General features: G+C 37.6%; 1 protein-coding gene across 6 annotated transcripts; it reads left to right on the top strand.

Annotated features, from left to right (window-relative positions):
• The first annotated feature begins 23,370 nt into the window (after positions 1–23,370).
• On the top strand, positions 23,371–110,194 carry LOC131051200 (uncharacterized). Of its 6 annotated transcripts, XM_057985604.2 has the most exons (7): positions 23,573–23,789; positions 23,962–24,033; positions 24,730–24,881; positions 27,503–27,613; positions 108,663–108,830; positions 108,943–109,161; positions 109,276–110,194. In XM_057985604.2, the coding sequence occupies exons 3-7, from the start codon at positions 24,768–24,770 to the stop codon at positions 109,651–109,653; spliced, it is 990 nt and encodes a 329-aa protein (XP_057841587.1). In that variant the 5' UTR covers positions 23,573–23,789; positions 23,962–24,033; positions 24,730–24,767; the 3' UTR covers positions 109,654–110,194. The 6 variants fall into 6 exon arrangements, with proteins under 6 accessions (XP_057841588.1, XP_057841587.1, XP_057841586.1 ...); XM_057985605.2 differs by lacking the exons at positions 23,573–23,789; positions 23,962–24,033 and adding an exon at positions 23,371–23,560; XM_057985603.2 differs by lacking the exon at positions 23,962–24,033.
• The last annotated feature ends 33,985 nt before the right edge of the window (positions 110,195–144,179 follow it).

The following is a 144,179-nucleotide window of genomic DNA, read 5'->3' as shown; positions in this document are numbered from 1 at the left end:
AATTTTATGTTTTGTTGAAGATAGAGGTGCTTTTGGGGGCACCTATCTTTCTTAGCTATATAATATACTATGTTGGACCATTTTGCATGACATGTTGATTTTTAGAGATGTCATTATGTTGGGGCACCTATCTTTCTTAGCTATATAATCTACTGTGTTGGACCATTTTGTTTGACGTGTTGTTGATTAATGATATCATATTTCCACAATCCATAATTTGATATGTCTATATTTTTGGTGGTTGTGATGGACTCACAGGGTCATGGGGCATCCTTTCTGGATGTCACAAATGGTGGGGTTGTTGAAGCTATGAAATATTATCATATTGAAACCCCTGAAGAGAGAGAGGATGGGCCTCAGGCTACAATTTCTAGTGATAACGTTCTAGCTATCAAATCTAATGGTTTTCTAACAATGTCATGCTTGTAGGGAGGAAAAGTGATGATATCTCTGAGATAGTGGAGACTCTTTTTGTAGGAATTCATTCTCAGGATAATGGTGGTCTTTCATTGGCTTGGCATGGTAAGGCAACACATGTGGAAGAGGGTTGAATTTATGTTAAGAGTAAGAAAGATAAGTTCTCTAAGCCCTCTTTTGGCATGACTCTTTGTTCCCACAAGAGTAGCTCTAAATGTAAATCTTAATGGTTCTTGGTTGGGCGTTGGCTTTAGGCTAGTTGTTGGCTATTGTTTTTGCAACTTTTGTTTTTGGTTGTGGGAGACTATTTTTAAAACCCACGTATTTGGCTATGGGAGTCAAAATAACCCATGGTTGTCTGGTGCTTTCATCTTCTTTTTGTTAGGACAAATTTCTGGTTGAGGGTTCCAGATCCATTCAAAATCTTATTGTAAAGGGTTCCTTCAAAACCTATTTTTTCCTTAATAATAAATGTTTTGAATCACACTTTGTGATCCATCATTAGAATAAAAGAGAATTGAGAGACGTGATTTTAAGAGATGTCATTATGTTGCTAGAATTATTCCATATTCCTATTGTAGATTATTGACTTTTGAAGAGCATAAGCCATGTAATTTGTAGTACCCCTACCGTAATCAATCTCTAACCTTGGTTTAATCTTGATTAGTTTATCGTATATTATGTTATAGTCAGATGTTGATTTTACGCATAGCTATTGATGTGGTTTTCTCACTAGTTGTATGCAAGTTATTTAGTGTACCTGTTTCATGGTATTAACATCGAGCTAACGCTTTCATTAAATTTTATATATGTATGCATGTATGACTCTTGGTTGCAGGAAATTTCAGGTACAACGCCGCATGAGTGCGAGGTTCGTCTTCACCTGGTTTTGCAGGTTTGAGAATACCCTTTTTAATCCTTAGAGTTGGATTAGGTGGTCGTAAGACCCTAGTTGACCTTAGTCGTGCTCAAGTGAGCATCGCCAGTCGTCATCGGTTATCCCTTTTTGTTTGGGTTTGCGAGTCGTCTGTTTGGTTGACCTTCTCGATTTGCGTGCTTGATGTGTATGGTTAAATTGATTAATTAGTCCTTAGTAATTATCTTGATTAAATATATGCGTTTGTGCACTGAAGATTAATGGATTAAATTAATCGGGTATTCGTTATGCGATTTTCGTTGTTAATGAATTGCCTATGTTAAATTGGAAGTAAATCCGATTAAATGTCTGTTTTCGAATATTTAATGCATTTTGTTTATGCTGTTGAAAAGGAAGTTTTATATTTTATCGCAATAGATTTAATTGCATTATGTTGGATTATTATATCGAAAGGTTAAATTTGATTAGATGAGAAATCGAATTTTGAATTGATAAAGCAAGTTAATTTGTTGATAGTTAGAAAGAATTAATTTTGGAGGATTATTTGAAAATAAAGATTTTTATTCCAAAAATAGGATTTTTGGGTCAACTCTTCCATATAACCCAAATTTGGGGAAAAATGGAGGGATGGACAAATTTGGAAAAATCTTTGGTTGGAGAGAATTTTTGGAAGGAAATTTGGAGGTTTTTGGGGAGGAGGCAATTTTGCTGGATCTGGGAGGTGGGCTCTCCTTCAGCTATGCCAGGATTGTGTGTTAAGGTAGGATCCAACTCTCTCAATTTTAGTTTTTTTTGTTTGAATTGGAAATGGGGGTTTTATCTTGGCTTTGGATTCTCCATTGAATGCCATGTTTTTGATTGATTTAGTAAAATAACCAGCTTGGCTGGGAGTGTTTTTGAGATGTGTTAATTCCTCCACTCTTTTTGGGCGTTTGAAACCCTTGGATGTTTGAATAGAATGATAAAACCCATCAAGAAAACGTGATTTCAATCTCAGTTTATTTAAACCAAATTCATGGTAAATCAAAATTTTTCTTATCATAATTGCGGTGGGCGTTTGGATTTTCATTGTTTTCGAACTGTGTTTTCAAAGGAAAAAGAAAATATGTATTTTTATGCCGAGCTGGGCGTCTGTGTTATTTTCGGACTGTGTGTGTGTGTGTTTTAAAAAAAATATAGAAAACAATATATATTTTGGGGTGGACTGTGCGTTTTGTGTTTAGCGGACTGTGGGTCGGGGTTTGGGAGAGCGGGGAGCGGAGCTCCACCCGCTCCCCTCCCCTTCCCCGCTCGTCCCCCCACCTTCTCCCCGTTCCTTTGCCGTGCTCGCAGAATGGTTGGGGCTGCGGCCCACGGCGGTGGCCGCAGGGGGCCACGGCACCTGCGGGCACCACCGTGGGCGCCGCCCGCGTGCCCTAGCCACGCTGTTTTTTTTAAATGCGTTTTTTGTTTGCTAAAAAAAGAAAATATGGTTTTTTTTTAACGTGGTTTTTATAATGTATTTTTTTTTGTATTCAAAAAAATAAAGATGCATATAATATTTTTAAATATCATTTTAATATTAAGCTTTAATTAGTGGCGTAGTTATGATTAAGGGGCATGAAAATGATAAATGTTAAATTGGAATTGTTTAATTTTATAATTGAGATTATAGATTAAGCATTATTCTACTTCATTCCGCGACTTATACCTCCTTTAAATTAAGTTTTAAGACTGTTAACTTCGCAACTGAACATCATTGATGTCATTCCGAGTGATCTTGGATTACTAAATTTAGATTTTACCTTCTAGCTGATTAGAGCATTTGGCTAATTGAGGTATTACTGTTTAAAAACAAGATAGAATAATGTGTTATGGGAAAATCGTTGAAATACGATGTAGTTACTATTTGATGATGTTAAATATTATCTTAGAACATATCATTTGAGTAATTGAGAAGTAATGAAATAATTATCGTTGAGTGTTTGAATTGAAACGATATGCATTGGAGATTAAATATCTTATTTATTTGATTAATAGTTGTCTGAGTTTAATTAATATGGAATTGGTTAAAGACTCATTATGGCTTATTTGCCTGTTCAATGCTGGAACCTTAGGAGTTAGAAAACCAAGAACAACTTAACCCTTGATGAGATAGATAACTGCAAGCTGATTAGATCTTGTAGAAAACTTGATCGACTTTAATGATTAAATCAATTTGAGGAAATATTGTCTTTTCTGATTATTGCCTTGCGAGTTTAATTTCTGTATTCGCCTTTAATTATGAAATGGCATGTTTTGCTTGTTTGATAGGACCCTGTCGTATGGATGATTTGGTGTTCCTGTTTCAGTCCTCGATTTCCGAGTTGACTGTTGTATTGTGGTAGTGTCGTTTTGATCATATCCTCCTTGTGTGTGAGTCGAATGATGATTGTGGTTGACCGTTGTTGGTCGGGTCTCTAGTTAGAGTACCGTCAGTAAGTGATCATCCTTGAGTCGTGTTTGAACTGATGGTTGTCTCTCCCTTCTTGAACTCCGTTCGTCTGACCATGTGTATTCCTTGGTTTTGAGTTCGTCTGAGTTTAGTCTAGTGTCGTATGGGAAAGTGGCTTTCGATTGGGGGCCACGCCCAAAGTGGCTGCTGGGTAACTCGTCGAAAGTGAGTCTAATAATTGATAACCTAAGTAGATTAGAATGTAATCTCTAATAAGATAATGTGCCTCACACATGAGACGAGTGCTATCATAGATTCGACATGCTGTGAGAAGGCCTGAAATGGCAAACTACCTTCCTTGTCTTCACGAAAGGATGTGTGGGTCCACACGAGGCTTGGATGGGCCGGAAGCTCGGATTAGGTTGCCAGGGTAACCAGTGTATGGGGTCGGGACCTATGAAGACTTGCCATGGTATCCATACCAGGTTGTGTGATGACACTTGTCTCTACGTTCGCTAGTGTGTTGTCGTTTTGTCCTGTTAGGAGTACCTTTGTGAGTCGTCCTTTTGTCTCTGCCCTTGTGAGTGTCGGTTTCATGTTAGACCTTGGGTGGTGATGGCTCAGTTTTGTGGATGCTCTTCTGGACTTATGTTTTTAGCTTTGATTATGTTCAGCTGGACCCTGTTCTCTTCAAGGATCGTTTATGTATTGATGGACCGATGTGGTCGTTTGTATATTGTTTATGTATCGCCTTGATGGCTGGATTGTAATGGTGTAACCTCTTGTATTCTTAACCTTATTATTTATCAGAGGGGGTCTTGCAGTTGAGCAGACCCAGAGATGTAGCCCTTTAGGGGTGAACTCCGAGATCATTATGGTGTTATGTGGTGTACTCTCTTATGTTTTCCTTTATTCAGCTTTATCATGTATGATTAACTTATGATAGAATGGTTAAGTGGATAATTGGAATTAACTTTAAATGCTTATATGCAGTTCTTTCTTGAATGTCATGTTGATCGAATGCGTAAGTGATTTAGATGAGCTTTATCGTAGATGCTAGTATGTAATCGTCTTTTTAAATGCAATGAATTGGAATATGAAAGAATGTAACTTAGAGTAATGAATTATACTCAGTTGATGTTAAGGAATTTAAATATGCTTGGAAAGATCTCTTGTGTTATGATGAAATCCTAGTGTATTAGAATGTTAGATGTATGGTTTGTAATTTTAAATGAAAAGCTTGAATGAAGATTATGAATGGATCTTAATGATGAATCCTTGTTGTGATTTATATTTCCATCTTTGAAAGAATTATCCTGATTAAGAATTATCTCATTGTTAGATTATTAGCTTATTGGATTAATTGTGTGAGTTAAATGAATTGTCAAATTTAAGTAATCTCGTTGGGAAACTCTTTAGGTGGTTGTTGAAGTCTTCCGCTTTGTAATCTGAATCTTTGATATCTTGTTGCATCTTATGTGTTGTAACCTTTAAAAAAAAAAAATTTTGCACTCTATTCATGTGTTATGGCTTAATCCCTTCGGGGTTTCCTGGCGGGGCATTACATAATTGTATTGTATTACATTATTACTAAATAATACAATTGTTCTAGATGCTTGGAGTGTAGATTTTTTCCTAAAAATATTTTCCCACATATATTGTGTGCTATGAGTTTATTATGTATTGAATATTCATTTATGTTTTTTTGAATGTGCATCTATATTTGTAAATTTGTTAAAGGGTTTAGAAATATTTTGCATCTCTCTCCTATGTAGACCAGTGTAGGAAAGTGTATTCTGCCACCTAGTTTCCTTTCAGTTGGTATCAGAGTGTGATCAACTTTGATCTCAGTTGTGAGTTTGTTGGGTTATTTTTGTATTGATCTAAGTTTCAGTGGGAGTTTTGTAGAGATGATTTTCTTGATATCCTATTGGAGAAAAGGATGGCAAGAACATCTCGTAGTATTGAAATAGAGAATAATTATTTTGGTGAAGAATTGGTTGTAGCCTTGGCAACACATGCATCAGAAGATGTGTGGTTAATAGACTTTGATGAATCTTTTCACATCATCTCACATAGAGATTGGTTCTCAAACTATGAAGAATATAATGGTGGAAAAGTGTATCTTGGTGATTATTCTCATCTAGAGGTAGTTGGTCATGGAAGAGTCGAAAATAAATTCCCTAATAGTAAAGGGGATTGATGGTGTGTTGCATATCTTGAGTTTGGCAGAAAACCTCCTATTCAATGAGTAAATTAAATGGTGCAGGTGTGCAAGTTATTTTGTTGAGTGAAGGATGTAATATGACAAGAGGAGCTATTGTTTTGGCTAAAGGTGTTTGGATAGGAACCCTGTAAAAGATGGATGCATGCACTATTTGATGCAATATTTCTTCAAACAAGTTGAAGGAGAAATATTTATATTCTTCATCCTCATCGTCAAATAAAGAAGTAAATAAGTATGTTGTATCTACTTCCAATGGTTATTTTTGGGTACCTAAGGGTGCTCATTCTTTGGAAATGAAGCTTCCAATAGAGAAGATGATGTTATGGCACTAGAGACTTGATGATATTGGTGAGAAGGATCTCATAATCTTGAAATATAAGAGCCTTGTAGAAATCCTTGAAGATTGTAATCTTGAGTTTAACTTCTACAAACAATGTATATTTGGTAAACAAAATAGTGTGCAATTTTATAAAATTTCTAATAAGTCTTCTAGGGTTTTAGAACTACATTCATGCAGATGTGTTTGGTCATGTAAATGTTCCTTCATCATCAAGACCTATATACTTTGTTTCTTTCATAGATGGTAATAATAGAAGAAAAAAAATTTATTTCCTCAAGAGTAAGGATGATGTCTTTAATCAACTTAAGAAATTTAAATCTTTGGTTAAAAATCACACTAATAGAAACATTAAATGTTCGAGGACTAACAACGATGGTGATTTGTATTCTACAAAGTTTTAAGTTTTGTAAAGAGCATGTGATTGAAATACATAAGACAACTTCATACATACCTTAATAGAATGGAGTTGCAAAGATGATGAACATGACATTGAGGGAGAGGGATAAGAGTATGCTAAGTGGTGCTGACATTAAACATAATCTTTGGGCTGAAGTGTAGTCACTACATATTATCTAATCAACATATCTCCTACATCAACTCTTGAACTAATAAGACACCCATGAAGTCACGGTTTGGTAAAAGGCCTTCAATGAGTCATCTTAGAGTATTTGGTTGCAAGGCATATGCTCATGTGCCAAATGAGAAGAGGTCTAAATTGAAGAACAAGGTGATAAAATGCATCTTTGTTGGCTATGGTATCAATGTGAAATGGTATAAGATTTGGGATCTAGTGGCCCAAAAGGTTCTTTATAGCATAAGTAATTTTTAGAGAGATGAAACCTTCTACTATTATACTGCAACTAGAGAAAGAGGAGAAAAGGGAGGTACCTCAAGTTCCACTTAATTTGATGAGAGAAGAACTATATACTCTTGTTAAAAGTGATGTTGAGGAGAGCTCGAGAATCTCTAAAAGTTTTAAAGAAGACAAATAACCTCAACCTCAGCCATTGAGGAGGTCTACTCATGAGAAGAACAACCGGAAAGGTTTGGTTACTCATTGTTGGATTCAAATTATATTTTTTCTTTGTGTTAGACAAGAAGAAATTAGGTCTTAGTGGTGGTGGTGGTGTTGAGAAGCATAAGGAATAGTTGGTTATGAAATGGTATTCTCAAAAGGAGAGAATTAACTTTAGTAAGATTTTCTCTCCTGTAGAAAAGTTGGCATCCATTCATTTCTTGTTATCACTTGCAACAACATATGACTTAGATATTGAATAGATGGATGTGAAGACAACATTCCTTCATGATGATTTGGAGGAAGAGATCTACATGTCATAGCCAGAGCCTTTCATGCTTGAAGGTTTAAACATCTGGTATATAAGTTGAATAAATCTCTATATGGTTTGAAACAATCTCTTAAGACGTGGTATCAAAAATTTGATACCTATGTGTTGAGTTTGGGATTTTATAGATATAAATATAACTGTTGTATGAATTTCAAAATTGCCAATGGTCATATTCTCATAATTGCATTGTATATAGATATATGATATTTATTGGGAATAGTAATATGATTTCATATTTGAAGTTTTACTTGTCAACATAGTTTGATATGAAACTTTTAGGCGCAATAAGGTATATCCTAGGTATGGATATCAAAAGAGATAGGGCTAGTAGGAAGATTTGGCTAAGCTAGAGCAAGCATGTGAACTTAATTTTGGAGAGAGACAATTTGTTAGCCTGCAGATCCTCAGTCGTTCCTATTTTGCAAGGAACAAGGTTATTAGTGAAGAATTGTCTAAATTTTTTATCAAGATAGAGAACATGGCTAGAGTATTGTATGCAAGTGCTATTGGCAGTTTGATGTATGAATTGGTTTGTACAAGGTCATACATTGCCCAAGTAGTGAGATTCTTGAACCAATTTTTGGTTAATTTTGATGGGTACATTGGGAAGCAGTGAAGAGTATACAAATATTTATGGGGCAATATCACAACATCTGAACTAGTAGGATAAACTCTTCACCAAAATGAAGTTGTACTTGAACTACTATCACAAGTAGCTAACTCTAATGATAATCACCACCACACTGTCATTGTCTTTGCATCACACAATTCTGCAAGTGATATGATCATCAAAGGACATTCAAACATATTCTGATTTACTCACTTACATCACAACACTACACCATCGCAACTCCAAAATAATCTTCTATATATTCCATCTTCTTCATTACAAACATCAATTAGGTCGTCCAGAACAAAGGATAAGAATATGACCTATTAAGTTAGCTACTAAACATCATTGTGGTGAATTTCATTCAATCCAGGAGATATAGAGAACCTAAAAAAAAATATTACTCTTTTCTAAATAGCTCTAAATAATATACACCGTGGTGCACACCATCTAAGGATGATAACTAGGTAACGTGTAGATAAACAATGTAGTACATAACTAGTCGGCCCAAAAACATGTCATTAAAGTAAATAAATTAATGTGGATACCCACACACCAAAGGTAGGACCCAAATACACCTTATCACATTCTCCAAAGTTAGAAAATATCATTACAATCATAGCATAAGCTAGATAACAAAACTCTGTCGGACAAACTACAACAATTACCTAAAATATCATATCAGACACAATGTAGCGCCAACTAGAAAATTCAACACCATGTGGAGCACATAAGGACATTCATAGAACATCCAACATGATTCCCAAATACTTATTTCTCACTATCACATTTATATATGCTAGCATAACATAAATAATCATCAAACAATTCATTGTCAAAATGTCAGAAACATAGTCCTAAATAGAACATCCATAAAACTTCTTGCAGAATACTTGAGCACCTAAAATTGAAATTGAGATAATGCACAAACATAAAAAGCATGTCCTCCAAGTTGCAACACCTAAAACATCAATAAAAATAAATGTGGAGCATTTTCTAGACCAATCAAATCCACTTTTGACAAACAACCAAACTATCAACAAACAACAATCACTAGCCATATAAACTACAACAAGAAGAACCTAAAAAGACAATTAGATCATAAACATTATGTCCAAATCTGCAAGACCAAATTCTAAAATACAAAGGAATGCATAACATTCTTCTAGCTAGACTTTAAATACTCTTGCTTGCATATCACATCTCTTCATACTGAAAAACATCCAGACTCAACATTAACTTGAAAATTAGTGAAAAGATCGAGGAACACACATCCTCACCACCACCATCATGCCACAAATCCACAACATATTATCATAAATAATTATACAAAATATAGACATCAAACATTAAGATGGTGGAAGTCCACACATAAAAGCAACTGGAACCACCAACCATCTATATTGTATGCCATCTTCTTTAATTATGAAAATCTCGGCCTCAACAAACCATAACAACACAGTCTCCACAACATAAATAACCATATCAATATCTATACTCATCAAGGACAACACATATTGTTAGACATCAGGTTGACATCAATGACAATACACATTTGCAACAAGAATCACCTTCTACCACTAATTTTTTTAATCCCCAAGGAATTGGCTAATGATAATTGATGAGTAATTATTTCACATTTGAATTCATTGTTTGCATGAGTTCCAAAAAGATAAACCACACGAACAAAGGATCCTTTATAATCCCAAAAAATTAGCCCAACTCCAACCACCCTTGAGATACCTTTAGAACTCCATCAAAGTTAAGCTTTAAAAATCCATTTGAGAGTCTTAACCAAACAACTAAGTTTATAACAAATTTTTTCACTTAATAAGGTCCTCATATGAATTATTTACACAAATGAATCTCTTTAACTACCAATTCATAGTGACAATTTGTGAAAACATGTGTTAAGTTGGCTCACAATGGCTTGTGAAAAGACATAGGAAAATTGGAATTTAAATTAAGGACTTAATTCTAAACTACTTCAAATTGAACTAGGTCAATAACATAATATACAAGCTTTTTAGGGTCCATGAATAACCTTCTACCACTAGTTTTTTTAATCCCCAAGGAATGGGCTAATGATAATCGATGAATCATTGTTTCACATTTGAATTCATTGTTTGCTTGAGTTTCAAAAATATTAAACCACACAAACAAAGGATCTAGCCCAACTCCAACCACCCTTGAGATACCTTTAGAGCTCCATCAAAATTAAGCTTTAAAAACCAAGCAACTAAGTTTCTAATAACATTTTGTCACTCAATAAGGTCTCCATATGAATTATTTACACAAATATATCACTTTAAGGACCAAGACATAATGACAATTTGTGAAAACATGTGTTAAGATAGCTCATGATGGCTAGTGAAAAGACATAGGAAAATTGGAATTTAAATTAAGGACTTAGTTCTACACTCCTTCAAATTAAACTAGGTCAATACTATTGTAACGTCGTAAATTGTACACCCTTATTAGTATGTCCAATTTCACACTCTCCTAACACCCATTTTAGTATTTCCCTATCATCTATGCATTATAGGACCTTTATTGTAATTAATTAATTTATAATTCAATACTGTGGGTTTATTCCACCATATTACATCATGACACTCTTATTTGGGCTCTTAATTATAGGTGTTCCCTTTATCATTTTATCCTGATTTATCCTTAATCCTACCCTCATTTCAACTCTCAAAGAAAATTTTATATATCTACATATTATTGTTTGAGCTACTAAGCTAGAATTTGCATTAGAACCTTAGTATCTCGCATCCCTAAAAATTTAGAAAAAAAGTGGATAGGATGAGGCGCTTTGATTCTCCATTGTCCCACACTTTTTTCCTTGAATTTCAAGAGGATAATAAGATGGTCCTACCCTATCCAAATCTATCTCCGTGCAAAAACATATCAAATCTAAGTCGGCCTAAAGGTGATTTCAATTATGAAATCCCTATATAAGACATCCTTCTCAACTCATTTTCATCTAAGTAATCTAAGAGCTCAAGAGGAATTTGTGAAGCATTCATTATCAAGCATTTTCAGAGATCTTCAACGCTGCATATTCATCCTTCAATCATCATGGAGGAAAATTACATCAATCTTATGCAAGCATGTGTGTGATTAGGGTTTTGTGTTTGTCATGCCATTTCATACAACATTTGTGATTACATTAAAAAAGCAAAGCATCATCATCAATAATTGCATATTTGAGGTATATTTATTCAGCATTTGCATTATTTCTGTTAGAGTTATCTTTTATTAGTTAATAATTATCTATTTAATTATTAGTCTATTATACTCTATGCTTAAGCTAAACTTAGGAATCTTATAATTCTTTAGGGTTTCGAGTATCCTTTTATAAGGATTCTCTCTTTGTGTTTTAATAACAATTGTAATTATTTGAATTGCATTCTTTTTGCACAATCAATGTGACTCCTCTTTTCTGGATCTCTGAATTATGGCCTCTATAGCTTTTTTGCTTCTCTCCTTCTATGACAAGTTTGCATGCAAGTGATCTTTGGGAGCTATAGAGTTGATTTTTCCTCAACTTCAATATGGTATCAGAGCTCTAGATCTGCATGCCCTTGTTCTCTTCATGAGAGATTTTGGGCCTTGTTCTTCAGAGTTGTGTATTCGGGGGTTTGTGTAGTTGTTTTTTTCCATTTCTAGGGGTAGCTAATTTTTTGGTACATTTTGGTGCCAAAAGGACCTCACGGTTGGATTCAGGAGGCCATTTCCACGAATTTTGATATAAAATTTGATATATTTTGGTGTTAGGTGTTTGGGAGGCCAAAACAAATTAGGCCCTAGGCCGTACGACCTCGAGCACGCAGATCGAGATTTTTTTTTTTTTGGGCAGTTTAACGGCTTACCCAGGTTGGATTTCCAAAAAAGATAAAATATTTTTTGCTAAAACCTCTACACAAAAGGTTTTTTTTTTTTAAAAAACAAACAATTTTTTTTGGGGGGGGGGTTGCGACATGTGCAGGTCTGTATGGTCTGCAACAGGTCGTGGAGCCCGCTCCTCCCAGTCAGCGATCTGTTCACCGCTACCAGGCCTCACTAAGCTCCATCACCACCCAGAAATCCTGCCAACCGCCAAGCTCCCGTCGCTGAGCCCCGCCGGCTGCCAGGCTCCTGCTGCCCAGCCGCCGCTCACCAGGCTCCACCCGCTTGTCGCCCAGGAGCCGCCGACCTGTTTCCAAACCCTCCTTTGTTTTCTGGCGATCGAGATTTCTTGGCAGGCACAAAAAATAAAATTCGGTGAGTTTTTCCAGGCAGTTTGTTTTCTTGGTTGTGATGTTCATACAACTGTCAAATTTATGCTCGCAAACTGATGACACCAGCACTGGGTAGGTAGCCTTCAGGCCTCTTCTGGGCCCATCTAGAGCACCTTCGATTTTTCTGGCCATATCTTGGGCATACAAAGGCACTTTTCAACAAATCTTATATCGTCGGAAAGCTCTTTCCGAGCTCTATCCAAATCTAGAGGTTTGAATTTTTTTATTTTTGTTTTTTTGATGGTGTTTTTTGTTGTCAAAGCCATAAGTTTATTTTCACACTCCAAGAGACATAACTTGAGCATTTGAACTCCGTTTTTTGAAAAATTTATATCGTTGGAAAGCTTGTTCTATGTTATTTCCATTCATATGAGTTTTCTTTCCAGATTATGCTCTAGGTATATTTTATTCAATTTTTTTCTTTTCAACACTCTGGTGAATATCTCCGGGATCTCTTTCTTTGAGTAGGATGTCTCATCTTTGGTTGTTCTTTTTGTTTCCAGTCTTTTGTCTCTTTTGATCATTGTAGCATTTTATTTATGTAAACACACTGAGATAAAGTGCCACCATGCATTGTATACTTGGGATCTTGCACATCTTGTGCCTTATTGTACATGCACTACTTATAAAGTGTCATGGGGGGGTTGATGTTTGCCTTTGTTTGTCATCTACCTTTGTCACGTGAGATTTCCTTCCATGACATTAGCCTCATGATGTGTGTCAAGTGAGTGTTCCTTCCACGACACTGTGTACTTTCTCTGCACCTTTGATGTTCCTGGTTCTTCATTATGTAGCTCTTATTGACCGTTCTTTTCAGTGTACCTATCCCTCTCCCTTTTCAGCATTATGGGGAGGTTTGTCCTATTGTTCTAATGCTTCCTTGGTTTGATTGATCAACTCTTCGGGCTTTGGTGTTTCATGCCATCTGTATCTTTGAGTTCAGTTGTTTGCCTTTGTTTGCCATTTGATTCGAGTAGTGTCATTTGAGGGCACTCATGCAGATTACAGTCTTCTTTACCTGGTCATGTTCTATTTTAGTGGAGGTTCTTCGGATCAACAGTTACTCTTTGACAGTGTTTGCAGCTATTTCATGCTTCAGTGGTGTTCTTTCATGCTCTTTTTTTTTGTATTCCCATCTTCTAGAACACTCTTGTTTAGAGGCTTCTTAGTCCTTCACTTGAGCTTTCATCTCTTCTTGGAGAGGAGTTTTGTTCCCACAGGGTTTTCTCTTTTTTTCTCCACTTTACAAAGATTTTATTGTACTTGGGTACCTCATCAGGCCTAGTTGTCAAGACCCATTGTTGCTTTCCTGGATTTTTTGCATGCTTTTTTAGTCCTTAGTTGTTTTTTAGCTACTCCCTAAGTTCATCTTAAGGGGGGGTGTTAGAGTAATCTTTTATTATCTAATAATTATTTATTTAATTATTAATCTATTATACTCCATGCTTAAGCTAAACTTAGGAATCTTATAATTCTTTAGGGTTTTCACCTTTAGGGTTTCGAGTATCCTCTTATAAGGATTCTCTCTTTGTATTTTCATAACAATTGTAATTATTTGAATTGCATTCTTGTTGCACAATCAATATGACTCCTTTTTTTTAGATCTCTGAATTCTGGCCTCCATAGCTTTTTTGCTTCTCTCCTTCTGTGACAGGTTTGCATGTAGGTGATCTTTGGGAGTTGTAGAGTTGATTTTCCCTCAACTCCAATAATTTCATTAAAGGTTGATTACTAAACCGTGGTTTAACTTAGGCAAACCCTTATTCCCAATAATTTCCCTTTCTTTTTCTGTGTAGGAAACAAGTATAGAACTGTGTTTAGGAGGATTGACAGAGTTCACAGAGAAAAATAGGTTCAACTTTTGGAGGTAGAAAATTAGGACCATGGTGAATTGATGCACCTTGGTCCCAATAAATTAGAGCAAACTTCTAGGAAACAAATCCATGACATCTTATTTTGCACAAATCTAGGTCGGTGACTCCGTACAACATCTGTAGCTCATTGTTTCTACCAATTTACATAAAAAATCCTTGTTTTACCCAAATTTCAACATTTTCACAATTCAACTTGGAAAGAGGGAATCAAACCCTAACCAATGAATCTAATCATAAATATTTACCCTTTCCTTAGTTATATTGAGGCTATATCTATTGGATTCACCCCCCTTTCAATGTATTGGCTAATTTGGTTAATTGGTGGTCTTATCCTACTTGGTGAAACCCTAGTTCCAAATTACACCTCTACATTTAGGTGAACCCGACTTCTTTCATGATAATTTCTTATTTGTGTTGTAAAATATGATTTATCTGCATTTTAGATTTCAAATTTGCACTCATAGATTTCCAATTAAAAACATAAATTAAGAGGTTAAATTCATAAAAACCCTAATTTAGTTTTCCTAAAATTGACTTGTGGGTTGCATAATTGTGTTTTCAGATATAGTTCATTCTTCCATTGCATCTTATAATTTGCATGTTTCAAAATAGTAAAAATACCAAAAAAAACTATAGTTCTTTCAAGTATTTCATGTGTGTTTAGATTAGTCCCTCTATGCTTTATTTCATTACATTTGCTTCTTTCATTGCAAGTTTCCTTTTATTAAATTAGAAAAATGTCAAATTTCTTTTTACAAGAGGATGCTCTTAAGTTGCAAGGATTTAAGATATATGAAAATCTCGTTTATGAGCCTTTCAATGATTCATATCCCAAAGTTTCTCTCCCTAAAGAGGACATAATGGTACAAGAAAATATTTTTAACACTTCTCTCAATCATCTCCCTCTTTGGGATGAACCATTGGAGAATGGTGTGGATTATTCTCTTAATATGTTCCTCCTCCATGAGGGTACTACGGTAAAAGAGGATGGTATTATGGTAAAAGAAGGTGATATGAGTGAGAATTCCTTTAATAACACCTCGCCTTCTATTCATTTCAATAACCTTTCCCCTATAGATGAAGCACCATTGAGACATGATTGTCCCTTTCCCAAGGTTTGTCATGAAAATACTTTAGAACAAGAGGATAATACCATTTCCCATCACATTTTCAATGCTCTCTCTCCTAAAGATGAAGAACCTAATCAAGATCCAATCAATTTTATTCATGTTGTTGAAGAACCTAAGTTTGTTGTCCACCTCCATCGAGATGTCTCTCAACCTCACCAGGCTAAACTGTCAACCTGATTATCATGTGTAGTTCCTTACATATATAATAATAAAATGTTTGATTTGGAAGTTGATAAGAATATACAAATTGAAGCACAATATACTTTTTTAGTTCCTACAATCCTCTCTCCAATTCAAAAAAACAAATCATCTCCTACTAAAAAAGTTCCTAGAGAAGAACTCTTGGAGGATGATTGGGGGTCATTAGATTTCACACCTTTTTGTATAAAATCTAAGATGATTGCATTTTATACTCAAAATTTTTATCCTAACACGTCTAGATATTAATCCAATTCCACCTAAGAGCAAACCTTCTCCTAATCCTACACATGGATACAACGGACAAGTTTTAGGATGTGTGCAACAAAGTCTTGAAAGTCATGAGAAATCACACTTTTATTTAATGAAAATCAATATTTCCAACCTCTTCCTTTGTCAACATTCCCTCCATTGTCTAGTGAATTTACATCTTCTCATTGCAACCTGGCATTACAACAAGATAATGTTTTGTCTGATCTTCTTCACACTAATTTAATTTCTCTTCTTTGGCCTAAAAGAAGAAGGAAGTGTAGACAATATCTTGGAAATTCCTTTTTTTGCAAATATCATCAAACTTATGGGCATTCTACTAATATGTTTCAAGCTTTGAAAACATAAATACAACATTATATTGATTTAGGTATCATAAAAGTAATAGGTGACAATGGATGTCATATTTTTCATAATCATTTCAAATAACATTCAAGTTCCTATTATGTTACTCCTCACCCTATGGCACTAGTATTTAACTTAGTTGGGGGCTCTTTGTCATAAGAGGTGATTCTTTTTCAATAACAAACATCTTGGGGCAACAACATAATTCATTCTTGCCTCTATGCTCCCTGCGCCCTCGGCCTCCACTCACCTCTGCCCAACTGCCGAGAAACCTCCGCCCGGCCAGCCGGCCACCCTGGCTCCGCCCGACCACCGGACCACCACTGGGCCGCCACCCACTAGCCACCAGACCCCCTTTTTTGGCTTTTTCAGGGGGGGGTTTGGTTTTTTGGCCCTATCTTGGGCATACAGAGTTGTTTTTTCAAAAACGAATAGGCGTCGGAAAGCTGGTTCCGAGGCCAACCTCATGGTGTTGGTAATTTTTTCCACTTTTTCTATTTGACTATGTTTTTTTCCAGTCAAAGTGAGGTCTAGTTTTTGCACTCCGGGAGCCATAGAATGAGCATCCGACCTCCATTTTTCAAATTTATTTTATTTTTGGAAAGCGTGTGTTGTGTACTTTCCAGCCATCTAAGTTTTATTTCCAGATTCTGCTCCATGCATGTTTTATTCAGTTTGTTGCTTTTTAGCACTCTGGTGGATATCGTGGTTGTTTCAAGTCCTAGGATATTTTCTCTAAGTAGGATGTCTCTATTTTGGTTCACGTTTCTATTTCCAGTCTTCTTATCATTGTAGCTTGTATTTATGCCAACGCACTGAGATAAAGTGCCATCATGCATTGTTTACTTGGAATCTTGCATATCTTGTGTCTTGTTGTACGTGCACTATTGATCAAGTGCCATGAGGGGGTTGATGTTTGCCTGTTGTTTGCCATCTTCCTTTGTCCAGTGAGTGTTCCTTCCATGACATTCGCTTCATGATGATGTGTCTCAGCACCTTTGATGTTCTTGGTTCTTCGTCATGCAGTTTTTTTGGGCTATCCTTTTCAGTGTTCCTGTCCCTCTCCCACTTCCGCATTATGGGGAGGTTTATCCTGTTGGTTCTACTACTTCCATGGTTCGATTGAACAGCTCTTCAGGCTTTGGTTTCTCATGCCATATGTATCTTCGATTTCAATTGTTTTTGCCTTGTTTGCCTCCTGATTCGAGTAGTGTCATTTGAGGGCACTCATGCAGATTACAGTCTTCTCTGCCTGGTCATGTTCTAGTTCAGTGGATGTTCTTCAGATTAGCAGTTATTCTTCGACAGAGTTTGCAGGTTCTTCATGCTTCAGTGATATTCTTTTCCATCTCTTTTTGGAGTAGAGTTTTGTTCCCACGTGGTTTTCTCTATTTCTCCAGTTCATAGAGATTTCATTGTATTTGGGTACCTGATCAGGCCTTGTTGCTGGGACCCATCTTTATTGCTTTCAGTAGTTGTTCTAGGTTTTAGCTTCTCCCTAAGTCTAGCTTAAGGGGGGGTGTTAGAGTATTCGGGTATTTACTTGATTAATTAAACATTATTTGTTTAATTATTTAAGCCCTTTATCTCTTTTACACTTAAGCTAACTTTAGGTGCATATAATTAATTATTATGTGCAAACCTAGGTTTTCCCTTTTAGGGTTTCTTGACCTATTAAAGGTTGAGTTATTTCTTTTCATTGTATGAAGAAGGATTATTATTGAGCTCTCATCTTTTGGAGCATATTTTTCCTGTGTATTCTTTCCTTCTGTGATTTGCTTCATTGCTTCTCCTTGTAACAGGTTTTTCAACTTGCAGAGATTATTTGGGCTCCTGTGGTGTTGTATTTTCTCAACTCCTATACTCTCTATCTAAGGTTTGACTATTCCCTTTAGGGATGACATTCTTTATAACTTGATGTCCTTTTTTGCACAAAATAGTTTGTCTCTTATGAATAATATCTCCTTAGGGGAGTGTGTGATCCTTTATCTTAATTCTACATCTTTCCTCTTTGAAGATTACCTCTTCTTTTGTGTTGCATATTATATAATGTGATGTCCTTTCTATCATGAAACGTTATGTCTCTTATGAATAAATCTCTCCTTATAAGTTGTGTAATTCTGCTCATTGTCCATACACTTGGGGGGGGGGCATTGATCTCTCCTACCCTTTCTAAATATCTACTTTTCCTTTTGTTGAGTGGTGTTTGCTTATGATTTGATTTTTTTCCTTGTGTGAAGTTGTTGTTTGCTCAAGGATTCTCTCTTATGGAAGAGGTGTGTGTCCTTGATTGCAACCTCTTTTACACTTGGAAATGTATGTTTATTATAAAAAAAATCCTTCATTTTGGGTCAAAAGTATACCATCCTTCATCAAGAATCCCTTTACCTAGCAATAGGAGAAAGGTAGGCATTCTTGTTCTTCTTCCTTTCTTTTGGTAGAAGATGTTATGTTTGTTCACAAACTCCTCTTGGAGGTAGATCTATTTTTAGAAAAAATATCTTCTCCTCCAAGGATTCCATTTACACTTGTTGAAAGACAACTCTTTTTCAACTATCTTATCCTTACTTGTAAGAGTATTGCCTCTTTAGCTTGGATTTATAAACATTGTTGCCTGAAAGGATATCTCCTTAGTGTTGAAGGTGGGTATATTTGTTTCTAGATTCCTTAAAACATCAACATAGGGCTACGTTGACATCATAAGGGGAGGGCATGCACATCGCTCTCTTCGTACTATATCAAGTACTATATTTTTGCATGTCTTAAACGAGGTGTTCATTCTCAAAACCAAAACAAACAAACTCTTACATGAGACTCTTCATGCCTGAAACCAGATGCAACATTTATATGTCTTATATGAAATGCACATTCTCAAAACCAGAGCAAACAAACTCTTACACAAGATGTACTCAAAACCAGGCATATATTTGTCTTACATGGGGTTATACACTCTCAAAACCAAAGCATTTAAACTCTTACACAATGTGTTCTCTATACCAGACACACATTTTCATTTTCATTTCACGTCTTACATAGGTTGTTGCATGCTCAAAATTAGAGAAAACAAACTTATATATGATGCTTAATGCTTGAAACCAGACAGTTGCATACACAGTAGGATGAGTGGAACTAGGAAAACATAGCTAGACTATTCCTACTATCCTCCCCAACATGGATAATCTAGTAAAACACAACTAGAATGTGTTATCCATGTCTTCTCTCACTCTTCTTCTCATGGATCACCTAGAAAAACATAACCAGAGTGTGATATCCATGCCTCTTTCTCTTTTCTTCTCATCACGAGCTCATAAATTTGCTATTTGTAGTTCATGATTCGATGCATTCTCTTTCTCTTTTTATGTGATTGCTTATGTCCTTGTGATGAAATTTTAAGAATGATATTAGTGGTTGAGACATTTTGATTATTGAGGTCTCTATGACTAGTTGACTTGAAGTCTTGTTTTTGGTTTTTAGCTTGTGATTGTGTGAGTTAAGATCCTAAGATTGAAGGCTTGGTTCCTCAAAATTAGTGATGTCTTATTTCCTTGTGATCACTCTCCTAAATTGCTCGTCTCTCTCATCTTTCTACTTTACCGAGAGTATGACCGTAAACTCATACTTTGCTAAAATGGGGGGTAAATGTAACATCATAAATTGTACAGCTTTATTAGTGTGTCCGATTTCACACTCTCTTAGCACCTATTTTAGTATTTCCCTTTCCTCTATGCATTATAGGACCTTTATTGTAATTAATTAATATTTAATTTAATATTATGGATCTTATTCTACTTTATTACATCATCACACTCTAATTTGAGCCCTTGACTCTAGGTGTGCCCTTTGTCATTTTATCCTGATTTATCCTTAATCCTACCCTAATTTCAACTCTCCAAGCATGTTTCATATATCTAAACATTATTGTTTGAGCCACCGAGCTAGAATTTGCATTAGAACCTCATTATCTCGCATCCCTAGAAATTCAACTTTTATTCTCCATGGTCCCACACTTTTTTCCTTGAATTTCAGGAGGATAACAAGATGGTCCTACCCTATTCAAATCTAGCTCCGTGCAAAAACATATCAAATCTAAGTCGGCCTAAAGGTGATTTCAATTATGAAATCCCTATATAAGGCATCCTTCTCAACCCATTTTCATCCAAGCAATTTAAGAGATCAAGAGGTATTTGTGTTCAACATTCATTATCAAGCATTTTCAAAGATCTTCAAGGCTGCATATTCATCCTTCAACCATTGTGGAGAAAAGTTACATCAATCTTATGGAAGCATGTGTGTGATTAGGGTTTTATGTTTTTCATGCCATTTCATACAACATTTGTGATTGCATTCAAAGAGAAAAGCATCATCATCAACAAAATGTGAATATAAATTCAATAAATAACTAATAAATGATGAATATGTAAAAACATATATGAACGTGTTGATAGTTATGATACTTAATATAAGTACATATCCAATAGCCAACAAGATGAGAGGGGGGGGGGTGAATCATACAAACTTAATCATCCATAAAAACATCAGATTCAACCTCGGTAACATATATTTCAGTAATATAACCAAAACTGTTAAACATGCAAACTCAAAAGCATATAAACATCATAAACCTCATAACACCAGATTTAACGTGGAAACCCAAATAGGGAAAAACCACTGTGGGATTTCGGACCCACTAAGAAATATACTCTTCTAGAGTATGCTCGGTTAAAAGCAAATCCTGTTAAAGATTACAAACACATTGCTAGATGTGACCCGGTTAAGGGATTTCCCTCAGATATGTTAGGATCTTCACCATGTTAGGATCTTCACCTTGTTAGAAGTGGCCTTGTTAAAAGATTTCAAACACTCAATTAGAATGTCACCTTGCTAGAGGGTTTTACAAATAAGACTGTTAAGTCCACTCGGTTAAGAGATTTTCTGTCACTTTCACAAAATAATAGTAATAAAATCTATCTACAACTTCACATCTAAAATGCTAAAGAAGATTCCTATTTGTTCAATACAATTTAGACATAGAACTAATCTTGTCTATCTGCTGGGCTTCTATACTATGTTATTCAAACAGGTCTTCAAGCTTCTATGCTCGGTAATCACTATGTAGCATCCCTGTGCATACACTTGCCCGCATACATTGTTTATCAACACTTTCCTATTTATAAACAATTAGGTAACCGCTTAATCTCCTTGATCACATTTTCCATGATCAATCATAGCCATCAGATCTTCGATCTTGTCTAGGTTCAATGCATCTTTCGATCTGAAAACGTTTTACCCCGCCTAGGAACTTGCATATATTTCTTGGAACTTGTGCCAGGGTATTGCAGTTCAATCTGAGCTGTAGATCTTCATGCCAACTTTCCATTATCTTAGATTCGTTAACAAACTTCATCCACGACTCACCAATCATTTAATCAGTTCTACCTCATCAACTTCCTTCATTAAATAACGCATGCAAACATTTAATGCATTATGTTATAGCTCGGTTACAACTCGGTAACAACTCGGTGAATACTAAAATTCACTCAGTAGACATTCTGCCTTCATTAATCGATAGCGATAACTTTAGGGTTTACTGACTAGGTTCCTTAGGGTTTATCAACTAGGTTCTTTGCTTGATAACATAGTATAGTATTAACCTTTACATTTTACGACATATGTATGATGTTAAAACAATCTAAAACATCATGATCTCATCATTGTCTGACTCGGTAATAGTTGCCCATTGAATACCTTATTCATCCCCTTATTCATCATATTCTTTCCTGTGTCTTTAACCGACATCTTTATACTCTTTAAACCATACTTCTCAAGATATGACAACATCATACTGAATTAGAAAATCAATTTCTTGACATCAATGACAAAATAATAATATCAAGACAGTAAACATCCTTAATCAGTTATATCCATAATCATCATCAACCTTCTCAATATCCTTATTGAAATGCCAACAATCTTTCATTGTATGTTATAATGCTATATTACCAACACATGTGACACATTTTTATGTTAAATTTAATTTATATTTTTTGACAAAGGATTTTATATTTTCCACAAATAACTTTTAGCTGTACCCAATACGAGAGCACAAGCCTTTAGGTTGAAACCTCTTTGGCTAAGAGCTAAAGAGCGAGGGGTATCTATTCTACCAAATTTGTCTCGTCAGAGGCATGATTCCGACCTCGTCCCTCATGGTGTTGGGGCCTTGCACTCAACAAGACTTGATCCCTTGTGAGCTCATTAAGAACCATTCAACTTCACCAGTAGACCAAATGTCTATTGATAATTTAATCTATAATTAATTTATTTTAAATTTCTTAATATGAACTAAACTAACACAAAAATGTGCTATATATCTTTCTTTTTGTTATCTCAGACTTAGTCTTACCAAGCAAGTCGAAACTAATCCTATGGACTACGTGAAACCTAGCGGTTGCCCCACACTGTACACACTTGGGTAAGTCAAGGTTTGAACTTGCATTGATTTGTCCATGTCTTTCAATAGCTCAACCAATTGATCTACACCCTGAAGGAAAATTTGCTATATATCTTTAATAAATAACAAAAATCAAAATATAAATAAAACACAATACAAAAATATACTACAACTTTTGATATAAGGAATGAAGTGGAGATCTTCTCCAAACTAACTTTAGTAAAATTGATGTTCTTCAATCCTTCAATCTTAACGAAAAAAATTATGAACATAGACTCATATTCCCACATCAAATAAGAAAACAAATTTGTAGAAAACATAAAAAAGTTTCATCAAAAATAAAATTTCAATAGTAGGTCCCTCTAAACATAATTTTATTTCCTCAACCTCTTAAAAGGGCTCCCACGTAAGGGAAGAATTTACTTTCTGGCCTTTCCACATGCCCTCCTCCCATTGGTCCCTCCCATTTTTTTCTTCTCTAGCAAATATATCTCACCTACTACAAAGAAAAACTCTCAAAACATAGATATCCCTAAAGTGTCTTTCACCGCTTCAAAGATCTATACTAATTCTCTGCCATTTGCCAGCTGCTCTACTGTCATTTGCTCGCTCACAGGGAATAACTTTTTCCAAATATAATTCACAATCAATCCAATTCTTTAAAAAAAACGATTGTCCGTATTATTAAATATCCGTTTAAAAAAATGCAAAATCATCTTCTTTTGTGGCAGAAATCCTGGTCTGAAAAGTTCGGAAACTAGTACTAGGCCTAATTAGTAATGAACTTTAAAGCTCAAATTTTCAGCTCATTGATTCCACTTGTCCTTTATTTGCTTTAAATTTAATGCACACACCCTTTCTGCTGAGTCATCAATTTTTCGTACCCGTAAATTTTTTCAGAAGATTGTTAATTTTTAACTTCAGTTTTACTTATTTTAACTGCTTTGGAATTCGAATACTTTTGCAAAGAGATTTTCAGTTTTCCCTTGCGATTTCGGATTGTTGGTAAGATCTACTTTAATGGTTAAATGTTTCGTAGTCTATAAGTTTTCGAAGTTTTTCAATTTTCAAGTTCAGTTTTTCTGATAATTCTTCATTATACTTATTTTAACCCCTCGGAATTCGAATATATTTTGTATAGAGATTTTTAGTTTTCCCTTTCGATTTGCTATTGCAGGAAAGATCTACTTTAATGGTTGAATTTTCCAGTAAAATTGCTGCTTAGTTTGGAGTTTAAACGCTACGAAAGGTTCTCTTTATTTTTTCAAATGTTTTTTTTTTTTATGAGCTAAATTATCCCGAGTGTTTTATTTGCAGCAAAATTTATTGAAAAAATGTGCGCAGTTTTTTATATTTTTTGGCCGTTGGGAGTTCTGTTATGCCTATATTTTAAACTAGCGATTTATGGCTGAAAAATTAAAAAAATCGAAATTTTTTCTTCTTTTTGGGATGTATTTTAATTCTCTTTTTGATATCAAAATTTCTGTTTAGAATGCATAATTTCGTTGGCAACATTTTTTATGGTTCTGTCAACCATTTTTTATTTATTTATTTAATCGGTGAACCAGTAAATAATCGCCAGCGTGACTCGAGTATGTTACTAACCATGTGTAATACAACTTTCCTTACCGTTGAACCACAGCGCTTATACCGCTTTGCAAGATTTGTATGAATTTAATGGTCGTTATCACGTGTGGTTAGATTTGCTGATATGTTTAGGGTTTATAGTTTTTTTTATGCCTTTTTAACTATCACTTTACTCTTCACAGTTTTGACCCAGAGTTAAATTTTGAATTGTTTTTTTTTTTTAATTTTTAATTTGAGAGGAGAAAGCTTCTGTTAAAAAGCTTTATGTTGTTTTTTTTCCATAAATCTCAGCATGCGAAAATCTAGTGAATTTTTATCATAAACCGTAAACATCTTGATGACTTCATTTATTCTGCAGTTGGTAATTTTGGTGAGAAAGAGTTGAAACAATTAAGGATGAGCGAGACTTCTTCGGAAGACGGAAGGGCTGCAAAGCCTACGCTTGACTTACAGTCCAGTGGATCTGCTGCAACTGAATCAACGATCTCCCCTGCTTCCAAGCCTGCAAGGGTAGCTATCTTAAGTCTTACTTTTTTCCCTGCTAAATTGTAATATCTTTTAAAAAAACTTAAATTTACGGTATTATGTATTTAGCATGAGAAGGGCATCGTGGGTGGTCAAACTTAGGACATGTGGTATATAAAATGGGGTTGCGTGATGTGGGTGTTTTTAATTTATTTACAGTTTTTTAAGACCACCATGCATGGTTTTGTAAAAAATAGGGGCATGATATATTTCTGGATGTAGGAGTACTAGCAATAGAAAGTTGGTGCGTAGAGAAGGGGCAGATGAGGAGCTGAATAATGAGAAATATTTAAAAGCACCATGCACCTGTTTTGAATATGCTCAGAACCCTTTCTGGTGCAGAAGGTTAAATGATGATGGCTTTAAATGGCTTTTTAAACCAGATTGGTCTATAAGGACTATTCAAGTGTATAACAACATTAATTCAACTCAATTCGTACCATGTTATGCCATTCTTGATGTTGTAGTGGCGTTTTTCTCCGTACTCCTTCTTCCTATCATTTGACTCTTCGCAGGTACATGATTATGAATCAAACGTAATGGTGATCAACATTGTTACAAGTTCCAGAGTTTAAATTATCGAATTGAAGTTTCTTACCATGTGGGTGGACACTTAATTTTAACTGATTCAGCTAAATTGACTCACATTGAGATATGTCAAGTGTTTTTGTAAAGCATCTTATTGGGTGTCTTACAGAAGTAATCTGGGTCATCATTATGGAAATCGCTCCAACTTATCATTAGATGATGACCCAACTGCCCTTACTGACGGTGGATTTACTAGTACAGACCAAGGTGTTGTAAGGCAAGCAATTATTATACACAAACCATTGAAATGCATGTATCTTACTTTTTAGATCTTGTTACCATGCTCTGTTATTTGGAATGGAAATTACTTTCTCCCTGTTCATGTAACTGGCACAATTTGAATCTGTCCTGGGTCATGGCACTGGCAACTTCTTGTTAACAAAAGGGTTTGTCAACATTCTTAAAATATTTGGTAGCATACAGGCATTATCCGGTTTAGTAGAAGGAATATTTGACTGAAATAAGTGTTTTATGTGGTGCTATGTTTGGCAAGAGCAACTCAAAGCCATTAATGGTCACAATCAACTTATTTTTGTTAAGTGTCTCGAGTCCATTAGCCTTTTGTTGTTTAACGGGTATGAAGTGATCTCTCCCATCCTTTGTTTTCTTCTGCGAGCTTTGGAGTCTATGATCTTCAACACATAAGTGAGACTGAATTCAATTATTTGTCAACCTTGGTTAGATAATGCAAATATTTCATCAGTAAGCAAAGTTTTTATATGGATATCATGTAATTTTGTAAGCCAATTATTCGTCAACCTTGTTAGATAATACAAATATCTCATCAGTAAGCAAAGTTTTGATATTGACATCATGTAATTGCCTGTTAAAACCAAGGCAATACTTTCTTCTCTGTTTGTTGGCAAACGGCCATATCGTGCTATTGAGCTGCAATAGCTGGTTGGATTTTTAATTGTTGGAGTCAATGTTTATTAATCGCTTACTTCTTCAGATCATAGGGTGTTCCTACTCCCAATATGAGTGTATCTCTGATGATTAAAAGTGCTGGTAATCCAGGAGTCCTATCCTTGCATGCAATTTTGGTGCCAGCTTGGAGTTTTTGTTATGAACCCGTAACTTGATCAAAAGTTAGGGCTTTCCAAATTTCGATGTGAGTCTTGATTGAAGAGGTTGTACGTCCCAAAACTGAGCTAGTAGAGTTTCTGATATCAAGAAAGTTGTAATCAAGTGGTCACCATTCAAATCTTAGGGTCTCCAGTTTCCTAAGTTGCTTCCTACTCTTTTATTGAAAAGGTTGCCAGTCTAACTACTGAGCCAGAGTTTCTCTGGTTAGGAGTTTTGGACATCAAAAAACAGGTAATCAACTGGGTACTGGTTAATCGAAGGGTCCTCCAAGTTTTAAAATGAGTCTTCTCTGTAGATTGAAAAGTTTGAAAGTCCTATTGTTGAATTAAAGATTCAGGTTCTCCCCAGTTACAAGTTTTGGATATCAAAAAAAAGGATAGCATCAGGTCACTAGACTTTGTTTTGGACATTTAGTTTCCAATACTGATAACAAATTTTGAATATTTTAGATGTTCAATGTTCAGAATTTTTTTGACGAAATGGATTCACAGTAGTTTGTATGTATTAACTGGCTTGCACTAACTCACTTCGACAACCTTGTCAAGTCTATGATAATTGAAAGACAACAACATTTAAGAACTTGGCTGGGAAATCATCATAATATTATTATGATATTATGGTGTGGATAAATTTGCCATCTTGGAAGGGTACAAGAGAATTTTGCTTCGGATACACGGAATAGGTTTGTCTTCTTTAACAATAAGACAACTTCTTGTAGAATGGTTTATTAAAAATCTATCTGCTTGTGTTTTTACTTGGTTGAGTATATATTGTATAGTATAGCAAGGTTCTTGCTGTTTTATTTGAGAAAAATAATTCTCCTATTCATTTATCTTAGAAAAACAAATATGGTATCAGTGGACATATAATCTTTTGTAAGAAGCAAGGTGATTTAGAAATTTTTGTACTTTTTTTGCCTGTCAACAATGCAGTCAAATCCTTTTGGAAATGCTCGACCCAGGGAGCAAGTGATTGCTGAAAGAGAGGGCAAGCCCGAAACTGAAGTTCTCAGGGAGCAAGCTAATAAGGACTGGAAATCTTCTGTAAGAATTCACTTTATTCTTGAAAGACATTTACATTTGCCATTGCCTTGATTAAATGCTCATGATTTCTGTGCCTAGGGATGACAATTCATTTTAAAAGTTTACTTTTCAGATCCATCTTTACATGCGTCATGAAATCAGTGCAAGCAGTTCATGGTGTTACTTGCATATTAATACTGTACAAGTTAAATGTTCATGGTCTTCATGCTTATGGATGTGAAAGATATATTTCTAATTTATCTTTGGACATGCAATGAAATCAGGGTAAATAGTTCATGGTCTTATTGCATATAGGTGTCTAACACAATAAGTATTGCACAAATTAAATGTTCATGATTTTTGTGCCAGGGGATGATATTGCATGGTTTTTAAGCTAAATATATATTTCTAATTAAGCCAAGAGGTATTCTACGGTGGCAGCAAGGGATGGAGTCTAATGGCATGAGTGTTTGAAGAAAAACTCTTACTTTTTACCTTAAATTTGATAGCCATTTGTATGTCGATATATTAATATTTAATGATAAAAATAATATTTTAATAATAAATACAAATATAAATATACGATATACAAATGAAAGCAAAATCTATTTTTTTGATAGATAAAAATGGCCTAGGGGGGCAATACACATGTATTAAATTGAGAAAAAGAGTTAAACAATGTCTGGCAGCTCCATAATGGAGGGCCCAAAATCATTTTATTTTTCATTTATTTCCAAATATAAAAATAAAAATAAAAATATTGGAAAAACATTTAGGGTTGTCATGAGTTAAATGATAATATACTATATAGTCATATTAAGTTTCTCTTTGTTTTTTCAAGGGGTAAATGCTTTTGATTTGGAGCTATGAACCAGTGAGGTCACAAATTGGGGACCTCATACCCAACATAAACACTCAACAATAACATCTCAATGGGATTTGAAACTTGGTGGCAAGAACCACAACACCACAATTTAACCATCACACCATGCCAATACCTGCCTTTGTTTATTTATTAAATTATTTATTTATTTTTTGATGCACCGGGGGTATTCCCATGTCCCAGCCCAGCACCTGACCCGCCTTAACTTGGTCTTACTTACTGCCAAGTTGGGGACAGGAAGGGGTGAGCTTGGGGGAGACTAATCCCTTGGGGATGCACGCAATTGCCTGCAAACCATATGCATTGGGTAATCCCGGGCCTTGGAATCAAACCTGGAACCAATGGGGAGCAAACCCATGGCCCAAGCCAACTCCACTACCCGTGTGGGCTGCTTTATTTTATTTTATTACAATTATAAGTTGAAGTTTAATTGAAATGTTCTGCTTTCTTATAATGACTTAACAAATACATTATAGCCTTTAAAATAAATTAGTTCCAAAGTAAAATAAAATAGCTGTGTGTCTTTTTTCATCTATTTAGTTATCTACAGTAGTAAAAATTAATAATCTTTGATTTAGAAGTACCTAAAAATATAAAATAAATGATTTGTTTTGTTTTCATTTAATTTTAAAAAAAATAGAAAATAAAATAACATAAAAAACCATTCAAATAATTTGTTTTCATAAGCTTTTGGCATCATTGACATATTTTATATGTGGAGTAAATAATTTATTAAAATTGTAGATAAAAGAAATTTTAAATACATCTATTTAAAAACACCAAACACCAATTGATATCTCACAGCATCTTTTGAATTGATGTATTTAAGATATCTATACTATTTTATCTTTAAATGTGCAATGAAATTGAGGTAAGTAGTTCATGGTATCATTTACATATGAAAGTAGCACAATTGTATCTGAATGTGTTTCCCTCACAATTGAGCTTTTGTTATTTTTCTTTCGAATTGAGCATTGATTAATTTGGTAATAAAGGTTCACTTGAAAAAGTTTTATTTTGAGGACAAAATCTGTTGTACCTAGTGGCTTTCAGTTTTTCCTGATTTTTTATTCCCTTTAATTAAAAAGTGTTTAATTACCTCCTTATTTTTGAGCATAGAAAATCTATAATAATTTTCTCCCAGCAGGGATGTTTGTAAGCAAGGTCTCATTCCTTCCTAAAGCTGCACAAACTGCATTTAGTATTATAATTTATGTCAATCTAGGCTAACCGTTTATATCTAACTATTGAAAATAGATATGAATTCTTCCACAGGATCTGAATGCCAACAAACTTCTTGTACTTTTTAGCTGAATAATCAGACCAGCAATCTGATTCGGATGGAAAAGAGGAAGATGAGTCTTCAAAAGACTCTGAAAAGGAAGAGGAGAGTGCAAGAACACTTGCCCAAGTCAATAGCTTTAGAAGAATGAATCCTTCCACATTAGGGTATTAGGTGGGCAGTAATTGGTAGCATTGATTGATACTGGTGCTACTTGTAATTTTATAGATGAGGGACTTGAAGCATGCAAAAGACTCCAGACACTGGATGTAGATGGTTTCGGGGTGATGGTTGTAGATGGGCTTATTATTACATGCACTAGGATGATTCCACAGAGTGTACAGTTGGAAAACTATGAAGTCAAGGATGACCTCTATGTGGTGAGCATTGGTGACACAGATGTAGTGTTGGGTACTGTTGTGACGTTTTCACACATCGGCCCATTGCAAATGGGGACCCCTTGTTTTTAAATTTTAATCTTTTAGGGTAGTGTTTGGCATCTTAGGGTTTCATCTCTGGTCTCTCGCCTTTGCAAATGAGTCAAGTTTTTCAAAGTTTGGAGGAGTCATCAAATCAACAAGGAGAAAGAGTGGTCAAAAGAGTGTTTTGATGCTACGGATGTGCTTAGACAAGTCGAAGGAGTAAAAACACAATTTTTCGGGATCAATTTTGACAACTTCTTATGTTTAGAAAATTCGCTTTTTTCCACTTTTTCTAGAAATAGAAAGTTTTTTTTTTGCATTTTGGGGCCAATTCGGGAGCCTGCTTTTTCTTTATGTTTCTTTTCTAAAATTAGAAAGTTAATTTTTTTGCTTTTTCTGGGACTGTAGGTAGTTTCTGAGTCAAAGAAAATGTTGGGCCAGTTCATTGTCAGGAATGCTAATGGAAGATCATAGGAAAAATGGCTAAGTATGAAGTTTAGGAATGAAAACTTCCTTGGAAAAATTCCTTGTTGCAAACGCCTAGGAATCAAGGAAATTCCTCAACCAAGCATGAAGTCCACTCTCCCTAATGAGGAAAATCCACAGGTTCACATGAAGTCCGCCCTAGCAACATGGAAATTCCTTGTCCAAGTAGCAAATCTGTCCAAGGTGAGGATAAAAAATTTGACCAAGTGTTGATGGATTGGGAAATAATTTCAAAAATTTTGTTAAGTGTTGACGGATTGGAGAAAAATTCAAAAATTTGGCTCAAGTGTTGATGGATTGGGAAAAAATTAAAAAATTTGGCTAAGTGTTGATTGATTGGAGAAAAAAAAATTCAAATCAAGATGAAGTTCGCCAATAAGAGAAACTTCTAGAAGAAAACACAAGAGTTCGCCTTCTTTATAAACATGAACATCGACATTCATTCAACTCACAAGTTGCTTCTCAAGGTTGAAAGTGGAAGCTCAAGAAAGAATCTCTTTTAAACTTCAAGATAGATTTTGAAAATTTCAATTTCTTTCACACTTCAAGATTTCCTTCTTTCAGTCTGAATTTCTAATATTCCAGACTTGCACGAAAATTTTCAGATTCTTCGAATTTCACTCGTTATCAATGTTGCTTTTTTATGCTTTCTATAGTTTTGGAGGCAAAGAATTCCACAATCAAACTTAATTTCACAATTTCCAAAATTTCACTAAGTCCAAATTCTAGAATTTCATAAGTTAAATCAGAATTACTCTTTGAAATTCCATCAAACTTTGCACTCTAGGTTGGAAATAAACATCAACCCCCTTTTTTCTTAACTTAGAAATTTTCATGTTTTTTAAGTGGTAGATGTCAACTCAAGAAGGGATTTCCAGAAATGTGCAGATGAAGTTCAATAGCAAAGGATTGCAACTGGAGTCCAAGATTGTGACAAAATGGAAGAGGGTTGGGGATACCAACCTTGGCCATGTGGACCTCGAAGACTTCTAGAAAAGAAAAAGGCAAAGAAATATTCCTTAATCCATAAAGATGGTACAAGATCTCATTTAGTACAGGTGGCCATCCCAAAAGTTGATAAATCAAAAGAGGACATCACTCCTAAAGATTACAAGCTAATGACTGTGGACTTAGGTCCTTCTACAAAGGAACAAGAAGTCAGGACATCAAGGAAAGAGAAAGAAAAGAAGAAACAATCAAAGTAGTCCGAGACAAGGACATGGATGTAGAGAACTTGAAGGCCAAAGTTCAAAACAACTTCTTCACTTCTACAAATCCAATCCAGAAGCAACATTTTAGCAAGGCATCCTCATTTCCATCCATTGAGGATAGTTTTTGAAAAGTGGAAATGGACTGAATAACCACTTTTGCCACATGTGAAGATGAGATGGACCTGATGGAATACAAGATTGACATTTTGCCAAGTGTCCCAATGGAAGAGCTCAATCCCATAGTGACCAGGTTCATTGAATTTGCTGCCAAAGAAAAGGACAAGGGATGCCCGCTTCTAGAAGAAATTTGGATTTAATAGTTGTTTATTTCTCATTGGTCCGTTTTGGATAATTGTTGTATCTTGCCCCAATTAGGGTTTAATGTTTTAATCTTGGTTGTTGCTTTGTAATGGGGTGTCTATATAAACCCTCCTCTCATTTGTAAAGGGAGAGATTTCGAAGAAATTGTTGTAGTGATACTTCTTAAATAATAGACATATTTCATTGTTCAATGTGTTGGTGAATCTTTGTCCACTTTTGCAAGTTAGCACGGTTTCTCGGTTCTCGTTAGAATAGATTTAATTTCCAAGTTGATAGATTGAATGAATGATTGATAAAATTGCTTAATGTGGAGTTGATGTGTTCACACTTTTTATAATTGGATGATTTTCAATTATTTTGCAAAGCTAGCTTGAACAAGTAAATGAAAACTTAACTTCTAGTGCTATATTCATTGTTCAATATGTTGGTGAATATAAGTGATATGAAAACCTTTTGAATTCCCTAGAAGATAGCACCGTTCTTGTGTAGTTGTTGAATTTGGCGAAACAAGAATTGGTTTAAATTCCACTTTTGCAATTTTTGTCTCCAAAGTTCATAGGATTAACTTAGGATTAGGATTATCTTCCTAAACCCTCACCCTTTTTTCCTTTTTTCAATTCTTAGTAGAAGTAGGATTGGAAAGAACTTATTGCAAAATCATTCTAAAAAAAAGGAAAGTTAGGAATCAGCAGAATCCTTAGATTGATTTACTCCTCGAACGATTATGTAAGACCCCTAGAGATCACCAACAAATCACAACGAACCAATTGAGATTGTCCGTACACATTTGGGAACCTTGGAGTCGTCTTTGTGATCACACAGTTCAACTGATTAGCACATAGAAGATTTTGATCAAGAGAGAATAGGATATCTTTGGGTATCTCATTTTGTGTTGAATGTGCATAAAAACACCACCAACAGGTACGCAGTGGCCAAGTTCCCTTGGAGAGATTATTCTCAAATTTTCAGACAATGAAGCTGAAGTTCAAATCTAAGGGTAAGAATGTGGTGTTGAGTGGAATCTCTAATGGAGGGCCATGTGTAGTTTCCCTTCAAATGCATGGAGAGACTTTTCAGACATGATCAAGTAGAGTGGGCAATAGATTGTATAATCATGCCCATGTAAGGAAGTTAAGTAGCAGAACAACTTCCTACACTAACCTTGAGAGGAGGGTAATGCAATTTTTTTCAGATCTTTACTCTAGTTTTAAGAAGTTAACATAAATAACATGCATACCACAACACAATGATTTACGTGGGGAAAACCCTTTTGGGAGAAAAACCCAACACTTTAAAAGCCATCCAATATATTATTTAGAAATCAACAACATAATATAATATGCTTGCAAAGCAAGCTTCTCATGGAAGTATCACGAATTATGGATCTAGAGGTAACTCAACATCTATGAGACTCTTACACAACCTCCATCTAACACATCTAATATATAAGAGCTAAGTCACAACATTCGGCGAATTTCATGGTTGAAATTTGAACTTTGCCGAATGTCAAATATTTATAAAAAATTTGTTGAAGTTTGATTATTTATTCGTACGGAAAAAACCCTCCTCTGCACGTCTCTATTTTCGCCATTTCCTTGTAGCACTCGACCTTTTGTGGCTAGCAGAATGTCGCTGGTGTGAATTTTTTGGTGAAGTGAGAGCATTTTGTGGAGAGGGGACTGTTTGCAACTTACATACCATTCTCGAACCCTTGCTGTGTCTGCCATGTACAATCCATTCCATTCTCGAACTCCCATTGCGGCTTCTTTCCTTTTGTCTTCGCCGTGTAGTATTTGGGTTTTTTAGGTTTTATTTTTTAAAAGATTTGATATAGTTTAGACTCCATATTTATTAATATATTCGATATAATTTATAAACTATAAATCAAATGCATTAAAATATTGATATAGACTTTTTTATATAATATAGTTATATGAATTTTAAAACACTATTATACTATTTTTTTTATAGTATAGTGTAATGTCCTCACTTCTCTAGTTGCTATTCAAATGCATAGATTTGCCTGTTAGCCATCTCCGCAGGCAAATTCATAGTGTAGGTGATAATTGGTTAGCCAAAGGGGAGCAATACTTAGTCAATTTTTGCTTTGGTGAGCTTTAATATTGAGACTTTATAATATAATGTTATAAAGTCACTTTTTCTAAAAATAGAAAAAGTTAATTTAATAAGAACTTTAGGAATATCACCTTGCACAATTCCTTAGGTGACAAAGTCATTTGAAAAAAGTGGTCAATTTAATCATGAGAAAGCAACCCTCAAGATGGGCATAGCTATATGAGGGGAAAAGATTCCATTGGAATCTTCAAAAGATGCCTAGAAGGGTTCGAATTGGGGCTAGAAGCATAAAAGAGCTTTTGGGGATTCATTTGAACATTATGTTATGGTGATTTTTGGAGAATTCTTCATCTTCAGCAGGGTCTGCAGCACTTGGGCAGAATTCTGGAGCAGGTTTGGGGATGAAAACCTCCATTCCAGGGTGTTAGGACGAAATCCCTTGCACCAATCAACAATTTGTTCAGCAAAGGAAGCTCTTATTAGGTTATTAGAACCAAATTCAAGAGCTAATTGGAGTAATACAACATCATTAGGGTCTGATTTTAAGATCTGAGTAGGAATAAGAGATATTTCAATGAAAATTGTGCCATTTTGGAGCCAATCGTACAATTTCCAGCTAGCCGTACATTTCAGCTTGCCTGGGGTTTCAATAAAAATAAATAGAGGGGTTTGCAGCTGGTTTTTTGTTCAAAAATTATTGTCAGCAGTTAATAAGAAGATATCAAAGGTTTGTTTGATGATATTACATCATTCTGGAGCTATGTCAGCAAAACAGTGAGGAAAATTGGTCATTCCTAGAGATCCTGCCTAGCAAGATTCTAGAAATTGCACTGAACCTGAGATTTTTTCATAGATTTGTTTTTGGTAATTATCTTGGAGGTGAATAAAGCTCATTGGAGTTATTAGTTGCAGTTGGAAGGGCTTCTATCATTCTTTCTACCTCTTCAGGCCAATAATTCTCTTTCAATCCTAGCACTGGATGCCTGGTAGGCCATTATTGGCTTTGTTTGTTGAAAAATAATTATTTATTTCCATTTGTTCATTGCTGATAAATAAAATCAGAAGTCTGCAACTTAATTTCAGTCAATTATTCTTTATGAATTGGCCCTTGCATTCATTTCTACATTGTCAAAGTTTCAAGCATAAACCTCAAAAATTTCAAAAAACCAAAAACCTTTGCATTGAAAACCAAACTATTTTTTGCTGGTCAAATACCTTGATTGAAACAAACAAATCAGATTGTGCCAATATCTCAGTTGGCATCTTTTAGTGGTATCAGAGCGATGATCTTGCCAGCCTGGGGGTCATCGGAGTGATTCTATGTATCGGGGTGTTGTGACCATTTCACACATCGCCCCATCGCAAATGGGGACCCCCTCTTTTTGCTTGTTTTTTCGCTCGTTTTCGCTTTCGTTTTTAGGGTTTTGCTAGTTAGTTAGTCGTCTGGATTTAGGGTCAAGCCTTAGGGTTTTAAATTTTGTCTTTTCAGGCCAGAGTCCAGTCGTTTTGAGAGCTTTTGAGCTTCCTTTTCTAGGATGCAAATTTTGAATGCAATGAGTTCGCCAAAATGGTCTAATTTTCAATTGGAATGTTAATGCAGAGCTTAAATTTGTCTAAGTGTTGACAGTCAAATGTGAATTTTTTTGTCCGGTTGAATATTTTGACCAAATTTTGACTTTTTTGATTTTGATCCTGGGCATTGGAATTGATTTGTTTTCGCCTCGTGAAGTGTTAAAATGTGAAAAATCATGTTATTTTGGCCTGTAGGAGCAAAATCGCTCCTGTCCCTCAGTGAAGGACGGGAGCTCATTTTCAAATATCTCATCATCCCTGCAGAGTCCAGACAAATTTCAAGTGGGAAGTGATGGAGAACGGCGATATCTTTCCATTGAATATAAATTGAAGATTTTCATGAGCACAGAAATGCCTCCAGGAGGAAAATCGCTCCTGTCCCTCAGTGAAGGACCGGAGCTACAAATCAAATTTCGCCTTGTCCTTGCAAGATTTTGATGACTTAGCAATTTGAAAGGGTCCAAAGGAAGGTGCTTTACCAAATGAATATAATTTGAAATGCCAAAGGTGAAGGAGAATGACCTAGAATGACCAAATCGCTCCTGTCCCTCTCCAAGGGACCAGGGCGAGGTACCTTGTAGCTCTCGTCCCTCTCCCAGGGACCAGAGCGATTTCCTTCATTAGACAGAATCCAGGCAAATGTCAAGGCAAGTTTACGTTCAAAAACAAGGGAAAACATGAGATGGACGCATTGAATACAAATTGAAGATTTTTTTGGACGTCCACAAAGGTCCTAAATGCCTAGTTCGCTCTTGTCCCTCAGGAAGGGACCAGAGTGATTTTTGATATAAATGATTTTCTTGCAAAATTACAGATGATGTCAAGACATGAACGAATGGAGTGGAGCATGACGAGTCCGTTGAATATAAATTTGGAACCTGACCAAGTGAAATAAAGGCCATAAAGGGAGGATCGCTCCTGTCCCTATCCAAGGGACCAGGGCGATACAATGGTAATGATACTTCCTATGCAAGTTCAAGGTCGTTCCTCCAAAGTTCAAAGTCGATCCAAGTCAAGACAAAGTGGCGAGGGACATTTCAAGGCGTCTTTAGAAAGCAAAAGTACTCAAAGGTCGTCACAATGATGAAATTCGCATCCTAGGACATAGATCGCCCCTGTCCCTCTCCAAGGGACCAGGGCGATGTTAGATGCATTGGTCATTTTGTGCAAGATTTACGTAAGAGCAAGATTTCATAAGGTAATACATGGTCCAAGGCATCGTTTGAAGATAAATGCGAGAGTTTTTCAACGTCCAAACATTGCCAATCAAGGTGAAAAGCTCCCATCGCTCCTGTCCTTTGGACAAGGACCAGGGCGATACTATCAATAGCACTCATTTTCCTTCAAGATCCAAGCTAGGCGAGGTTAGGTAAGGTGAAGGACGACGTTTGAAGGACATCACAACGAAGATCAAGGTTTAAAGTTGACAAGGTCAAGGAGAAAACATGGATCGCTCCTGTCCCTCTCCAAGGGACAAGGGCGATGATCCCTTTAATACGCCCAAAACTTCATGCGAGCAAATGGAATAAGCGCAAAAGACACGAACAAAGGATGTTATTCGCCAACAATAAAAGATCGAAGTTAAAAGATGCAAGATGGACGTGGAAACAAGAAGATCGCTCCTGTCCTTTGGACAAGGACCAGGGCGATGTACACTCAAAAGGCACTTAAGCACACATGCAAGATGATCAAATGCGAAGAACCTATCAAGATGACCGATTTTTAACGTGGAGATGAAGGAGTTGATCGTGAAAAAATGCAAAATCAGGACAAAAATGTTGAATCGCTCCTGTCCCTCTCCAAGGGACCAGAGCGATGAGGTACGTCCCTTTGTCTTCCAATTTTGGCGCCAAAAAAAAAACAAATTTAAATTTCCTTAAATGCTAAATCGTTTAAAAAATTGAAAATCCATTTTTATTTAGCATTTAATATGGCGTTATCTTTTATTAATTATTTTTGCCTTAATTAAAAAATCGAAATTTGCAAACGCAAGGCATTAATAATTAATTAATTAATTAATATAAAATCGAATTTAGAGCGCTCAATTAAGCAAGTCGGCCTTGTTATTTTATTGCAAATCATTTAAAATCATTTTTAAAAATGGTTTTATTTATCAAGTCGGCCTAGGGGATGAAAAGGTGCGAGCGCTATATATATGGGGAGTGAAATTTTCATTTTTCACATCATTTTTTTTTATCCTTCATACGATCTTGAGGAGAATCGAAGGTGATGCGAAGTATATCATCAAGTGTGGAGTGCGAATTGCGTTAAGGACCAAAGGTGGTGCGAATTTCATTCATCCAAAGGTGGCGCTTTATACATCAAGGGTGGTGCGAACTTGAAGACCTTCGTTTGGGCGAATTTACCAAGGGTTAAAGATTCTTGTCAAAGGCGAACTTGGAGATCCATTTAAGACCACGCCAAAGGCGATACTAGAAGATCACATTGAAATCCAAAGGTGGCGAAGTCGATTTTGAGGAGACCACATTGAAGACTGTTTTACTCCTCCAATTTTCCCTAGGCGATCTTTTCCTTTTTGCATTTTAGAGTTAGCTCTCTATCGAGGTATGGCGATTTTAATTATTATTGCTTTATTCATTCATCGTCGTATTTCAAATTTTGAAATTTTGAATTTTGAATTTCTCAGCTCAATTGTTGTTTTTTAGGAAATGATAACTCTAAAGACTTATCATGAGGTTTCCTAAAAACTTTATCTCTCTAATCAACGTTATTTATTGCAAAATCTAGTTCTTATAATGAAATGTTGTGTAGGTATGGCGACCCCAAAGGCGGGAGCATCCACCAGCCGCTCAGCTCTCATGAAAGAAGATCAGAAGACCGAAGAAGTGGAGACCAAGATCGTGTCGAAGTGGAGCAACATTGGAGATACAAACTTGGGGAACTTTAGCACGAAGAAGTTTCGAGAGGTCCCTTACATTGGCAAGCCATCACCTGTCGCCCGGAGAATAATAGAGAGTGGCATCATCAAGGCGGCCGGTTTTCCTCCAGCTGTTCAGTGCCACGAGTTGATGATCGAGTGTGCCCGTCACTACAATCCACAGTCCAGGACAATTGTGTCCAATGAGGGAAACACTTTGGCGTACCTTTCAGAGGAAGCCATAAGTGAGGCTTTCCATCTTCCAGAGCACAGGGACATGATATACAAAAGCATTGAAGGAGCCAGGTCAGTGTACGATGATGATCCAGATGCTTGCCTAAGCATAATCAACAAGAACTGGCTACTTAAGAGTCGTCCCCGTCTGAGCAAAGTACCGAACACACCGCATCGGATTGATTTCCAGGAGGAGTACAGAGATTTGATTACCATGCTCAACAGAGTTACAGGAGCACCTCATGCCTTCTATTTTGAGAAATGGATGTTTTACTTCATCCAGGTGATTGTTCAAGGAAAGGGTACGATACATTGGGCTAGGATAATTAGCCATTGCTTAGACGTACAGTTGAGAAGACTCAGGGCTACTAAGTCCTTCCACATGAGTTCATACGTCATTTATGCTTTGATCAGGAGTGTTGAGTACGCAGGACTACCTCACAGAGGAGTGATTGGAAGAGGACCCGGCGAGGTCAGAGCTTGTGAATCCTATACCTACTTGCATCATCCACCAGGGAAGAACTACAAGTTAGTCAATGATACTTTCACGATGAACATCACAAGGACGTTGCAAGGAGGGATTCACAACAGATTATCTCAGGATGCCCAGGAGTTCATCAAGAGGTATGGTGCTTGGTTCATTCAGTTTCCCAAGTTCACTTACATTAGAGTGCATGGATGTCCTTTACCTCCATACATGTTGCCGAGGTATCCAACAGACAGAATTGTGTTACTTGAGGTAACAAGGCAGTTGGCAGCATATGTGAAGGCATTCAGACACAGACACCAGAATGGAGTTCAGGTACCTATTATTCTGGGTAATTCAGTTGAGGTATGTCCTAATGTCTTAGCCATGGATGACGCAGAGAAGGAGTTAGCCTTGTATTCTTTTTCATCTTTTGCTTGGAGGAATAGTTTTGATCCACATGGACATTTAGAGGAGACGGTCGGTAGAAGATTTAAACATGAACACCAAATTGAAGATTTTATGATGAATCTCCTAGATGATCTCGAAGTGAAACGAAAGATACATTTTAGATTGCCTTTGGATTTCATCAGGAAATGCAGGATTTACAGAGTGGCCGACCAAGCTCAGGATAATGGCAGGCACATCCAGTCTTCATATGATAGAGAAAGCAAAACGATAAGTTTGAATTGGAATGAGCCCGAGGTCGTGGATTTAGATGATTTGATGGCACCAGTCTTGTCTTGTACTCGCAGATGGGTAGACGTTCAGCATCAGAAGTTGAGAGAACAAGGCATAGCTATGTCTTTTACTTTGGAAGAGAAACCAGCCGAAGGTGGAGCCAGTGTTAGTGAAGGCAATCCTAATCCTAGGAATTCAGGTGAAGGTAACCTTCGGTGTGCCAGTGAGGGCAATCTCCGTTCGAGAGGTTCGAAGAGAAAGGAAAGATCAGAAAAGAAAGAGTCTTCCAAGAAAAAGCAAGGTGCCAACAAAGATCAAACACCAAGTACTTCTTCCAGACCGGAAAATAGAACAGTCCGAGTGGAAGAGTCCATGGAGTCGATGGTACAGAATGACAGACAGGAGGAAGGACAGGCACAGCGTGTTTCGTCAGATGGATCTCTCCAAGACTATGATTTAGAAGAAGATAATGAAGTAACATCTCCTCCTAGACAAGAAGAAATAGTACATAAAGAAATTCAAGTTCAAGAAACAAGATCGAATATCCCAGATTGGTTGAAGGAAAGATTGACTAAGGTGATCGTAATTGAGGACGAGGACAGTGCAATTGATTTAGAGAGCCTTGTTGGGCGTTCACATGTGATAACAGAGAAGAAGAAGGCTACAAAGATGTCCAAGATGATTCAAGATGAGACTGGATTTAGAAAACTGCAGATAGCTACACCGGCAACAGATAAATATGAGGGTGAGATCCTAGCAGAGGATTATGATGTACAGACTATTGAGTTAGGACCATCCACAGCAGAGCAGACTTTAGATGATGCCACCGACACATTTGAGGCATTGAAGGACAAGTTTAGAGAAGAAGTGGAAAAGAATAGAAAGCTGGAGAGAGAGGTCGATGCATGGAGGACATATTTCAGTCACATCAATGAACCTTTGGGACGTCAGGATCCAGTTAGATCACCAGTGCAAGCATTGCCCCTTCAATCGATCAATGAAGCAGAAAGATTCAGGAACCTGGTCCAGCGTACATGTAGTTGGATGGATAGATCTCATACAGTGGCCATAGAGTTTGTTACAAGGATGGCGAAGATCACCCATCAGGCTATCCAAGTTCTTGAGATAATCCACAGATTGATGGCAACAGTAGCTGCATTCGCCCATACCAAGGACGTTGTCATCCCTGTCTTGAAAGTAATAAGACACACATCCAGAAGAATTTTAGCGCAGGAGAGGATCTTAGAAGGTGATTCTCACAGTTTGTTTCAGTGGTCAACCTTACTCCATATAAAGAGTGTTCTCTTCGAGGACATCAGTGTTAGATGTGGTCAAGTTGTGGAGGTGATCAATCCGATCCAGGACAGAGTATTTGAGGTACTTCGTACCATTCTTGGCAGAAGGATCAAGGTCGAGACAGATGTGGATATACAAGAATTTGAGGATAGAATCAAGATCATCTTTCGCAAGGACGCAGATGTTACAGATGAACAGTATGATCAGATGTATGCCACCATGCTCCTGATTGACAGAACGAAGGAACTTGAACCTACTTGGGACGCAGCTCTTCTAGATGCATTCGATCAGGTCATCCACTTAGAAGAGAGTATCAAGAATCTTCCCGAGATTCCAATCACAGAAATCGAAGGAATCGTGACAAAATTCATTGCATATGCTAAGAAAGAGAATTGGAAAGGGAATAAGATTCTAGATGAAAGGTTGTTACAGATGACATGACATCTTATTTCTCATTGGTTGATACCTCCTAGATTTTTGTGCCAAATTTAATATTTGGCTATGTATTTAATATTGTTCAGTAAAAAGGAGGTCATTTGTAACAAACCCTAATTAGGGTTTAGGTGTCATGATCTTGTCCGTTGATTTATTTTCAATCTGGACCTTTCATTGTAACTGGGGATGCTATTTATACCCCCATTTTTCATTTCATTTGGTAATAGTTAATAGTCGAAGAATCAATAGTTGATGTAATAGAGAAGAGAGATTAGAGTTGTAAGCAATTTTATTTTGTAGCAAGATTGAGTCTTGAAGAGAGAAATTCAAGCAATTGTTGTATATGATGACTTGGAAATCAATAAAATATTGAAGTTATGGTGTTTTGTTGCAAATTTCTTAAGTTATCTTCATGGTTGTTGGATGTACTTGAATCACGCTCAATCAAAGTAGTTTGTTAATTTGAAAGACTAAGTGTGGGATTTGATATTTGGTAGGATTCGCAATCCAAACCACTAGCTTCTTGCTGATTGTAGGAACGCCTTGCGTGGTCGACTGGAGAACATTTCGAGTCCTTAACCTTCAAGCATTTTCGTATCTAGGATATGTACCTTCGTAGTAGTGTCCTTGGTCTTTGATGCATTGAACATCATTATTACCTTAGAAGATCGCACTAATTTCAATTGAGTTGTTATCTTATGGCAAAATTGAAGTTGGTTGAGTCTTGCCAAATCTCATTCATGCTAAGTCGTTCATAGGGTTAGGCTAGATTAGACTTCCTTAAACCCTGTCCTTTTGCTATTTTTGAAAGTTCCTTTTTAGTTTAGTAGAATCTTCGAGCCTTTGGAATCCGTAAGACGCCTTGGAGGAAACAGCAAATCACATCATACCACTAAAAAGCTTGTCCACACGTGGAGACCCCACTAAAAGAACCTTGGAGTCTACCTAACTGATCCATTACGCGAATCTTCAGCAGTTAGAGACTATTTTCTCAAGAGAGGATAAGATGCCTATTGGTATTTTATTCTGTGTATGATTGTGTACAAAATACACGTCAACACGGGGCAGATTTGGTACTTACAGGTTCTACACACGCAGAAGAGCTTAGGTGGATTTGAACTTTGTAACTGAACAACCCGCAAAGAATAATATGGCTGATCAAGAGAATAACAGACGTGAGGGAAGACAGGAGCAATTTGATCCTGATGAAATTATGAGGAGCTTGGCTGATGCGCAACCGAGAATTGTTCAAGCTATTGTCAGGTTACAAAATACACTGGATAGAATGGATTTGGGACACCACAGGGATAGGCGTAGAAGGCACACCAAATCAGTATCAGTTGCAGGGAGTTGTGGCAGCAGTAGGACTCCATCTTCCCTGGGTAGTGCATCTATCTCACCACGGCGAGACAAAACTCAGACCAGGACAGCCAATAGACCCATGCTTCCTTGGTTCCCTCCTAGAGAGGAATCGACATTGGCTGACCCACAGGATGGAATAACATTTCAGGATTTAGTTATTGTAAAAGTATTGTAATTTCGAATTTAATGGACAAGTTATATGCAGGATGGTGTCTTTTTATTTTATATTATGACTATGACACTAATATTGTTGTCTGTCTTTTACTGCAGGCAAGGAGGATGAACATGTATCGATTTCAATGTCATCTCCTTTAATTTGAATGAAGTATAAATAGTAAGATGGCCACGATCAAGTGGCACCTTGATCGGACATGTCTTTTAGACATGTCCGACCAAGATGTCACTTGGTCGTGACTCTTACAACCATCAACCGATCCATAACTAATTGATGCTATAAACATACCCGATAATGAATCGGTATCATTGTTAATGGTAACATGGTAACAGTGCTTATAAACATACCCGATAATGAATCGGTATCATTGTTAATGGTAACAGTGCTTGTAAACATACCCGATAATGAATCGGTATCATTGTTAATTGTAACAGTGCTTATAAACATACTTGATAATGAATCGGTATCAAAGCATATGATAATGGATCAATATTAAGTAAACAATAACAATAGCTGTTAGCATTATATGCTATCGGGTTAATACCCCGATAGCATATTAATGCCGATATGAATCGACATTAATATGCTATCGGGTTAATAGCCCGATAGCATTTAGATTGACGCTTAACATAGTTAAGCAGGTCGTCAATCTAATCCATCATTATCCAATATCAATATCATAGTTATGATCAATGTTATAGTCTGATAAACATAAAGCATGAATGAGTAAACTAATAACAGAATAGAGGAGATTAATGAGTTAGGAGAGTTTTATCTTGCAGAAGCTACTAATGCATTAACACTCCCTCTTAGCTTTTGGAAGATAAAGTAACTTGCATCACATTTCTTTTCCAAAAATGTCAGTCTCCAAGAATATATATCATCTATACATATGATATGAAGTACCATTAGAACATAGGATACAAATATAAAACATTACTCTAAGTATGTGACATAGAGTATCACCCAACCATGTGATATAAAAGATTCATCATTTTATTATGACAAGATATCACCTAAACACATGATATCATTATTGCCTAAACACGCAATACTGAGGATAAACATATGAGGATGGTTAAATTCTCATCTTATCCAGGTTGTGATATGTGCACAAACATTTTATTCAAATGTTTTATCACAACACCATCATGGCACATCCATGACATACCAGAGATCCAACATGATAACTGGTTTGAGAATCATAAGATCGTCACCTTATGATGTCTGCATACAAGAGTTCATAATCTGAGAGATCGTCACCTCTTAGATATGAACACAGGGGGTAAAAACCCAGAATGTCTCAACATGACAAAAGAAGTTTACATTTTCAACATCTTATTTACAAAGCAGATTACCTTTCTATCATACCTAAACCCTTTCTGAAGTGATCAACCTTCACCCTGGAAAGTGGTTTGGTCAGAATATCTACAGTCTGATCTCCCGTACTAACATATTCTAATTTGATCACATTTTTGTCTACCATGTCTCGTACATAATGGTATGGGATCTCAATATGTTTGGATCTATCATGGAACATTGGTTTCACTGAAAGCTTTATGCAACTTTGATTGTCGCAATGGATGATAGTAGGTTTCATCGGATTACCAAACAATCCCACAAGCAACTTTCTAAGCCACACCGCTTCTCGGGCAGCCATGGAGGCTGCAATGTATTCGGCCTTGATGGAACTTTGCGCTACAGAAGACTGCTTTTTGCTGATCCAGGATATCATGGCTGATCCTAAATTGAAGCAGCACCTAGAGGTGCTTTTCCGGTCAGTCACACTTCCAACCCAATCTGAATCTGTGAATCCGTGTAGATTAAGATCAATTTTCTCATACTTGAGACCAAGATTTAAGGTGCTTTGTAAATATCTCATAATGTGTTTTACTGCTACCAGGTGTATCTCCTTTGGCTCACACATAAACTGACTCAAGGCATTTACTGCATAGCAGATATCTGGTCTTGTATTTACTAGATACATAAGAGACCCAATCATTTGCCTGTATAGAGTGGGGTCAGTAGAAGGTGATTCAGCTGCCGCTTCTTTAAGTTTATGAAGATTGGTTTCCATTGGAGCGGTCATAGGTCTGTAGTTTAGCATTCCAAATCTCTTCAGGATGTCTAATGTATACTTGCCTTGGTTTAGAACAATGTTATCAGAATTCTGCCATACTTCCAACCCTAGGAAATAATGAAGGAATCCCAAGTCCTTCATATCATATTCTTTGGATAGCTCTTTCTTGCATTGATCTATAAGGTGATCTTCTCCTGTGATTAATAAGTCATCAACATATAAAATCATTATTAGCATATCACCTTTATTCTATTTGTAGTAGAGATTAGGATCTGCATCATTTTTAGAGAAGCCTAGTTTTGATAGATATGTGTCAATTCTTTCATACCAGGCCCTGGGAGCTTGTTTGAGCCCATATAGAGCTTTCTTAAGTTTGCACACGTGAGATTTTGCATGATGGATCTCAAACCCTTCAGGTTGCTCTAGGTATACTTCTTCAGATATCTCTCCATTAAGAAAAACTGTCTTTACATCCATTTGATGTACCTTCCATCCCTTTGCTGCTGCAATGGCTAGTACAGTCCTTACTGAGGTATATCTGGCTACAGGAGCAAATGTTTCTTCATAGTCTATTCCTTCCTTTTGAGAAAATCCTCTGGCCACAAATCTTGCCTTATATTTTTCAATGCTGCCATTTGCTGCATGTTTGATCTTGAAAAGCCATTTAGAAGAAACAACAGATTTCTTAGTTGGCCTAGGAACGATTTCCCATACATTATTTTTCATTATGGTTTGATACTCTTCAGACATAGCATCCTTCCATACTTGATGTTTAAGGGCATCTGTTACATTGTCAGGTTCGTTTTTAGATAGATCATTCATAAGAGCAACATAGCTAGTAAATTTATTAGGTCTTTTGCTTTCTCTGAAGGTTCCAGAAGGAGCAGCAAACCTCTGAGCTTCTTCTACTGTTTTGGTGGCCCATAGTGGTCTTTTCTTTAGATTTCTAGGTAAGTGTTCACTTTCATTTTCATTTTCATCTAGATTCTCCCTCTGAAACTCAGGGGCAGGATTTTCATCTAAGTTAAAGGTAGGTGCATGGATTTCTGGTTCTATGAAGTTCTGAGCTCTTTTGAAAGCCAGGTCCTCTTCAAAGATTACATCCCTACTTAGTTCAATATTTCTTTGACCAGGTACATAGATTCTGTAGGCTTTGGAGGTTTCACTATATCCTACAAGCAATCCTCTTTTTCCAGCAGGCTCTAGTTTTAGTCTCTTTTCTTTAGGTACATGGATATAGACAGGACATCCAAATATCCTAAGGTGGCTAATATCAGGCTTAGTCTTAGTGAATACTTCCTCAGGAGTTTTGTCCTCAAGATGGGAGTGAGGGCATCTGTTCTGTATATATACAGCGGTGCTGGATGCTTCAGCCCAGAGATTTGTGTTAAGTTTTTGATCTAGGATCATGGCCTTGGCAGCTTCAACTATAGTCCTATTTTTCCTTTTTGCTACCCCATTTTGTTGGGGGTTATAAGGTATAGTGAGCTCCCTCTTAATCCCATTATCTCTACAAAATTCTTTAAATGAATCTGATGTGTATTCTCCCCCATTGTCGGTTCTTAGGGTTTTAACTTTGTTTCCTAAGTGGTTTTCAGTTAGTGATTTAAATTCTTTAAACCTAGAGAGGATCTCTTCTGATTCTTTACTTTTCAGAAAGTAGATCCAAGTCTTCCTAGAGTAGTCATCAACAAATATTACATAATACAAGAATCCCCCTAGAGAGGATACGGACATAGGTCCGCATACATCAGATTGAACTAATTCTAGAATTTTACTAGTTTTCCTAGTACTATTTTGGAATGCACCTTTGGTATTTTTACCTAGGGCACATCCTTTGCATGCTCCTGAATGATCTTGTTTTAACTTGGGTAGACCTGTGACAAGGTTTCCCATTGAAGATAAAGCCCTAAAATTCAGATGGCCTAATCTTCTATGCCAAACTTCATTTGCATTAGTGGCTTCATGGATTAGGGCTAGATTGGGTTCCATGCACAACTCATACAAATAGCCCCATCTCTGTCCAATGGTCTTTGCCTTCTTGATGGAGGAGTTCCTTGGCCAAGCCAATACTATGTTGTCCATGAATGTTACTCTGTATCCGTTATCTTCCAGTGCCGATATAGAGACTAGATTTCTTTTGATGCCGGGGACATATAGTACTCCTTCAAGCCGCAAGGTTATGCCTGTCTTCAATTTGATGGTGCAGGTTCCTACTACTCTGACTGGATGTGTGGAGTCATCTCCGATGGTTACGTCCTCATCACTCTCCTCTGTCATGGAATCCAGTACTTCTCTAAACCCAGTGATGTGCCTGGATGAACCACTGTCAATCACCCATGAGTTGATTTTGTTAGAAGCTTGACTTGTGAGTGCTGAGTAGAATACGTATTTCCCGGAGTCATCTTCCCCTTTAGTCTTTCCTGCTTTGACAAATGTGGCATGTTTCTTGGTTCTTTCCGGGCATTTTGCAACAAAGTGTCCGAACTGATCACACCTGTAACATTGAATGTGAGATAAGTCTTTCTTTGAAGTATTCTTGCCTTGATGACCTTTTCTCTTTCTAAACTGCCTTTTCTTGTTTTGATTGGTGGAATTGGTGTTTAGAACTTGTAGGTCTTCATCTATATTCTTGTGTTTTATTCCCATCTTGTTCAATCTTGATTCTTCTTGGAGACAATCATCCCTTAATCTTTCAAACTTGGGATATTTGGACCTTGCATTGATGCCTTGGACGAATGTGCTCCATCCACTAGGCAACCCATCTAAAGCAATGAGTGTTAACTCTTTGCTTTGGATCTCGTAGTCCAGAGTTGCAAGTTCATCTTTTGGAACTGATATCCGCATAAAGTAGGCGTTGATTGTCTCCCCTTTGTTCATGGTGATATGATTTATTTCTCGTTTTAATGCTAGAGTTCGACTTGCATTTGATATCTCAAATGTGCTTTCAAGAGCTTTGAACATTTTATAGGCTGTCTGATGTTTTCTTATGATGGGCATTATGTTGTTTCTCACCCCATCAACTATTATTTTTATTGCCTTTTCATTTCCCTCAATCCATGCTGTTTTGTCAGGTTCATTTTCGGGTTGATCATTTTTAGTTTGAACAAACGAATCCACTTTGTTCTCCTTTAGGATCATTTGAATTTTGAATTTCTAGGCTGAAAAATCATCGCCACCTCCGAGTCTGTCTTCGAATCTGATAGCACTGGCCATTTGAAGAAATGTGATGTAGTATAAACTTGTTCTTAAATTTGTTTCATGAAATTAAATAGCCTCAAGTTGGATCAACTTGGCTCTGATACCATGTAAAAGTATTGTAATTTCCAATTTAATGGACAAGTTATATGCAGGATGGTGTCTTTTTATTTTATATTATGACTATGACACTAATATTGTTATCTGTCTTTTATTGTAGGTAAGGAGGATGAACATGTACCGATTTCAATGTCATCTCCTTTAATTTGAATGAATTATAAATAGTAAGATGGCCACGATCAAGTGGCACCTTGATCGGACATGTCTTTTAGACATGTCCGACCAAGATGTCACTTGGTCGTGACTCTTACAACCATCAACCGATCCATAACTAATTGATGCTATAAACATACCTGATAATGAATCGGTATCATTGTTAATGGTAACAGTGCTTGTAAACATACCCGATAATGAATCGGTATCATTGTTAATCGTAACAGTGCTTATAAACATACTTGATAATGAATCGGTATCAAAGCATATGATAATGGATCAATATTAAGTAAACAATAACAATAGCTGTTAGCATTATATGCTATCGGGTTAATACCTCGATAGCATATTAATGCCGATATGAATCAACATTAATATGCTATCGGGTTAATAGCCCGATAGCATTTAGATTGACGCTTAACATAGTTAAGTAGGTCGTCAATCTAATCCATCATTATCCAATATCAATATCATAATTATGATCAATGTTATAGTCTGATAAACATAAAGCATGAATGTGTAAACTAATAACAGAATAGAGGAGATTAATGAGTTAGGAGAGTCTTATCTTGCAGAAGCTACTAATGCATTAACAGTTATGGCTGCCAGTGAGGAATGGGTGCGTCTTCCAGCTTACGTTAGAGATGCTTTTCCGCTGCACCAGTACTGTATTCAGTGAAGGGATTCCATGAGAGGTCATAATGATAGATGGTCGAGATAGCAGTGGAACAATGACTTGAAGGAAGCCTTAGACAAAATCACCATATCTTCTTTTGATGGCAGTGGAAAAATTAGTGCACGTGCCTGGGTCCATAAGTTGGACATTTACCTATCCTTGAAACCCATGCCTAAAGATGAGGCCATCCAGTTTGTTGTCCTACACTTAGAGGGTGTTGCATACGATTGGTGGCACCATGGATTAGTCACTCAGAACCATGCTCTTATTCACTCATACACAAAGTTCACAGAGAGATTGATTGCTAGGTTCGACAGGTAGGATGTGGAATTATATTACAGGGACTTAGCTCTACTGAAACAGATGGGACACATTGAAACTTAAATTAATGAGTTTCAGCGCATTGCAGGCATGGTACCTAAGATGCCTAATAGGCGAGTAGTGATGCTCTTTATTGAGGGCTTACATGAGAGACTTAGAGGTTTGGTTAAGGCTCTAAAGCCTAAGACTTTGTAGGAAGCAATAAAGATTACATTGGACATTGACATCTCTCCTCCACCACCTACAAATCAGCAAAACAAATTTTTTCCTAAGACATCTAAACCCTTCCAAAGTACATATCCATACCAGAAGGGTAACACGTCTTCTCCTAAGATTGATCAGGAGTCTCAGAATGAGTTGAGAAGAAAGAAATTGCGCTTCTCTTGCAAGGAGCCTTGGGAACCTTGTAATGTCCCTACTAGTTAGAGATCAAGTTCCTGCAAAACAGATTTGTTAGAATACCACAGACATATAAATATATAACTGATCTGAATTGCAATCTAACTTTAAAATACTTAATTAACATAATCATAATTTTTATCTAATAAAAAGGATACGAATGCCATACGAAAGTATGTCCGTAGGCGGCCGTGAAGCTTGCCTTCTTGGAACCCATCTTGGTTCCAAGCCATCCAGGAAATCGAAGGTTAATTTGATTCCTGTCTTGGATGTAATGTCTTACATCCAAGCCATCCGAGGAAGACCCTTGTCAATTCCTCGCCTTGGATGATGCATCCCATCATCCAAGTCCTCAGAGGGGACCAGCCAGATCCGTCTCTTCTTAGTTGAATTTAGTCAACCAAGCCATACATATGCATATAGATGTTCAGTATATATACTGCCCTAGGGATTATCATAATCCCTCCTTTAGACTAAGGGAGTTTCCCCCCTATAGCCTCCATCATGTAATCATATTTATGATACATTTTTTGCATTTTATTACTATTTTCCATTCCATAATCCACATTTACATATTCCTAATTTAACATGTATTTCCTAACATATATTCAGCAAAATACCCATTATCCAAAATTCATATTTATTTATTAACGTATATTCCTAACTATTCATTGAGATGTATTTATTAACATCTAAGAACCATTCATTAACATATGTAATGAAATGTTCATTACTTATATTCATCAACATATTTATTAAAATATTTATTATTGGTATTCATTAATGTACGTATTAAAATATTCATTATTAACATTCATTAATATACGTATTAAAATATTCATTATTAATATTCATTATTAACATTCATTAATATACGTATTAAAATATTCATTAATATATATATTAAAATATTCATTAATATATATTAAAATATTTATTAATATTCATTAATATATATATTAAAATATTTATTAACTATATTCATTTACTTATACATTTGTGACATCCCTTACCTATCTATACCCACCGTAGCGGTTTCCAATCTGCAGTTCCTAATTGCTTGCACACAATGATGGACTGCTGTTCCAGATATGACAATAAATATATGCAAGGTTTGGTTGCCTTTACTGATTTCTGCCTTTATCTTTTATGCAGCTTCCATGGGCCTTCATGGCAATCTCCTCCTTAGAGCAAACCGAACCGGATTATAAAGAAGAAAATACCCATTTCCCCCATGCCCTTTCTAAAGAGATACACACCCTCCATATATACGATGGTAAGGTTACCCCACTAGAGATACGTCTCTTCATTATGATGTTTCTTCTTAAGCGATCACATTCTTCCTTGACCATTGGTTAATTTGATATAGTTGTCTTAACAACTCCTCACTTTCTTAATCACTGCTGTCTAATCATTTGATTAGTATCCTTTCCCATACGTCGATAGAAGATCGACTCATGCAATATTTGCTTTCCACGATATGTTGATGTTCTCTTAATCCACAAAACGGTAGCAAGAGACAAAGTCATTTAGACTTTACGGGAATAAGATCCTTCCATAATGCTTATTAATCATATGCTAACTGCTGTATATGGAACGATTGTCATATATGATCGAACCATATTATTATGATTATCAGTTGGATATTAATCCTATTACTGATTGTCCATTCATTGATAGTTTGTGATTACATTGAGGATATAAGTGCTGATCATTACAACTTAATGTTATAATATCGATTAGTTGAAAGAGATGAAAATCAGTAATTAAAACTTAAAACTATTTAGTTTGTATTAGTTTTACATTACTGAATATCACTGTCTATTGTGAAGGAACAATCTCTGACAACAGCAGTTTATATATATTTGATTTGATAATCAACTTTATTTATTGATTAGGATGAGTGCTCTTCTATTGTTTTTTTATTGAATAGTTGTTTTTTTGAATTCTATTTATTATTATATTTGTTTTCTAATTACTTTATTATGTTTTGTCAATAATATAATATTGTAAAATTTATATTATTATTTGATAAATAAGAAATTAATATTAATATTTAAATCATGTTCATAAATAATATTTAATTAATGAATTTTAAAATCAGTCATTGGTAATTATTATTATTAATTAATAATAATAATTTCTTCATTTAGGGTCTCTCTCTTTCTCTCCGTATATATATAACGATCCAGGAGGGGACATGACAAACCTGGTCATAGATTCCTTGGAAATGGCAAGGCACACCTGATAGAGGTCTTCTTGGATGGTGAGGATGAGCACATTGCCGACACAAGTTTAGACAGTGGAGATGATGAGCAGAAAACACCATAGATAGAGTTGGAGGATAAGGATACATCAGCTTTGGCCAATGTCACCATGGCCACTCTTTTTGGATATCCTAAGTTTGATGCGTTCAGACTGAAGGGTACCTTGTAGGGATAAAGAGTTGTGTGTTTGGTTGATACTGGGGCCACTCACAACTTCATTAGTGAGTAGTTGGTAGAGAAGTGTGGGTACCAACTGAGGATTTTTCAGGATTTTGAGTGAAGGTAGCTTATGGAGCTATCTTGGGATGTACAAGGAGGATATCTCAGCTCTAGATTCAGATGAAGGATTACACTTTGATAGATGATTTTCATGTACTCAGGCTTGAGGACTATGATGTAGTCTTGGGTATGTAGTGGTTGCAGGGAATTGGTAGATATATCATAGACCACTTCAGGATGTGTTGTGACGTATTCACACATCGCCCCATTGCAAATGGGGACCCCTGCTTTTTGCTTTCTAGGGTTTGTTTTCTAGGTCTTTTAGGGTTTTGTCTGTTAGCCTTTGCAGGATGAGTGTTGTTGAGGGGATCGTTGGATTACAGGCTTTGCTTGAGCTAGGGTGAGTCCACAGGGCCCTAGAATTAGGGTTTCTTTGAGAAGTCTTCCTTAGGGCCTGGTTTTGCTCTCGTTGCTAATGGTGTCTTGCTTTGTGAGTGGGTATCATTCTTGAAGGTCCGAGCTAGGTCAAGTTGGTGAGTGATGAAGTCTGGAATGTCATCCTGATCTTCAAATGCCCTGAAATTTGGCTGTCTGGAAAACTGAAGAATCCTCCAAAAACTAGATTTTGCAATATAACTCCTGGAGGTCCGAAACCACTCTCAAACATCCTGAAAGTATATATGGAATATAACTTAAAGTATAAGTGACATTTTCTTCTTATACTTAAATGTTATATTCCATAAAATGATCCTGACGGAGAGTCCAAAATGTCAAATTTCGCTCCTAACCCTTCCAAAGGGTCCAAAGCGAATTTCGCTCCTGACCCTTCCAAAGGGTCATAAGACATTCTACTTTGACCAAAACTTAGAACTAATGCATTCCTAGGCTTGAATGAAGGTAAAAACGCTTGTTTGAATGAAGAAATGTGAAAATGAAGTCAGGATCTTGGCCAAGACTAGGAATTTCGCTCTTGACCCTTCCAAAGGGTCCAGAGCGAAAATCTTTATAACTCTTGTTTTCCTCCTCATTTTGGCTAGGCGTTGGCTTAATGGGAGATGAATGGGTATGTTTTTGCCTTGAGAGGGAGTTTGATTGATTTTGAAGAACAAGATTTTGGCCTAAAGGAGAATTTCGCTCCTGACCCTTCCAAAGGGTCCAGAGCGAAATTCATCATAAACTTCATTTGCTACCTTGTTTGACCTTGAAACCTTCTTCCTCAGGTGGATAATGATCTAAGTTTGCTTCTTGAAGTGGTTTGAAGTTTGAAAAGTGAGTAATCTAGCCTAGAATGAGATTTTCGCTCCTGACCCTTCCAAAGGGTCCAGAGCGAAAATCTTCTTAAAGCTCATTTCCTCTTAAGTTTGACTAATTTTTGATTTGCAGGGTATGTTGGAAGGAAGGATGGACATTCTTGTTGCCTTTGAAGTGTTTGGAAGTTATGAAAATGAAGGATTCTAGCCAGGAAAGTGAATTTCGCTCCTGACCCTTCCAAAGGGTCCAGAGCGAAATTCCTTATTAGCCTACTTTTTGACCTTTCTTGGACATGAAACTTTGTTCCTAGGGCAATGGAAGATGAAATCCTACCTTGCAAAGAAGTTTCAAGTTGAAAAAATAATGATTTTTGGTCAAGAATGAAAATTTCGCTCTTGACCCTTCCAAATGGTCCAGAGCGAATTTTCTCAAAACTTCTTTTTGCTATCAATTTTTTGCTAGGTCAAGTGTGGGATAAGGCAAAATCAAGAGGAAGTTGCCCTTAAGAGTGACTTTAAGTTGCTAGAGACCATGAAAGATGAAGGAATTGAGCCTAAAAGAGATTTTCGCTCCTGACCCTTCCAAAGGGTCCAGAGCGAAAATCCTTAAAGTCATCTTTTCTTCTAAATTTTGAACAAAGCCAAGCTTGGACAAGCATGAGAGAGGTCATTTGGATTGCTTTGGAGTGGATTTTGGTCACCAAGAATGCAAATTTTGAAGCCAAATGAGATTTTCGCTCCTGACCCTTCCAAAGGGTCCAGAGTGAAATTCCTAAGATCACCCTTTTTTCCTTGCAAATCAAGTCAAGATTTTGGTTTTTATACCCTAGAGAGGAGTGAGGCAAGATGTTCTTAAGTCTTGGAGGTAATTTGAAGTTGAAAGGATGGCAAAATAGCCCTAAAACAAGATTTTCGCTCCTGACCCTTCCAAAGGGTCCAGAGCGAAAAACCTAAAATCTACCTATTCCTTTCAAATTTATGCTTAAGCTATGCCTAGACCAAGGTGAAAGATGCCCTTAAGATTGCCCTTGAGTTGATTGTTGTCTCCAGGAATGATGATTTTAGGCCAGAGGAGGAAATTCGCTCCTAACCCTTCCAAAGGGTCCAAGGCGAAAATCCTTCAATCACCCATTTTGCCTTGCAAAATCAAGTTAAACTTGGGTTGGACGTGAGAGGAGAAGTGTTTTCTAGCCTTTTGAGGTGAGTGCAACTTGAAATGATGGAGGAATAAGCCTAAATTAAGAAATTCGCTCCTGACCCTTCCAAAGGGTCCAGAGCGAATTTTCTCTAAATCACCTTTTTTCCCAAATTTGTGCCAAGCCAAGTGCTAACTAGGGTGAGTTTTGATGGGAGAGGTCCTCAGGAATGACTTTGACTTAACAATGATTATCAAACTTGAAGGAATTGAGCCAAAAAGTGATTTTCGCTCCTAACCCTTCCAAAGGGTCCAGAGCGAGAATCTTAAAACCACCTATTTTCCTTGCAAGTCTAGTCAAACGTTAGGTTTTCATGGCTTGGATGGGTGCGAGGAGACATGTTCTTGCCTTTTGAAGTTAGTTGGTGTTGAAAATGATGGAAATTAGCCCAAACCAAGGATTTCGCTCTTGACCCTTCCAAAGGGTCCAGAGCGAAAATCCTAGGATCACCTACTTTCTTTGCAAGAGAAGTTGAAATTTTGATTTTTGTGGCCTAGATAGGAGTGAGGCAATGTGTCCTTAGTCTTGGAGGAGAATTGAAGTTGAAAGGATGGAGGAACATGCTCAAAACTTGAAAATCGCTCCTGACCCTTCCAAAGGGTCCATAGCGAAAAACCCTAAATTCACCTTTTCCTTCAAGATTTGAGTTAAACCAAGCCTAAACAAAGGTGAAAGAGACTATTTAGAATGCCTTGAAGAAATTATGACCTTCAAAAAAATGTGAATTTGAGCTAAAGTTGGAATTTCGCTCCTGACCCTTCCAAAGGGCCCAAGGCGAAATTCTTATAGGGTCTATTCTTGTAGAAAATCTTGGGCAAGTTTCATGTTAATATCTTTTTGTTGATGATTTAAGTTGAAAATGCTATGTTGAAATGAATTTATCATGTGTCCTTAATCATCTTTTGGTTTGTTTTGGCAGATGAAAGAAGACCAGGCCAGGACAAGGACGACCTTCTCCAGCCCAGCATCAACAAGGACGACCTTCTCCAGCCCAGCCTCATCAAGGACGACCTCTTCCAGTCCAACATTTGAAGGAAAGACAAGGTGGCATCCCAGTCATCACTCCTCCAGTCGAGTTGGTCCACTTCAGCATGTCCAGATTCAATGTACCTGACTCATCAAAGATGGCACTAACTTCGATGTACCTACCCCGACTATCCATTGGTCGAATATTCCAAAGAAGACATGTGTCCAAATAATGCAATTATTTCATTGGTCAGAATTAAGTTTGTTGTAACAAACCCTAATTAGGGTTTTCATTGTAAAATCTCTGCCATTGATCTCAAATTGATCTAAGCCATTGAATTGTATTGTGGGCACTATATAAGCCTGGCTCTTCATTTTGTAAAGGCTAATAGTTAGTCAATAGTTGATAGTAGGTGAATAGTTAGCTAATAGTGAATAGTCAGTTGATAGAATAGCAATTAGAGTAGAATAGCAAGAGAAGGCAAAGATTGTTGCCAAGACGTTGTTGTAAAAGACTTGTAAAACTTCATTGAAGAAATGGTGAAATCTATGGGTCGATTCAACAATTTGCATGGTCTTTATACTTCTCAGATTTGATTTCATGTTATTAGATGAGTGGAAGAAATGTGTTTGATTGATGGTGAAATTTGTATATTCATACTACTAGCAGTTTGTTGATTGCAGACTTGCCTTGTGTAGTCAACTGGAATCATTCAGCTTAAGCTTAACTTCAATTGTCGCTTCTTCGCTGATATGCATCAACCTGATGGTGTCTATGCTTATAGCGATGATCTAAACATCATAAAACTTTCCTCCGAAGATCGCACTAACCTTGTGGAGATGGTCTTGGGATGTCGAAACAAGACTTAGTTAGAATTTCACCAAAGGTTATTCATTGCTCCTACATTCTTAGTGTTACAATTAGATCCTTTCCTCGCCCTCATCCTTTTTCTTTTTTTAAAAAAATCTAGGCCAGTGAAATCTTGTGATTCCAGCAAATCAGACGTTTAGATTGTCAAGTGTAAGTCCCCCCCTTGTGATTCCAGCAAAATCACATCATACCACAAAGAGCTTATCCACGAGTAGAGATCCTACATAACAGGAACCTTGAAGCTTCTCCGATTGATCCTTCCACGATATCTTCAGCATTTGCGAGCTTTATTCAAGAGAGGATATGGTACCTTTAGGTATTTTATTCTGTGTTTGGTCGTGTACAAAATACACATCAACAGGATGCAACTGGAGTTTATGTTTGGGGGTAAGAAGACTATATTAAGGGCTTTATCAGATGGTGGGCCCAAGGTAGTGTCCTCACATAGGATGGAGACTATATTCGGGCACCAGGATATCATTTGGGCGACACAGTGTTTCATTTCATCCAAGACCCCATCCTCACAGAATGAGAGATCTTTCCGTATAGACATTCAGTTGATTTTGGACAGGCATGGGGTGGTGTTTGGAGATATTCCTCCTGTGTGCCTCCAGATAGAGGTTTTGATCATGTCATTGAGCTTGAGGAGGGTGCAAAACTAGTCATGACTACACCTTATAGGCATCCTAAGGCATATAGGGATGAGATAGAGAAAACCATCAGAGAACTCTTAGACATGGGATTTATTAGACCCAACTCCAGTCCCTTTGCTTCTTCAGTAGTACTTGTGAAGAAGAAAGATGGTACATTATGCATGTGTATAGACTACCGAGCATTGAACAAAAAGACAACTAAGAACAGGTATCCTATCCCACAGATAGATGAGTTGTTGGATGAGCCACATGGGGCAGTATATTTTTCAAAGATAGACTAAGGTGCGAGAGTTAGACATCCACAAAATAGCTTTCAGGTGCCATTATGGTCACTATGAGTTCTTAGTGATGCCTTTGGTCTCACTAATGCCCCAGCTACATTTCAATCATGCATGAACCACATATTCAATAAGCATCTGCGTAAATTTGTTTTAGTATTCTTTGATGATATCTTGATTTACAGCTGATCATGGGAGAAGCATTTGAGGCACTTAGATGAAGTGTTGAGCATTATGGAATCACAGTCTTTGTGTGCTAAGATGTCCAAATGTGAATTTGGACTAACAGAGATTTTATACTTGGGTCATGTGATTGGTGCGGATGGAGTTAAAGTTCATCAAGAGAAGATCCAAGCTATACTTGATTGGCCACCTCCCAGGAACATTTCAGAGTTGCGTGGTTTTCTTGGGCTTAGTGCTTATTACAGGAGGTTTGTTAGAGGGTATTCTCAGCTTGCAACACCTTTGATAGATCTCACCAGGAAAGGGGCTTTTAGATAGACTCAAGAGGCACAGGGGGTGTTTGATAGACTTAAGCAGGTGATGAGTACTTGTCTTGTGTTAGTGCTTCCAGATTTCACTCAACCTTTTGTACTTGAATGTGATGCATCAGATGAAGGTGTGGGTGTAGTTCTAATGTAAAATCATCATCCAATTGCATATGAGAGTAGGAAACTTAAGGACAATGAGAGGTTGTACTCTACATATGACAAGAAAATGCTTGCAATCATGCATGCATTTGCAAAATTCAGATAGTACTTAGTTGGAGGCAAATTTGTGGTTAGGACTGATCATAACAGCCTAAAGTACTTTCTAGAACAAAAGAAACTCAGTGAGGTAGCAAAAGTGGGTTAGCAAGATTCAAGCATATGATTTTGGCATTGAATATGCCAAAGGGAAGAGAAATATTGCTGCTGATGCATTGTCTAGAAAACCTTCTATCGCTGCCTTATGTTCATTAAGTGAGATTTCGACTGATTGGAAATCTCAACTCTTGGTTGAATATTCGAAAAATCAGCAAGCATGTGAAATTATGGATGGGATAATTCAGGATGATAAGTTCATTGTTGTAGATGATGTAATATATTACAAGGGTAGAATTTATCTGGTTTCGGAATCCAAATTGAAAAATCAGATTTTATGTGCTTTTCATGACACACCTGTAGTAGGACATCAGGGGTATGGCAAGATCTATAGGCAGATTAGAAAGAGGTTCTCTTGGAAGGGCCTCAAAGATGATGTTTTATAGCATGTATGGGAGTGTATGATTTGCCAACAAAATAAAACTGAAAATACATACCTTGCTGGTCTATTGCAACCTTTGCCCATTCCGAAGTAGAAGTGGATAGGTATTTCAATGGATTTCATCACTGGACTTCCCAAGGTGCAAGGGAAAGATTGCATATACGTAGTAGTGGACAGGTTGACTAAATGTGCTCATTTATTTCCCATAGCAATAGATTATATAGCTTCATAGGTTGCTGAGGCATTTCGGCTTCATGGTCTTCCAAAGACCTTTGTCAGTGACCATGATAGCAGGTTCATGAGTTCTTTTTGGCAGGAATTGTTTAGACTCACTGGCATAGAGTTGACTCCCAGCACTAGCTACCACCCCCAAACTGATGGGCAGATTGAGATCGTGAATAAGTGGATGGAGGGGTACTTGCGCAACTATGTATCAGGATAGCAGCGTGCTTGGGTTTGTTGGTTGTATTTAGGAGAGTTTTGCTACAATACGACACATCATATGTCTATTGATATGTCTCCTTTTCGTGCTCTATATGGTTATGATGCTATGACATTTATGGATTTGGCGCTTGGGGATAGTAGAGCACCATTGGCACAGGATTGGCTTCAAGAGAGCCAAGACATTCTTATGTCACTTAAGGAGAACATTCAACGAGCCCAAAATCAGCAAAAGCTGTATGCTGATCACCATAGGACTAAGAGGTCATTTGAGATTAGAGAGTTGGGGAAGTGGCATATGAGATTGAGCTACCGCCAGCGAGCAAAATTCATAACGTCTTCCATGTATCTTGCCTCAAGAAGGCAATTGGACAGGGTACAGTGACTTCATCAGTGTTACCACCCTTGGATGAGGAGAGAAAGTTGTTTATGGTACCAGTTGAGATCTTGGATAAGCGTGATAGAAATTTACGGAATAGAGTAATCCGAGAATACTTGGTTAGATGGAAGGATTTGCCCAGAGAGGATGCCACTTGGGAAGGAGAAGCGATTTTGCAACATCCAACTCTTCAATTGCTTGAGGACAAGGAATCCCGATAAGGGAGGATTGTAATGTACCCACTTCTCTAGTTGCTATTCAGATGCATAGATTTGCCTGCTAGCCATTTCCGCAGGCAAATTCACAGTGTAGGGGATGATTTGTTAGCCAAAGGGGAGCAATACTTAGTCAATTTTTGCTTTGGTGAGCTTTTATATTGAGATTTTATAATATAATGTTATAAAGTCACTTTTTCAAAAAACATAAAAAGTTAATTTAATAAGAACTTTATGAATATTACCTTGCACAACTCCCTAGGTGACAAAGTGATTTTAAAAAGGTGGTCAATTTAATTATGAGAAAGCAACCCTCAAGTTGGGCGTAGCTTTATGAGGGGAAAAGGTTCCGTTGGAATCTTCAAAAGATGCCTAGAAGGGTTTGAATTAGGGCTAGAAGCATAAAAGAGCTTTTGGGGATTCATTTGAACATTATGTTATGGTGATTTTTGGAGAATTCTTCATCTTCAGCAAGTCTGCAGCACTTGGGCAGAATTCCGGAGCAGGTTTGGGGACGGAAACCTCCATTCCAGGGTGTTAGGACGAAATCCCTTGCACCAATCAGCAATTTGTTCAGCAAAGGAAGCTCTTATTAGGTTATTAGAACCAAATTCAAGAGCTAATTGGAGTAATACAACACCATTAGGGTCTGATTTTCAGATCTGAGCTAGAATAAGAGATAGTTCATTGAAAATTGTGACATAGTATAAGAGAGACATTACATGAAATTGTCAAACAATATTACAAAACTATAGGCTAAATCCACCCAAGAGTGGCTTCCATCTTATCTCCAATACAAGATGACCTATGATGTGTCAATACACACACCAACACCTATAACTCCCTTTTATAGCTCATTTATGTGTCCAACATGTTTTTATATTTCCTATTTCGGGAGACCCAACTTTCAGAGGCCATAACTTTTGAACGGGGTGTTTGATGAATTGTTTGAAGCGTTGGAAAACTCATGAAGTAATCTATCAAAGCCATAATGTACTACATTACTAAAGACCACTTTTGGGCCCATCTATAACCTCTAAGGCTTTCAAAATTAATTTTGAAGTTTTCTTTCGACATCGTCAAAAACAAATACTTTAATATCTTTAAATCCAAATATTTCTTGCGATGAAAACTTACTAGCAGGCTTATTTAGCTAATCTAAAGGTTTGGGGAGAATTTCAAATCAATTTGTGCTCAAATGAAAACTTACTAAAAATAGTAACCTAATGTATATGCAAGGTTGAGACACCAATTTTTTAACAACCCATAGTTTTAGAGGAGGAGAAAATCATGGCATCCAGAGATTTGGGCTTTGCTATCCAAGCTGCTTTTTGGTAGCATTCCTCTAGGTACCTGACAAGAGCATTAAGCATGTGTTTGAGTGGGAGGGAGCCAAACCAATTATTACTACTCTTCACAGACATCCTAAGAGACATAAAGATGAGATTAAGAAGGCAATTAATGAGCTTTTAGAGATGGGGCACAATAGATAGAGTAAGAGTCCATTTGCTTCTTTAGTTGTGTTGGTTAAGAAGAAAGATGGAACTGTGTGTATGTGCATAGATTTTAGGGCATCAAATAAGCCCCATCCCATGGATAAGTGAGCTCATTGACGAGCTACACGGAGCAGTCTATTTTTCTAAGTTACTTGCCATGCCTTAGGGTTAGAGAGGAGGACACAAAGACAACAACCTTCAGATGTCACTTTGGCTGAGTTTCTTGTCATGCCTTACGGGTTGACCAATGCACCTTCTACCTTTTAGTATTGCATGAACAAGATATTCAGTAAGCAATTACACAAGTTTGTTTTTATTTTTTTGATAACATACTTATTTTCAGCAAGTCATGGGAAGAGCACTTGAGGCATTTGGATGAGGTTTTGGGTATCCTTGAGAGTGAGTCATTATTGGCTAATCAAAGTGCGAGTTTGGGATGACAAGTATTGTTGTATCTTGGTCCCATAATCAGCTCTAAAAGAGTTAGTGTAGACCTTGAGAAAATGAAAGCTATTCTTGATGGGCCTCCACCTACTAATCTCACACAATTGAAGGTTTCTTTGGGCTATATGGTTTCTACAAGAGGTTTGTCAAAGGGATTTCACAATTGGCTGCACCACTTACGGATTTGACTAAAAAGGAGCCTTTACTAGGTCTGAATAAGCACAGAATTCATTTGATCACTTCAAGCATTTGTTGAGAACATGTCCTATTTTAGCCATTTGAGCTTGATTGTGATGCTTCAAGCGAAGGTATTGGGGTTGTCCTTATGCAAAACAAACACCTATCATGCACAGTTTAACTAAATTTAGACAATACCGTGTTGGAGGGAAGTTGATTGTTAAAACTGATCATTATAGCGTCAAGTACTTCCTAAATTAGAAGGATTTCAATGATAGACAACAAAAATGGGTTAGCAAGCTCCAAGCCTATGGTTTTGACATTGAATATGTCAAGGGGAAAAGGAATGTAGTGGTTGATGCATTGTCAAGAAGGCCACATTTGTGTTCATTTACAGAGAAAGGAGCAGAATGGAAAGAGCAAATACATGATCAATATGCAAAGAATACCATTGCCAACATTTTGGATGGTTCCTTGTCGGATGATAGGTACAAGGTAAGGGATAATCTCATATTTTACAAGGAAAGATTGTTGCTAGCTCCTTAATCTAAGCTTAAACTAAAGGTTTTTAAAACATTTCATGACACTCCTATGGCTGGTCACCGTGGATATTATAAGACATACATGCAGATCCATGAAAGATTCTCATGGAAAATAATGAAAGATGAAATTCTTAAGTATGTTCATGAGTGCCAAGTTTGCCAACAAAATAAAAATGAACATACTTACCTTGTTGGTCTATTATAGCCCGTACCCATTACTACTCATAAATGGGAAAGCATCTCGATGGATTTTATTACAGGACTAACCAAGGTGCAAGGGAAGGATAGCATATATGTGGTAGTGGACATATTGACCAAGTTTGCTCATTTCTATGCCATTTCAGCAGGGTTTACAGCAGTATAATTGGCAGATGTGTTCTTTAGAGAGGTGTTTAAATTCCATGGGACATCTAAGAGCATCATTAGTGATAGGGAAAACAGATTTATGAATTTGTTTTGGTAGGAGTTGTTTAAGCTATGCAGTACAAAGTTGACTCCTAGCACTAGCTACCACCTCCAAATTGATGGACAAACTTAGATTGTCAACAAATGGGTGGAAAGTTACCTACACAACTGTGTTTCAGGGTAGTAAAAGGTTTGGGTTAAGTAGTTGGATTTGGGGGAGTATTGCTATAACTCCACCTAATATATGACTATCAAGATGTCTCCTTTCATGACACTGTATGGTTATGAATCTCCTAACTTCATTGACTTACTTTTTGGAGATGGTAGAGTACCTAGAACCAAAGATCTATTACAAGAGAGTCAGGATATCATGAGATCTTTGAGAAATAACATCTAGCGCGCTCAAAAACAGCAAAAGATGTACGTTTATAAGCATCATATTGAGCGAGCATTTTTAGATAGGAGGCAATTTATTTGAGATTGCAGCCCTACAGCTAGTCCACTCTCAAGAAGAATGGGTCAGAGAAGCTGAAGCCTTGCTTCTATGGACTGTTCCGAGTCACTAGGAGGAGGAGAGGTGGCTTATGAGATTGAGCTACCTGAGTGTAGCAAGGTCTATAATGCTTTCCACATATCACGCCTCAAGAAGGCACTTGGGTGTAATGTGATTCCTTCTCTAGAGTTGCCTCCTTTGGATGAGGAAGGCATATTGTTATTGATTCTAGAGGCAATGATTGCTTTCAGGGAGTGTACTCTTTGAAAGAGGATTATCAGAGAGTACTTGGTGAATTGGAAAAACTTACTAGTGGAGGATGCAACATGGGAGAGGGAGCAAATTTTATAGCATTCAGATTTGCGATTGCTTGAGGACAAGTAATCTTGGGGAGAGAGGATTGCAATGCCCCCTTCTTGTACCTAGTTTGTTTGGCTTCCCATTAGCCTATTCTTGGGTTCCCATAGGCTAAGTGGAATTGGTTAGGGGACTTAGTATTCTGTGGAGAGCTTGAGCAAATGAATTCAGTGTGTTCCAATATAGTTTATATTTTTAGCATATGCAATTTTTAGTAAGTGTTGTTCTAGGCACTTGGTCTCAGCTTCAAAGTGATGTGTTTTCAATACTAGTGCCTTGGTGAGTTCTAAGGTTGGATGAATAATATTTTATTATTTCACTAAATGTTTTAAAAAGTAACTTTATAAATTAAGTGACAAAGTGTCCCCAAAAGCTATGCCTAGGGAAGGGGGTCAAAATTTAAGTTGTAAAAAGCACTTTTTATGGCCCTAAAAGTGGACGCCAAGGTCAAAGGAGAAACTAAAATGTGTTTAAAGATAAAGTGAGGGAAAATTATTCAAATTTCAAATTGTGTTGCCCTAATTCTTCTCTCCACATTATAAATCAGTTGTGGCTCTCATTTGGAGCATTTTGAATTGACAGCTTAAGGAGATGCCGTTGGAATGAATTTAGAGAGTTCTCTTGTTGCTAGTTGAGAATGAAAATCCTCTTCAGTGGTGCTGGTTTCGGTGGTGAAATATCCACCCTATCTGGTTGGAGTATACAAATTTAATTTTCAGTGATCTTGGCTTGCAGTTGATGAGATGGGTTTGATGATAATGAAGGTTTTGAAAGTATTTTTATGTGGATTCTTGGTTTATGGTGTGGTGTGATCAATTTGAGAGTGCTGTTTGGGTTTTGGTGTGTTTGGATGCTTTTTCTCAGTGCTGGTCTTCATTTTCAGAGCTTTAGAGAAACTATGTTTTGCTCATAACTCTTGGAAGAGGATTTATTTTGTTCTGGGTATTTTACCAAAGCATCGGTCTCATCTAGGTGGACCATTTGATATGTTATTTGCAGCATTTGGGGAGGATTTGAATCTAGAAGTCAAATCGCCCTTCTTGGAAAGTCCGCACAACTTTACTTCAGGCATGTGGGAATTGCAAGGGCTTAAATCTTCATTCTCAGAAGTCTGAAAACCTCTAGTATTGGCACCCAACACTAAAAATTAGAGTTTATATAAACTAAAGCAGATTTGGTAAAGATTTGGAGAATTAGTAAATATCTAGGAAATTGCCCCTGTTCAAATTTGGGGCCCAGTTTGGTTGCTGATTAATTTCTGAGTGTTAATTTCATGGTTGGAAACCATTTCAGGTCTGCAATTGTGTTACATCTGATTTCGGTTGGTTTGAATGAGATTGAAAAAGATTAATGATGAAGTTGTTCATTTAATGCATTATGTTTGCTATCCTATTTGTAATACTTTATGTTCCATTGTATGTTTAGCAAAAACAATCAGTGAAGCATTACACATTGGTTCCAGAACTTGCAACACTATTCAAAAAAATTAAATCAGGGCTGCATATTACACTCTACTCCTACAATGAATCTTTTGTAACATGGCAGTTATCGTCTTTCACCATTTTCTGTGGTTTTACAGCTGTGCAGAAGGCTGAAAATTTGATGCCTTGCTAGAAAGCCTAAGCTGATATAAGGCTGAAAATACAGTGTGTGATGCTTTATATTTTATTCGCATTGTTAAATTTTTGTGGGGAATTTAGTGGTGAAAATATTGCTTTCAAGCGAGGATGGGTCCATAAGGTCTTTGATTTTTTTAATGTCTTGAGCTGTTTCTCTAGGTGCCATGTAAAAGTACCAGCCTTTTATTTATTTGATCTGTTATATAGCATGTGTATGATCTTGACTTATTCTTTATGGTGTTAAAGGTTATGTATTCAATAAATGATTTAAAATGAGTTTTTTTTAACAATTCTAACTTCACTGATAAATAAAAGGGCATTTGGTATAACACCAAATTTTACTATATTTGTAATGGAAATCGTCAATTTTCTAATTTAAAGAGTCCCTAAACACATGTGACATCGTTCCATGCATGATTTGGTATTCTGAACTTAATTATTGATTTAGGCTGTAGCACTGTACGTATCTATATTTATGAAATTTATATGGAAATACCTTAGATGTGCACAGCCTGTAATTTCTTTTGCTATACCAGCATACCTTTTTCACATATGCTCTTTCACCTCTCTTGGGCTTAGCTAGTGGTGATGTAGGTAGAATAGAATATTTCCTTGGATTCTGAACTTAATTCTTGATTTTAGGCAATATGGTATTCCAAACTTAATTCTTGATGTTAGGCTGCACATATCTATATTTATGATTTTTATATGGAAATACCTTGGATTTGCACAGCCTGTAAATTCTTTGCTATACCAGCATACCATTCTCAAATATGCTCTTTCACCTCTTTCTTGGGCTTAGCTAGTGGTGAAGTAGGTGGAATATAATCTTTCCATTCCTCCTTGTGGAATGTCACTCTTTTCTCCTCCCTTCTTTGTCCTGATAAAGTAGAGTATTGAATTTTATTCTCATGGGCTGTCCTTGATTTGTGCATGGTGTAGACCTCTTCGCTACACATTCACCAATTTTTGTTCTCCCATATCCAGCGCCCCTTCATGCTCCAATATCCAGCGCTCCTTCATTTGGTCAGCTTTTCTTTACTATGATGGGTTGAAGTATAACTTGGCCATCCCTGTCAACCATCTTCCATCATATCTAATCCTTGTCAGCAATTTGCATCTTACACACTTGGTATGCACAAACTTGCAGTTGGAACAAACAGATTTGAAATTGTTGAAGAAAACTTGATCATGGATGCTCTTTCATACCTTTTCCATAGGTTGTTCTTTGTGAGAGGGGATTAGTCCACTCTTCCCTATAGATTCCTCTTTCTCTACTTGGAGTTTCGACAACAATTCATTCTTCACTATTGACTCTTGTTGAATTTGCTCAAGGATTCCAATAAAAAAATGAGTGTGATCGTTATTCTCACCTTGCGACTCCTCCAATCTTTCCCTCAAATGGTGCACTTCCACCTAAAGAGCCATTTCTCTCCCAGTGTTTACTGTAAACTTTCTCAATGTCTTCAAACATCTTTTACTTTTGTCATGGCTGCTCCTTCTGTACACTTCGAGAATAATTTGCTAACAAACGAGGTTATTGACAAATTCCCCGTCACCCAAAACTTTCTACAGTACTCAAGGAACTTGTGGCTGTGATGCCAATCAATTTGTAGTTTCCTCCAAAATCTGTTAGAAAGTAGAGAATCAAACTGTAGTGTCGTAAATTGTACACCCTTGCTAGGGTGGTATAATTTCACACTTGGGTTAGCACCGGCCTTAGTGTGTTTTGCATCTTGTATTTCTCATTCCCCTTTAAGCATTTAATTAATTAATTAAATTAAATCTAAGGTCATGTCTCATCACTTTCACAGTACAAAGCTGGGCCCTTTACCCTAAGTGTGCCCCTTTTCATATTATTCCTCCAATGAATCATTTAATCATAAACCCTAATTATGTCATATTTTGACCGTTTAGGCTCGATTTCGCATATCAAAACATCTCGGAATCAGCTGTAACTTGGGATGCGCTCTAATATCATCATATCTAATGGCCCTGAAAATTCGGTGAAAAGTTGGTCAGACCGTGGCGGGAATGCACATGGTTCGCGACTTTTTTCTCGAAATTTTGGAAGCACAATTCTATGATATGATAATGCTTAACCCCAAAAGATCAACGGGAAATTCAAATCCTGGGTTGGCCTAAACATGAAATTAAGATCTAGGGTTTCATACTTAAGAGCTTTCTTTCTTCATTTGAAGGGGTCTTCTTCTAAGAATCTAAGAACAAGTTTTTGGAGTATTAGAGCCTTCTTTGCAGCGAAAGAGTAGATCTTTGAATTCTTCAACAACATTCAACATTCATTCATCAAACATTCATCAAGCATCATTTTATCAATTGGGGGCTTTTGAAGATGTAGAAGAACAATAGGAGATCACCGACTGACGATTGGCTTGTACCTCTCCTTTGGGGTTGGCTATGGTTTCATGTTGTTTTCAGATCTTTGCATAAGCTTCATTTTGATTCATATTCATGCTTTAGATCACTTTGCATTATGGATTTAGAGCATTTACTTTGTCAATTATAAGAAATTAGGGTTTACACTTTAGGGTTGCTCTAGGTTGTTTACTTTCATTCTTAGCATCTTGCATATACACAAGGTTCTTGCACACACATTTTCAGTACATTATCAGCTATTCGTGGAGGTGGAAATCACCAACATGGGGGTTTGACTACAACCAAGCCCTATATAGCCACCCCAAACCTTCCTTTTTCAGATTGCAGGTGCAGAAATAAGAATTTGGAAGCAAGTACAGGTCTGGAACATGCATCTACATCACCTAGAAACTTTAGAAGTGCAAAAATCTGTCAAGGACAGGGGCGTGGCACCTTAGTCCTGCTCTCTATTAGCAGGACTTGGCAGAACAACAACTCACAGATCTCAGAATCCCTCCTCTCAGTTGCAACTCCGAAATTGCAGAATCAGGACAGTGGCGTGGCACCCTGGTCCCGAAAATTTCTGCTTAGATTTTAGACACAGGTGAACCTCTGATTTTGCCCTCTGATCTGTATGTTCTTTGATTTGCATTCTCAGATTAGGATTTGTTTGTTTACTTATTTTTTTAGGTTAGATTAGGATCTGTATGTTCTATTACAACAAAGGAATAGAAAACCTAAGAGGTAATCCACGACTCTCTTTCTCATAAGAAGTAGCCGACGTGCGTTACCTCCCTAGGCTCTTTCGTATTCCATGAGTGTGTATGAGAGTGGGATTAGGGTTTCCATACTAGTCTCACTTTTTTCCCTACACATCTTTGGTGAACCCGACGTGAATCCAATTTCATTTGCATTGCATTGCATTGTTAGATCTAGATCTAGCTTATTTCATTTCCTTTCAAAAAAAAAAAGAAAAAAAAAAGAGAAAAAGAAATAAAAAATAGGTTTCTTTCATTTTCCTTGCATTGTGTGTTTAAGTTTCATGCAATTTTCATTTCAAAATGTCAGATTTCTATTTGCAAGAAGTTCATGCTTTTGATGATGTATGCAATTTTGTTGATTATGAGTTTAGTAAGGATGAATTAGATGAAGCTCTAGATGAGTTTTTGAACCCTAAGCTTTCTAAACCTTCATTTTGTCAAAAATTAATCAACCTTGTTACTATGCCATTTCGTGGTGATGAGAAAGATAAGTTGAATGATCCCTCTCATGGGTATATTCCTATCAACTCCTCGACTAGATCTAGCAACATAGTTGATTCCCATGATTCCCTCTATGATGTTATGTCTCATTTTGAATCCAAAGATAAGCTTTTCAATCATTATGACCATGCTTTATTGGAGGATGCTCTTGATGACTTTATGTCTTTGCCTAAACTTCCAAACAAGTATCATGCATCTAAAAAGTTAATCAACATGATCAATGTGAATGAACATAGCAAACCTCTTTTTGTTGTGCAATGTGCTTGTCCTTCTCCAACTTCACCTCCTCTTGATCAACCTCTTTTCACGGTTCAAGGTGGATATGGTCATGATTCCTTTAGCACTCCAAACAAACCCATCATTACGGTTCAAGAAAGGAATCCCACTAAGAGTCCTTACAGCTATGCTAGACAACTTACTAAGGAGAGTTATAATGTGGTTGCCCATACTTATAACACAAGAAACAATAGGCAACCTAACCCTCCTCTGGTTGTTCTGACTCCTCTACCTTATCCTCAACTCATTCTTCCTCAAGCACCTCGTATTTCACAAACTCTTGGTAAGGAATATGATCTTGTCGAACAACTTAAAGCTACTCCTGCCAAGATATCCCTTTGGGATTTGCTTCAAACTTCCTCGACTCATCATGGAATGTTACAAGATGCCTTGAAAACATTGAATGTCCCACCTGCAGTGACATCCAATAATATGGCTTCTCTGATTCACTCTATTACATCATCTAAGGCTCAGATTGTGTTTACACAAGATGAGCTGCCTTCCAGTGAAATTCAACAACAATATGATCCCTTAATGATTGTGGTTATCATAAATGATAGCGCGATAAGACGAACATTAGTGGACAATGGTTCTGGCCTTAATGTTTGTAGCGTTAACTTGTTGCATAAGATCAATGTTGATACATCTCTTATCAAGCCTGATTCTCTCACTATCCGTGGCTATGATAATGTTGCTAAATCTTCACTAGGCATCATCACCTTGCCTGTTAAGGTAGGTCCTGTTACTTTACCTACTCCTATCCATGTCATGTCTGGAGAGTTGACATACAACTTGTTGCTAGGAAGACCTTGGATTCATAGCATGCAAGCTGTTCCCTCTACATTGCATAGGCAAATCAAATTCATTCACAACAATACAACATACACCTTGTTAGGAGACACGAGATTTTAGGCTTGTTTACAAACATCAAGTTCTAAATCCTCTTCAATCAATTCTTCCCCAACTATCTTAGACAATTCCTCTAAAGCTTCTACTTCGACTAGTGTGACTAGTTCATTAAACCCGTCTCCTATATCTGGATCAATCCCCGATGCTTCTTCAAGTGGACCTAAGGTTCTTGAGGAAGAATCTTCTCAGCCTGACTCTATAATTGAGAATACATTCTCTCCTGAACAGATTCTTGCAGAAGATGATTAGGGATCCCTTGATTTCAATCCTACTTTCGTAGGCGAATACAAAATTCCCCCTAGAGAAGCTAAGGTCGAAAAGAAGAAAGAAGAAGAAGAAGAACTTAAAAAGCCATCTACTTGATCTGGGCCATTGAGTAATAACTTTGTGGCGGCTTCTCAGATTTCATCTCCCTTAGTTTTTGGTTTAGAGGATTTTGATCCTTCACTTTTTGAAAATCCTCCTTCGGAAATGACTAACCTTTATGGTCTTGGTTTTCACATCCTAGCTAGGTGTGGATATAATGGAAATGGATGTGGTGCTCAAAAACAAGGGATTAAAGTTCCCTTGGAAAACAACTTTCGTGAGATGACATTTGGGCTTGGTTATGATCCTTTCAAGCGTACTAAAGCCTCTAAGGGACCATCTATCAATGTTAATGTCATTTCTGCTTCTCTCATTAAAATATCTAGAATATAATGACTTTGACCCTTCTTGTATCTTTGCTTTGGATGTTTTTTCTACCGATGATTCCTTAGCTGAATTCTTGGGAGCTTATGACAACCTTCCTTGTTATCACCATAACCGTAGTTTTCCCTATTGTTTAAATGTGGAAGCTTACTTGGGGAAGGAAAGAAATAATGATGAGATAGTTAAAGAATTTCTTCAATTGAGAGATGCTCCTCAACAAGCAATCTCCTAATAAATGACACCATTGATATCAAGATGGATCCTTGTGTTGAAGATAAGATCATCAAGATAAGGAAATGTCTTGACGAAGAAGAGCAAAAACAATATGCTGAGTTGTTACATGAATTTCCTGAGATCTTTGCTTGGATATATTTTGACATGCTTGGTGTAGATCCTAAGATTGTCACTCATAACATTGTGCTAGTTCCTGACGCTAAACCTGTGAAGCAAAAGATTCGAAAGATTCACCCTAAAGTGGCATTACTTGTTAAAGCTGAGATTGAAAAATTGTTGGATGTTGGATTCATTCGTCCTATCGATTATTCCCCATGGATTTCAAACATTGTGGTAGTGGCTAAAGCTGAAAACAAGATTAGGATGTGTATTGATTTTCGTGATTTGAACAAGGCCTCTTTAAAAGATGATTTTCCCCTCTCGAATATTGATATGATAGTGGATTCGATAGTGGGACATGCTTTACTATCCTTTATGGATGGTTTCTCAGGATATAATCAAATTTTCATCAATCCCCAAGATCAATATAAAACTGCTTTCACCACTCCTTGGGGTATGTTTTGTTGGATTGTGATGCCTTTTGGATTGAAAAACGCAAGCGCAACCTATCAGCGTGCTATGACTCATTTTCCGTGACTATATGCATAAGACCTTAGAAGATTATGTTGATGACATCTTAGCCAATCCGTTCTTCGTACAGATCATGTTAAGATCCTTCGTCAAATCTTTGAGAGAATTCGTAGGTACAACATGCATTTATATCCCCGAAAATGTGTTTTTGGTGTGGATAGTGGAAAACTATTAGGATTCATAGTTTCTCATCGTGGCGTTGAGGTGGACACAAAAAAGATAGATGCTATTGTTAACATGCCACCTCCTAAGAATGTTTCTCAACTGAAAAGTTTGCAAGGAAAAATCCAAGCTATTCGTAGGTTTGTATCTCAGCTTGCGTATTGTACCTTTCCTTTCACACAATTGCTTAAGAAGAATATCACTTTCCAATGGAATGAGGATTGTCGTCAAGCATTCGAAGACTTAAAAACTTATTTGGCCAATCCTCCCATTCTTCAACCTGTTGACTCTACTAAGCCTTTTCTTCTATACACCGCTGCTGCCCCTCAAGCTCTTGCAGCCTTATTGGCACAATGTGATAAGGATGGTAGAGAATGCCCGGTTTATTACATAAGTCGCACTCTAGTCGATTACGAAGTCCGATATTCTGCGATAGAGACAATGCCTTGCTTTAGTCTTTGCAACCCAAAAGTTGAGGCATTATCTCTTGAATGTTGAGATTCATGTTATCATTAAATTTGATCCTCTTAAACATCTTTTCTCCAAAACTGATTTGGCCGGACGCTTAGCAAAGTGGGTTATGATGATGATCGAGTTTGACCTTAAGTTTGTATCACAAAAGGCAATAAAGGGTCAAGCGCTGACTGATCATTTAGTTGATGCTCCTTCACCCTTCTCCCTACCTAATCCAGAGTTTTTTCCCAATGAATAAATTCTTTCCATTGAGGTTGATGAGACTTGGGAATTGTACTTCGACGATTCTAAGTGTCGTATAGGATCGGGGGCAGGGGTGGTCTTAATTTCTCCTAAAAATAAGCCTATTCCTTTATCATATTGTCTCAATGTCTTATGTACCAACAACATTGCTGAATATGAAGCTCTTATAGCTGGAATTAAAGCCAGCCTTGGCGTTGAGTGTGAAGAATCTACATATTTATGGAGATTCGCAACTAATCGTAAGACAAGTGATAGGAGTTTATCAAGCTAAACAAGACAAATTATTGCAATATAAAGATCTAGCTTTATCCTTGTTACAAAAATTCGATTCTTACACCATGGAGCCCGTTCCTCGAAAAGATAATCGACATGCTGATGCAATGGCATGTGTTGCTTCTCTTGTGTCTCTAGAGGACCCCATGGTAGATCTTCAATTCACTATTCACAACCTTACTTCCCCGGCTATTGCTGATAACCTTGGTGATGTGGCATATTGTTGCATTATAGATTTTGATGAATGGTACTCGCATGTCGTAAGATATTTGAGTGATGGTACCTTTCCTGACTCTGCGAATAAGAATACTAGGGGTAGGGTTCGCAAATTGGCTGCTAGATACATTATCCTTTCTAATGCTCTCTATAGGAGGGGTTATAATGGTCATCTCCTTCGATGCTTAAACAAGGTGGAGGTCCCTATCGCTCTCGAAGAAGCGCATTCAGGTGCTTGCGGGGGGCATTTTGGGGGTAGGTCTTGAGTTCAAAGATTGCTTTGAATGGGATATTATTGGCAAACCATGGAAAAGGATTTTTTTGCGTTTGTTAAATGATGTCATCAGTGCCAACAACATAGCAATTTGATCCATGCCCCTGCCCAAGAACTTCGATCACAGGCAGCATCTTGGCCCTTTTCCACATGGGGTTTTGTTGATGTGTTTTTCATGCACATGCGAACACAGAATGAAATACCAAGGTATCTTGTCCTCTCTTGAACAGAGTTTCTCTGAATGCTGAAGATTTCGCCTAAGGATCATTCAAGAAGACTCCAAGGTTTTTATATATAGGGTCTCTACGTGTGGATAAGCTCTTATGGTGTGATGTGATTATGCTGGAATCACAAGGGGACTTACATTCGAATGCCTGAGCATTTGATCTATTGGAAGGTGAATCCTATCTACTAGCTAGAAGGTAAAGAAATATCAAAAGGTGCAGGGTATGGAGAATCTAATCTAAGACCTAGAATGCAAGAAGATGGATGAACGACTAGGTGGAGTTCTACTGGGCTGGGTCTCACCATTAGGTTGAACAATCCAACACCAACTCAGTGCGATCTTCTAAGGCATGCTTCGAATATGTTCAAATCGTACACTATCAGACACTGAGCACCATTCAAGTTAATGCATGAACAATAGACGCGTAATGACTTGAAGTTAAGCTCACTCTATGCTAGTTGACCATGCAGGGCGCACTTACAATCAGCAAGAGGCTAGTGGTTTGGACTAGGCAGATTCCACGTGAGTGCATTCAATAACTTCCTTCATTCAATCTAATTAACCACCATCTAAACTGAAGATTCAACAACAAACCATGCGTATTGCAAAGTAACGACACATTTCACCATGACTTCAATGAAAATGGAGTTCATTTACAATCAAAGCAACAATTTCTTGCCTTCTCTTCCTAATCTACTCTAATTGATATTCTATTCACTATTCTAGCTACTAACTCTTAGCTATAACCTCTATTAACCAACTATTAACCTTTACAAATGAATAACCAGAGCTTTATATAGGGTGCTCTTTACAATTTGATGGCTCTGATTGACCTACGATCAATGGCTAGGATTACAAGATGAAAACCCTAATTAGGGTTTGTTATAACAAACTCCTTTAGCCAATGAGAAAATTACATTCAATATTTGAGAACCAATAGGAAACAAGGGTAGGTGCCTCGAAGTTTGTGCCATCACTGGTGAGTCAGGTACATTGAATCTGGACATGCTGAGGTGGACCTATCTGACTGGAGGAATAGTGACTGGGATGCCACCTTGTCTGGCGTTTTGTTCTTGGTTAGTCTTCTTCTGTCCTTGGTGTACTTGATGGATGATGTACCCCCTTTACTCCCATGTGTTTGATGAATCCTCCTTGATTTTGCATTATGGTGATAGGAAGTCATGGTCAAGTCACCTTCTCTAGTAGCTCTCTTTGTCTTGAAGTGTTATAAGATCCTTCGTCTCATACTTGCAAAACTCGGCGAGCAATTCAAAAACTCGCGAGTAATCGCGATCCATAATGCCGCGCGAGTTAATTGCGGAAATACTCGGGGCGATTTTTTTATATACTCGCCGCGATTTTTTTGGCAAATACTCGCCGTTAATGGCCAAAACCCGCCCGAAACGCGGCACAAAATGTGAGAAAAACGCGACTTAAGTCGCAGGCAAAAAAAAAAACCGAAGTCTATTCCATTTCGCGACTCGCGCGACTTCGGAAGGCAAAAAACGCCACGCAATTTGCAGTAGGGTTTGCATTTGCACGCGCGACCAGGTTTTTACTTGTTTATTCGTGATCTTTTTGTATTATTTTATTTCGAATACACAGTCATTTTGACTGTGTAATACACAGTCATTTGAAATGACTGTGTATTACACAGTCAAAATGACTGTGTATTGTTTGCATTTGCACGCACGACCAGGTATCTTTTTGTATTGTTTTATTTCGAATGACTAAGACTGTGTAATACACAGTCATTTGAAAATGACTGTGTATTACACAGTCTTAGTCATTTCAAATGACTGTGTATTACACAGTCACAGTCATTTCAAATGACTGTGTAATACACAATCATTAGTAATTACAGTCATTTCAAATGACTGTGTATTACACAGTCACAGTCATTTCAAAATGACTGTGTAATACACAGTCATTTCAAAATGACTGTGTATTACACAGTCACAGTCATTTCAAATGACTGTGTAATACACAGTCATTTCAAATTTTCAAATGACTGTGTATTACACAGTCATCATTACACGATCACAGTCATTTCAATTTTCAAATGACTGTGTAATACACAGTCATTTCAAATTTTCAAATGACTGTGTATTACACAGTCATCATTACACGATCACAGTCATTTCAATTTTCAAATGACTGTGTAATACACAGTCATTTCAAATTTTCAAATGACTGTGTATTACACAGTCATCATTACACAGTCACAGTCATTTCAAATGACTGTGTATTTCACAGTCACAGTCATTTCAAATGACTGTGTAATACACATTCATTTTCAAATGACTGTGTATTACACAGTCATCAGTCATTTGAAATGACTGTGTAATACACAGTCATTACAGTCATTTCAAATGAGAAATGACTGTGTATTACACAGTCATTTTCAAATGATTGTGTAATACACAGTCATTACAGTCATTTCAAAATTTCAAATGACTGATGACTGTGTAATACACAGTCATTTTCAAATGACTGATGACTGTGTAATACACGGTCATTTGAAATTTTGAAATGACTGTGTAATACATAGTCATTTTCAAATGACTGATGACTGTGTAATACATTAATCATTAATGTACATTGTAATTAATGAGTGTGTATTACACAGTCAATTGTGAAATACTCATAGTCATTTGAAATGACTGTTAACTGTGTAATGTCAATGTGTATTAAAGTATTTCATTTAAATTTAAATTTGAAGTTAAAAACTTAAAAAAATACACAACCAATTAAAAATTTTAATTTTAGAGAGTCATCTATTAATAGATGACTGTAAATAAAATACAGTTATACAGTCATTGTAATTTTTGGATGTTTGTGATTTTTTTTGGTAACAATGTTATTTATCTCTAAATGTTGCCTCTCTTTTGCTAGGTTCTTTTCCACATCTTTTTGAAAGAAAATGGATTCAGCTTCTACAATTAAAGTTGGTGGCAAAAAGAGAGACCCTTGTTGGAAACATGGGAGACCAGGTCCAAAACGAGGAGATGTTTTTTGCAACCATTGCAAAAAAATTGTAAAAGGTGGCATTAATAGGTTCAAATATCACCTTGCAAAAATTCAATGCCGAGATACCACAAGCTGTACGGAATGTACTGAAGAGGCTACGAGAGATGCAATAGCAACGCTTGAAGCATATGATCAAAGGAAGGCAACAAAAAAGAGAACAGCAGAGGCAATGGCAGCCCCAAGGGCAGATTTGAGTTCCATGGGGTCACATACAGATGTGGGGACATCTGGTTCTTCCCTTGGGCCACGGATACGAGCAAAGGGAACTTTGGACAGCAACATGGAAAACTTCTTTATTCCACGTAACACTCCTGGTGCACAACCTGGATTGCTTGGCACTGCATGGAATAAAGAGGCTCACCAACAAGCCAAGGTGGCGTGTGCTAGATTTTTTATCTACAACGATGTTCCATTCAATGCTATTTCTAGTCCATCTTGGGACCAATTGGTCACCGCGTTGACTGTGGCAGGTAAGGGGTTCAAATCCCCAAGCCGTTACAAGGTAAGTGGACCGTTATTGCAGGATGAGGTCCAAAACACTCATGCATTAGTGGAAGAGCAAAGGACTATTTGGGAAAAGAATGGCTGCACCATTCTTTTTGATGGATGGACAGATGGTAGGAACAGGACACTCATCAACTTTCTAGTTGCTTCAGGAGGACAGTTAGTATTTTTAAAATCAATTGATGCCTCCAATGAAGTGAAGAATGCGGAGACCTTGTGCAACATGTTGGATGAAGTGGTGATGGATGTGGGAGTGCAGAATGTCATCCAAGTTGTGACTGATAATGCAGCTGCATATGTGGCAGCCGGCAAACTTCTAATGGCTAGACATCCGACATTATTTTGGAGCCCTTGTGCTGCCCATTGTCTTGACTTGCTCCTTGAGGACATAGGGAAACTAAGTTGGGTAAAGAAAGTGGTTGAAGATGGAAGGAATATCACCAAATACATCTACAATCACACATGGGTCCTGAATCTTATGAGAGAGCACACTGAAGGTAAGGATCTTGTGCGGTCGGGGGTCACGCGCTTTGCTACCAATTTCCTCACCTTGCAGAGCATACTTGCTACATTGCCCAACCTGAAGCGGATGTTCGTGAGTGAAAGATGGTTGGGGAGTCCTTATGCTACAAAGCCTGAAGCAGAGAAGGTTGTGATTGCCATTTTTGATACTAATTTTGCCAAGATAGTGGAGGAGATCATCAATGTAAGTTTTGAAACTTTAATTGATGATTTATTATTTAATTTTCTAATATTTCAATCTGCTGATTTTGTTAGATTTTTTATATCTAGGTGTCGGAACCGTTGGTGAGGGTACTACGAATGGTGGATGGGGATCATAACTCCATGGGGTATCTATATGAGGCCATGGATAAGGCCAAAGAGGCGATTCAACACTTGTATGGGTCAAACAAGACCAAGTATGAACCCATATGGCGCATAATTGATCGGAGGTGGAACCATCAACTCCACCAACATATTCATGCTGCTGCCTACTTCTTGAATCCCAAGTTTTTTTATTCTCCGAGTTTCAGAGCAGATGCAGAGGTTAGAATTGGCCTTGACACATGCATTCGGAGATTAGTTGATGATGAGATCCTTCGAGACCTGATACTTGATGAGTTGCAGAGTTATAAGAAGGCCTTAGGGGAATTGTTTTCTTCACCTGATTGCAAACGTAGGAGAGCCACCTTACGACCAGGTAAAAAAAAACATATGTTTAATTTTGACCATTTATTTCTCTCTTTAAGATTATTGAAATCTTTACAAGTTATAAATCACATTTTGTATCCTTGCAGATTTGTGGTGGGAAGATTATGGTGCCACAACGCCTAATCTTCAAAAGCTTGCCATCCGCATATTATCACAGCCTTGTAGTGCTTCTGGTTGTGAGCGCAACTGGAGTGTTTTTGAGAACATCCACACAAAAAAGCGCAATAGGTTGACTCAACAACGCTTGAATGATCTTGTCTATGTGCGGTACAACATTCGATTACATGAGAAGAAGGTGCTAGGGCAAGATTCACATGAAGCACTTGACTTGGATGACATTGATCCATATGCAGCAGAATGGGTTGCTTCTCCTGATGATGTTGATAATGATTTGGATCCATTCCTTACTAATGAGCAGCTGAGTGAGTTGGAGAGGGCAGGAGAGGAATGGGATGCGGAAGTGGCAGCACGTGAGGAGGAGCAGGAGGTTGATCATGCAGCAGAGGCACCTGTTAGTGTTGAGGATGTTGCCACTACTTCAGCACCACCCACCCAGCGGCCACAATTTGTTTTGAGCTTTAGTCGTAGACGCAATTTATGATTTCTTATTTTCATTGATACCAAACTTTGAACTTGATATGTAATCAGATTTTCAGAGGTTCTTGTTTTGTGGTCTATGACTCTATAACTCTATGAGACTGTCACTATGATACGTTGATATGTATTGAACTCTTATACATATGTTGCACTTGGTTTTTGGTTTATGCTATGATACTTGCATTTGTTGCTATGTATTACCAAAAAAATTTGATTTATATATCATGGAAATCATATATGTTATACAAATTTGGTGTAAATGTGTGTTTTTGAATTATATATAAAAAAAAAATGTATTTTCAAATGTTCGATAAAGTTGCCGAGTTTTGCCGAGTTTTGGCGAGTCCCGAGTTTTTAAAATTTTTTGGCCTTGCCGAGTTATTGCAAAATCCGAGTTTTTCAAGCTTGCAGTTCGTCTAATATCTTGTGGTTTCTCCATGTGGTAGGATGAAGATCTTTGAGGATGGTTAGTTTTATTGTTTGAACACTTCAAGTCTTCTAACATTTTAGAAGCACCCTGAGTCCTCCTCCATGCTTTTGAGGTGTCCTTGATGATGATGGAACTTGAATAGGTCTTCCTTGTCCTGGCCTGATCCTCTTCCATCTTGATTTTATTAATCTGCAAAACAAACAAAGGATGATTAAGTATACATGATATATTCATTCTAACATGATATTTCTCACCTGAAATCATCATCAAGAGGGCATTAGAATGAAATTCGCTCAAGATCCTTTCCAGGGACAGGCCCTATAGTGAAATTCGCTCTGGACCCTTTGGAAGGGTCTGGAGCGAAATTGGACAAAGTTGCTCAATTAGACCAAGATCAAATCATTTGCCTCCAAAATTGTTTAAGAATGGGTTATGCTCAAAGACCTAGTCAAAATATTAGACCTCCTAGGAATTTCGCTCTAGACCCTTTGGAAGGGTCAAGAGCAAAATTAGCATTTTAGCTCAATTTTCACAATTTCTTTGTCTCAAGTCACTTTTCAAAGACAAGTACATATCAATTCTTTCCCAACCATGCCTTAGAAATCAACATCTTGGCTTGATCAAGGATGAAATAGAGGTTCAAGGAAATTTCGCTTTGGACCCTTTGGAAGGGTCAGGAGCGAAATTTTCATTTTAGGACAAATTCTTCACATTTTGTGACCACCACTTACTCAAATGCATGCCTAAGGATGCCTCTAAGTTCAATCCTCCTCAATCAACACTAGGCTTGATGCAAAATCGGGAGCAAAAGGAGTTTTTTGGAATTTCTCTCTGGACCCTTTAGAAGGGTCAGGAGCTTGAAAAAATTTCGCTTTGGACCCTTTGGAAGGGTCAAGAGTGAAATTTGCCATTTAGCTTTAATTCCATCATTTCCTTTGCCCCAATCCACCTTGTAATGCAAATATGCATCAATCATCCCTCAACTACGCCATAGGGATAAGTTTCTTGGTTTGAACAAGGAGGAAAATAGTGTTTTTAAGAAATTTCGCTCTCAGGAGCGAAATTCTTCCTTAGGCTCAATCCACACTTCTTTTCTCCTTTCTTTGCCTTGTATTTAACTTGTCAAACCTCCTTCTACCACCATCAAGTCAACTTGCCATCAATTTAGCTTAAAATAAGGTTCTTTTAGTGCATTAGGCGAAATTGGGGAGTCCTAGGAATTTCACTCTGGACCCTTTGGAAGGGTCAGGAGCGAAATTTACATTTCTAAGCTAAATTCACTTCCAATTTGTCTTGGACTTGCCCATTCTCCTTTATCCTATCATATTCAAGCCAACTTGTTCTCAAAGTGGTGTCCATTTCAATGCTTTGGCAAGGATTTAGGCTATCCCAAGGATTTCGCTCTGGACCCTTTGGAAGGGTCGGGAGCTTGAAAAAATTTCACTTTGGACCCTTTGGAAGGGTCAGGAGTGAAATTCGCAAGATAGGACTTGTCCTTGAGAAAGCTTTCTCTTAGCTTGCTTGTTTAGCTTCAAACCATCTTAGGAAAATACCTTGAGGGCAATTTGCTTTAAAATTGTGAGGAAAATCCATGTTTTTGAGAAATTCACTCTGGACCCTTTGGAAGGGTAAGGAGCTTGAAAATTTTTCGCTCTGGACCCTTTGGAAGGGTAAGGAGCTTGAAAATTTTTCGCTCTGGACCCTTTGAGAGGGTCAGGAGCGAAATTTGCAATTATGTTCAAATTCCTTACTTTTTATCACTTCACTTTGTTTCACACATCGATTCTCTCTTTACTACGCCATAAGGACAAGGTTTATGAGGCAAATCAAGACCAGGAAGGGAGATATTAGGAAATTCGCTCTGGACCCTCTAGAAGGGTCAGGAGCGAAATTGAAATTTGCTCTAGACCCTTTGAAAGGGTCAGGAGTGAAATTTGACATGTTAGTCTCTCCATCAGGATTCATTTATGGAATATAACATTTAAGTATAAGAACTTATACTTTAAGTTATATTCCATATATATTGTTACGATGTTTGAGTGTGTGGTTTTGGACCTCCAGGAGTTATAATGCAAAATCTAGTGTTTGGAGGATTCTTCAATTTTCCAGACTTAGTCAAATTTCAGGATCAGGATGACATTCCAAATAGCCAAATTTCAGGACATTTGAGGATCAGGATGACATTCCAGACTTAGCCAAATTTCAGGACATTTGAGGATCAGGATGACATTCCAGACTTCTTAAGTCAAATTCACTCTGTCCTTGATGTAAGGGATGGGACCTAGGAGGACATTACGCATTCAACCAAGGTTTGATTTAGCAACTTGAAGTGCGATCAAATAGTACAAAACAAACACCCTAGGAATGATCTAAATAACCCCTAATCACTCAATTGACCTGACCTCTTGAGGAGATCCACTTGACTCAATCCCTTCAATGCAAATGCTAAGACACTAAAACGACTAACAACAAAACCAAAAGGGTTAACCCCAGAAAGCAAAAACTGGGGGTCCCCATTTGCAATGGGGCGATGCGTGAAAACGTCACAACAGGTTTGGATCTCATTGGTAAAATATCTCCTCCATCTCAAGGACATACTTTCATCATAACTGCTACTGATTACTTTACGAAGTGGGTGGAAGCCGTTCCTCTTAGATCCACTACTGCTGAAGTAATTTGTCAATTCATTTTGGAAAACATCATTTCTCGATTTGGGATACCTTCTGCCTTAGTTTTAGATAATGGAACGTCATTCAAAAATAAGGATGTGAAGAAATTTCTCGAGAAATATCATATTCAACATAAATTTTCTACACCTTATTATCCTGAATCAAATGGTCAAGTTGAGTCTTCTAATAGGATAATTGAACAAATTCTTCGAAAGACTGTAAACAAGCATGGTAAGGATTGGCATACTCAATTAACCTTATGCTCTGTGGGCCTATCGCACGAGTGTACGTGTTGCTACGGGTTGTACCCCTTATAATCTTGTTTATGGTGCTGACGCCATTCTGCCTTTGGAGTCAGAAATTCCTTCTTTGAGAGTTTCTCTTAGGGGCATAGTGGATGATGACAACTACAGAGAGCAAAGACTTCAACAACTTGAGATGCTCGATGAATGGCGTATAAATGCCCTCGAACATATTCAAGCGTATCATAAAACTTTGCAACGAAGCTACAATGATAAGGTTATTCAACGTTCCTTCTCGGTAGGGGATTTAGTCCTTTATGAGAATCAACGCAACGTGAATGCCTTACCTGAGGAGAAAGGAAAGTTCAGTCCTAATTGGCTTGGACCATACATCGTTGTGGAGGTCAATGGATCAGGTGCTTAGAGGATAGTAGATGTGGAAGGTACGCCTCTCAAGGAACCCATAAATGCAACACAAGCAAAAAGGCTTATCCTGGGAAAATCCATGAGGAATGGGAAACCCAGTTGGTAGGGGCAATTATTCTCCTGGCGGAGTGTATTGCTCAAATAGACAAGTACAAAAGTGTATTACATCCTCTATCAAGCCTATTACTAAAACTTTCTATTTCCAAGAGAGACAAAATTCATTTCTCTTGCTCCAGCAATCAACACCATGCTCCTCATCTCTCTTTATAGATTGTGGAACCTTGCTCTCATGATCTGGAAACATATGAATTTAATTGGAAATGGAAGAGTTGGCTGTTCATTTCAAATTCCTTTGTTTTTCCTGTTGGGACAAGACTGCCTCTTCCTAGTTCGTGGCAGTTATGAAACCACACTTAGATAGAGTCAATTGTTTTGTTAAGTTGAGTTGTGAGTGTTTTCTTTGCTTGATTTTTTTTGAAGTGTTTTACCTTGAGGATGGGTTTTTCTCTTTGATCCAATACAATCACATAGCAAGGAAGATTGTTGACTACTGATGAGTTTTTCCATACAAAAGTGGTGATTACTCACTGACCCAGATTGGCTTGTGAGTACTCACAAGTCTGGTGAGCCATCTGCGATTCTGCAGTCTTTAGAGCCATTATTTATTCTTTATAGTGTTTGTATTGCCTTCTATGGACAGTGAAGAGCAACAGCATAAATTTCTTCAAGTATTGGGTTTTGGAAACTTTCTAGTGTTTTATAACCATTCTTAATTTCTTACCATGGATTTTCTCTTCAGGGCATTTCGGGCTGCTTTTATTTCATTTGCCAAAATTATTCCTAGCCTTGGACCCTCTACTAGAAGTTCTTTAGAATGTGATCATTGGAGGTGTTTTGATTCATTGTTCTTTCTTTATTTTTGTCAAAAGGAATAACTGTAATCAATTGATAATTATTTTGAGGTATATGCTCTTATGAATTTATGTAAATCAATAAGTGTTTTTGTCTACTAGTGATAGATTAGTCTCACTACCTTCAACCCTTTTATGAGTCATTCTTAAAGCTAGCCGGTATGCTTAGGATGGGCTTTCACTAGGTAGCCCTTTCAAATTTGAATTTTCAATTTCCACTAGACATACTTATTTCATCATTCTGGGGTGCAGTTTTCTATAATGATTCAAGTTTTTTGTAATGTCCCCTATTTATACACTGTCAATTACCAAGAGCAACATCTATGTTACTACCTTCTATTATTAATTGAGCATAACTAACTAATTCTTTGTAACATAACTTATTAAAAACCATGCCTAAACTTAAACCAATTTGATCCCATTCCCAGAAGAGGGCTTGGCTGGTTAGGGTGCTTGACAGACCTCCTTAATGTAACCTAGATTACCAGGACTCATTCTATTAACCCTTGGGGCTTGCAGCCCAGATTTCATGAGGAGTCCTTTCACCCTTGGGGCTTCCTATTGAAGTGGTTTTATTGTGCCCCTCCCTAGGAGCACCCATCTCCCTTGGGGAAACAGGAAATGCAGAACTAATTATGGTTTAGGACAGTTTAAGACATTCTATTTATCAATTGTTTATTTATCTTGTTATCTATTTATTTATGAACCTCTAATTTGTATAATCGATTAACTCTTATTTGATGTATAAAATTATTGGTAGCCATGTTTTGTGATGAATTTATTTATTTATTTTTTGATGTATTTATATTATTGTAAATCTGGTTAAGTACTGTCTACCTTTAATCTTCATAATGGGTTTTTGATAATGGAATTTCTCCCTCTCACAACTATGGCACAACACATTTCTTCAAGGTGCGACATCAAAACAACGGTTTTAGCCTGGCATCGAAAGGAAACTCGCGAGTTTGAGGTCCGCTAGGCGCTAGAAATTCGAGCCAAGTCACAGTGCCTCTTCGTGACGACCATGGCCACGAATCTTGCAACTCTATCTATATATCATTGAGCTTCCTTGTGCCCTTTCTCTTTGTGCGTATTACTTCTCCGTGCCAATCAACACTTATGCTGTAGTCTGCTCAGAGTCACAATGGCCCTCCAGATGAGGCCGTTGCGACTCATTTGGAGTTTTTAATTTTTTTTATTTATAGTTGTTTTAAAGCTTTTCTATATTTTAATTTTTTTTTAAACATATATTTTATATTTTAATAATTAACATTCATTAAAAAACTAGTATTTAGTATGTTTAAACTTAATATTATTTTACTTGTTTATTTACTATTTATTTTTTAATATTAACATTTAATAATTAAACAAGTTTAAATATGTATATTAAATATTTAAACTTACCAACTTAATATAATATTATTTTAGACTTTAGATTTGTAAATTATAATTTTATGAATATATTACTTATATTTTTAAATTAAATTATATAAGGTTTTTTCGAATTTTTACCCTTTCCGAACTTTATCCGAATTTTACAGTTTCCGAATTCAAATTCAAATTCGAACCTTGTGACTTAGTGTGTATATATATATATTATTGAAGTGCTCATATATTGAATAATATTAAATAACAAATATAGGAATGTCTTTACTGTTTAACTTACGGTCAGCAATGATTGGGTATTAATGAACATACCAGGGAATCCAATCAGGCTGTCACTATGTACGTGACCTTCTCCTGCAATCTTCTCCTTAATATTTTCCTCTTTTTTTCCTTTCAATGCTTGTAATGCCCGCCAAAATACCCTAGATAAATACACTAATCTAACATGCAAACAAAGATAATATTTGTCTTTTAAAACATCTACTATGCAACCATTACACACAACTACTCAAGTACATTAAACATCCGTTAACCAAATAGCTTATAACCATCATGAACGTAATCATTAGAATACATTACGCAAGCAAAAATAATCACAATACATCTAAGCATCCCCTAGGGTATCTCAACGCCATTACTTAACCTAACCTTATACAATAGCATCACATGATAAAACATCTACTACCATGATCCAATTGCATACTAACTCTATCATTAGCTATTCCTTCCATGCATATATGATCATTCACTATTCTATCACATGAATATATATTCATCTACTATGCTTATATATATTAATCATACCCTTTTAGTTTCATTTTAAAGCACCAATACCAAATGTTCCTAATCCCAATCATTAACCTTCTCCTTATCATGATTATCCAATTATCACTTATCTCATTTCCATTACTCCATATGATTCTAAATGCATATCCATAATTCTAATACCATTACTCCATCAATAAATCAATGTCCAAGATACACATGAACGTCATTAAATTCTCCTAATATGCTATCCACCATTTGCATGAATACAATATCCTTTTACAGCAAATAACATAGTTCTCATTTACATTACAATTACATCGTGAATCAATACATACATATGCGATATAATCATATACATCAATTTGCTACAAGCATCCATCCATAGCTGAAGAGATAAGAGATCCACATCCACGCAAGAGAATCCAACGAAGAACATCCCAATGGAAGAAGGCATCAAACCACCCGATTATGTGGAACCAAAGGAACCACCCCCCGTGTTAGGAGATCACACAAGATCCCACTCATACTCTAGATCTAGGTTGACACCTAATCAACCAAAGGAAAGACCAACACACAAAAAGAGAGCAAGAATGCAAATCATAAAATCTCCAATACGAAATTCATGAGGCAACACATCAAAACAAGGCTCAAGGCGCTAGGACCTACATGTAGGGAAAAGAGTGTCATTACATGCGACAAATGGGAACCTGGGCATATGTCTTGGCCATCCTAAATGCACATGCGGAGCCATCTCAACTTTAATGGGGTAAGGGAGATTAACTTACCTGGATTACTGTTGTCATTTTATGACACCCTTGGTCCATCAGTAAGAACCGATCAGAGATACGATCCATGGACCAGCACTGCCCTAGTTGATCAAGGAGAAAGCAGAGGAATCATGAGGTGTGAGGTGGTGCCTTGCCCGGAGGAAGTTCCTCCCTTAGCCTTTTCTTCCTTCCTCGGAATTCCGGAACCCCGAGGTTCTGAAGTTCCTTCTCTTTGCCTTATCTCATTTTCCCTCTCCAGAACTTCAAAACTCCCTCTTCGTTTTCTTCTTTCGTGGAACTCTGGAACCCGAAGTTCCTTCCCTTTGCTACCTCTCCTTTCTTTTTCTGGAACTCCCGAACCCCGAGGTTCCGAAGTTCCTCTCTTTCCTTAGCCCCTTCTTCACTCTGAAACCCCAAAGTTCCGAAGTTCCTTTCCCTTGCCTTCTCCGGAACTCCGAAACTCTAAGGTTCCGAAGTTCCCTCCTAGCCTTTCTTCCTTTCTTTTTTCGGAACCTCGAGATTCCGAGGTTCTCTTCTCTTGCTTCCCTTCCTCTTTCCCGGAACCCCGAGGTTCTGAAGTTCCTTCCTTAGCCCTTTTTCAGTTCTTCGGAATTCCGGAACCTCGTGGTTCCAAAGTTCCCTGCTGCTCTCCTTTCTCCTTCTCGGAACCCCGAGGTTCTGAAGTTCTTTCCTTGTCTTCCCCACTTCGGGAACCCGAGTTTCCGAAGTCCCTGGACTTCTTTCCGACTGGCGACACTTCTGGATGACATGATCAACACTCAAAGCTTTAAATGCTCCAACAACTTATGTGACTTATGCACCTTCTTTTGTGGAGCCACAGGGGTGCATTTAATGTTTTTGGCAGGATTTCCATCAAGGCAGATTCGGGGCCATGCTTGTTGTGGTGACTTATGTCATGTCTGCATACTCTGACTTTAGAAGGTCAGTCAATCCACCCTTCTCAGGGTTGCTTATTCAGGGTATGGCTAGGTTGCTTGCATGTACAGAAGTCAAGTGCATGCACTTCCCTGCACTCCCAGACTGACATACAAGGGTCATGATCACTCTTGTAGCCATTTTTCTATATAAAGGTTGTTAAGCCTCATTGTAAAGGGTTCTCTCCCTGCTGGCTTGAGCTATTCTATGCTCTCTCACTTCTCTTGTATTATTTTGTATTTTGCAACTGTAAGTTGGCCATTGGCCTTGTAATTAATTGAAATCACCATTCTTGCCTTCTTTCAACTTATGTATGCTGTGTATGTTTCCTTACCTTCATCATAGGTGTATGTTTTGTGGTTCTCCTCTCATATATGCTGTGTGAAAATTTATTTCTGAGTGTGACTTGTGGGAAACTTTCTCTCGTCTTGACATTCAGTGAATTTTGACCTCCATACATGCATTGGGGTCACTCATACAACTGAAGTTTGTGCATCTCTTGGGTGTTTCAATTGATTCTTTGTGTCATTTCGGGTAGGGAGAGAAACAATCTCTTCTTGGTGCATTACCTCCTTTTATTTCAAGCAATTCTCTCTTCCCTTTACCTCTGCAATTTGTTAGGATAGGCCTTGGAGTTAGTTTTGAAGTGTTGAGTTGGTTCAACACCTGCACTTGGATTGAGAAGGAAGCCGGCCTTCTCCGGAGATTCAACTCCCTTGCATAAGGTCCCACACTTTGGAGTTGTTTCCATGTTTCACAAGGTTGCTAAGTTGATAGTGCAGCAAGGGTGTGAGCTTTTGTGATAACAGTTTTTTGCACGCCCGGTGGGACTTAGTTTGACATACATGCTAAGGATTCAGTGCTAATTCTTAGTGTTTCACTCTTAGAGGCAATCACCTTTCAAGCACTTGGCGACTATGCTCAAGGTCTAGTTCTTGTTCACACAAAGTTCACAACTCCGGGACCTCAGAACCCCCAGGTTCCCAAGTCATCGCAACTTAACAACTCCGGAAGTCTAGAACCCCCAGCTTTCGAAGTTCGCTACTCCGAAGGTCTGGAACCCCCAGGTTTCAAAGTTCTCAAGTCCAGAACCCCAAAACCCTATGGTTCCGAAGTCTCTGCTCAACAAGTCCACTGCTTGCTCATGACTTGTTGCAGCTCCAGATTTCATGCCTAGAATCCATACAAGGGCGTCTTCTAGAGGTAGTTTCTAGTTCGAAGAGCTCTCATCTTTAGGCACTAGAAGGCAGAGAGGTAGACCTTCATTATCGCCAGTTAGGCAGGTCAGAGTTGTAAACGCTCTATCTCCCAGGTCTCACTCTACCCCTCCATTCACAAGACCATTACTGTCAAGGGCTCCCACCACTCATATCAATAGACCATTGTTTTGCATGGCAAGAAATCAAGTTTTTGTTACCTTCAATGGGGGGAGTCCCCTTATTTTGACTCGATGGAATGACATACCCGTGGCTACGTTGAAGAGTATACCATACTTCGTTGGTGAAACAGCTACTACGCCCATTGAGCACATTCAAGACATTGCAAACATCTGCTCTGTCCGTAATATCACTCAGGATGATGTTTTTGTCAGACTCTTAGCCACATCTTTGAAGGGCAAAGCTTTGCAGTGGTATAGAGGGTTGCCGTCTAGCTCCATTCACAATTGGGACGAATTGGGGGAGAGGTTGTGCAACCATTTCGAAGACAAAAGTGATCACCTATCGCTTGTGGAGCAGTTGACTACTATCAAGAGAGCACCCCATGAGTTCATGGAAGATTTCAACTTCAGATTCCATAAGACATGGAATAGAATTCCTGCTCTAGTGAAGCCATCTCCAAATCATGCCTTCTTGTATTATCTTAGAGCTCTCAACAGCGATATAGCTGTCATGGTACAATCAATGGGTGGAGCCTCTTTACTGAGTGCATATGACATAGCCATCAGGGCAGAAAATTGTTTGATTTGGGCTGGGAAGATAGCTCCAAGGCCTCCAATCCCTCTCTTCCCAGAAGCTCCTACTCAACAACCCAACTTGGCTCCTATCCCCATGGCTTCCGCAGGTCAACCATCCACGCCCTCTACATCCTAAAATGAGCTCCATGAAGTCAAGACTCTATTGCAAAACTTTAGCAATGAGTTGGTGACACTAAAGAGGCAACAAGCCTAGCTTACCAGATCTTATCAGGCACAAAATCAGAACTATCAGCAGAATAGGCCACCCTTTCAAGGGCAAAACCAATGGAGCAATGCCAGGCCTTTGAATAGTGTGAACCCCATAGCTGCAAGCAACTCAAAAGTGATAGTTCCCATGCAAAATAACCTTGCCCAAGAGCAGGATTGGTGTCAACCATGCAATCAGCCACACCACCAAGGTGCATGCCAAAATGGAGGGTTTGTCCAAGCCTTAGTGGTGCAGGATGAGCCGACCACTTTTGGCCAGCAATATGACCCAAATCAGCCTAATATTGGCACTCAGGCTTACTTGCAAGGGTATTCTACCTTTGTCAATTGGCAAGAGGCAGAATTTTGTGGTTTGAACCAAACAAATGGCGAGTCTATGTTGCAGTATACAAGGTTAAAGAAGAGAGCCATGGAGGCTGCCTCACCTTCAACATCAACACAAGCTCCAACACCGAATGTAGTCACCCATGATACAATACAGAATACCATGCAGGGGAGCAAGAGGCGGGAGGAGGCCCAAGTTGTTGAAAGAGAAAAAGTAGACCTTGTAGCCTCAAAGGGTCCCCTAAAATCAGCTAGTGCTCCTTTCAACATAGTTGATCAGATGAAGAAGGCCAACCTCAACGTCACTATGTGGGAGGCCCTTTCCATCCCATCTCAAGGGGATTTGCTTAAGGAGGCACTGAAGGACGTCGACCAATCAGGTGGCGAGGCAACAGCCAGTAGAAAGGCAGCCTCCATAAGTTTGGTGCAACCGAGAGAGGAAGAAGATTCAAGCAAGATCAGCAAGCCTCCCCCTTTCTATCTCTCCTTAATCATAGGAGATAACTTAGTTCACAACTTCATGATAGACTCAGGAGCTAGTAGCTCAGTCATGCCCAAGAAGGTAGCTGATCTTCTTGGCATAGAATATGAACTTGTTACTAAAGGGGTGGTCCAATTGGATGACACTTCTATTAAGACGGTAGGGGTGGTAAAAAATCTGAAGTTAACCTTGCATTGTCTTGCAAGACATATCAATCATTGACCTCCTTGCCTTCTTTGCCATTTGCCTGTCTAGAGACTTCACCACCAAGATAGGTGGGTATCTGTCTTCTGATTGGTCCCACATGCTATTTCGAACAAGGTATGGTACCAAGGTCACCATAAGGGCAAATCCCATTGCCCAAAACCACATTGAGCCCTATAAACATGAATTGCACTTTGCGTGAAGAGGGGGAGGAGTGTACTGTTCGTGAGCCTGCTACTCTTTTGCAGGAGGTCCCTGATTGTTTGTTGGACAAATGGGCCAATGCTTTTCAGTATGATCCATTAGTTGAGACTGAAGAGACTGAGCTTGGCACCTATTGTATCCATGAAGAGGATACTCCTATTCAAGGCACAAGGAGACCCAGAGGGATTATGGAGCATGTTTTTTGATGGTTCAAGAAACAAGAACGATGCAGGTGACGGTGTGATGCTTGTTTCTCCTGAGTAGGAGAAATATTTCTTCTCTTTTAGGCTTCAATTTGGTTGCACCAACAATGTCGCTGAGTATGAAGCCTTAATCCAAGGTCTCCAACTTGCACAAAGCAGAAAGATCAGATCTTTGCAAGTATTTGGAGATAGTGAGTTGGTTGTTAACCACATCCGAGCCCATAGTGTAGCAAAAAACAACCTACTCAAATCATACAAACACAGGGTTTGGGATTTGATCGAAGGATTTGAGGCCTTCAATATCCAGAGCATTCCTAGAGGTCAGAACAAGCATGCTGATAGGCTTGTAGCAGTTGGTGCTCAATTTGACATACCAGTGCATGTTGCAAGTGAAAAGGAACAACATATTAGGTTTGTTGTGAGGCCTGTTGTCCCAGATAATCAGGTAAATTGGCAAGTGTTCGAAAGTGATCAACAGATCGTCAACTTCTTGAAAAACGAAGCAAAATTTTCTGCTAAAAATCAGTCTAAGCTGCAAGACCAGTATGGAGACTAAATCATGTAGCTCAACTCCAACAAGTTAGGTCTAGTTACCTTGGAAGGCATTTTCATTTCGGATGATCAGTTGAAGAAGAAGATGAACTTGGCTGCAAAGAGGGGTGATTACAAGCCAGTTGTTGTTGCTGAGGGTAGGTCCTTAAACTTGGGCAAGGTGTGTTCCTCAACCAAGCAAGAGGCCTTTGTTGAGCTTTGCCAAAAATATGATGGCATAGTTGCTTGTGTTGGCATTGTGTTGTCATTGTGTTGTCATTGATGTCAACCGATATGGGATGTCTACCGGTATGAGTAATGTATGTGCAACACTGTCAAGGAGGAGTATAGGGCAGAATGAGATATCCTTGATATCTCGGTGTGTTGCTGAACATTGGTAAGGTAAGACAAAGGTTACCAGAACACAAGTTAGTGTCTAACTTGTGTGAATGAGGTGAGAAGGTTACCAGTGTAGTGTATCACTGGTAAGGAAATGATGTCATCTGGTAAATGGTGAGTTGACATGGAGAAGTCAGACCAACCAAGTGAATGGTTGTCAGTCGGCCAAGGTGTTTGGATGTTGTTTGTGATGAAGAGGCAAAATGTTACTTGAATCACATCAACACTGGAAGAGAAGAATGAATAAGTCATCAGTATGCTGTGAGGTTGCAAAACAACAGGACTCTCACCGGATGAAGATGCAATCATCATGAGATGTCACATGAGTGCATTGCAGGATGTATATTACAAGAACTCACTCTCACCGGTAAGTGGAACTTATCTCCTGTTATGCACAATGGGCATCATAGTCATGTGAGATAAGGTAAATGAGGCGAAGGCAGGTGTTTGAAGGCTCACACCGGATCCACCGATGAATCAAAGGAATGCCTTGAGTGCATGCAATCAGGGATATGCACTGGACTGTCTGAGAAGGCATTTTGAGATGTTGGTACATATGATGGGTGATGAGTTTGTCATTTTGACAAACCGGTTGAGACATGGTCAGAGCTGATCAGGGAAAAGGCAAGGCGGAACTGATACAGTTAGAAGAGAATGGGCCGACTGAAGATGGAGTTAGTTGAAGGTTGATGACATGGTGTCATTAAGAGGGTTTTATTGGTATGTATGTTCACCGGTAATATGGATATGGTGCAGAGTGCAAAATGGATAACAGACCAGCTTGAGGGTTTAACCGTTAGGGTTAGTAAACCGACAGAGAAGAGGAACCGGTAAAGTGCTTGGTCGGGGGACCTATCTGAACCGACATGATGATCCAAGCTGGCAGTTGGTCGACATGGATGCAACATGGAGTCAAGGTGGTGAACCTGCATGCAACGATAGGAGGAATGTACATCGACAAGGTAGCTGCTGAGTTGGTCGACATTAATGACAGATCCCAAAAGTCACGGGACATGTTGCAGAGCTATTGCAGGGGTTTGTGGCTCGAGGTTTGGAGGACAACTACGGGCCAGCTAAGAGTGATTGAGGAGATCGAGGCTGATGAAGGAAACAACAAGACCCATCTTGGTGTTTGACCAAGAGACCAGTTGATAGGGTAAAAACTAGATCGCTAGAGATGGAAGGTGTGATCAAGAAGGCGCGTTAATGGCAGAGTTGTATAGTTGGTAGTCTAGAAGATTAGATCGGACAAGATCTGATTGGATTTGGTTTGCCTCAAGGATGGTGAGGAAACCCTAACCGCCTGGAATTTGAATTGTCTTTTGGCGGGAAACCTAGGCTATAAATATGCAAGCAAAAGACATTGTTTGCTGGTTGATGCTGCTGCTGAAGAGAAGCATATTGTGCTGTTGCGAAGAGTATTACTTCTGCATGTGAGAGCAAATCAGCCAAGTGCTCAACGAGCATCTGAGAAGAGAGTGATAGTGAGGGTGAACCGAGTTGAGGTGTTCAACTGGTAGCAAAGCAGAACCGGTAGTGGTTATACCGATAGAGAAGAAGTGAAGAAAGTTGCATAGAAGGCAGACAGAGAACCAGTAGAGTATAGTATCGGTGAAGTGCAGAACAGTGAGGAGGAGATCCAACAGAGAAGAAGAAAAGGAGACGTGAGGTGTACCGGTAGATTTTTATCGGTAGCAAGGCTGCAGTTGAGAGCAGCAGAGGAGTGAGTCGGTGTAGCAAGGTTCACTTGTAACAAGACAACTACTTCTATAATTGATGTTATTCATTGTGAACACTGAGTTGTTGCTCGGTGCAGAGGTTGGTGCCCTAAACAATGTAATTGTTTTTCATTGTGAGGCTGGATTGGACCAATAGACTCCAACAGCATTGCTCACTGAGGTTTTTCCCATCTTGGGTTTTCCTGGTATATATTGGTGTTATGTGATGTCCCTTGTGTGATTGCTCTTGAGTAGGTCTCCCCACTAACCGGTAAGTCTGCATAGGGTTAGATCCATTAACCGGTATGCTCACATAGGACAGCTAGAGAGAAAAGTTTGTGAACCACTGTTCACCCCCCTCTCAGTGGTGTTATGTGTCTAACAGCTTGGACCTATGAAGATTGAAGGGTTTTGACCCTAGCTTAGCCCAACATACTATAGAGCTAAACTCGGATGCAAAGCCAGTTAGACAAAAGCAAAGGCCAATAAACCCCAAGATAGAGCCATTAATGAGGAAGGAGTTGACCAAGTTGATAGAAGCTAATATCATCTTCCCTATCAAGCACTCTTCCTGGGTGGCCAACCTTGTCCCTGTAAGAAAGAAGAATGGGGAAATCAGGCTATGTGAAGACTTCAGGGATCTCAATAGAGCCTCCCTCAAGGATCGCTATCCCCTTACCTCTATGGAGCAGATTCTCCAAAAGGTCAGTGGCTCAGAAAGAATTTCATTCTTGGATGGGTATTTAGGCTACAATCAGATCTTGGCCCAAGAATCAAACCAATACAAGATTGCATTTACTACTAAGTGGGGTACCTATGCTTATTGTAAAATGCCTTTTGGGCTAACCAATGCAGGTGCCACGTTTCAAAGAGCAATGGACATGGCTTTCAAGGGGGTATTAGCAAAGTTTGTGCTTGTATACCTTGATGACATAACTGTTTATTCGAAGCATGCAGCTGATCATCTGGATCATCTTGAACAGGTGTTCATAAAAGGCAGTTGCATTGAGGGCTGCCACTGAGGCCTCAGTGTTGGAATTCCTTGAGGGAATTGTGACAAGATTCGGTGTCCCCTCCACCATCATATCAGACAATGCCAGGACATTTGTTGGAACCCAAATCAGTTCTTGGGCAGTTAAGCATGGTGTATACTTGAAGACATCATCCAACTATTACCCTCAGGGTAACGACTTAGCTGAATCTTCCAACAAGAACCTCATTAGGATAATTAAAAGGACAATTGAAGACAATCAGAGGGCATGGCATACTAAGTTGAGAACAACCTTATGGGCTGACAAGATCACACCCAAGAGGGCGATTGGTAACTCCCCTTTCATACTAGTATATGGGAAGGAAGCAAGACTCCCAACTTCCCTAGAGTTCCCTCTCTTGAACTAGCACATCAGCTAGAATTGACAGAGAATGATGCCATGACAATAAGGCTAGCTGAGCTAATGGAGCTGGAGGAGGTTAGAAGTAAGGCTATGCATACACTTGAGACTCGTCAAGAGTAGGTCAAGAAAGTTTTTGACAAAAAGGCGACTAATAGGGTTTTCAAAGAGGGAGATCTAGTTCTCAAGTGGTATGCAGACAGAGCCAAAGTTGGGCGACACTCCAAATTTGATGCTATCTGGAGTGGCCCATATGTCATCACTAGTTGCAAGGAGGCCAATGCATTTCATCTCTCCAGGCTAGATAGCGAAGTTCTTCCAATCCTAGTGAACGGGATTCATCTCAAGCCCTGCTTCTGAAGAGGGTGTTGATGACTATGTAAATATTAGACTAGAAGTTGTTTTGTTTTCATAAGTGCTTGTGCACCTACCGCATTCTCCTTCAGAGGGTGTGCATTCTAGTTTCTAGTTTTCCTCCAAGTGATGGTGCACACGTGTTTTGGGTCTTTCAATGACTCAGTGCCCAATGGATGCTCAAGGCTTCTGGACTTCATGTTGAGCAGGAAAGCATCCCGCAAAAATCGCCAAAAATGTTCTCATTTTATGACACCCTTGGTCCATCAGTAAGAACTGATTAGAGATACGATGCATGGACCAGCACTGCCCTAGTTGATCAAGGAGAAAGTAGAGGAATCATGGGGTGTGAGGTGTTGCCTTGCTTGGGGGAAGTTCCTCCCTTAGCCTTGTCTTCCTTCCTCGGAATTCCAAAACCTCGAGGTTCCAAAGTTCCTTCTCTTTGCCTTCTATCATTTTCCCTCTCCGGAACCTCGAGGTTCCGAAGTTCCTTTCCCTTTGCTTTCTCCAGAACTCTAAAACCTCGAGGTTCCGAAGTTCCCTCCTAGCCTTTCTTCCTTTCTCTTTTCGTAACCCCGAGATTCAGAGGTTCTCTTCTCTTGCTTGCCTTCCTCTTTCCTGGAACCTCGAGGTTCCAAAGTTCCTTCCTTAGCCCTTTTTTAGTTCTTCGGAACTCTGGAACCTTGAGGTTTCGAAGTTCCCTGCTGCTCTCCTTTCTCCTTCTCGGAACCCCAAGGTTCTGAAGTTCTTTCCTTGTCTTCCCCACTTCGGGAACCCGAGTTTCCGAAGTCCCCGGACTTCTTTTTGATTGGCGACACTTCCGGATGGCGTGATCAACACTCAAAGCTTTAAATGCTTCAACAACTTTTGTGACTTATGCACCTTCTTTTGTGGAGCCACAAGGGTGCATTTAATGTTTTTGGCAGGATTTCCATCAAGGGAGGTACGGGGCCATGCTTCTTGTGGTGACTTATGTCATGTTTGCATACTCTGACTTTGGAAGGTAAGTCAATCCACCCTTCTCAAGGTTGCCTTTTTCAGGGTATGGCTAGGTTGCTTGCATGTACAGAAGTCGAGTGCATGCACTTCCTTGCACTCCCAGTCTGACATACAAGGGTCATGATCACTCGTGTAGCCATTTTTCTATATAAAGGTTGTTAAGCCTCATTGTAAAGGGTTCTCTCCCTGCTGGCTTTAGCTATTCTAGGCTCTCTAACTTCTCTTGTATTATTTTGTATTTTGCAACTGTAAGTTGGCCATTGGCCTTATAATTAATTGAAACCACCATTCTTGCCTTCTTTCAACTTATTTATGCTGTGTATGTTTCCTTACCTTCATCATAGGTGTATGTTTTGTGGTTCTCCTCTCATATATGTTGTGTTAAAATTTATTTTTGAGTGTGACTTGTGGGAAACTTTCTCCCCTCTTGACATTCAGCGAATTCTAACCTCCATACATGCATTGGGGTCACTCATACAATTGAAGTTTGTGCATCTCCTGGGTATTACAGTTGATTCTTTGTGTCATTTCGGGTAGGGAGAGAAACAATCTCTTCTTGGTGCATCACCTCCTTTTATTTCAAGCAATTGTCTCTTCCCTTTACCTCTGCAATTTGTTAGGATAGGCTTTGGAGTTAGTTTTGAAGTGTTGAGTTGGTTCAACACTTGCACCTGGATTGAGAAGGAAGTCAACCTTCTTCGGAGATTCAACCCCCTTGTGCAAACTCCCACACTTTGGGGTTGTTTCCATGTTTCACAAGGTTGCTAAGTTGATAGCTCAACAAGGGGGCGAGCTTTTGTGATAACAGTTACCAAGGCCTTCCCAATCCTATCTCGGATTACTACCACTGGGCAAGGCAAAGGGGCTACCAATCATTTATTATCTCTTAAGATGAAGTATGCTACCCAACCCAAGAAATTTATCACTTGATTACAAGTCAAACTCCCAATGAGATATCCAACGATCTAGACCCTGGGTAAGTTGGTTGTCTAACCCCTTGCAATCCCGGTTACTCACTTGGAAGCCCACTCCCCCCTAGCATGCACCTAGACCTTAGGGTAACAACAAGTAATGCATAACATAAAATATCTCAACATAACCATGAGCTCACATCAATACAAGACCTGGTGACCAAGGTGTCAAATCAATCCAACAACATCCCATGCAACATGGAAGCCAGCATATAAAAATATAACAAATGAGCTTGGCTACAAGATAAACTTATACACATAAGACTAATAGTTTAAATAACCAATAATCGATCGATAAAACAGACCTGGAACGTCTCAAGTATCAGAAATGGCCTCTGGGTATCAAAAAAAGATTTGGAAAAGTCAGCTGAGAAGACAAACCAACAAAAAACCAACAAAAATCTAGAAAATTTAGGCGAAAAAGCCAAATTACGATTTTGAAAATAAAATCACAAACAAAATTAAGGCTTGAAAATACACTCAATAGAGTTGCCTAGAGTAAAGGAATTGAATGAAATAAACTAATTAACAAATCATGAGCTATAATGAAAGATTACTCAAAACAACTATTCATGACTTCCTGGAAAACCAATCACAGAGAAAGCCACAGACTCAAATACTATCATGTCCCCTCTTTAGCTCTGTCTAGCAGAGACATGTGAGTTAGCCTATTATGAAGTCTTGTAGGCTGGCAATGGTGGATAGAGACTCAGTCAGGATATTCAATGTTTGGATTTGGTGTTTCTGGCAGTAGTGGACCAGTTTGGAGTAGTTCCTTGATTTTAGGAGGCAGTTCCTACATTTTAGGAGGTTGTTCCTACTTTTAGGAGTTATGACAGCATCCAGGGTTGGGGTTCCATGAGACCATTCCTTGGTTTCAGTTTCAGGAGATTTGGGTGTGTTTCCTAGTTTCTAGGAGCAGCCCTAGATTTTTGGGATGAGACTGCCAGTTGATCCATGATTTCGGACATCAGTCACGGACAGGTGACAGGTTCAGTTTCAGGCTTTTGGTGTGTTTCAAGCTTTCTATAGCTATTTGGGTTATATTTTTAATATATTTAAATATTTCCTAAGTTAGTGTTTTAATATTTTAAATAATTCTATGTCTATAGCCATTTTGGAGTAATAAGGGGTTTTTGGCTTCATCTGGATTCGTATGCCCATGTGTTATAGCTCGTTGGAAAGGTCTTGAACTTTTCTAAATGATTTTCACTTGCCAGGGTCCTTTTGGCGCTTGGAGTTATTTTATATTGAAAAAGTGGTGTTTTTTCTATACTTGGGCGCCCAATATTGGGAAATATGACTTAATATTAAAGCACACTTTTCATATATCTTTAGGGTTCGATTTGGAAGGAAAGAGATATAAGGAGAAGGAAACCTAATTTCTCATTATCTTTTACATATTGAAAACTTGTTTGGTGCGATATTGCTCTGGTAGAGTAATTCTTCAATCTGGGACGCAAACCTCATGATTGGTATTGGTTGGGACGTAGCCCTCAGCTATTGATTGGCAGTGGATTCTTTTGGCATTGGCATTAATGGTTAGAGTGTATGCGCTATTCCTTGTGGAGATTCAGATTGCTTGGTGAGGGTTTCAGCAGGGTGGTTGAATTTCCCAACTAGGGCGTGATTGTTTCAGCTTGATGCCACCATTACAGCAGGTACGCTATACGCTGGAAGTGGTGAAGACTTTCATTCAGCCATAGCTGGTGTTCTTGGTTTGTGTTCATCATCTACCCTTCAGTTGGTGCCATTATTGGATGTAAGCACATCCCCTGTGCGTAGGGAATAATCTGGATATTATAAATCAGAAATCTGCTTGGTATGATTTGTATCAATTCTGATTTAATTGAATGTTCTTGTTTTAGTTTCCTTCTTTATTTGTTGTTCTTTATTCATTACTTGCTTATATATTCAAAAAAATACAAAAAGAAACCAAACATTCTGCAACTTCTCTCTATTCTGTAAGACCATCAGCAAAAATCACAGGAAAATATAGTTTATTATTTTAAAAATTACAGCAGATCAGCAAGGGGATCCATCAAATATAGTTTATTATTTTAAAAATTAAATCAGATCAGCAAGGGGATCCATTAGGGATCTTTCAAATACACTCTCAAAAGAATCAAAATCTCAAACGAAGGCTAAAGGATTAAGTCCCAAGCCCAACAAACTCACATAACAAAATAACAAGGCTTCTGCAGAAATATGCATCCAACAATGTTCGACTGCAAAAATTCATAGAAATGAAAATAGACACCCAGATTTCACAAATGCCAAAAGGGATCTCAAGGCAAAATAAAAACTCAGATTCAAAACAGAAAACATCATACAGAGAACCTTCATCACCAAATCCCAATATTCTCAGTGCCAACCATTCACGGCAATGCACGCAGCCAATAGAAAGAATGTATTTTCCCCAGCTATTGTTTAAGCCTTATAATATAAATCACATAAAATAGAATAAATCTTTAACTATGCAAATAATTATTTATCCCAAACTAACCGCACACAATCTTTTGGGCAAGCACGATGCATACTATATTCTGAAACAAAATACATAGGGATAAAATCTCCAACCTGGAAAAAAAATAGTGATGGAATGAAATTTGTAGAAGTGCAATCCAAACCAAGCAAACCCAAAGCCAAAATCTTCAATCAAAATCCCAAAATTTGCAAGAAATTTTCTAGAAAATTCCCCAGCAAATACACAAGCGGCCGAATAAATAGAAAATTAATCAAATACTATGCCACAATGTCGGCCAATCAGAATATTCAAAAATAATATAAAACCTACCTACCAACCATATAATATATTTTATTTCCCCCAAAGCATAATAACCAATAGTAATAAAGGGTAGGTAAGAAATATATTAAATCTTATTTATCCATGTAACAAGGGAATATAATAATATAATATAAAATAATATTAAACCAATAAATAATAATAAGCATGCCTAGTAAAATAAACCAAGGACTATTAAATAAATTAAAAGCCATAAATGAAATATAAACCATGATTAAAATATAAAGTCATAATTAAATAAACAATAAATAATAAATCGCTCAAATAATAATTAATCAAGTCAAACCTCATTAATCAAACATTAATATATAAATATTTTTATCAACTAACTATTTAATTTATTATTATAAACTATATTAATCCATTAATTTAATTTAACATTACTAAACTATATAAACCAATTAATTAATAAATAAATAATTAAACTAATCAATGAACACAACACTACACAACAAAGAATAACCCAAAGAATCACTAGACGCTAAATAACAACTCACACCAAGACACTAAACTGACAAGGGTGATCAACTTGAACCTAGAGTATAGGGTGGGATTTTATGCCAACTCCGATCAACTTGCATTGGGATAAGACACGCTTAGACCTGTGAGGCCAAGTGGAGTTGATGTCTGGTACCTACAAACCTGTCATCACGAACACAAGTATGACAACATATACGATAATATTTCATAAAATAAACAGACAAATGAAAGGAAATCGCAACGTCATATCATGCTCACGAATGAGTGGTATGACATCGTCCCTTAACATGAATGCAGTAGAAGACACTCACAAACAACAAACAATATCATAGTCATCATCATCATAAGATAGGGTTAGTACATAATACAATTTTTCATCAAATTAACATAGAGCAGACATGAAACACTCAAAAATGAGCACACATATCAATCATCAAATAGTAATTCATCATCACAATAGTCTAGAAGTGTCATCATCCACGTGTAATCATGATGTCAACACAATATAATGTGTAATATCTGTAATGAAGCATCTAAATCATAAAGATAAATCCATAAGTATCTAATCAAAACATCACAAAATAGTCTAAGCTATGCCAATGTAATCTAACGATACACAAAAAGGAAAGATGAATTAGGGAGGGGCACTACAATGCCTTTTGATGGAAGCTTGCACAGTCATAAATACCTTTTGGTATTGGCAAATGATCATGTCTCTTCATATGGAGACGTCTACTTGGCCAAGGGATGTCTCTGTCCTTGTTGACCGATAGACTTAGGAACCAATGTATTCATTCAGTTCAAAGATTAGGCACCGATTACTACTATTATTTCTTTTTAATTTGTAATACTTGTTCAAAGTAATATATATTAAATGAAAAATATTTTAATATCATTTTATAATACTATATATATCTAAGTCTACCCTAAAAATATAAATTTCTTATTTTGTATGGAAATTTTAATCTCATCATTTAAGTGTTCTGTTATGTAAGGCCTAAATAGTAAAACATTGGGAGGAAATAAATTTATCTGTATTCTCAATTCCCAGTATTTCTGTGACATCATTTAATGTCTTTGGAGTAAAATCCAATATTTTGGGCTTCAAACTTGAGTTTCTCTCCATGAGCCTTTGCACTTCATAAGGAAATCAGAATCGATAGACTAAGAAGCTTCCTTCAGATCTTGGTTGTAGTTACCTTGGTACCTTGCTAACATAATCGGATGTATTTTCAGGTTTCATTGACCTACTTAGATCATTTGTAATTTTGTGGGCATTGATAGAACTTTCTTTCTTTTACTGAAAAAAGTTTACTCAGAAACAAAGGTTTACTCTTTATTTCAGGTACTGTAATTTTTTTTTGTTTGGAATCTTGGATGTTTGAATGATGAAGTTGCTTCTTGTTTGTGATGGTTTATAAAGTGCCAAGAGGAACAGATAACAATATTTTGAAACTACAAAGATTGACTTACAACATTCATATAAATCATATGACTCGGAAAATAACTTAGTAAATAAGTTCCAGAATTAATAACAGATCTGAAAATGCAGATTTTCGCACACTTTTGACAGCATTGCAATGTAGAATGAACATACAACAAATCACTAACATACCCTGATCAATAGTGCTGGAGAAGAGGTCTCTATTACATGTTTCCAGCATTTACATTGTATCAAAACCCTAGGCAGCTACAACAACAATCTCCAGTCTGGTACAGCAGTTATAAATCTGCACAGTAGCAAGATATTGTTCCTCCAGGAGCTCACATCCAGCAAACTAAGAAATACCTATCAAATCGGCCCTTCCTTAAGGGCATACAATCTTCCTACCACCTAGTCAATCTTCTACATGGAACAACTTCAGCAGCAGTGCGACCAGTAATAGATATGACCAGCCAAATACCTTGAATCGCCCTACAAAGTGATTTGAATAGCTGAGAATGCAGAGCAATAAATTTGAGAATTTCTCATGCATAATAATATTCCTTGTTTTCTAAAAAATGCCTTAATCTCCAGACTGTATATTACAACAGCATAGAGATTGTTGACAAAGAGGGTTTTCGTCCTCCAAGCCCTTGAAGATAAACTCTCCAAACAATTACATAAACTTCTTATTCAATCCAGCATATCCAAAAAGAACTCTTAAAGAGTCTTTGATCTCTTTTCCAAGAGAGCCCACACACATCTCCAGCCAATGCAGGATAAATAAAACACTTCCCTTTTAATATTCAAGTCTCCAAGTACTTTAAGTGAAAGGGAACTTTTAATTTTAAAACAACTTTTCCCTTTATTTAAGTTCCCACATTAATAAAGTTAAATATTTAATTAAACTTTATAACTTTACTTTATTGATAAATAAATTAATAATCGCGAACAATTATTAAAACTCCAGTTAAAAAAAAAAACTATTATCATCAGGATATTATAAATGAGTTCACTATTGATCCAGATTTGCCCCCTGCTAACTTACTATAAATAGTATCTCAAAAATGCATCAAAATCGCTTGCAACTGAAATTGCTTAGGCCAAATATCTTCAAGATCCCTTAAATGTCCCGGTTAGCCTATGGGACCATGGAGAAATAGGCTAACGACAACATCATAAAATGTGTGCTAGAAAGGGGACATTACATTTATATATGTGCATAAACATCCATTATGAAATATCTGAAGATGTGGTACAAAACTATTTTCAAACATAGTTTTCACATACTCTTCCAAGAGGTCCATTCAAATAAGAACCATAAACGAACCCATGGGTTTCAGACAATATTCTTTAACTCTTGATTCATCCTCGTCAGGAAATACTGGTGGAGGGCCATGGAATTTCGACGAGCTATTTCTAGTCGCCTTCCTATTTTTAATTTTAAGCAACACTACATTTTCAAGAGTATAAAAACCTGCCAAATCTTTATAGATATTGAATTTTTAAAATAGTAGTCATCTTAAACAATTCTATTTCTATAAGATTTTAATGTTTTATTATTTTATATGAAGGTTGGTGGATTATGATGCAGGGGCATCAGGAGCATTATAAAATGCATTTTTGTCATTTTTGGTTTTTAAGTTGTTTTGGTTGTGTTTGGGTCAAATAAGGTCATTTAAGACCATTTGGGATCATTCTGATTTATTTTGAAATGATAATATGTCAAGTTGCAAAAATTGTCAAAAGTTGTCAATGTTGTCATGACAAAAACTTGCAAAAGTTGCATTTTTGGTTATTAGCAGTTGGTGGTTGGTTGTAACAGTTGAAAATGGTTGTAAATGCATAAATATGTACCTTAAACTCCGCAAAGGTTGTAGATGGATTGAATGAGAAGAAACATTGTTTGGCACATTTCTTACCTTGTTTTTTTTTAGTCTGAGTTTTTTATTGTATGGCCATGTACGGTACAGTACAGGCCTGAAACCAATGGGAAAAGTTGAAGACATGAATCTAGTTTCACATGCTTTTTCTTTGATCAAATTTCATTAAGTTTTGAAGGAATTATGCTGTTTTTGGTGAGTGCAGTTCTGTTCAGAAACTAGGGTTTTCAGCAAGCATAAAAAAATCATATCTTTGTTTCCCATAGTTGAAATTTGTTAAAAATTGGTGGAAAGTTTTGTTTTCATGTTATCGACAGTCCCTCCAAAGGAAATGGCCTAATATTTTGTTTTGTAGAAGTTATCGTTGACAGAAGATTTGAAATCGTTGGTGTAACAATCAAGAACCCAATTCATGAGCGTTTTAATGCAAGTATTGGTGTTTTTGGGTTGAGATAATGGTAGTATTGTTGTGATAGGTTCTTGGCATGATTGTAGAAGGCCTTACAAGCTTGTTATTTGAAAGGTTGAATCAAGTTGTTGGTCTGCACTTATATTAGACCTGAAAGGACATGTTTGACATAAGAAATGAAGGAGCATCCAAGTGGGAAAGGTGTTATTGTGTTGTTTTGTGAAGTGAATGTTTGTAAACCATTAAAATATGCTGGGAGGGAGTTAGAACAGCCCAAGGTTGGATGTATTGCATTGAACTTGAAGCACATGTGCTCGCTAGTGTCTAGGGTGTATAAGGATGAACCTAGTTGTGGTCATTGTTGAACCAGCGTATGAAATGTGTCCATTTGAAATCTGATTAAAGTTCTTTTCTCTGCATCAGATTATCAAAGAAATATTTAGAATCTCTTTTTCCTATTCAAATGTTTTCAATTTGCTTATAATTTATAGGAAAGTTTTGACAAAATTAGCCCATTGTAAAAAACAAGCCATGAATTTATCCCTATGAGCCCTTAAATCGTGTTTTCCTTCCAATGTGCTCAATGTTTTTTTTTTGAAGGTAGCCCATTTGAAATGGTTAAAGACTCCAAATATCTTGGGATTGACTTCTATTATAAGCTCAATTGGGAGACTTGCAAAGCGAAAAGGATACAAGGAAGATGGAAAGCTTCACACCTACTCCTACACAGGTGCAAAAAAGCGGAATTTTGGGTTTTGGAAAACCAAGATAACCCTTTATGGTTTGCTAGTCACGCCGGTTGTCCTTTATGGCTGTGAAGTGTGGGGAAGCATGTTAAACCACAGTTGGAGATAGTTAGAAAGATTCTAGAACATCTAATCACAAGCAATCTCAAAGTTAAAACCACCGTCCCATATGAAAATCTTTTGGATGAAATAGGAACTTATCTGTTGGAGAAATCAGCGATAACCTAGTTGGTAAGCTATTTAAAGAAGGTTGAAAACATGGATAACCATTGTTGGCCCAAAATAGCTGTGGAGGAGGTGATAGACCATAGGAAGAAAATTTGTTTGAGGCACAACAACAATTGGTTGAACAAGTGGAACATCAATTTGCAAGAATGTCCCAACATCAATGAGGAAATAAAAAGTTATGTAACAAAAATTTAGAATTGCCATGTGGACAAAACAGATTGGGCAAAAAAAAAAACATACTACATCAAAGAGTTTAACTGAGATAAGGATCACGGTGAAAAACATATGTAGGGACAGGTATTTAAGGAAAAGTGAGGTTGTTAGTTGCACAATTGAGGACAGGATCACATCATCTTAGGTGTAAGATCGTTAGGTGGAAGATACCCAAGGAAACTTAGGGAGAAAGAGCTTGCATATTCTGCAATAAAGGACAGGTGGAAACAGAATGGCACTTCATCATGGAATACACAGTTTATGAGGATATCCATACTCAGTATGAGAAAGCTTGAAGGTTGACAACATGCACCAGTTATTTGAAGAAGCTAGGATTAACCAAATGGCTAACTTCCTGGTCAAAATTCATAGTAGGAGATCCAACATCGAAAAGAGTTTGAAGACAAATTAAGGATGTTTTTCTCAGTCCCTTAGGCTGTTTAGTCTTGTGGTTGTCATTCAAAATTTTCATTCTCTCCTTCATTCATTTGCTTTCACAAATGTGCATTCTATGTCTAGTAACTCTAGAAAGTGTGATGAGTGGGATTGACACCTAATGTATTAGCTTTACCATATCTCATGCAGTTTGACCCTTCATTGCAAAGCTAACGGAATCTTCCTAGTTTCTCCAATCTTATATTAAAAGCAAACTGTTTTTGAGCTCCTTCAAAATCATTCAGCTATAAATTAAACATATATTTAATATACATTATTAATTGTATATATATAACTTGAATATCTTAGTATTTGTCAAATTTGGCTTCCTAAATTGATTCACAGTCTAAATCATTGTAATGACCCTTAGATAAAATATTCATATAAATTATTCAGTTCTAAAATTAAAAATACTGTAATGAAATCAGCCAAAACATTCATAAAAAATGCTTGGATTTAAAATGTCCACATAAATGATAATATAAAACAGGTCAGCACGTATAAACTGGCTGGAACAATGTGTTTTACATTCATCATTCAAATGATTACATAGATATGTTAGAAATATTTAATATTTATTGTAGTAAAGATTGCAATGATTACAAAGATATTCTGAAAATGCCCAAATGGTGAAGTATTCAAAATGCTGTTGAAGTTCCGCCAAGTTTGAAGTGCAGATGCAATCTCCATATGAAACTGCCCTTTAGAAACCAAAAGGGTTTTCGTCCTCAGATCTTTGGATCCAAGGGTTTGGTCCTTAGATCAATAGCTGAACACAAGTGTACAAGCTAGGGTTTGAGGGTGTTGGTTTGATAATAAAAGATGGTCCAACTTGATGAAATTGTCTGCCTTATGTAGGACTTGAAGGCCTGGTGGGGGCCTATACATGTTGAGAGCCATTTGAGGGTTTCTCTCCATTTTACAGTCAAATTTGGGCCCATTAGGTAGCGTCCTTGGTCAGCTCTAATGATTGGTGAATTTCTTTGTTTGAATGATGGGTTACATGAAAGTGCATACTAGAAGTCTTACTAACAAAACAAGTAGAAAATACTTTCCAAGAGTACGTAGATCCAGTTGCCCAAATGATGCAATATTGTGGATTTGGGGTATGAAAGAAAGGCATGATATTATGAGAAAGACCGATATCAGGCCTAGGGCTTGTGAGATGCAGAAAACTACCCCCGTATCCTCTCCAAGGAGATGAAAATTGCAAGGCATTGAACTTCAAAAGGTTTATTTTTTATTTTTATTGTTTTCTGATGTTTCTCAAGTAAATGTTTTACAAGATTTTGTTTGTATTTGTTTGGTTGACTTAAAACACTTTGGATTTGGTGTACATATCCTCATTTCAGATGAACCTGTTAACTATTTCTTCTATATGCTATCATCTATAAAATGGGAGGAGGTTCAGAAAAACTAGAGGAAAAACATTGTCTAGTTTCTCCATCCTTTAGTGCGGGAAACTTGAAGGAATTTTGAGTTTTTTATGACATAGCTCAAACTATGGATATAAGTGTGGGGGATAAGGCTCAGCTCAAATTTTTTATTCTTTGAGGGAAGCCTATTGATGCTAGGGATTCGCAAGGTACAGTAATACATATTCACATGCACGTTGATGAAGGGCTTGTCTTTAGGATAACTTCACGTAGTAAATGCCATGACAAGGTTGCCTTCTTTATGAAGGGGAAATAATAAAATAAAATTAAAATGACCATAGATGAACAATTTCACAATTTTTGTTTGTACTTGTATTTCCCAATGAAGGAAGAAAAAAGAAAAAATGGGAACAATGTCCACAAATCTTGAAAATACATCACAGGAATTACAAAGAAGGAAAAGTTTTGAGTATAGTTTTTGGAGTTACCTGCAAAACTTGTCTTGCTAATAGTCTCTGACCTCTATGTTTTCTTAATATTCTTATTCTAAGGATTCTTTTTGTTTTTTTGTGTGCCAAGGTGCCTGTATGGTAATTATTTTTTTGTATTCGACTGAAGTTTATTCATATGATCATTTAGAAGTGGTAGTTATTTAATTCTACCCCATTTTAGGGTATAAATTACAATTGTTAATGTAAATATAATTAATTGTCATGGAAATTGTCCCTGAGACTTCTCACTTTTCAGATGAGATTAACAGAGGCACAAAGAGAGGAAAAAAAGGCAGCTGAAGCAGAGTTACTTTATGCTAAGAAAGAACTTGAGGAGGAAAAAGATCCTGGGAAAGCAAAGCTTTTACAGAATGAAGTTGAATTAAAGGAGGGCAAACTCAATGAGTTACTCGAGTCATTTGAGGTATTTATTTATTAAGACTTTCAAGTATACTGTTTGTTTATACCTATTAGTCATTGGTATTAAATTAATGATATTTGGAAATTTGTGTCACTGTTGGGTTCTTGTTAACCAGAAAATGGCTGTTCAGTCTCCACAAAGTGGCATGGTAAGACGACCTTCTGACAGAAGACGTGATGATGACCGTCTGTCATCTGCTTATGGTAGCAGTGCCGGTGGTATTGATGGAGGATCTGGTCATCCTGACACACAAGAAAGTTTCTCAAACTTCAGAAGTCGGGGCAGAGAAAGTGGTCGAGGAAGGGGACAGTCTGAGTGCTACAACTGTGGACAGGTGAAGTTCCAACCTCTATTTTTCCTACCTTGAGTGACAAATTAGTGTGATTGATGACCTTTGCTTCTGTTAGTTAGGCATAAATTTGGAGTTCTTCTGTATGTTTTCATTTAGATTGGTCACTTTTCTCGTGAATGTCCCAATGGTGGAGCACGTAGCCATGGAGGAAAATTTTCGGGGGGAAGGGGTGGCAGCCGTCAGTGTTATTCCTGTGGCCAAGAGGGGCACATTTCAAGAGAATGCCCTGCAAATTATGGAGCAATGGCATCTGGATATGGTGGCTATGGGGGAGACAACTCTAGAGGTGGATACTCAGGGGGGCAAAGTGGTTATGCGAATGAAGCTGCCTATGTACATGAAGGTGCTTATGCCAATCAAGCAGGATATGGTTATGATACAGAAGGCTATATGACTTCCCAAACAAATAGTGTTTATAGTGCTTATGACCAGCAACAAATCCATTCAAACAACCGTTCATACTCTAGAAGATAAATGGCATAGAAGAAAATTTGTTAGCAGCTTCATAACAATTTTGTACAGCCTTTAGAATTTTATTGTGGATTTTTTTTTTCATAGTAGTGACCCATGGTCATTGTGTGATTATCCCTGAAGCTTTTGGGTGTTCTTAAAAATTAACCAACAGGATGCTTTAGACTCTGGCTGAGGTTTTAAACTGTCTTTTTTAAAGAAATCGTGTATTGGCTTTAACCAACAGGATGCTTTAGACTCTGGCTGAGTTTTTTAACAGTCGTTTTTAAAGAAAACATGTATTGGCTTTGCCAAGGCTATACGGCGAATCACGTGTAATCTGGCATCCTTAACTTTGTGAATCTAGATTAATAAAGCTCTATTCATATAGGCAAAGAGATTCAAGCTGTATATTTCAAACCTAAACTATAAGAAGTGCCTCGCTCTGCCATATATATAAAAAGATTGTTTTTGGACAAATTATAATGTTTCTAAGATTGTAAATTCAGCACTAACTTTGAAAGAGGAGATATCAGGGTGGCACTTATGCCCCTTTTCTTGGTGCTATTTTTCCTCCTTAATTATTGTTTTTGTTTTTGCGACTTGTCTATAAACTTGTGCATTTGTAATTTTTAACTCTCGCATTATCTTATATATTTAGTGCAAGGATGAAACTGATCACGATTAATGTATGATTTCTTTTTATGAAAACCTGGAATAAGACTGGAATAGCTCAAAAGGACTGGGACACATCAGATTTTTGTAAATTCATTTTTTGAGTAAACAATTAGTGCATCAAATAAGTATTTTAGGTTGATCCAATATAGTTAATTTGATAATTATTTTTGCTGGGTTATAGTTAATTTCATTATAAAGTGCCATTGTTATATGGATTTTGTTCGTCTCCTAGAAGATTTCAGGCAGAGGGAAGTTGATTGACTAAAGAAGCATCTCTAATTCGGCTGTTATAACTTCTTGAACCTGGATTTATAATTAGAGGTCTACTATTAATATGCTCACAGAGATTCACAATATATATAGAAAACATAAACCATAAGATGCTCAATTGCATTCTCATTTATCTTGTTCTGCATGTTTTGTATTAAAACTTTATTTTGGGCACACACATTATGTTGGCACCTAACACTCTGTTTCAAATTGTAAATTCAGCACGACCCTTGAAGTAGGAGATAACAGGGTAGCTTATTCATGTCATAACTTCACTGTATAAGTTTTTATTAGTCGTCAACTATACCTATGAACTTGTTGCTATGTTTTGGCTTCTGCCATCTTCCTTTATTATTGGGTTCATTTGTGGCTATGAACTTGCACGGTTGGTACTTTTTGTACTTTTGCATTGTTTCATATGTTTAGTGCAAGGACAGGAGTAATCGGAAAAGACTTGAAATACGATTGGATTGGCTCAATTAGTATATGAGAGGATTAAAAGGATTGTGACAGTTTATTCTAAAATCTAAGTTTTAGATAAAAATTAAAAAATAGTACATGGTTCAAATAATTCTGGAGTCTGATCCACTAAAGTTAATTTGATTGTTAGTAGTCATGAGTTTTCCACAGTCCATGCAGATGATTGCCAGTGCTTTTGGATTCAACTGTGTATGATTCTTTGCATTAATCTTTTCTGAGTGATCCAGTATCAAGATGATGAAAGAATAGTTGGATCACTGTGTATGATTCCTTGCATTAATCTTTTCTGAGTGATCCAGTATCAAGATGATGAAAGAATAGTTGGATCACTGAGTGATGAAATTTTGATGCAAAAAGTTGTACGCAGTTGAAGCCAACAGCACCAGTAATCAATTTTGTTATTGTCATTTTCCAACAAAATTCCAAAATGCCCATGGAGGAACTTCAGATTGGGAGAACTGGGCCAGTTCAGATCAGGGCATGCTTGTTTTGTCCCCGAAACCTGTCCCTGAAACCTTTTCCCGTTGTCCCCCCATCCCCAAAGCCCGTCCCCCCGTCTCCTCGTCCCCAACGGCCATGGAACACTGGATTATAGGCATATTGTGTTTTCAAGGTCGTCATTTCAAGCTAAGACTTAAATACCATCTTTAGTTGCATTTGATGTGATTGTCTTCAAGTAACTGAAAAACATAAAATTGAAATGTATTTATATGGATCACCAGTTACCTGCAGATAATTGAGTATGATGATGATATGCAAAGTTTGCTTAGTGTAAGACCACCTCTTCGCATGATCATTTTGTATTACTTGGCTTTTTATTAGTTGCACTAATGTATCTATGGCTTTCCTGTTACGGTTTCTTCCATCATATCAGGTTTGTATGGTGTATAGATTTAGATCTAGATTTAATATATTGATTTACTACGGTTGCTTCTAAATACAATTTCGTTCTTGATTGTGCTTACATTTCTGGCCCTTTGCAATGTAGTCAATTTATGCTATAAAACAGAACCTAGGCCTCTTTCCAAGATAATAAAATGCTTCATGTTCTTGGGGAAACATTCTTTTTCTAGCCCTTGTGCTTTTGTGGACTACAAGTAATCTATATTTATATGGTTTATTTTCTTTAAGTCTAGCATGTCAAATTTGACTCCCGGACTAGTATCATCTGGTCTCCAGGTTATGGAAGATTGATTTGTATGTGAAGGGGCTAGGTGGTCTTTCATGAATAAATTTTTTCATAAATGTGTGGACAATCAGTTAAGCAAGCTTTCATTTCTTGCTGCTATTTCTGGATTTGATCGTGTTTGTATTTTTTGCATAACATTTTGAATCACACACTGTGATTCATCATCAGGATGATAGAGAGGACAAGGAGTAGAAAAATCATCAATTAAACAAGCTTTCATTTGTTCAGAGTGTTTATTAACATGGGATCCAAGATATAGATACTTGCGTGATTTTGGTAAGCAAGCTTCCATTGGTTGGGAGTGAAGTTCCCTTTGGCCTTAAATGCCTAGTTGAAGCAACAAGATTGACATGGCATCCAGGAGTGGATGTGTACGATAAGAATGCAAAGTGACAAGCCCTGATGGGGCTTGTTGCATTGGGCAAAACAAGTTGAGTATCCCATACATGACCAAATAGGTCAAAATGATGAAGTTGTTAAGGTGGAATTGAGTTTTTCTTATGAAATTAAATAATCTTTTTGTTTCTCTAAGACAGAGTTATTCTATATTAATTGGATCAGTGTGACATAGATAAAGGAATACTGTGAAATGAAATTGGGTCTCACCGTGTTCACAAGATAGAGTGGTTCATGTCCCAAATCACTTGACCGCACTATTGCTTGGTGCTAATTTTGCTTGATGTTTGGCTTTCTAATCTCAGTGGTTGAAGGAGAAGCCTTACAAAGATGATGTGTAAAATGATATTAGTTATGTAAGATTTGCTAGTGTTGGAGCAATTTAAGGACAATTATCTAATTATTTATTAAATAGGTCTTTTAATTGCCTTTTTCATTTAAGCTAAATTTAGATGCTTTATTTTATCTAGGTGTTATGCTTTTTTAGTTTGAGCCCACTTAGAGGTACTTCTAGTTAGTTTTTTTAGCTTGTTGTTGAGCTTAATTTAGCTCCTATTTTGCATTGCTTTAGTTCTTCTAATTTTAGGATTAGGGCATCTCTTGTTTTCTATAAAGCAAGTCATTCATTTATTGTAATTGCACTTCCAATATTGTACACCTTCAATATTGAATCTTTAATTCTTTTGTGCATTATACAAAATTCTTGGGTTGATATGGAGCATACAATCTTTGCTTGATCTCTTTTGTGTGATAGGTATTTTTCTTGCATATGATTCTTGGCTCTTGTGGTTGATTATCAACTTCTACAGCTAGGTTAGGTGGTGCACAAAGTCATGTGAAATGGCTATCTAGTCGACAAGATGGTTATTTATTAGTTATTTATTAATTAAATATAAAATAACAAATAGAAATAATTGTATAATCAAGCCATATGTTGGCTCGATAGACATCGCCCAAAGTCAAGCATGGTGGTGGGCAATGACTAAGTGACATGTTGTTGTGATATGTTCACACATCGCCCCATTGCAAATGGGAAAATAATTGTATAATCAAGCCATTATGTTGGCTCGATAGACATCGCCCAAAGTCAAGCATGGTGGTGGGCCATGACTAAGTGACATGTTGTGATATATTCACACATCGCCCCATTGCAAATGGGCACCCCTACTTTTTTCGCTTTCTAGGTTAGTTGTCTTGGCCTAGCTATTGGTAGTAGTAAGGTCTTTTGCTATTAGCCTTTCATTTGAAGAAGTGTACTTTATTAGGGGGCTTAGCAATGGTAGAGTCATTTCTCCCTCCTTAGGTTGGAAGAGGTCGACTGATGTCAATTTGAGCATAGTGGGTAAGGAAGGTCAATTGGACAAAATTTGACTAAGTGCATGAAAAATTCCATTGATCCCTCATAGGAGCGAATTTCCTTCCCTTGCCATCTAGGAGGTCCAAGATACCCTTGGTCATCACGAATTGCAATGTGAAGCCTTGGTCGAGCAACGAATTTGATCTTTAGCTTGGCCTAATGCAAAATTTGACTAAGTATGAGAAAATTTCCTTTGCTCCTTCCTTGGAGTGAAATGCACTTCCTTTGCCTCTCCTCAGGAGAAAATTTCTATTGGTCATGTTTAAGAGAGATTTTCTTTAAGTCATTTCCTTTGCTCCTCAATTGGAGTGAAATTCACTTCCATTGCTTAGACATTGGAGCAAATTTCTTCCTTGGCCATCAAAGTAGAGTGGTTGCATGGCATAAACAAGAGTTTGATGGTGGAGTTCAAGCCTAGTCAACTATGCAAGTATTTCCTTTGTCATCAAGGTGATATGATCATATTTCAGTGAGAGGTAAGTTATAGGGGCAAAATTTGGCTAAGTAGGTACAAATTTCCATTGCTCCTTCCTAGGAACGAAATTCACTTCCTTTGCTCCAGTTTTGGAGCGAATTTTGTCTCCAAGCCTTGTATGACATCTAAAACCTCATTTGATCACCATGCAATGTCTTTGTTTGAGCGAAGGATTCGATTCTTGATTAACAACCTTGAATTGGGCTAAGTGTGGAGATCACTTCCTTTGCTCCCTCTCAAGAGCAAAATCCTCTTCCTTTGCCTTCAACTTGGAGCGATTTGAACTTCTTGAGCATATTTGAGGGTAAGAAGCAAGTTTAGTGCCTTTAGCATCATTTTTTTCTCATGGAAGAGGTAAGTTCATTATGATTTTGACAAAGGAAAAGACCAAGATGACAAATTTGAGCCTACTTCCATTGCTCCCTGATTGGAGCGAATTATGCTTCCATTGCTCCTTAATTGGAGTGAATTCCTCTTCCTTTGCTCCTTCATGAAAACAAATTCACTTCTAAGGCATTCATTGAGAGATATTAGATGACTTTTATGCATGGAAACCAAAAAACCTAAGGAATGAGGTGATGAAACCAAGTTAGAGGGTGAATTGGAGGTTACTTCCATTGCCTCTCATTTGGAGCAAAATACTCTTCCTTTGCTCTTTCATAAGAGCGAATTTTCTTATGGGCCCCCACATGAAGGTAATTTAATGCATTTGAGTGGATGGAATGAAGGGTAAATGGAGGAAATCAAGTTAAGTATCAAATTTAAGGTCATTTCCTTTGCTCCTCTCCATGAGTGAATTTCACTTCCATTACTCCCCTTTGGGAGCGAATTTCCCTTCCTTTGCTCTTGCTTAGGAGCGAAGTTGATTCTAAAGCCTCCCTTGAGGTTAATTTGACACCTTCACACACATAGAGGGCAACATACCAAGACATGAGTTCATAAGACCAAGCTAAGGGTGAATTTGAGTGATTTCCTTTGCTCTTCTCCAGGAGTGAAATTTGCTTCCATTGCTCCTCCTTAGGAGCGAATTTGACTTGTATTGCCCCATCCTAGGAGCGAAGTCATCTCCAAGACATGTGGTGAAGGTGATTTAATGACTTTTGCACATGAGGATTAAAAACGTGTTAAAAACTCAAGGGATGAGTTGATGGAGTGGATAGAGAGGATAAAAATTTGGCTAAGTATGAAATAATTTCCATTGCTCCTTTATGAGAGCGAAATGACTTACTAGGCAATCTCTAATGGTAATTTTATGAGTTTTTGCACGTGGAGACTAAAAACTTTGAGACATGATTTGGTAAAAGAGAGACAAATTGATGAAATAGGGCTAAGAGTAGATTGGATGGTGATTTGGACATAATTTCCTTTGCTCCTCCTTAGGAGCGAAAATCACTTCCTTTGCTCCATCATGGGAGCGAAAATCACTTCCATTGCTCATCCTCAGGAGCAAATTTCTTCCTTTGCCATCAAGGTGGATTGATTGCACTTTATTGAGAGGTAAGTTGCATATGCTAGGTTTTGCTAAGTGTTGGAGCAAAATTCTCTTCCTTTGCTGCTTCTTAGGAGTGATATCCCCTATAGATGCGTCTATCGAACCTACAACACATAAAATGGGAGATTATGTCAAATTGAGAGTATGTAAAGGTTATACATCATGTGTTGGATACCCATTTGTTGTTTTGCAAGAGGTAAAGAAAGAAATCAAAGGGACCAAGTTGGAGGAAGATCAAAACAAGTATCCGAGGTAATTTCAACATCAAGGTCAAGATACAAGGAAGATGTCTTCAAGACGAAAACTTCATCGGCAAATACAAGGGCGTCAAGGAAGGTGACTACACAAGAAGCATTCACTTATGCAAGAACATGATCCACACATCCAAAGATGTGGATGAAAGAATCAACAACATGAAGGGAATCACAAACAAAGAATTTCAAAGGAGTGAAGAAGCAGTTATGACATCAAGGGTTCATTCCAAGGCAATATCATGATTTAGAACTAAGAGGGAGTCAACATCTACACCTTGCACCTTCATGGCTTTCAGTATTGAGATATTCGAGAAGATAGTTTCAAAAGAGTTAATCAAAGTTAGAAGATCATCTTGAACAACATGATATAAATTCGGAATACGTCTTCATTATCATCATTGCTGAACAAGTGACTAACGTTGAGTATCAAGGGATATTGCTTGTGATGAGATATGAGGTCTACAAGTGCAAATTTAGGTGGTATCCCAGTCATTGCTCCATCAATCAGAGGAAGCCCTACATTAACATGTATTGATTCAATGAACCAAGCTCACTCATCAGGACACAAACTCCAATATACCTACCCCCACTATGTATTGGTGAAAAGCTTGAGAAATGACATTTGTCCGAGCATTGTAATTATTTCATTGTCCAGAATAAAGTTTGTTTTAACAAACTCTAATTAGGGTTTCATTGTGAAATCTTGGCCATTGATGGGGTATGATCTTGGCCACTCATTATAAGGAGCTCTCCATATAAAGCTCAAGCTCTTCATTTGTAAAGGTTAATAGTTAAAGTAGTAGAGAATAATAGAATAGTGAATAGGAGGTTAATAGCGAATAGTAGATAGCAGCTAGAGTAGACTAGGAGGAGAAGGCATAAATTGTTGCCAAAGTTGTAAATAAACTTCCTTTAAATTTAAGTTATGGTGGAATGTGTTGTTTCTTTACAAGTGCATGGTTTCTTGTTGGATTTTCATGTTAGATGATGAGTAATTAGATGAATGAAAGGAGTTGTGAATGATTAATGATGAAATTCATTTATCCATACCACTAGCAATTTGTTGATTGTAAGTTTTCCTTATGTGGTCAACTGGAATTCTCAATGAGCTTAACTTCAATTGCTATTCACACTTGGATATACATTGCTTTGATGATGTCTTTGTTGTTGATAGTAATTCGAACATCACGTGCCTACAGGTTAGGAGATCGCACTAGCTTTGTAGAGTTATTTGTTGATGGAGAAAAAAAGCTTGGTTGAATTTCATCTAATCGTTCATTGTCTCTTGCATTCTTAGTAGTAGCGTAGTCTTTCTAAACCCATCTCTTTTGCCCTTTTTTATTCTCCGCACAAGTAGTTAGATTTCAAGTTCCAACAATTCAAGCATTCATGTACAACGTAAGACCCCTTGGAGGAACAACAATCATGACGACTAACTGTGCTTATCCACACGTTGTGACCCAACATTGAAGAACCTTGGAGTTGTCTCAAGTGATCCTTATGCGAATCTTCAGCATTTGAGAGACTTTGATCAAGAGACGATAAGATACTTTTGGGTATTTTATTATGTGTTTTCATGTGCCTAAAAAATAGATCAACACATTCATGTGGTATGCATAAAGCGACCGAGTCATGCAAATCAATACATAATGCTACCAAGGTCTGCACAAGGTTCCTTGAGGTTTAGATGGTTGTGTATTGATCAACAAGCATTCAAGTTTCTTCATTCAAATATCATCCATTTTTTACACTCAAATTCAAAGCAATATTTGATGGGTAAAAGGGTTGCTTCTTTTAGAGATTAGTTCCAAGCAAGATTACAATATACAAAAAGCATTGAGATTCCAAATTTAGTGCTGAATAGACACTCAAATCCTTATTAATTTTTTTTAACATTTGAAATACATTTTTTTAACAACCAAATATAAAATGTGAAATTTGAGATACCCACAACAATTGAATAGAGACCCGCACACAAATTCATTTGAAAGATAGACATGCACTCATATGTCGCAAACAATTCTCATTTTTAGATCTGATTTGTAACTTATAAAATATAAATAAAACAATCTATATTAAACGTTTGCCAATTTCTAATCACCAAGATCCATGAGGGTAAGGTGAGACTACATGTGAAATATAGAAGTTAACAATATTGATTTGCTCACAAAAACTTTGCACACATAAATGGAAATACAATATGCTAGAGTTGATTATTATTGGTCAAATATGCAGAAAAATATTGAAATATATAAGATATTACAATAATATAAATGATGAAATATTACAACAATATAAATGATGGATAAATTTGAAATAATCTTTTATGTTGCAGCTTTCTTCTATACAATCTCACAAATATAAACTATTGAAAATATGTTAAAATATTTCAAGAAATCAAAGGGGTTTCATCTTTTGATCTCTAATAGTCCAATAGTTTTGTATTCAAATCTTGTAGTTAAATAAGTGTTCTTGTAATGAAGGAAATTGATAAATTGATATTAATTTAAGGTGTCTTTACTTACATAGAAGTTGGGACACAAATCTTAATTTCTCAACACGTTGAAAAATAATAAAAATTAATTTTTTGCAATGTTCACTTCTTTACAAATTTCTCTCTTCAAATAAATACATTAATAAGCTATTATAACTCTTCGATGAGGATATTTTTCCACCAGCAAAAATGCTCTTCTTTCTCCCACTTATCCATAAATGATTTTGAGATGTTCCTCCAACACACAAAATAATAATATATGTTGTTTCACGATCCTCACCTAAAAATAGCTCTTTGTAACTATTCTATTTGTAGTCACATAAATCTGTCCATTTTAATTAAATGAATATTTGCTATTTATTTGATTAAAAAACCACTAGCCACCAGTTAATTAAATTAACATTTAATTAATTCATCTTCAAACATTCTCCTATTAATTAAATAAATTATTCAATTTATTTAATTAATTCATTAAACTAAATTCACAATCAAATAAATGAATAAATTTTATTTATTTCATTTAATCCTCTTTCCTAATAAAACATTTATTTAAATCATTAACCTCGCCCCTCTTCCAACCCCCCCCCACCCCACCGCCACTTGCATTCTCCTAAAAATGCAACTTGCACCTATTTGTTGAAATAAATGAGTTTTATTTTAATTAAAATCCTATTTTCCCTCACCCACCAAAACCATTTGCAATCCTAATCCTAATCCCCTTCTAGATTCTTCTAAACCCCTTTCTAATTAGCCTAATCCATCCCCTAAATATTGTCACATTCCTAAGCAACTTGGAGTCACTTCTCAAAGACTTCAAAGTTTTGAAAAGCACTAAATGCTTTGTGTGTTCAACAATTCAACCTCTAAAGTCTTCCAAACCACTTATGGCTCTTACATGGCCATTAATGGTTAACTCAACTCACCCATATGGTTAGAGACTTTGACCCCTAACTTAACCCTTATGTGACCCATGTGTCTACTCAAGCATTTATTGCTTTGACCATGGTTATCCTCACTAACTCTTGCACAAGAGTTTATCCATTGGATAAAAGCATTATTCTTTGGATAATGAATTTATTCACTCAACCCAACCTTAACCTTAACTCCCAAGTTAACTCTCAAATCATGTCAAACATTTAATGTTCCTTCTCTCTCCTCTCAACCTATCTCATATTGACACTTATCATCTTGGGATTGGGTTGAAAGCCCTCTCATAGATTGAATATCATTCAATTCTGACCCTTGTTGAGATTACTTAATCTCAACCATCCATTGCTCCATTTTTCCTATAAATAGAGCTCGCATTCCTCATTTTCATATCCTCAAGCATTTAGCATTCATAGTCATAATCCCGAAAACTTGCATGCATTATAGTGAATTTTAGAGAAGAGCATTTAGCATAAATCACATACATTGTTATTTTGGTCTAAAATAAATCATTTTCATTTCATAGCATCTAATATTAGTTTTTGTTCACATTTGCACATCATTTTGAGAATAATCATTTGTCAATCTTGAACCTCCATAAGACATCCATAGTGCAAAAAGTTGCTGAGAGCTACACTATCTCTTGGTATGCCTGCTTAGACTAGTTTTTGGTTGACTAACACTAACTCTTCTTTGTTTCTTGTGTTTTTTATGTGTTATACGACCATAGGTTTTAGTCTAAACATTAACCCCATTTTGCAGAGCATCATTCGGTGAACTCGACGTGAATCGAACACAATTTTTTTGAAAAAAAATAACTTGTTTGACTGTTTTAATTGACACACAGGTCGCGCTTTGGCGCTTTTGTTCGTGCTTTAGCGCTATTGAAATTTGGTCTTTTAGCGCTATTGTGGTGCTATTGTTCTTAGTATAGCGCTTTTGACTATTAAGTAGCGCTTTTGTCCTTGTTTTTAGCCTTGTTGACTTTCTGTATAAATAAATTCTTTTGGCGCTTTTGTAATTACTGTCGCGCTTTTGTGTTAAGTAGCGTTTATGTTCTCACACAGAGTAGCGCTATTGTAACAAAGCGTTGTAGAAAAATACCTTGTAACTGAAAACCCAAAAATTTTAAGCTTGTGGAAGCCCCCCATACATGCGCATTTTTCTAACTTGTTTTCTTTTGTGCAGGTTTTGACTAACCCCTAAAATAGAAATTTTAGTGATTTTTAGCTTAGGAAGTAAATTTGTTTTTATTGCTCACTTTGTCTTTTAAGTTGGGATAAAATAAACTCACTTTCTTTTTGGTTAAAAATAAACTACACTTTGATTTGGGTTTTAAAATTCACCACATCTTTCATTTGGAGCTCTAAAAAGAACATCATTGTTACAAGCTAAAAAGAACCACAAAAACTCAAAACAAAAACAACTTTATTTCTTGCAAGTTATGATTCATTTTCTTTTGATGCTTAAAATCAACAACACAAATTTTGATTTCCTTGCATCAATTCAAATTAAAAATCATAATCCACACTTGGTTTTTGGGCAAATAAAAAGAACAATCAACTTGTCTCGTTTTTCAAAGCGATTTACTTCAAACAAACATGTTTTTCATTAAGCTGATCAGGATTTCATTTTTCCTAGTTTACTCAACATATTGCCTTTGAAGGATAAAAAGAACACCATGGTTGTTGGAGCAACATCTCCAAATAGTTAGATCACTATTGCAATGACAAGTTAAAAATAACAAGTGTATTTTGTGTTTGGCACACTTGTGCAAAAGAGTTTGTCGAGTGGTCGTACTTCTAACACACACTATCCTCTCCCTTGGCTTTCGTAGTCCTAGGTGCAAAAGAAAAGTGTTAGTAACATTAAAAAAATTTATCTTTTTAAGAGAGACCTACCAAGAGACACATCACTCTTGGGAATGACCTCGCGCGGTAAATCCTTCGAGCCACTATAGAAATCAGGTGTGAGTGAAAGCTGTAGCCTTGGGTATAGCTTTTCCTACAGTGTAACTTGTCGAAAGGATAAATGGGCCCCACCACAAGTTACAAGGCTCTTAAGTGAGTCACTGCAGAATGAACTTATGTCAAAAAACATAGAAAATTACTAAACACCTTCAAGTAGTAGCCCACCCGTTCTATTGATTGAGGATATTTGTGATAAATTAAGTGCAAAAGCATAGAAGGTTTTGCTCCCAAGATACTCACCATACATATTTCCTTGAGTAGAAACATAGCTTTTTGAAAGGTTACTTGTAGCCTGATAAAAGTGGTGACTCCCCCATCATAGGGATCATCTATTTGTTATGCTTGTGCAAGACTTAGTATATCACATCCTTACCTGCCACGACGGGATTCATAAGGTATGTAGTACCAAAGTTGAAGAAATATCAAGATGTGAGCTGAGATTATCGCAACTGGCCATTTGACCTTGGAGATAAAAAGTGTTTGAAGTGTCTTCGTTGTTGTGTCAGACCAGTGCAAATTGAGGCGACTTCAGGCTTTGGAAAACACCTAAAATACATTTGAAGGAAATGATCATAAAAGTCCAAGGATTGGGTTGATTTAGACCCACACCTATTTGTGCCTTTTGAGGCAACATTCTTGTGTTTGTGTGCTTGCTTTGTTTTCTTGTCAAAGAAAAAATCAAAAATCAGTTCCAAAAACAAGTATTCATCCAACACAAACATTTAAAAAAAACAAAAAAAAACAAGTGCAAACATCAAAGTATCAAACTATATGACCATTCTTCACATCTTGAGAAAGATGAATCTTCATCAACATATCAACTTGAAAAAAAAACCATTGAGCTCAAAGGCTTTTATCAAAAGGAGGAGATTCTTCTATCTTAATAGACAAATCTTTGTCTCTCATAGAACCTTCTTGTGTCACATGCATCTATATCTTCAAGGGAAATCAAACGAGTTTGATCAAGAGTCATTAAACCACATAGTTTTTACTCAATATAGAGCTTTAAGTTATCATCAAAACAAGGGAGGCAAAATCAATCCTGCCTTCTTTCCAAACGTTTGCATCACTTATAACATAGCTCGGGAAGAACCACCAACCCCCGAGAGAGAAGAAGAATAATTTGTCCCATATGTGACACAAAGCTTTTATTGAAGTTCACATTTCATCCATTATCACATTCATATCTCATCAAATCCATTCCAACTCTCAAAACATCAAGAGGTTTTTGTCCTAAGTTCTATTTCGATATTGCTTGAATCAAACACGATACATCACTTTTAAGAGTGTCTCTACATCTAGGATAAACTCATCCTAAGAGGCATTTCTACGAAGGTTAAAACTAGTCTATGAGTGAATCCTCTCATTACTAGGTAGTTGAGTCTGTAACACATCTCAGATCTCTCTAAACCTTATCATATCAAACATTGTCAATCAAAACAAGCAATTCAAGAAAGAACTTTGGTAACATCTACCTTTAGTGCTAGGGATCCGTATGCAAAACACTTCACCAAACATCAATCTTTCATTCCATCACCAACTTATCATCATTTTCATCAAACTTCAACAAAACCTTGTAAACAAAATGGCTCAAACTAGATCGAGGTCTAGGCAACAAGAAATTGAGGAAGAAGAGGAGGAAAATATCAATGAATTCCAAGAAGCTCTTGGAGGAAATCCAAATGATGAAAATCCAAGTACTCCTGCTCCTGCGGCAATAGAAAGGGCACAACACAACCCTCTCTTTAATAGACTTTTTGACGAAATACTCAGGAGCAATGTTGATGCTCACTTTTTAAGACTTGCTCAAGAGGGAGCCAAACTACCCTCTAATTTTGATGTTGCACAACTAAGGCAAGCATCAGAACGCCAAAGTCGTAATGAGGATGAAAGAGGTTGAGATCACATCAGATACAACCTTCATCAAGGTAATCCCCCACCTCCTCCTCCTCCAAATGGCATAGACATGTTGCGGCAACAAGTCAAAAATCTCGCCCAACAACTTCATAGTGGTATGAAAACTAATCAGTTTTCACTTAATGTCATTTGTCCCTATCCCTTTGATAGGAATCTTCATATGCCACCTTTTCCACGAGGGTTTGAAACACCCAAGTTCGAAAAGTACCGAAGAAAAGGAGATCCTCGCGATCATGTTAGAGAATTCCATTCAGCTTGCCTTGAAGTGGCATACGAGGACACATACCTAATGCGACTTTTTCCCCAAAGTTTCGGAGGAACAACCACATCATGGTTTTCCCGACTACAAGGTGGCATTAGGACCTTCGAAGAACTAGTCCAGAAGTTATTGGCACATTACTCACACAACATCGAACGTGATATCACCATGGCTGATCTATGTAACACTAAACAAAAACTAGGAGAGCTATTTTCAGTTTTTCTGCAACGATGGCGTCAAATGTCTAGGAGACATTCTCTTCAGTTACCTGAACAAAAACTAGTGGAAATATTTATTTCCAACTTAAATAACGAAATAGAATTTCACCTAGACGTGAAAGACACAGACTCTTTCAATGACATGATCACCAAGGGTTTAAAATGTGAACAGGCTCTCATCAAAAAAAGGCTTATCAAAATATACAATGAGCCAAAGGATGGCCCTCGCCCGTGCTTCAATAGTGACAAACCTAACTTCTGGAACAAAAACAAAAATATCGTCAATGACGAGGTTGTGGATGCAAGAACTATAAAAAATGCACAACCTGTGGTTCGATTTGCAAGATAGAACCCCCCACCCAAGAATAACACAGTTGCTCCTCCAAATCAAGGACACAATATATCTCAAGAGGAACCTAGATAGCATCGGCAAAATTTTAAACCAAAACGAACATACACTCCCTTAGGGGAACCTATTGAAACAGTGTTACGTCAATTGGTTTCTCAAAATTTGGTGACCTTATCCAAAACATCAAATTATGAACCTCGGGTCAAACCTTCATGGTGGAGGGATACTGAACATTGCGATTTCCATCAAGGGAAAGGGCATAAGACAAGCAATTGTCACAGATTGAAAGATCTTATTGAGGATCTTATTGACCAAGGTGAGATTGAAATCGAAGGACACAACCCAAAAACAACAAATAATGATCATCTCATGTTCAAAAATCCACTTCCATCACAAGATCAAAGGGGTCCTTCCACTTCAGGGCAAAACACATATACCACTGATTATACGCGTGCCACCTATAATTACACTGTGAATCACCTATATGATGTCAGTGAGCAAATTTCAACTATTACAATCAAAAATCCCAGCTCCACTTGCAATGTTGTTACACGTCACGACAAGATTACCATAAAAGCAGCTCCACAAAGCACCCCATCTATCCCAAAGCAGTATAATCTTGTGGAATAGTTAGACAAAACGCTCGCACTGATATCTATCTTAAAGCTATTGCGCCTATCTCCATCTCACAAAACAATCTTGAATCAATCTCTCCAAGAGGTGTCAGTCTTTGCAAACCTAAATACAGATCAGTCCCAAGCCATGGTTGGAAATCTAAGGTCGTCACCTTGTCTCACTTTCTCTGAAAGTGACAATACATCCTTCCAGCAACCTCATAACGCCTGACTCCACATTGAAGGGTTTATCAACCAAAATAGGATCAAGCGAGTCTTGATCAACAATGGAGCAGGCCTGAATATTTGTACACTACAATTGGTCACAACATTGGGATATGCAATTAAATCAGTGGATCCCAGCAAAAAGATAATAATCAAAGCTTATGATGATGCAAAGCGTTCATCCAAAGGAGTTGTTGTGCTACCAATCTGAGTGGGCCCAGTGGTAAAGCACATCATATGCCAAGTTTTGGACCTGCCTCTGCTATATAATTTGTTGTTAGGAAGACTTTGGATAAACGCCATGCAAGTCGTTCCATCCACCTACCATCAGTGTATCAAGTTCTCACATAATGGTGTAGAAATTACAATCCTGAGCGATGCAAATCCCTTTGCATATTGTCACAATATCAATCATCAACTAGAGATTACTGTTCCCAACAATAGAGAAGCCATCTCATCCACATCATACGTAAGTCCAGCCTCTCTTTCTAGTTCAAACACCACTATACCCAAGCAAGAGAAGCTCAAGATGAAAATAGCAGAGGAAGGTCCTAGGGAGTACAATTTGAGTCAACTCTTTTGTGTTGGACAAATGCCTACTCCTAGAACTCATGGTAAACCTCAATGATTACTTCGAACGCCACTGGTCAAACTAGCATGCACTTTGACGCCTTTCATCCTTGGAAAGAGTCAAGAAGAAGAGACCAGATATGAGGACTTAGCAGAATGGATCTATATAGATCCTATCATCACGAAGATCCCACAAGCTAAGCTTCCCATAGATCAGTATGGAAAAGGCCTTCTCATTATGCAAAGAATGGGTTATGATGGTCAAAGTGCTTTGGGACCTTGTAAGCAAGGAAGACATGAACCGCTGTAGCTAGAATTAAAGCCCAAAGATAACACATTAGGTTTTTAAAAGGAGATCCTTCCTAAGCTTAGATTCAAAGGAAAACCCAACAAACCTCTATATCAGCCTAAAAATCTAAAGAGGTCACCTTTGATTATATCAACAACACCGCACACCATAGCAACTGCCCCATTGAGGCTTAACATCCCAGCAATAATATCCACAACACCAATCATCCCACCAATCAAACCAGCAACCCCATCAACAGCAAGAATACCATCAATAGCACCATTAGCAACAGTAATTGTATCAGAACCCATAGCAGTATCAACAACACTAACAATTCCAGCAGAAGCAACATAGTCAACAATGTCGATACTCCCCATATCGGATTCACTAATCCCTATAATTCTTCTTGCAACACCAATCATTTTATCTATCCAAGTACATCAGCCGATCACACTTATAGTGTTTAACTCAAAGGATATCCCAGTATGGTATAGCAATCGAATACTGGAGACCGACTCAGAGACCGACTCACATGAGTGGGAATTTTATTCCGTCCAACTTAATACTTCAGATGAGGAAGACACATCACTACCTCCACCTCGCAAAGACATCCCTATTTATGGAGAAGCACAGATAAAGACCTCTTGGTTTCCTGAATTGGAAACATCTTCCACAAACCCTACATCACATCCTATGCTTGATTCTGACAAGGAGAGTACCATCAACGACCTTCATCACAACGTCTTAACCCTCACTAACACATCTAACGAACTTAACCTAATCGATGAGCTAATGCCCATTATCCATCCTGAACTCATCGAATGGAACCAATCTAATCCCCCATGCCTTGACCACTTCCAAAATGATGAGGCGATCATTGACTTTTTGGAACTACGGGAAAACATACCAAGCGAGGATCACAAAGCTAGATTCGCCATTGAACTTAATAGCGCAACATACTTTGGGGCAGATGTCAAACCTTTCAGCTGCAAAAATATAACAATAAAACATGGATCTTCCAGTGAAAACCACACTGTGGCACTATTTGATCCCACAAAAGTAAAAAGAAAGAGCATATCCAATGGTGAAAACCTCTCTGAGGTTCCTGCGGATGAAAGGTTTGACATCCTTCCTTCTAGTACATAGCAAGAACGATCAATAATCCTTATTGAAGAGACAAAAGAATACAATGTGGGGACTCCTGAAACTCCTCACCACATACATCTAGCATCTCTTTTAACTCCAGAGGAACAACCTAAGTTTGTTGAATTCTTCTAGAAGCGTCAGATTAACTTTGCATGGTCATATGCAGACATGCCTGGTCTTGATCCAAATTTAGTCATGCATCACCTCACTGTCGTAGAAGGAGCCAAGCCTGTCAAGCAGAAGCTTTCCAAGATGCATCCTCAGATTGCAGTATTAGTCAAAGTAGAACTTAAGAAACTCCTGGATGTTGGTTTCATTAAACCAATTGATTATGCAGATTGGATATCCAATATTGTGTCTGTCGGTAAAACAAATAGGGGCATTTGTATCTATACTGACTTCAGAGATCTAAACAAGGCATGTCCTAAAGATGACTTCCCCCTACCAAACATCGACATAATAGTGGACCTAACAATAGGACATGCCATGCTTTCACTCATGGACGACTTTTCTGAGTACAACCAGATAATGATCGCACTGGAGGATCAACATAAAACTGCCTTCACATGTCCATGGGGGACATACTGCTGGAATGTAATGCCTTTTGGTCTAAAGAATGCAGGAGCGACCTATCAAAAGCAATGACAACCATCTTTCATGATATGATGCATACTATAATGGAAGATTATGTTGATGACTTACTGGCAAAATCACTAACAAGAGAAGGTCATCTGGGAATATTAGAGAAAATCTTTGACAAACTGGAACAATATCATGTTCGACTCAACCTAAAGAAATGTGTCTTTGGAGTAACCTCAGGAAAACTTCTAGGATACATTGTCTCAAGCAAAGGCATTGAGGTTGATCCTACAAAAGTCAAAGCAATCATGGACATGCCACCTCCAAAGAACATCAGTCAGCTAAGGACACTACAAGGGCGGCTACAATCCATCCGGAGATTCATTGCACAACTAGTAGATAAGTGTCGCCCCTTTACACACCTGTTACACAAAAACATCCGCTTTCAATGGGATGTCAGATGCCAGCAAGCATTTCAGATGCTTAAAGACTATCTCATGAATACACCATTGTTGATTCCACCAGATTCGAGTAAGCCTCTATTACTCTATATCTCAACAACAAATACAACATTGGGAGTGCTACTGGCCCAACATAATGCAGAAGGGAAAGAGTGTTTTGTTTACTACATCTCTCGCACACTAGTTGGATATGAACTTAATTACACCCCTATTGAGCGAGTTTGCCTAGCAGTAATCTTGGCAGCCACTAAACTAAGGCATTATCTATCAACACATAAAGTATAACTCATTTCGAATATCGATCCACTAAAGTATTTACTCAGCAAAACAACATTGACTGGCCGCTTGGCCAAATGGGTGATGATTCTAAGTGAATTTTTTATCGAGTATGTGGATCGTAAGGCTATCAAGGGCCAAGTTATTGCAGATTAGTTGGCCGATGCACCCCTCATAGGAGATCATCCTCTCATTTCCAATTTTCCAAATGAAGAGATATTCACGATCACAACAACACAACCATGAAAACTATACTTTGATGGTTCATACACTAGGCATGGCTCGCAGGCAAGCATTCTGTTTATCACACCTCAAGGTGAAAGCATCTCAAAGTCTTATAGGCTCACATTTCCATGCACGAACAACATAGCTGAGTATGAGGCCCTGATCACAGGACTCAGACTAGCCATACAATGGAAATTGAAAGAGCTACAGATATATGGCGACTCCCAATTGGTCATCCAACAAGTAAACGATGAATATCAGACCAAGGATGACAAACTCATGTCGTACAAACAAATGGTGGAAATTTGAAAATCATCATTCACTACTATCACCTTTGAGCAGATACCCAAAGATCAGAATCGAGCATTGCATCTCTCCTAGATCTTCCACAGAATTCAACACACTATGAGTTCTTGGTAGAATAGATTTGGATTCCCGCTTATGATATCCTGGAATCTGAGATGATATGTTGCCTAATCGGTTCTAAATCCCTATGGTACGGTGAGTTCTACACCTATTTACGCGATCATACACTTCCTCCTAACCAATCAAATAACCAACGTAAAACCTTCATTTGCCAAACCGCTTGATATACCATCATTGTTGAAACCCTATATCGACGCAGTCTTGATGGTACTCTCCTCCGATGTCTAGAATAGGATGAGATAACAAAGGCCTTGGAAGAGGTACATGAAGGAATTTGCGGAACTCACACGAGCGGTCCATCACTAGCCAAGAAGATCATACAAGCTGGATACTATTGGCCATCAATGGAAAACGACTCATACTACTTGTTAGAAAATGCAAGAAATGTCAAGTTCATGGAGACCTGATACATGCACCAGCACAGGAATTGTAACCAATCACAACACCATGGCCCTTTTGTCAATGGGGCCTTGACCTTGTAGGTAAAATCCATCCATCTTCATCCAACGACCACAAATTCATTATTACCGCCAACGAATACTTCGCAAAGTGGATCGAAGTTGTTCCACTTACCCAAGTCACCACCAAGTAGATTGCCTCATTCATCCTTAATTACATTATTTGTCGGTATGGTGTACCCATGTCCATCATCACAGATAATAAGCTTCCATTCAAAAATCAAGATGTCTGTGAGCTCTGTGAGAAGTTTCACATCCAACACCGCTTTTCCACTCCTTATTACCCACAAGGAAATGGCCAGGCCGAAGCATCAAACAAGAACATATTGAGAATCCTCAAGAAGACAGTCAATGATATCAGTCGTGATTGGCATGTTCAATTGAATCCAGCACTATGGGCGTATCGAACTAGCATTCGCACCCCTACAGGCGCAACTCCCTACTCACTGGTCTATGGTGCAAAATCTATCTTACCTATTGAGGTTGAGATACCATCACTATGGGTTTCCTTGCATTATCTCATAGATGACGTAGCGTACAGGGTATCACATCTTCAGGACTTAGAGCTACTTGATGAGAAATGACAAGCTGCTTACAATCACCTCAAAGCCTATCAGTAGCTCATGAGCAGAAGCTATAATCATCAGGTTAGACCTCATACATTTGAGGTAGGTGACCTTGTTCTTCGAGAGAATCCTCGTAACCAACCCAACCGAGAACATCAGGGAAGGTTTGAATCAAACTGGTTGGGTCCATATGTTATCACTGTTGTATTTGGGTCTGAGCCATATCAGTTGGCTACTTCAGAAGGAGAACCACTAGCAGATCCGATCAACAACATGCACCTCAAAAGGTTATATACCTAAGCTGTATAGAGCATCAGGCTCTCATACATACCAGAAAAACACCAAAAACATTCTAAAAAATGTCCTGAAGAAAATACAAAAACATCAAAATAGTAAAGAAAAATCATGCATCCAAAACGATGAACAACCACTCCGGTGGCACCTTGGGTAAGTGCGATGGTGAAAACCTGACAAATAGGCACCACTCATAAAGGCTATGGCCCCGTTGTCTTTCAGAGTTGTTGCGATCACATTCATTGCACACACACATCCATCCATCAAAAGCCATGGCTTGTTAGTGATCTGCAATCCAAGATAGTACTTCATGCATCTTGCATCCCGCTTTTTCATAAGTCATGTTTAAACTGGGGGCAATCCCCTTAATCTGTTTGATGGAAGTGGATTCTACATTACTTGTGATTCATTGAGTTCTTCATTCAAAATTGTCTCACAAAATACCAAAAACATTGAAAAACAATCACAAAATCCCAAAAACATTCAAAAACAATCACAAAATCACAAAAAACATTAAAAAACAATCACAAAATCCCAAAAAACATTCAAAAACAATCACAAAATCCCAAAAACATTCAAAAACTCTCACAAAATCCAAAAAACATCAAAAAACAATTAAAAAACATGGTAACCCCTTGTACAACCACTTTTTCAAGCAGATATCAAACAAACATTGTGAAATACTCAAACGATAACCACTTACCACATCGATCAAACACGCAAACTGTCTAAACAAGGATGCATCCTTCCTTACCCAAAACAAAGACATGATAACATTTTCTTTGACAAGAAAAATTTGTTTAAGCTATCAAGTACTTGGTCAGTTTGACAAGTTAGTTATTCATTTATATCAGGTTCCTACGCTACTTCTGTTAGTGTAGGTTTTTTTATTTTCCTTATGTTAGGGGGTATTTATTTTTCCTACACATATATTATTAAGCTTGCTTAGGTTATTAGGTGTGGTTAATATGAGGACACGTGGCGGAATACATTAGCTACATGTGTAACTCTCCACCTCACATGGGTAGTTGAGTTACACACCCTCTTTTGGCTTGTTGTGCCACCTCTCATAACCACTATTTTGTCATTTCCTAAGTGGGTTATGGGGTAGTTGGGTTTCTCACCCTCTTTTGGCCTTATGTGCCACCTCTTATAACTCTTTTTTTGTTTTCATGTAAGGAGGTTATGCCACATGTTTTGGCATTTACCAAGTAGGTAAAAACCTCCCACCTTTTATGGGGTAGTAGGTAAAACCTCCCACTTTTTATGGAGGTGGGAGTTAATGCACCTCTTGGTTGTATATGCTATTATTTTTCTATATAATAAGCAATATACTCTCACCTTCACAAGGGAAGTGATAGCTCGGTGAGAGTCTTCTCTAAATTCTCTTCTTTATCTCTATTTTTCTCTCATATCAGATTTATCTTCATTCAGCTATTTTGATCTTCGATCATCCGTTGCTTGGAGTTGCATGTGATCTATGATCGACATCAGATCCTGGCTCAATTCTTGCTTGTCACAGAATTTAACATGGTATCAGAGCCGTGTTGTCTGGTATAGCTCATTGCTTTTCTGATTTATTTGAGAGATTTGAGATTGTTAGATAGCTAATATTTTTCTTAAAAACCAAGTATGCTCTTCTCCTGCATTTTCGTGTGATCTGGAGAATCAGAACAGTTTAAAGGAAAATAAGCTTCTAGTTAAATCTGGTTTTATATATGTGTTCTTTGAGATCTGGGTGATTGCAGCATTTTTGGTAATATTGGAGGCTTCTTTAGCATTTCCAGAGTGTCCAGAAGGCTTGTGAAAATCATAAGTGACTTTTATTTCACCAAATTCAGAGTTTGGAGAACACAGTAAAAAAAAAATCAGAGTGAAATATTTTACTAGAGCTGTTTTCATTTCGGCCCTAGTGTTCTAACCTCCATTCATTTTCAAAAAAAAATATTTCTGGGTTTTGTTCCCAGCATCGAAAAACTTCTGGGTTTTGGAGGGTTTTTTTAGAAAATTAATAATTTCTGCAGAAATCGAGTTTCAACAAGGCTTAAGTCGTTTTTCTATCAGAGAAATTCAACAACCTTTCTTAAAAGTTGCATAACTTTTGCCTCGGGTGTCAGTTTTTTGCAAATGAGTACTTGACAGAAAGCTGGAAATGAGCACTCTTCATAATTGCAGGTCTTATTGAAATATTCTACCCTTCTTTGTTAGATATTGCAGGTTGAATCAGCTGTATGTTTTTTTTCTTCTATAGATCATATCTTTCTTCTCACAACTCTATTTTACAAAAATGAATAGTTGTTGGAAAGGTATTAAGATACATTGAGCAGCAATAAGGCTAATTTTTTTAGATTTTGTGTTAAATTTATATGTATTTAAACTTTCTATTTTGGCCATTAAAGCCTTAGAAAGCATTGTAATCTGATAAAAGCCTTGTAAATGCACTAATTATAAAGTGCCAACCTTGTAATATTTGGGGGGGGTGATTTCAAAGACTAGTGAAAAGGGGGGGTGTCTCTTGTGTTTTCTTTCTGGCACTCTTCTTGACTCTTTGCAATCTTCTTTTCTGCTATCATGGATGCATCTACAGTTCCACTTTTAACACCATATAATTACTTTGAATGGAAATCTAAGATGATAATATATCTGAAAAGACATGGATATCATCGTGTTACTATGGGACTTGAAACTGAACCTCAAGATGCTGCAGAAAAGATTAAATGGTTTAATAAATGTGATGAAGCTTTTGGTACATTGTGCATGTTAGTCTCTCCTGACCTTCTTTTTCACATTGAATCTGCTACTACACCAAATGCAGTATGGACTACTTTGGGAAACCTCTTTGGTAAGCAGGATGAACTAAGAGGTCATCAATTGGAGAATGAACTCATAGGGTTGAATCCAACCAATTTTGATACTATACAAGACTTCTTCACTAAACTTAAGTCTATAAGATTGCAGTTGGAACAGTGTGGAACTAAGAAAGATGATAAGCAACTGATCTTGAGTATTCTTTCTAAGCTTGGTCCTAACTATTCAGTGTTTGTTTCTACATTCTATGCTACCAAATGTGCCCTAGGTACCACATTCAAAATGCCTTCTTTAGATGATTTTGCTGCAGAACTCACTAGGGAGCAGGACAAATTGGTTCAAATGGGTACAATAAAGCCCTCTAAGTCACATGCCTTAGTTGTAAATCAAGGCACAAAAGAACAGAAAGGGTCTAGTAAGCAAGATAAGAAACAAAAGAACCAAGGAGAGAAGAAGAAAGATCAGAAATCTGCTACTTCAAAAGCAGACAATGAGACCTCTTCATCAAAAGGTGAACAACCTAAGAAGGAGAAGGTCAAGTGTTCTTATTGTAAGAGGCCTGGTCATGATGAACATAAGTGTTTAAAGAAACAAATTGATCACCTTTCAAATCTTCTTGAAAAGAATAATATCAAGGTTCCTGATTCAGTCAAACAGAGTTCATCGGAAGGATCTTCTAAGGACATAGATAAGAGTAAGGGGAAAGGAAAGGGTAAGGCCCTAGTTGCTATTGCTTCACAACCAAATTCTTGGATAATTGACTCAGGTGCTTCACACCACATGGCTTCTTCAGAAGATGATTTCACATCTTTAGAGCCATGTTCTATGCCTTCCATCCTAATGGGTGATGACACTCCTGTTGAAGTGCATGGGAGAGGGTTTGTTGATGTGGGTGAAGGAACATTTCAAGATGTCCTTTGTGTTCCATCTTTATCAACTAATCTCCTATCTGTTTATCAGATCACTCACACTGGTTCTAGCAAGCGAGTTGAGTTCACACCAGATGCAGTGGTAATCAGCGAAATGCATAATGGGTCTACTATTGTTGTGGGAAAAGCAGATCATCATTCTAGATTATATCAGTTTTCTCACTTTGTTCCTGATTCTCCTTCGACAGTTTTACTCACTCATGCAGATGAGGTGAGTTGTTTGTGGCATCAACGGTTTGGCCACTTGAACTACTGTTACTTGCAACAACTCAGTCAACAAGAAATGGTTTCAGGGTTGCCTTCTATTCGATTTTCTGATGGAGTTTGCCAGGGGTGCATTCTTGGTAAGCATCTAGAGGAGAAGTATGATAAAGGTAAAGCTTGGAGAGCTACACAACTATTGGAGTTGGTACATAGTGACTTGGCAGGACCATTTCCACAACCATCTTTCAGCAAGGTTAGATATGTCTTGACATTTATTGATGACTTTTCCAGATATACATGGGTTTACTTTCTCAAACAAAAGTCTGAAGTCTTTGAAAATTTTCTAGATTTCAAAGCTTTTGCAGAGAAACAATCTGGGAAGTTCATCAAGATTCTGCGTATAGATAATGGGGGTGAATATGTTAATAATCAGTTTGAACAGTTTTGTGCTTCAGAAGGTATCAACATGCAGCACACAGTTCCATACAGTCCTCAACAAAATGGTGTAGCAGAATGAAAGAATAGGTCCTTGAAGGAGATGGCTAATTGTATGATTCACTCCAAGTCTTTGGCACCTCAGTATTGGGCAGAGGCCATCAATTGTGCGTGTTACATCCAGAATCGAGTTCCTCATAAAGCTATGAAGGGGGTAACTCCCTTTCAAGCTTGGACTGGTCGAAAACCCACAGTTAAACACTTTAGAGTGTTTGGTTCTCTTGCATGGGCCCACATTCCAGTTGAAAAACGCAAGGCTATGGATCCGCAGAGTAAGCCTTGCATATTTGTTGGATATCCAGATGATGTCAAAGGGTATAGGCTTCTCCATCCCACTACTCATGAGTTGTTCATTGAGAGGAGTGTTCGTTTTGAGGAGAGTTCCTCTAGTTCTTCTCATACCACTTCTCCATCCACTATCACATTGGAGAAATTGCATTATGATGACAGTTCTTCAGAGGATCTTAATCCTCCTAATCTTGATGAGGAGTCTTCTTCCTCTACTTCAGATGGTGACAGTGATGATGAGGATTCACATTCCTCTCATAGTCATCATTCAGAGGTTGATGATTCTCCCCCAGACTCTCCAGCCTCAGTGCCTCTTTGGGCTCGACAAAATTTTGAGTCAGCAGGAGATTGGCTTGGTGATCCATTAGATACTAGAAGAACAAGGTCACAATTTCAGCAAGCTCCACATCTCTTCATTGCTTCAGCTTCTGATCCACAGTCCTTTCGAGAAGCTTCAGGTGTTCCTGAGTGGGATGCTGCAATGCAAGAAGAGTTCAATTCCTTGGAAAGGAATCACACATGGGATTTAGTTCCTCTTCCTAAGGGAAGGAAACTTGTTCGATGCAAGTGGATCTATCGAACAAAATTTGCAGTGGATGGGTCGGTTGATAAGTATAAGGCTCGCTTGGTAGCAAAAGGTTTTTCCCAAGTTCCAGGGGTTGATTACTCTGAGACTTTTGCTCCAGTTGCTAAGATGAATTCCATCCGACTTGTTCTTGCTATAGCTGCAGCCCATCATTGGGAAGTTCATCAGATGGATGTGAAGAGTGCATTTCTTCATGGTGACCTTCAGGAGGAAATCTACATGGAGCAACCACAGGGGTTTGTTCAGGATCCTTCACTTGTGTGTCGACTTCGAAAGTCTCTCTATGGCCTCAAACAGGCTCCTCGAGCTTGGTATGCCAAGATGGACTCATTTCTTCTGACAGTTGGTTTCACTCGGTGTCATTCTGATCCGAACGTATACATTCTGCAACAGGATGAAACTCTCACATTTCTGGTTCTCTATGTTGATGACTTGTTACTCACAGGGAGTCAGTCATCCACCATCAAAGCAGTGAAAATTGCTCTACATGATAGATTTTTGATGTTAGACTTGGGTCTTCTACATTACTTCTTGGGAATTGAGATCACTCAATCATCTTCAGGAATCTTCCTTGGACAACCCAAGTATGCACTTGATATGCTCTCCAGATTTCACATGGCTGATTGTAAGCCTGCACCTACTCCATTTTTGTCAGGGGTCAAACTTGAGGCTAAGTGCTCTTCACCCTTGGTTGATGGCACTTTATATTGACAGCTTGTTGGAAGCCTCATTTATTTGACTCATACGAGACCCGACATTTCTTATGCTGTGGGCATGGTCTCTAGATTCATGCAGGAGCCACATGAGTTGCATTGGAAAGCAGCTAAGCGGATCCTCCACTACATTCAGGGTACTCACAATTATGGAATTCAGTATGTAGCAGGTGTGGATATTGACTTGGTAGGATATACGGATTCAGATTGGGCAGGTGATTCTCAGGATTGCAAGTCTACTTCTGGGTATTGCTTCTCACTTGGTTCTGGTCCAGTTTGTTGGTCGAGCAAGAAGCAGTCTGCAATTGCTCTTTCATCAACAGAGGCCGAGTATCGAGGGGTAGTCAATGCCACCACTGAGGCTATTTGGCTTCAAAATATTCTTACTGAGTTTGGTATTCCAGTCAGAAAGCCTACCATCATCTTTTGTGATAATCAGAGTGCTATACAGATCTCAAGAAATCCAGTTCATCATCAGAGGACGAAACACATTGAGATACATATGCACTATATTCGGGAGCTCATTCAGGAAGGCATCATTGATCTTAAGTATTGTTCTACATCGGAGCAAACTGCGGACATCTTCACCAAACCTTTCACTGAAAGCAAGTTCCTTCATTTGCGATCTTTGCTTGGGATGCAAAAGGTGTCTACTTCAGGAGGGGCTTCTTAGTCCTTCATTCTTTCTCTCTCTATTTAGGGGGGTCTATTCCTCTTATGGGGGGTCTTCTTCTTTTGGGGGGGATATTTATGTACATGGGTACCTAACATGGCCTCATTTGCCGGGACCCATCTTTTCACCCACCTAAGCTACGCTTAAGGGGGGGTGTTAGTGTAGGTTTTTTTATTTTCCTTATGTTAGGGGGTATTTATTTTTCCTACACATATATTATTAAGCCTGCTTAGGTTATTAGGTGTGGTTAATATGAGGACACGTGGCGGAATACATTAGCTACATGTGTAACTCTCCACCTCACATGGGTAGTTGAGTTACACACCCTCTTTTGGCTTGTTGTGCCACCTCTCATAACCACTATTTTGTCATTTCCTAAGTGGTAGTTGGGTTTCTCACCCTCTTTTGGCCTTATGTGCCACCTCTTATAACTCCTTTTTTGTTTTCATGTAAGGAGGTTATGCCACATGTTTTGGCATTTACCAAGTAGGTAAAAACCTCCCACCTTTTATGGGGTAGTAGGTAAAACCTCCCACTTTTTATGGAGGTGGGAGTTAATGCACCTCTTGGTTGTATATGCTATTATTTTTCTATATAATAAGCAATATACTCTCACCTTCACAAGGGAAGTGATAGCTCGGTGAGACTCTTCTCTAAATTCTCTTCTTTATCTTCATTCAGCTATTTTGATCTTCGATCATCCGTTGCTTGGAGTTGCATGTGATCTATGACCGACATCAGATCCTGGCTCAATTCTTGCTTGTCACAGAATTTAACAACTTCGGGATATCCACAAGTGATTAGAGTGGTTGGGATGGTTCCTAAGCATTGTTTGTATGTCTTCTGTGAAATAATCCAATGAAGTTCTAGGGCATGTACTAATGGTGTCTACGTGGGAAGTTCACTAAGCTACGTGATCATATGCAAAATACAGTCATGGATCACTATGGCTTGCTGACTACTGTGTATACCTCGACCATATGAGCATGAACCATTATGGAGGGTCCATATTCTTTATTTATTTATGCTGTTTGTTTGCAGGTACAATGCTCCATCCTTGGTTCCTACTGCCTCATCCAAGTTCGATATTACCATGCTCAATGATGAAAATACAAGCACTATGGATCGTCATTTCATCTCATCTGTTTATATTGCATTCCGTTGCATATCACCCATCCATTTAATCATTCATATGTATGGTTTTGAATGCAAGTGTGAACAAAGTTAATAGGAGAAGTTATGTGAAAAATGAGTTGGTCTTGGATACAATCACAACAGTTCTCTGATACATCATCAGTGCATCATGCAAAGTCTACACAACCTTGCATTCATCTATCATAATCACATCATCATTTCATTACATTTAGTTACATTCCATAAAACATAGTTCATTATCATTTACTTGCATATAGGTTTATTAAAATCTTAAATATCCATTAGAGTGCATTTAATATCATTTAGTTGCATTTAAATACATGTAGTTCATTATCATTTACTTACATTAGTATCATTATGTCATTTCATCATTGCACAATCATGACATTTAGATTCATTTGTATGATAAAATTTCTCATCATTGCATTTACTACCATTATTAGCCATTACTATGCATTCATTTAGTGTCATTTACCGATCATTATTTACCATCATTTAAAACTTGTTTACCATGCATTTGTTTAGATTCCCATAGTTGCATACATCTATTTATCTATCCATTAGTTAAGTACATTCATTTATCCATCTAGTATATTCTTATACTCATTCATTACATTTCACAAAATTCATTTAGGATTCAATAGAAAACATTCATTATCCTTTTTATTGCATTAAGGTGTAGATATTCATTACTCATAAGTTGCATTATCATCACATTATCATTTCGCTTAGCTATATTTCATCAACATTTAGAATCATAACAAAACCATTTGTGTCAACATTGGTTTATACATTTTACATATATGCATTCATTTAGATATCATCGTATAAACATGTGTACTTTACATTTGTTTATCCATATTGCATTCATTTTAACCATCTAGATGCATTTACATAAATCAATCATACAGGGCACCAATCCTCACTGCATATCATCATCTCATTATCTCATCAACATAAAATACAAAGTATCATCATAATCATCATTTCATTATGCATACATCATCATCATGGCATTGCATACATAAAACATTACATCCACAAATCATGCATATCAACCTGCATCCACATGTTAGCATCCCATCCATAAAAAATGCATGTAGACATCATGTCGGAATAAATCATACATCTAGACATCATATAAATAAATCATCTCATAAAATCACATACATATAGCACGTACAACTATCCATCTAGCATACATCATAGATCGTCATCCTGCATAAATATGTACATATCATCAAACATGCATATCATCACAAAATATGGGTGTAGACACCTAAAAATGGTCAACGCTTGCGGAGTCATACTTTAACATTTGCCCATTGCCTCATTTTAGGTTTTTGCGTCACATTAACATTTCTCCTATGATTCGTACTTGGTTTTTATCATTTGCGAACATCGAGTCATTCTTCTACATTCTTCATTTATCTTGCTCTCGAATTTGGTCTTGTCGACAACACTATCCAGTCATGATTTTAATCGATCTTATCCTATTGCATCAATGTGCGTGCTTATTTGTCATCATTTTGGACATCGTCAATCCTAATTAGGGTTTTGTCCTCCTATCAATCTTGCGATCGATTTGTCATTGATCATTGTCCTCTTATCAATCTTGTCGATTTATCATCAATCCTTCAATCTTGTCCCCTTAACGATCGATTTGTCATCAATCGTTGTCATGTTCGATCTTGTCATTTTGCGATCAATTCGTCATTGATCGTGGTCATTTTCAATCCTGTCGTTTTGCAATCTATTTTGTCATCGATTCTTGTCCTCTTGTCAATCTTGTCATTTGGTGATCGATTTGTCATCGATTGTTGTCTGTCTCAATTATGTCAATTTGGATCAATTTGTCATTGTTCCTCATCAATTGGTGTATTTATTAATCAAATCATTTATCACATTGGTCATTTATCAATCCAAAATCAAATCGAATTGAGTCAATTATCTTTCATCAAGACCTAATTCATCTTCTAGGGTTTCGTGATTTAATCATTTAACCTTGTGTGTGTCATTTCTTCCTTTAGGATTAATAAATTGTTTATTTATCCTAAGTCTTCTCATTGCAATTAAATGTTCATTTAATTGGCTAATTATTCCTCCTTGTGAATTAATTAATAAATGATAAATTATTAATTAATTTACTTAATTTCTAATTTCCATCAATTTCTTAATTCCTAAATTCCATCAATTTCCTAATTTCCTAATTTTCTAATTCCTAATTTCAATTTCCTCCTATTTCTCTCCTAAATTCATGGAAATGACATAGAAATTTGTCATAATTTGTCAATTCTTGACATAGAAATTTGTCATAAATTGTCATAAACCCTTGCATAGCAATTTGTCATAGACATGTCATAATTTTGCTATTCTTGATTTGAATTTCCATTCGAATCACTATCATGCTAATCTTGTCATCTCTCCAATTCTTCTATAAATTGGATGAATTTCTTCAATCTTGGCTAATAATGAGAATAATCCTTAATCAGGCTATCGAATTTATGCTTCTAGTACTCTTGATCAATAATCAATGTCAATCTTGCTTTCAATCATGTATGTGCACTTGTAGGTGAGATCCACAACCCTTTGAAGAGGAAAGAAGAACAATGGAGCCGCATGGAAAGAGCATTCAAATCTTCATCCGGTTTGCATAATTTCTAGTTTTGTATGCTTTGTTTTCATGTCTCTATTGAATGTGTCTTAGGATAGATTCATTGCAATGAATGCATTTGTGATTGAGCTATTACGTTTATCTTGTTTTGTGATGATTTCCTATTTCCTAACGTACAATGGGATCTCCTCATATATCATATCATATCAACAAAAACATTCATGTATCAGAGTACAATGAAGTCCAAAATATTGGCTACCAAGAGCCATCCAAGATACAGTCCAACATGACAATGTAAAAGCATACAAAATGCTCTCTCGAATGCCACTCTGACTAGATGCTGCACCACCATCACCACCTGCTCCCCCACTACCCCCTGCACCACCTAATTTATCTCTCCATGGAGGACCCATCACACCACCACTGCTCTGCATCCTTTGAGATCGCTCTGATCTCGCTCGCCGCATCTAGGAATAGCTAAGTGCTCGTTGACTAGCTAGCACTACCTGCTCATATAACCCCTGCCAATAATCTATCTCCGCCTGTGCTCGCCGCATCTCCCTCATCGCCTCCCCAGTAGGACCCTGTGCTCGTACCCCAACCTGTACTCTCTCCTGCAACTCTGCAAATCTCTCCATGACCTGATCTCTCTCCTACGACACTATGGTCAACTCTGACTCTCGTGCAAACAGCTGCACATCTCTAGCTTCAACCTCTGCCTCCATATCCTCTAGCCAAGTCTGCAAAAATAATATCATATGATCCCGCAGATCTCCACCACTAGTAGCTCCCTCCCCTACATCCATCGGTACCTCTCCAGTGGCTCCCTCTCCAGTAGCTCCCTCCCCTGTCTCCATAGGTACCTGTCCCTCCCCTGCATCCCTGCCACCTAATCTCAGACCTCCCTGCATCAAAGGTCCCTATGATAGCTGCAATGGCTTCCCACCTCTCCCTCTCCGCTGTAATCATCCACCACCCCCACCTCCCCCTCCGAATCCACCACCTCCTCCAAAACCCCCAGCCCCTCCTCCTCCTCCTCCTCCTCCATCACCACCTCCTCCATCTCCACCACCACCATCTCCTCTTCCCCATCCGCCTACGTGACCTCCTCTCCTCCTTCATCCATGTCTCCTCTCCTCCTCAAAGGATGGAATAGGCTCCACTGGATCTGATATTCGAGGAATCGGATGTGCTGCAATGTATTGAGTGTACTCATTTGACACCCCTGCATCTACCACCCCCGACCTCATCTACCATGGTCTCGCTTGTAGCGTGTGGAACTCTGCCAAAGCCTGATCATAAGGTAACACTAGCCCCCATAAGAACCTCTCTCATACAACCCGTGCATACTCTCCCGATCCACTAGGCAATCCCTGCCTCCGCCCAAACTATCTCAGAACTCTACCCGGAAGTTGTCTCTCCACATTGTAGGTTGTCCTACCAATAAGGTATCGTGTCATAAACACATATGACAATGCCTCTGCATCATCCTCCCAGGGCTCGCACCCAATATATGACCTCCAGATCACTATATCCAAATCATCTAGTGCCCGTCGCCACCACTCTAACTTCCCCAAGTGGGGCTAACTCATCATACCTCCATACATATATACATATGGCTAGTCCACAGCTCAGAATCTCAGACTAACTGGTTGGATAACATGTAAGTGCTCTCATGCCCAAATATGCAATAGAGTGATCCCCACTCCCAATGAGCCCACCTCTCGGTATACTACCTCATGTAGCTCTCGATATAAGTGCGCTAATACGCATGGTCCCCATGCAAACCAGGTCCCCTCTGTCATCATCTGCTCAATCATCTAACCCCAACCAACGACGAGTCCATGCAATCATTGATCTGGACATAACAGTCCCCCAACAATCCCTGATAGCACAGATGGTAATGGCTCATACAAAGCAGTTATGTCCTCCCATGCTACTGACCCATCATCAATGAAGACATCCTCATCAAAGAGTCTATGCACTGTTGTTGTCCCCCAAGCTCGGTCATACGTCACCAGCTCTCCATGAATGGGAATGTGCAGCGTGCGCCATACATCCTCCAGTGTAACTATCATCTCCCCCTGCGCCAAGTGAAACGTGCATGTCTCACTATGCCAATGTTGTGATCAACCCGCGATTCGTCTGAATCACGGGCATATACATAACATCATACAGGTCAATTGTTGCAATGCAATCCACCTTGGCCTCAGTCAAATGATCACGTAACACCTGTGTGGCGGGATGCCTTTCACGCATCTATAAGACACGAAGCTCATCCTACACACATTCATCAACCATCATCATCAGTTGTTTTGTTTCAAACTTTCTCAAGTTTAAACCTAGACTATCAACAGATACTTTGATCAAGTATCTTCGGGTCTCAACAAGTAAGCGATCATGGCACACCTAGACTACAATAGGCATTTATCATACTGACCTAAGTCTCATCAGGGCTTCTATGGTTCAAAACAACTCTCAACTCACATCTTCATCCATCCATCATCGGCATCAGGAGATTCTTTTTTAAACACACTAGGGCATCTACCTTCCTAACAAAAGTGTTATTTTGCACACAAAAGTGCTAATATGCTCACACAAGCGCTAAATCAACTACCCAATAGCGCTACACCAACAACAACGCTACATTAACTATACAATAGTGCCACCTCACAACAAAAGCGCTCAATCAACTACTTAATAGTGCTAAAAATCCAAAAGCGCTAAATCAGCTATACAATAGCGCTAGACTTGACAAATGCACTAAAACAACTATACAAAAGTGCCATAGTGGCACAAAAGCGCTAAATTAGTTGACAATAGCGCCAAAACACAGTTTTAGCACTATTGTGTTGACTCAAATTAGACCAAGCAAAAAACCTATCAAAAATTCAAATTCGCATACCGCTGGTCCGTAGTCATCTAGCCGCTGGAATCGATGAACTCGCTCTAGTTGATGATCTGCTACAGGAACTGACATCCTGATTGCTGCTTGTTGTTCCAAAAGGTCACTATCAGAGCTCTGAAATCACTAAGGAGACGAATGCAAATGAGCCTGTTTTCACCTCTTTCCCTCCATATATACCCTTCGTCGTAACTCTAAATTTACCCCGCTCACCACCATGATCCCTGTGAACTTCCAAAGCCTCCCATTTCTTCATTTTATCTCCGATTTCTTCTATTTTTCACCAGTATTGCTAAATTCTTCTCTTCTACCACCCTGCGAATTTT

This window comes from Cryptomeria japonica, chromosome 5, assembly GCF_030272615.1.
Source record: "Cryptomeria japonica chromosome 5, Sugi_1.0, whole genome shotgun sequence".
Classification (NCBI taxonomy): Eukaryota; Viridiplantae; Streptophyta; class Pinopsida; order Cupressales; family Cupressaceae; genus Cryptomeria; species Cryptomeria japonica.
This window is presented reverse-complemented; position numbering and strand designations above follow the sequence as displayed.

Coding starts and splice junctions, on each gene's coding strand:
- LOC131051200 (XM_057985600.2), top strand. CDS start 24,277: ATGCATAATTTCGTTGGCAACATTTTTTATGGTTCTGTCAACCATTTT. Junction 24,882..27,502: donor CTGCTTCCAAGCCTGCAAGG/GTAGCTATCTTA, acceptor TCAACAATGCAG/TCAAATCCTTTTGGAAATGC. Junction 27,614..108,662: donor ATAAGGACTGGAAATCTTCT/GTAAGAATTCAC, acceptor CTCACTTTTCAG/ATGAGATTAACAGAGGCACA.